Here is a 138,863-nt window from a genome sequence, read left to right on the forward strand (position 1 = left end):
TAGATTCTTTCTCATAATATTTTTCTCTCTAAACACTGTCTCTCTATATGATCCGAGTGGTTGAACATTGGCGAACAAGGCTTAGCTTAGTCGTCCCAACGAACCAAAGGAAGCCTAAGTTGCCACATGATTTGCGACCTCGAGCTTCGGCCCGTTAGATCTTATTAGTTTGATAGTTGAGAAACTAATGGTGACTTTATGGTCCGTTTATTTCTTAAAAATAATCGTTTGCATCGCTTCAAACAATGATTGAATGAAAAATATTTTCTTTATCTACGAAATTGTTTAGACATATATTGTTGTCTATAGGAAAATATTTTTCATTTACTAGTTATTTAAGCGATATAAGTGATTATATTTAGGTAAATATTTTTTAAATTATTTATTTTTCCCGTAACAAACGGAGCCTTAATTGATATTGATGAAGTACTCTCTTGAGAAGACAATCCAAAAAAATAAAATAATAATAATGAAATATTTCCTTGAGAAGGGAAAATAAGATGCAGAGAAGTGCTAATCACTTGTCTGCCGCCCTTCCCCCCCAAAAATGATTAGCACGCCTTTTACAGAGAGAATAGCTAATTACTGACATAATTATTTATGTTTAACATATAAAACACTATACAAAAATGTTGGGTACTGAAGAAAAAGAAACTGTATATGCTTGAGAGGAGAAAAGATAGTGACTCAATTGACTTTGAATATACCACTTGGTGTTCATACATTTGTGTTGACAAAGTCAAATCTTATACAAAATAAATGGGGGTAGATCAGTACATCATCAAACTTGCTCAATTCAATTATTTCCAACACTTCACCTTTTTAAAATATAAATTGCAGGAATAAAGATACACTGTTTTATTAGAAGTTGACCTCTCTCTGTCTCCCTCGCTCTCTCTTTGTCATGGTTTGGTGGGTGGGTGTGCAAGGCCAGCCTTCAGTGCTTGAATGGTGGTGACATTAGTATTGAAAGATTTAGCCAGGATCCCGTCGTCGATGTTGGTCTCGAAGACGGCCACAGGGACCGACACTAATCCCGCACTTGCGCTCCCGAACGCGGAGACTGCCACCGCGAAGTCGGTCTGATTAAAATTGTACTGAAAGTGGACAAGCCCCTTGGGGAATATGAACATGTCACCAGCTTGGAGGGTCTGAGTGAAGAGCTTGTTGGTCGTGTCGACGAACCCGACCTGCAGCGACCCATATATGAGGAACAGGAGCTCCGATCCGCGGGGGTGCGTGTGTGGGGGGTTCACCGAGCTGGCCGGGAATTGGAGGAGTGCAAACGAGACGCTCTGCCCTTCCAGAGCAGGGAACTCCTTTGCGCTTGCTTTGGTCACTGTAAACGCGGTCGGGGGGTTGGACCCCAAGATAGACCTCATGCCGGTGAACGTGAAGAAGTTGCCATCGATGTTACTGATGTTGACGTTCGGGGGGACCACAAAGTCGGTGAGAATGTCGGGGTCGCCGGCGCTCGTAAAGCCAAAAAGGGACAAACTGAGGACTAATGCCACGACGAGCTCACACTTGGCCATGATGGACACTTTGGAGCTCGTAAAAATGACCGACTTTTGTGTTCTTTGTGTGAAGACGGGCTTGAGTTCTAGCTTTCTAGCTTGGCCTTGTTTTTATAGGAAGAGTTTAGAAGAGAAGAGAGCTAAATGTTGCTTGCTGAAGATTACAATGCCCTCGATGTTTTCTAGACATGGTCGACTGCAACTTGGTTCCATGCGTTTGTTATGTCTTGCTCAAGCATAATGCCGTTCGCATTTAGTACGTTTTACAACTCTTGTCATACGAGCTGGTAATCGACCAAAAGCGTATAGACAGCTGACATGTCTAGACCTTTTTTTTTTTTTTGCTAAGATGGCATGTCTTGAACTTATCAAGCTATTACCTGTTTCTCGTTTTAACTTTTTTGTAGTTTTTCTTTTATATATGCACTGAAAATCCTAAAAGTTATCACGAAAATGTAATTGAATCCTAAAATTTACGAAAAATGCAATCAAATCCTAAAACTTATCAAATTGGTACTTCGAGTCCTTCCATTAACTCTGTCCATTTAGACTAACGAAAAATGCCGATGTTGCTTTTTAAATATTGTCCCTTTCTTATGTGGCAATGACGTGACTAAAACATGGAACGCTAGGCTAACACGACGTCGTTTTAGATTAAATTCTAATTTTCTAATCAAAATCTTAATCAAACAAAATAAAAAAAATATTTAAAAAACACAAAAAAAGGAGCCAAGGGCAAGGGCGGCCATAGCTGGGTGAGGGTTGTCGAGCCCTCGTCGAGATCTCGTCGGCCCTTTTTGGCAACGGGGGTGGCGGTGGCAAGGGCAGGCCCAGCTTTGGTTTTTTTTTTTTTTCCCTTTTTTGTGTTTTTTAAATATTTTTTTATTTTTTTAATTAAGATTTTAATTTAAAAAATTAGAATTTAATCCACGTCATTGCCGTGTTGGGAGAAAAAATATTAACAAAAGTCACGTCAGCATTTTCTATTAGTCTAAATGGATGAAATTAACGGAAGGACTCAATTGAATCAATTTAACAAGTTTTAGGACTTGATTGCACTTTTTATAGGTTTTAGGACTCAATTGCACTTTCGTGACAATTTTTAGAACTTATAGGACACGTATCCCTTATTTTTTTTGGTCAAACTTTTATGGGTTTCAAGTGTAAGTCCTTGAAGATGAAGACAACTGTTCATCGAAAAAGAGGATTATTTTGCCATTCCACATGTTTATCACATTTACCTTAGCCATCATCTACAAGAAGGTAATGGGCTTAAAAAATAGGTGAATACCCAATTCTCTTTCCTTATTATGGTTATCGATGAGTCATCTTTTGGTGAAAGTACAAAAAAAGTCGTAAACTTATTATATTGGTACCAATTCAGTCATAAACTTTCTAATTAAACCAATTTAGTCTATCTGACAATTTAGGTCGGAAATTGCTGAAATTGACACCGGCCATCTTACATGGCACGACCGGTGCTGACGTGGACAAAATTTATAATTTTTGATATTTTTTAATTACTTTTATTATTTTTTCTTTTCTTTTTATTTTTTTTCATTGTGGCTAGTGAGGGCTCGCCGGCCGTAGGCGAGGGTCGCCAAGCCCTCGAGGCCTTTGGCGAGGGTCAACTTTGTCCACGTTAGCATCGATCGTGCCATGTAGAATGGTTGACGTCCACGTCAGTAATTTCTAGCCTAAATTAGTCAAATGGACTCAGTTGATACTAATGTCAAAAACTTTATGATAAAATTGGTCCAATTGAAAAGTTTAGGACTAAATTGACATATGTACAATATATTTATGACTTTTTTGATATTTTTTCCGTCGTTTTTTATTTTTGAACTTCCAAGCAATTGTGTAAGCCGGAATAGTTCATTGATTTTCTCTTCATCAATGAACTCTTTCACCTTTTGCTCCAGATGACAAAATGTCGTGTAAGCTTTTGTCTACCCTTAGGAACTCAAGATGACAAAATGTCGTATAAGCTTTTACTCACTGACGGCAAGAGTTCACTTCTCCTGAAAGTATCAGCTCTAAATAAATAAAAGGGAAAAAACCACCAAAAACCCCAAACTTTCCCACTTGTGACACATTTACCCCGAATTTTTTTTTGTGACACTAAAAACCCCAAACTTTGTTATTTGTGACACATTTACCCCGATATACATTGTCCATGGGCATTTTCGTCTTTTTAGCTTTTTCTTTTTCTTTTTACTTTTTTTTTTCTTTCCGGCGAGGGGGCCCTCGCCGGCGTCGGCGAGGCCGCCCTCGCCGGCGTCGGGCGAGGCTCGCCCTCGCTCGCCCAGTGCGAGGGCGAGCCCCGCCCGACGCCGGCGAGGAGGGTGAGGAGGCGAGGCTCGCCGGCGTCGGGCGAGCCTCGCCACGGCTCGGGCGAGCCTCGCCCTCGCCGGGCGAGCGAGGGCGAGGCTCGCCCGACGCCGGCGAGGCTCGCCTCCTCGCCCTCCCTCGCCCTCCTCGCCCAAGCCTCGCCGGCCCTCGCCCTCCTCGCCCGGCGAGGGCGAGGCTCGCCCTCGCCCGGGCGAGCGAGGGCGAGGCTCGCCGGCGCCGGGCGAGCCTCGCCCGGCTCCGGGCGAGGAGGGCGAGGCTTGCCCGGCGCCGGCGAGGCTCGCCTCGCTCGCCCGGCGGCGAGCCTCGCCGGCGTCGGGCGGGCTCGCCCTCGCCTGGGCGAGCGAGGGCGAGCCGGCGAGGGCCCCCCTCGCCGGAAAGAAAAAAAAGTAAAAAGAAAAAGAAAAAGCTAAAAAGACGAAAATGCCCATGGACAATGTATATCGGGGTAAATGTGTCACAAATAACAAAGTTTGGGGTTTTTGGTGTCACAAAAAAAAGTTCGGGGTAAATGTGTCACAAGTGGGAAAGTTTGGGGTTTTTGGTGGTTTTTTCCCTAAATAAAAACATTGCATTGAAATACATATATAGTTAACTTTTTCCTTCTGCAGCGATGTCGGCATGCATGTGCCACGCAGTTTGTGGTTCTCTAACTATGATATGTACTAATGTCAATCCCACTTCCTGTCCAACGAAAGGATACGTCGGAAAAATAAAAATAAATTTACTTAAAATTCATCTCAACTTTAACATTAAATAACTTTTGAGGCCCATTTGAAATTTAAAGTTCGATGGTTTATAATAGTGAGTGACTTATCTTCAAATGTTTGACTTCACTTTATCTACTAATGTTAAATATTATTGTTTTTAATACATTTCGGGCCTGAAAAACCCGAAACGACCCAAATGGAGGGCCGATTTGGTCCCCTTTTTTGGGCCTTCTGTGGTCTTTTTTTTTTTGGCACCTCTACTGGATGTGGTGGCCTGTAAATATTCGTGTGGACCTTTCATTGAGACAAGTGTCACGAATTGGAGGTTTCGTGACCCAATGGACTGAAGAGATAGCCCGGATGATCGACAAGACTTGAAGTGTCTTGGGCTCTAGGGTTTTCATGAGGATTCCAAAATACTCCTAAGGATGGCTTGAGAAATGTATAATTGTATTTAAAATATTTCTTATATTTAATAGGTGAAAAGAGTAGATCTCCACCGTTTGATCAAGGGGCGATCAACGGTAATAATTGAGAAGCCTTATGTATGAATAATGGTGCTCTATCCCTCATTTGTATCATCAAACATTTAAGCGATAGAAGTACACTCTCTCACAGAGCTCTTTCTAAACACTTTCTCTCTTTATGATCCGTTTGTGATCCGAGTGGGCTAGTGAGCGAGCGATCATTCCTTGCGAAAAAGGCTTAGCTTAGGCATCCCAACGAACCAAAGGAAGTCCAAGTTGCCGCACGGTTTTCGATCTCAAGTTTTGGTCCGTAACAAGTGGTATTAGAGCAAGTAGAAGAAAGTTTGTTCAAAGAGATCGAGGAGCATATCAAGCGGTCATGATAATGTCGAATCAAGAAGTTGCCGATGTTGCCATTGTTGAAGAGGCTCCCCAAGAGAAGGTTGTCCAAGAGAGGGAAACCAACGGTAGAGCCAAGAAGAGGGCCATTTCGACTAATGTTATGTCCCCTCTCGAGAATGAAGGCCCCCAAGGTGGAGTTTGTGGATAGAATTGATGAGATGAAATAGCGAATCAATGAAGTCGAAGTGACGCTTCACCTCGAATTCACAACCATCGTGAACAAATCCTTGGTCCCCTTGCACTTGAAGGATGAATTTCTCGAAGCCACGATCGAGGCTTTATAGATGGAAGCCCTAGAGTTCAAAAAGAACAACTCCTACAAAGCCAAAGTCGAAGTTTTGAAATCGGAGGTCCAAGAACTCAAGACCCAAATAGTCTTGCTCGTGCAAGACTAGTATGGCGAACGGTGTCGTACCGTTCAAGTGGCACACCAGGTGGATCTGCCAAAACCCTGGGAGTTCAAGGGCAACCGGTCCACTAAAGAAGTGCACAACTTCTATTGGAGCATGCAACAATATTTCGGCGCCGTTGGCATTCGAGAGGAGATGACTAAGGTAAGAAATGTCTCTATGTTTCCAACCGATAATGCCATGCTTGGTGGCAAAATAGGTGTGATAAGACCAAGCGAGGCCAATAGCAAACTTCACAGCGTTCAACAAAAGGGCACGGTTTGGATTACGTGAAGGAGTTCACGGAACTCAAACTCCAAATTCCCAACTTAGAGGAGGAGGAAGCTCTCGTGGCGTTCATGGCTTGAAGCCTTGGGACCAACTCGAACTTAAAAGACGGGATGTCCGAAGTATCTCAAAAGCACTCACCGTAGCCGAGTCTCTTGCCGACTTCACCAAACCCAAATCTTTTACTTCCAAAGGAAATGGGAGGGCAATGGTTCACCATCACGATGAAGACTAGGAAGGCGAAGTTACCTACAGTCGAAGACGGGAAAGATCATGGGGAGACGGCTCTCCCAAACAACTCAACTAAAGGTGGAACAGACCCAAGGTGACTCTCACAAAGAAAGGGAGTATAAATCACCACCATTCCCTTGTTTCTTTTGCGACGGTCCTCATTGGTCCCTTTAAGAAAAACGAAGAATCAAAGCAAGAGAAGAGAGAAGTGCGGCTCAGAACCGTAAAGAATCTCTACTTCGTAAAGACTCAAGCATCACCTAAGAAGCTTCCAAGTACAAGTTTACTATTCGTGGAAGTCAAGGTTAATAACACAAAACTCTATGCCTTGGTGGACACAGATGCATCAAACATGTTCTTGTTGAGCGAAGCAACGAAGAGTTTGGGACTTCAAGTGGAACCAATTGGACATCGGTTCAACGGGGTCAACTTGGATGATGTACTGGCTGTTGGCATTGCTCGGAACGTGGAACAATACATCGGTGATTGGAGGGACAAATTTTCTATCGAGGTAATTCCGCTTGATGAATATGATCTTATTTTGGGTTGGAATTCTTTGATAGCACAAATGGCACGATCAATATGAGATTCAAGTCAATCGTTATCACCGACCCAAAATGCCCATTAGTGGTTCCAATGATCTTTTGGTTAGCGGAGACCAAGAGCATCTCCATGATGTGACTCGTGGACGAAAGGCCGAGAGTTGAAGGAACTCGTAGTTGAGTCGAAAGCGAAGCCACAACCTTTGGAGGGACCAAAGGTGAAGTTGGGGTGACTTACGCCAACTCAAAGTGAGATGCCGATCCATGTGCTTTTTCAGTGGAGAACTTGCCGAACAACATGGAATTGGCCAAACCGAAAAAGGAGTTGCTTGTGGAACGAGAGGGAATTCAAGAACCATGTAGCTGACAAGTCAAGAAGGGAAAGACCAAGCGGCATCGAAGACGGAAGAATTGCCAACGTTCGAGGGAACCGACAACCCAAGGGAAGGATGCGATTGTGCAAGTGAAGGACTTTGAGCTGAGAACGCCAAGGATGCCGCTCGAATGGGTGGGGGAGAATGTCATGAACCGGAGGTTTCGTGACCCAATCAACAGAAGAGATAGCCCGGATGATCGACAAGACTTGAAGTGTCTTTGGCTCTAGGGTTTCATAAGGATTCTAGAATACTCCTAAGAACGGTATGGTAGTTGGGAAGAGTAAATCTCCACCGCTTTGATTAAGGGGCGATCAACGGTAGTATTTGGAAGGCCTCGTTTGAGCAATAGAAGATATTCTCTCTCACAACTTCTGTAACAGCCCGAATTTCGATGTAATTTCGGGATCAATAAAACTGATATTATTTCGCATTTCATTTTAGTAAGTCTCGCCCAGAGCTGATCACTCTCGGGATACTAACCAATGGGGTAAGGCTAACTAGAGAACGGTACGTGGACCGGGGACCCTATCGTGAAACGGACACCGATCACGAGAGATACTGAGGGAATATTTTGGGCCAACGTGGGCCGATCTTAGGAAAGAGTAATTGATTGGGTTTAGCCAAGGCCAACGATGTACAATAGGGACGCAGGTGATTCTGTAAGACCGAAAGTACACGTGGCCAACCAGTCCTGAACTTGAACCGAAGGATCGTGACCTCTGGGACTAGTGATAATTTCTCATTCTCTCAATGATCGAGACCATTACGATACGGATAGCCCTAGATCGATACGCGTAACCTCTAAACAGCCGCCCGTTAGTGAGAGACCCTGAAATTGAAAGTTTAGCGAGTCTTGTTCACGGAATTGGGCTCGGATTTCGATGTCGATTTTCGAAGGCTTAAGAGACTATTTTTGGAAATCTGACGTCATATTACGCTGGCCACACACATTTGGAGTTAGTACGAGTAAAAATTGGAATTTTAGTCCGGGGGTGAAAAATTACGATTTTGCCCATGTGGGCGCCGGTGTTGGATTTTGAGGCCGTTTGAGGTTATTTTTCGAGGCCGATGCCATTTTTGGGTGGCCACGCTTACCAGGAGTCGTTTTGGACAAAAACTGGAATTTCGAAAAAAATTAGAAAAATAATATTATTTTATTCCCGAAACTTTGCAGTCGATTTTCGAGGGCTTGCGCGATGAATTTCGCGATTCCGACGCCATATTATGTTGGCCACACACATATGGAACACGTATGTGCGAAAATTAGAATTTCGGTTCGGGATCGGAAAATTACGAAAATGCCCCTAGGCCATTTTTGGACAATTCCGAATTTAGAAAATTTTTGGGGTTCTAACCGAGGTGAGTTAACTTAATTCAGGTCTGGCCAGCCCTTGGTTTGGGACAAATGACCATTTTAACCCTAAATTATTGGATATGGATTAATCTTGGCCATTGGATCAAGGGCAAAATTGTCCAAATGGCCAAGATTTTGACACTTGGACTCCACTTAGACCATCTTTGACCTATTTGACCAGACCCTCTCTCTCTCCTCTCAGCCTATTCGGTCATTTCCCCCGTGCAATTTCTTCTTCTTCTCCGTTTCTTGTTCTGCAGTTCCGTTTCTGCATTTTCTGGTACTGTTCACGCCGGAACAGTACTAGCCGGAGCTGCTGGCCGCCCACCAGCTGTCGCCACAGCACCCTTGGACCTCCCTCTCACCTGTTCAGCCACCACAGCCCCGGTTTTAGTCCAGAACAGCCTTCTCTCTCTCTTTTTCTCTCTTCCCGTTCTGCAAACAGTACCGCCGGAGCTTCGTCGGAGCTCCGATCGCCATTCCGTCGAAGCCCAGACGTCCAGCACGTCCGTACGTCCCCGTACGTCACCGTCCATACGGTGTCCGTACGGGGGTGGTACTGTAGCTATCCGTACGGTCCGTACGCGTCGCCGGAATGTGCCGCCGGTTCTACTGTTCACCAGTGATCGGCCGCCGTTCCTCATCGTCGTGGTTCAAGATTAAGTGAGTAAAATTCCTAAACCAGGATTAGGACTGATAGTCCGTTTTTCTGGACTGGTTTAGGGATGCTAGTACTGGCAGTGAAAAATAGTGTACCGATTGATAGGAATTATTATCGGGAAAATTGTGGTGAATCATTGAGGATTTATTGGGGAGAGTAATTAGATTAAATGACCAATTTAGGAGCCCGTTGGAAAATTATCGGGTATGTCCGGATTGACTGGTGGTACGTAATTTGTACTTAAGTGTGATTAATTGTGTACTGCCATATCGCTTGTTGTGTGGCTGATTATTGTGGTGTGCGATTGGCCACTGTTTGGCTTGCAATTACTTATTGATTTGTGAATCGCACGTTAGGCCACACGGTATTAATTGGGCCAATTGAGCACGTGTTGTGATATTGAGTGTTTGAATTATGTTGGTGCTCGTGGTGCATTACATTGCATAACATAGACACGCATTGTGTATGCCAAGAGTGAGGCATGTGATGAAATTGTGCGAGAATGCGTGTCTGCCATGAGCATGTGATCACCTAAAATACCCTGAAGCTTTTTACGCTGAGTTCAGATAATAATGAGTTGTGTGATCGCCTAAGGGCCTCCGGGTCGTGACCTTCGGGTCGATACCGTCCTCATGCACTTTGAAGCAGGACGATGTCCGGTACGTCCGGAAGGCGACCATCCTCATGCACTTTGAAGCAGGCTCTGGTTCGCAAGGAGAACAGTGTTGCGCCTCATGCACTTTGAAGCAGGCTAGAGACACTGGGCCAGATCGGTTGCTGCGCCTCATGCACTTTGAAGCAGGCTAGACGCACCGGGCCGTGAAAAATTAATGACTCGAGTCGTAATAATAATGAATTGGGCAAGTGTGCCAATGTGGGCCAGTGGGCCGGAGAAATGCGCATGACATGTCGACGACATTTGCATGCATGAACATGCATAGACTGGCATACGAAGGTGTGAGAATCAGTGCATGAGCATGTGATTGGCATACGGGTGATCATGCGTGCCACGTATGTGCCATGATTATTATATGTTGATCCGTCTAACTTGCAGGGTCTGAGAATGGTTTGATTATTGTCGTGTTGTGATTATAAATATTTGTTTCCGGTCAGGAGATTGCATGCTAGCCTAGTCTCGGTTTAGGGGTTGAACTTACTGAGATTTATCTCACGGTTGTGTAAACCGAAACATTTCAGACCCCCAGCTGTAGGATGCCAAGGACACCACCTCTTTTTGGGATACCGCATCATATCCAGCGGTTGTCTAGCGTACATCCCTGTGAAGACGGAGCAGCCTATGTGAGATATTACTCGGTTTTGTTGTAAATGTGGGGGAGGATTACTACCACACCCAGGAGTACGTGGCTTGGTATTATAGGGGGGGCTGACGGCGTGACCGGACCCCCACTTTTGATCGAGTAGCTGCTGGTGTGTGCTTTTCACTGTCGTTGTATAGTTGAAGGTTGTAAAAAGTTTTCTATGGCAATGCTAATGTATATATATTTTCACGGTTGTTTGATTGCTGGCTGTTCTACCTTGGTCTCATGTGTTTATTTGTATGGGTGTGTGTGTATATATATATATATATATATATATATATATTTATATACGTGCTTCCGTATGCGATTGATCTCTGATTGGGTGTTGGGTCGGCGACGTTTCCTGGGAACATTGCACCATAATCGACCATGATGGGATGTTGCGTTCCAGTGGGGTACGGGGCGTGACAACTTCTCTCTCTAAACACATTCTCTCTCTAAAATCCAAGTGGGCTAGTGAGCAAGCAATCGATCCTTCGGAAAATTGCTTAGCTTAGGCATTCCAACAAGCCAAAGGAAGCCTATGTTGCGGCATGATTCGCGACCTCGAGCGTTGGCCCATGACACAAAGGATCTTATTAGTTTAATAGTTGAGAAACTAATGGTGACTTTTGGGTTCGTTTGTTTCGCGGAAAATGAATAGTTTAGAAAATATTTTCCTAAAAATAATCGTTTGCATCGCTTAAAAAAATAAATGAATAAAAAATAGTTTTTTCATCTACGAAAATGTTATGCTTCAACAATATCAATTAAAACAGTATACTAATTGTACCCTAATAATTTGAGTTTCGAAAGTAATTGACATTCGTCCAACCAAATTTTTTCATGCTTGGGGATGGATACTGGACTTGATGGCAAATGTGGGCATTGAACAAAAAGAAACGGAAAAATGACACAAAGAGTCCCTGAACTTTGACTAAATATCTAATTTGATCCATGAACTTTTAATTTGTTCAATATAGTCCCTGAAGTTTAGCATAATGTTCAATTTGGCCCCTGAACTTTTAATCTGTTCAATGTGGTCCATGAACTTTTAGTACATATTCAATTTAGTCCCTGAACTATTTGAAAATGTTCAATGTAGTCCTTCCATTAATTCAAGTTCAAGAACTATATTGAACATTTTCAAATAGTTCGGGGACTAAATTGAACATCGACTAAAAGTCCATGGACCACATTGAACAGATTAAAAGTTCATGGACCAAATTAAACATTAGGCTAAAGTTCAGGGACTATATTGAATAAATTAAAAGTTCAGGGATCAAATTGCACATTGAATTAAAGTTCAAGGTCTGTTTGTGTCATTATCCCAAAAGAAATTGTATATGCTTGAGAAGGGGAAAGAAAAGATAGGCAGTCAATTGACTTTGATTTATACCACTTGGTGGTGTTCATACATTTGTGTTAGCAAAGTCAAATCTTATACAAAATAAATGGGGGTAGATCAGTACATCATCAAACTTGCTTTATTAAAAAAAATTTCAACACTTCAGCTTTTTAAAATATAAATTTGCAGGAATAAAGATCGCATTGTTTTATTAGAAGTTGACCTCTCTCTGTCTCCCTCGCTCTCTCTTTCTCATGCTTTGGTGGGTGGGGGTGCAAGACCAGCCTTCAGTGCTTGAATGGTGGTGACACTAGTATTGAAAGATTTAGCCAGGATCCCGTCGTCGATGTTGGTCTCGAACACGGCCACAGGGACCGACACTAATCCCGCGCTCGCGCTCCCGAACGCGGAGACTGCCACCGCGAAGTCGGTCTGATTAAAATTGTACTGAAAGTGGACAAGCCCCTTGGGGAATATGAACATGTCACCAGCTTGGAGGGTCTGAGTGAAGAGCTTGTTGGTCGTGTCGACGAACCCGACCTGCAGCGACCCGTATGTGAGGAACAGGAGCTCCGATCCGCGGGGGTGCGTGTGTGGGGGGTTCACCGAGCTGGCCGGGAATTGGAGGAGTGCAAACGAGACGCCCTTCTAGAGCAGGGAACTCCTTTGCGCTTGCTTTGGTCACTGTAAACGCGGTCGGGGGATTGGACCCCAAGATGGACCTCATGCCGGTGAACGTGAAGAAGTTGCCATCGATGTTACTGATGTTGACGTTCGGGGGGACCACAAAGTCGGTGAGAATGTCGGGATCGCCGGCGCTCGTAAAGCCGAAAAGGGACAAACTGAGGACTAATGCCACGACGAGCTTATACTTAGCCATGATGGACACTTTGAAGCTCATAAATATGAACTTTTGTGTTCTTTGTGTGAAGACAGGCTTGAGTTCTAGCTTTCTAACTTGGCCTTCTTTTTATAGGAAGAGTTTCTTGAGAGAAGAGAGCTAAGCGTTGCTCGCTGAAGATTACAATGCCCTCGTTGTTTTCTAGACAGGATCAAATAATTAGAGTAATGACAGCAACTTGGTTCCATGCTTCGTTATGTCTTGCTCAAGCATAATGCCGAGATATTCGCATAGAAGACATGTTGCAACTCTGTTATACACGCTAATGATTGACCAAAAGCGACATATCTTGAACTTATTAAGCTGTTGCCTGTCTGTTGTTTTAACTTATATGGTTTCAAGTTCAAGTCCTTGAGAATGAAGACAGCCGGTTGTCAAAAAAGAGGATTATTTTGCCATTCAACGCACGTTAATCACATTTACCTTGGTCACCATCTATAAGAACGTAATGGGCGTCAAAAATAGCTGAATCCCCATTTCTCTTTCCTTATTGTGGTTATCGATGAGTTATCTTCAAGTATGAAACTTCCAAGTAATCGTGTAAGCTGGAATAGTTCATTGATTTTCTCTTCATCAATGAAAATTTCAGCTTTTGCTCAAGATGACAAAATGTCGAATAAGCTTTTAACTACCCTTAGGACCTCAAGATGACAAGATGTCATATAAGCTTTTGCTCGCAGGAGTTTTTTTTTTTTGTTGGGTCGAAACTGAAAGCAAGAGTTCACTTATCATAAAAGGATCAGTTCTAAATAAATAAAAACATTGCACTGAAATAAATATACAGTTAACTTTTTTCTTCTACGGCGATGTCGGCATGCATGTGCCATGCAGTTTGTGGTTCTCAAACTATGATCGGTACTAATGTCAATCCGGAATTTAAGAATCAGTTGATCAAGATGCATCCAATTGGAGGTTTCTGGAAATCCTCTCGGCTTTTTTATCAATCGAACCAATGTATCCGATGGAACGAAACTCCATGTGACACTCTAATTGTAGCATTGACATAGTCAGGATGATCCCATGTTGCTTGTATGAAAATATGATCCAGATTGCTCCACTACTACGACATTATAGATAGAAATTCTACTCTTAATATTACTTTTTCCTTTCTCTGGATATTTTTTAATCAAGATGTAAATATTGGATTACCCATGTGCCTCAGAATTCTAAGAATCAACGATTATCTGCAATTTCCCTTATTTTTTGTGAATCGGAAATTCCTTCGTAATGCGTTGCTTATGATAAGTTCCTACTACCTAGCTTCAGATTATTAGTCCGGCATGATTCATCATCACCACAGCCACAATGTACTTATGGGCTCATCTGAACTGATTCTTGATTAGCAGACCCACGCACTCGATGAGGTATTATGCAGTTTGAAGTCATGCATGCCCAGGACAGACATGAGTCGATAACCAAGTCTTTAGCTGTGTTCATTTACCTTTCGGATATAAGGTAGGCGCCCCCATTAGTGCTCCCAGTATTAATAAGATGAATATTTGTGATGTGCAGTCCTTCTAAACTGATGTGTACTCTAGGAAAGTAAATGCTTTTGATCTTGAATCAAAATAATGACAAGAAGCCTTGCATGCTTTATCTAAGTGAGATTAGAATGTAGAAGGTTATATATGTCTTGTTTTTCCTTCTGTGATGAGCCTCAACCTCTCTAGCAATCATTCCTCAATTGTAGTACTCTTTCAAAGTATACTGTCTATGATTATGGTAAAAAAATGGAGAAAGAACAGGAAGAAAGTAGTGAAATGTTGATAAAATGTAAGCAATAGCTGATCAAATGAAGTTGCTTGACAATACACCTAGAGTAACTGACAAGTCCACGAAATGAATCAGATTTTCAAACCCAGTGACAGCACCACCTGTTGGTAGATACTAGATATTAGATAGGACACGGATTCCACATGGTGTTGCATAGAGATCACTCCTTTGCCGGCTCGAATCCAGAAAGCTGAAGGCTTCAAGAGTTGAAAAATATTGGGCAACTCTTTGAGGGAAAAAGGCGGGTTAGCTTGTGAAGTTCATTTCTGCCATTTAAGGGACGCCTCATCTCAAATGATATATACTGCAAGAACCTGGAATTTTTTTCCCTTTGCGACAGTTTGTGTTGTTAAGCCATAACTTTGTATGAAAAAAGATCACATCATGTCTCCATTTGGAGTTAAAAGTTTATATATTTCAAGTTCAAGAGCACTAGACACTGTTGAAAAGGCCTTACAAACTTCAAATCACTTGTTTAGTAGGGTAATTACATAGAAAATACTACATTAACCAATCCAATGTGAACAAAAAAAACAATTAAGACAGATCAAATGAAACAGCTTTAGTTTTATTACTTCATCCAATGAAACATTCGATAGAAAGAGAATGAATTCATTAGTGTTTTTGCCTTCCTCTCTTAGGCCTTGGGCGGTATAAGCCCACGTTTGAGAGTGTGAATGGTGGGAACGGTCGTCTTAAATGACTTGGCCAAGATCCTGCTGTTGATGCCGGTGGAGAATACAGTTGTAGGAAGCGAGACAGTTCCAGCGCTTGCACTGCCAAATCCAGAAATGGCTACTGCGTAATCTGTTGCATTAGCATTATACTGGTAGTGAACCAGTCCTTTGGGAAATATGAACATGTCGCCGGCCTGAAGGGTCTGAGTGAAGAGCTTGTTGGTCGTGTCAACAAATCCGACCTCCAGTGATCCATAAAGAAGGAACAGGAGCTCCGATGCACGAGGATGCGTGTGTGGCGGGTTGACTGAGCCGGCCGAGTACTCAAGAACTGCCATCGAGACACTCTGCCCGTTGAGAGCCGGGAACTCCGCTAGGCTTGCTTTCGTTACTTTGAAAGCTGTAGGAGGATCTATCGGCACAACAGCTCTCATGCCGGTGAATGTGAAGAAGTTTCCATCAACTGTGGTAATATTCTGTGGGACTAGGAAATCAGTTGTGATGTCTGGATCACTAGCACTCGCCATTTGGAGGGCGGACAAAGTGAGGACAAATGCCATGAAAAATCCATGCTTGAGGACTGGAGAGGCCATGCTAAGAAAATTGGTGGTGGCGGATAGAGCTTCTGGGCTATTTGTTCTGATGACTTAGCTTGAATGATGAATTTCAGCCTAGAGCATCTTTTTATATTGGGTTAGCTGAGAGAGGACAAGAGACTGTGAACTGCATCAAGCTGGAGAGACAGCAACTGTTTATGGAAACTACTATGCCCTCGTAAACTTTACAAGATAAGCATAATCCTAGTATATTTGCACAATAAGCATATTATGACCAAAGGGACCATAAATATGAGAACGAAATCACGTGTCTTGCAAATTTTCCTGAGAATTACCCTTATGCTGATATAACTTAATCTGAAACCGAAGAACTCAGTAGGAATTGGTAAAACTTCAATCACGGTGCTTTAACCATTATAGTGAACGAGGCCAAAGAAAATTGAGCCATTTAAATTAATTTGACTTGTTCCTAGCTGAAACTTATGTATTCCTACTTGCTCACGCAGAAGATGCTGTTCCTCTACATATTATTCTTCTTAGATGAACTTCGTGCCTCTTGAACCCTGACATAGTTTGGCTTGGCACAAGGGAAAAAAATAAGCAAGGGAAGAAAATAAAAGAATTCCAAGAAGTGTACTAAGAACAGGTTTCTGATTGTAGCTAACGTGCAGCATTATTCTCGTTTTTTGGCTCCTTATTTCAGTCTCTCTGTTCTGTAATACCCAATAGTGCAATGCAGCATCTCCTCTCTGTTTATTCAACTTGTGACCTCTTCAGAACTTTTTCAATTTCTGGATGCTACATGAGTGGACTACTACATATACAACGAGAGTGGCAAGACCTAACGACTAATTCATTGCAGCCAACAAGGCAAAACATGTAGATAGATAAATCAACTGATGCAATTCATAGGAGACGCAAAACGGATGGACCATAATGGATTAACCAAAGGCAAGAGCTATGGTAAGCTCCTTTATGTAAGCTAGAAAAGATAAACAGCCACTTTGAACATGTTAGAAACCTTAACAAGCAGGACATTATTTTTCGGCAGTTATCATCAGTAGTTGCAGAATGACCACCAATTCGAGCTCTTGCTGCTTGGACCGCCTCTCTCTTAAATTCTATTGTTCATGTAACGTGAGTTTGTGCATTGCGAAAAAGGGAATGAGCCTTCTTCGCATGCCTGCAGCAGAAGAACCAAAGCAGAAGCAGATGCACTGAACCAACTACTTCAGATTCCTTAACACTGATCTTATGCATCTATCTGGCTGTCTGCCCAAAGAGCAAAAAGGACAGAAATTTGGATTTCGCATCAAGCTGAATGGCATGATAGAGTTCTCCTTATGGCTGTTAAAATCATCCAACACACAATTAGGGTGAGTTGAAGGTGTGACCAAGATAGGTATAAAATTTGTGCAATCCAGTCACTGTTCATTTACAAGTCTTGCGAGATCCATATCGAATAGCGCTTCATCTGATCAACACAATGAGCTAACAAGTCTAAATATTTCATCACATAGACTGGCAAACCGAATTGGAAGTGAATATAGATTCAATTCAACACGAGGGCCTATGCTTTAATTTCTGGATAATCTAGAGGCACAAGCGTGGAGACAGGCCATTAAGCCTTTTCTTCTACTTTTAGTTTGTGCAGTGCGAAGAGGGGAACCCATAAGAAGAAGAAGATTGCACAGCAGCTCTTTGAAATAAGAAGACCGTGTAGCTTGTGAAGCTTATTTCCGTCACTACATGGAGGCTTCATCTCAAAGGATGCTTGGATCTGCACTCCAAGAGAAAGAGTTTTTTTTCCCCTTTTCCTAAGTCCGACATCAGTGTGTAGTTAAGCCCTTACTTCGTATTTAGAAGATAACATCATGTCTCCTTTGGGAGATAAGGTCTACGTATTTCAAGTTCAGGAGCAATAGAACGCGACAGAAATGTGCAAAACTGTTGCTCGGTGGCCTCATCAACTTCAAATCGCTTGTTTGGTAATGATAGAAAATTCTATATTAAGCAATGCAATGTGAACAACAAAAAATTCAGTTTAGAGTGACCAAATGAAACATTCAATTAGAAGACAATGAATCGACTATATTATTATTTTGTGCTCCTCTCTTAGGCCTTGGGTGGTGTAAGCCCAAGTTTGAGAGCTTCAATGGTGGAGACGGTCGTCTTGAATGACTTGGCCAAGATCCCGCTGTCGATGCCAGTGGTGAATACACTTGAAGGAAGCGAGACGGTTCCAGCGCTCGCGCTACCAAATGCAGAAAAGGCTATAGCAATGTCCGTCGCATTAGCATTATACTGGTAGTGAACCAGTCCTTTCGGAAATATGAACATGTCCCCCGATTGGAGCGTCTGTGTGAAGAGCTTGTTGGCCGTGTCGACGACTCCGACCTCGAGAGACCCATACAGGAGGAAGTGGAGCTCGGAAGCACGGGGATGCATGTGTGGCGGGCTGACTGAGCCGGCCGAGTACTCGAGAACTGCCATTGAGACACTCTGGCCGTTAAGAGCCGGGAATTCTGCCGCGCTTGCTTTCGTCACTTTGAAAGCCGTAGAAAGATCCATCGAAATGAGAGCTCTCATTCCAGTGAAGGTGAAGAAGTTCCCGTCCACTGCTGTGACGTTTGGCGGGACGACAAAATCGCTCGTGATGTCCGGGTCGCCCGCGCTTGTCATTTGGAAGACGGACAGAGCGAGGACTAATGCAATGAAGAACTCATGCTTGAAGGCAGGAGAGGCCATGGTAAAACTTGAAGGTGCGGTGGAAAATATTTGTACTATGGATGTTAGAAGAGAGAATGGTTTTATAGAGTTCTAATGCTGATTTGGGATGTCATAGTAAACTACAACCGAAGCCGGAGAGACGGCTATATTGTTTTTTGCAAACTCCAATGTCCTCGTATACTTCACAAAGATATGGTCCATTATTGGACAACAATGTGAGCTCTGTTTTATATACTGTTTTCGTTCAAGCTTAATGTCATGCATGGAGATTAATATGACCAGAGGAAGCAAAAGCGTGAAAATAACTACTTGCCAGTTGTCATATGTAAGATTAGCTGAGACGTACTCACATGCCATTATAAACTTGCGGCGTACTCTTATAGGGCAAGTAGTATGAAAAATCATAGCTCTACCCTTTTTATGAGTTTTGTGTATGGATATTGTAAGTTCTGAATGAATTTTTATAACCAAACAGAGGGCATTAGTTACATGAACAATCCATCCGTGACCCGAGTCTTAGTAAAGACTGGTGTGTAAGAACTTCCGAGCTTCAGGCATTGCACCCGCACGACGTACAGCTCGAGAGCCTCCGGTCATACATCAGTGGGATGAAGATGATGAAATATGTTTCACGTGAAACAAAAGAAGTACGAATTTGAATCAAAGGTTGTGCCGTTTCCCCTCGGGCCAAAGCCAAAAGATAGCAAGAAGCACATAACAAATCAACTCTTCCGATTCATAGACGAAATAAACGGATGTAATCCTGATTCCTGATTGTATTATTTTCCAAGAGAAGCAAAAGGAAACCGACTAACAACCAAGCTTTAAGTATTACAAGCTCACAAAAACAGCATCACTCTTAGTAGACCGAATCCGATATTAACAAGAGAATTATTCTGTACAAGAAGCGACTCCCAGGACAAGTTTATTTGCATACTTATTATTCGCCTGCGGACACCCCCGCTTCATCAGGAGTTAAAGATCAAGCTCTCAAGCAGTACGAGCCTCTTCAGGTTTCTGCAAAAGGGCAAAAGAAGAGGCAGATAAGAAAAAATGTAAAAATCCTGGAAGATTTCTTCAAAACCATTTTATGCACATAGAGCACTGTCAGCAATAAGAACAGGGTCCGGGTTTGCATCGTCGGCATGGTTCGAATTGTATGATTCCATTCAAGTCATCTACTGAGTTATCGGGCTAGAAGGTGTGGATGGGATACGTGCAAGAAGTGTTAGATTTCGTCAAGAGTCCATCTGATTCGTGATCAACAACAATCCATCTACTAAATCCTATGGGCAAACAATTTTATATTAGTGACAAGGTAGCTGAAACTCGCCCCGACCGGATGACCTACAGAGACTCGTGATGTGAATTGGATGTGGTTCTAGACTCGATTTTAACAAGGACCTCGAACTTTGAGACCGAGAAGGCGACGAGCTCCTCCTATACAGAGGAGTATTAGCAGCTTCAGGCTATCAAATATCAACTAGCCACAGGAAGACAACACCATCTGATATTCACTCGACTGACCCACAAACCCGCATCTCAATCTCGCCCGACAAATCATCCGCGCAGTCTGCGTAGTTCCGGGAACGTAGCGAAGGACACGACGGGGCGCAATTCTAAGACGAGCCCTCCGAAAATTCGGGTTTTATATGATGGACAGTCCCTATTGACTCTCTCTCTTTGGTTTCTTGTTATGTGTGTGTGTCTGTACTGTGGAATAGAAAGGCGCGCCAAGGATCTTCAGACATGTACCTTGTCAGCACCCTCCTTCTCTTTCTCGGCCTTCTCTTTCTCGGCCTTCCTCCTCTGCTTCTCCATCCTCTCCCTCTCCATTTTCTTCAGAGACACCCACCAAGAAAGGAATTCGTCAGAGCACAGCCGGAGCAACATATATATATATATATATATATATATATATATATATATATATATAAGGAAACCGCTAGAGACCAAAACCCACCAACGAACGAACCACAACAACCCAAGATTCTTACACGCAAAACCGGCGAAGTTAAGCTCAAGCAACAAAAAGGGAAAGGAGATACCTGGATGTAGACCTTCTCGGCAGCGAGTTCCTCATCGCTCAGGATCCTCCCCTGGCCGGAGCTCATGTACCGAGTCGCTCCTCGAGACGAGTCCTTGAACCGAATCAAGCTCGCTCGCCTGGCCGCCGCTGCTCTCATCGCCATCTCCTTCGCTTCCCTTCTAGCTCCTGCTCTGCGTGCTGCTCAAGGCGTGAAAGAAAAAAAAAACACTCTAGAAGCGCAGCGTCATATCGCCCGGATAATCGGGTCGAGCGGTAGCGGGTTCGGGTCGTCCACCGAAAGCGATTTCTCGAGAAACCGGAGCGGAGTTCCCGGCGGCGCGCGCCGGTAGACCCGCGGCCGGGTGCGAAAGTACGACGTTGGCCCTCCTCGAGAGGCGGTTCCGCTTTCGGTGGGTGGGGGCGGGGATGGGGGTTTTGGTCAATTCGGCTGAACGGATAGGTACGAAAAGTTGAACTGTGTAGTTTATTGGGAGAAATATATAAATAGATTCGCCCTTATCCGGATAAGAGAGCAACTTGAAGGGAGGGGCAGAAAATGTGAATCGGTCAAAATCGCGGGGGCATCGCGTGTAAATATGTTTCGGGCCTTTTCTGGGCATGGGTTTGGCCCATTCCAAATGGATCCTCCGTTTGTCCGACCCGTTAGCCGTCTCGACTAACCGGATCCAGCGCAGAACACGACTGCAGCAAAAGAGTGAACTTTTTCCTTCGATTTGTCGCACTCCGGAGCGAGCTCGTTTCTGGCGGGAAGGAGCAGGAGGAAGAGGCGGAGGCAACGTCGGAGTTGGGAACATGGGATCCGAAGCTCCGGTTCCGAAATGGGGTTCGAAGCCTTGCATCATGGGCATCGACGAAGCGGGCCGTGGCCCTGTTCTTGGTTCGCTTTCTCTCGTGTTTTTTTTTCTTTCCTGTGAATTTCTCTGTGGGTTTGGTTCGATGCGGTGGCCGATGGTCTGGGTGTGTTTTTCTGTGCTGATGCGTTGCGTCGGCAGGTCCCATGGTGTACGGGTGCTTGTACTGTGCTCGATCGTATCAGAAGACACTCTCCACTCTCAACTTCGCAGGTTTCCGATCGCTTGAAATGCTTCCTTTTCATTATTCTTCTCCCTTTCTGGTGAAGGCATGGTACCGTGATGTGAAATGGCTGATATAGATTGAGTTTGTTTTTTCTCCGAAAAGATCATTGTTTTGATTTTTTAACGAATATATGGAATAACATGAGTTTTGTTGGATTAATCTACGATTATACTGGTAATGTGGACGACTTGATCTTCGCCTTTGTTGATTGGGGTTGTCAGCTTCAGTCTAAGTAACTCGATGCTTTGGGTACCGGTTGTTGAACTTTGATCGCGAAATATATTTTCAACATTTTGGTGGAGAGACTTTAGCTCTATGAAACACTTGCTCCATCTGGACTATGCTTGTGCGAAACTCACAAATACAGTTTTCTCAAGGACACTTTATTATCCGGTAGCTCGCGGAAGAATGCACTTGCTTGACCTTGCAATACAATCAAGTAATTGAAAACCTTCCGCAGCACGACAGTTTCTAATTTAACTGGTTTACAATTCGTTTTGGTATACCTGCAGATTCGAAGACATTAAAAGAAGAGAAGAGGGAGGAATTATTTGAAAATCTAAAGGCTGATGAATCAATTGGCTGGGCTGTTGATGTCATAGACCCACGAGAGCTTTCATCTAAAATGCTAAGGAAGTAAGCAACATATGTATATGATTTATTTATTTTCTTTCATACCAGTCTGCTATCTACGAGGGACCTGAACATTTTGATCGGTGGCAGAAATAAGATCAATCTCAATGAAATATCACATGACTCTGCAATGGGACTTGTCTCCAGGGTGCTCAATATGGGTGTTCTTCTAACCGAGGTAAATTCTTCAGAAGATTTTTGCTTCCAATGTTACCATGCTAACAGTGATCAGTCCTTATTGTTTAAAGGGTTGGTTAGCATTTGGTTATCTGGATAGCGGAGTTTGAAAATCATCAGTCCAGCCAAATCATTTATTATGAGGAGTTGAAGACTAAAGAGAGAATAAGTGGGAAAATACAAAGAAGGAAACAAAAAGAAGCATCTAGAAAGATGCCGGCAATTCATGATTCTACTGGGAAAGGAAATATCTATAGTTCTGTAAGATTAGTTTGCAAATTGGTACACGGAGTTAGTTGTGTGGGTTTGTATGCTTTGTGGAGCATCTTTCACCATATTCCCTTTAATTTCGATAACACCAGAAAGTATGCTTCCTTGCCTTGCTTTGCTCCTTAGACGTGTGTTTCCAAAAATGAGTGAGAGATGTTCCACCATCAGTCTTTTAAAATAAACCATCATCATGCGACAATAATCCAGGAACGAGATTTTAGTAGAGAAAACTACGGGTGCTGTTCTACTGGATGATCGTTGCTAAAACATAATTACAAGTTGCAACTGAACATGAAATGTTCATTGACAGGTACCAATTAGCTTGTAAATTGTGAAATTTCATTAAGGTGGTTCCCCAGAATTAAATCCAAATCGCCCCACTGGCTCTCGACCACCAATGTTAAGCTTATACTTGACCTTTACTTAAAAAGGTTGCTTGAGGAATCATGCCACACAGAGTTCAAGAGTGTAAAGGTGTTGTTCTTTCTAGTGACTTTTGCTTTGAATACTTCTAAGCAACGGTCATAGTTCTCCTTTGTGAAGTAGAAGCCCATGCGATCAATAGACCTCACTTCATTAGTGGATAATCAGATCCTTCCAAGCATGGTAGTGTAAAACTGGTTTAAAGCGACTAAATGTGACCATGATGTGACGTTTTCATGAAGCTTGTAACTGCATGCTTTCAGGTTTATGTTGATACTGTCGGAGATGCTGAAAAATATAGAGTAAAGCTTTCTGAAAGATTTCCAGGGGTCAAATTTGTGGTTGCAAAGAAGGCTGATAGTCTTTATCCAGTTGTTAGTGGAGCAAGCATAGTCGCAAAAGTGAGTAACTTGATTTATATTATAGTTTGTCAAATCAAGACTCATCTCAAGCCCTTTGATGCATCATTTCTCCTTTTTTCTTTTAATACATGAAGGTCACGAGAGACAGAGCCTTGCGTGGATGGTTGCTTGAGGAAACAGCTGAAAACATGCATAAGGAGTTTGGTTCCGGATATCCTGGAGGTAAAGAGAAATACAGGCTGTCTTTACTGATTTTATAAGAAATCTGTACTTCTCTGAAACTTCATACTCAGCATGGACTTCTCTGAGAGATCTGCTTGCGGTTGGTTTGTCGCAGACCCCGAAACGAAGGCATGGTTGGAACAACATAAACACTCGGTTTTTGGGTTCCCAAGTCTCGTCCGCTTCAGTTGGGCTACATGCACGGCATACTACAAGGAGTTTGTTGAAGTCGCATGGTGAGTCTTTGTTCTGTGCTCTCTCATCAATTCCTTACGCGTCTATCCATCTGGATCTGCTATGCACTGTTTCCTTTCTGAAACCAATGAACAGCTACAATGCTGTGTGTATTTGCAAAATAACTTTTGATTTGGGGTAAATGCCCAATTTTTAAGACCCCTGGGGCCATCTTAAGTGGATGAATTTGTCTTGTACAACACTCGACTCCCACAGCAGGGATCCTCCATACTGCTGACTCCATTCAGTGAAAAAAGAAGTTCTTGTTTTTTGTCATTATTTGGGTAGGACTTAGGTATTCAGTCTTCTCTGTCGGTTAGGTAACTGCAATTATGAAAACCTCTAAGCATTACATCTGCCCTTCCTATTCAAAACCATGAGAATAGAAACGCACAGTCGCGATGCTCAAACTGTCATATTTTCACCTCCCTGTAGGGAATCTGATCAAGTGGATGAAGATGATTTCAATGGAAGTAATGGCAAGAGACAGGTGAAGCTGAGCAGTCTTGGTTTTACATCGAAGAGGAAGATAGAAGAGACAGAATCAAGTGGCAGAGGTCGCTGCAAATTCTTTCAAAGCCGAAAACTCCAGCAACTCACTCACTTCTGAGAAAGGCTGATGACTATCGTGAGGACAACTGAGGTTCCTTTGGTTAGATATGTTTGTTTTGCAGCGGCAAGTCAACTTGATGAGTAAGAAAGTGAGGTTTCACTTGATGAGTAAGAAAGTGAGGTTTCCTAAACAACGCCGTTCTTTCTCTCTAGCAGCAAGGTATAGTTCCTTGACTCGTTGCGCCAAGAATGAACTCTCGGGGAAATTCTCGGATCCTTATTCGACTGTAAGTTGAGAAGATTAGCGTTTTAAGCTAAAACCGATTTGCCTCGAACAGGAACGTGCAGTGTAACACTTAATGATTGGGATCTCCAGGAGACATTGTTCAACAATGTCCTGAGCATATAGCTGTTGTGGTTGTTGTACGGGGATTGAGATTTTGATGGATCTGAGCACTGCTTTCTTTCTGCAGCTTCCACCTTGGAAACTAATGGCTGGACAATTAACGTCAAATTCAGCAAGTTTTCTTAAAGAATCGAATCTCATGGCTTCTTCGTTTGGTTGGCAATCTCTAGCTAAAATGCATGTACAATTGTGTTACTGAAATACTTCAGCCTATTATAATCACAAGAAAAGAGAAAAAAAAAATAATTTCTTCGGCTTATGCGATCGGAATGTTTTGCAAATCTATCTTCTTTTGAGAGATAGATAACATGGGATGTTACAGATTTGCAGTTACCAACATATGCTCTAGTGCAACAAAACGACTTCGGTAAGCCCCATCTTTGGTAAAGCTGAATTTCATTAGCTCTCAGCCTTCGGATCAGAATTTGTCTATTGCCAGCCGTCGGATCGAGCACGGCAAAATCTCGCCGTGCATCAGGCCGCGGCCCACTCGACAAGAGGATACGATACGCCCAAGCCCAGTCCACAGAGCCTTAGAAGAGGCCTTTTTGGGCCGAGTACTCGTAGCTGGGCCCAAAAGTTCAGGCCCAGCCCGCTCGCCCGTCGCGCATGAAACCCTAGTCGTCTTCTTCCCACCTTTCCCCGTATAAAAACGAGAAATCACCGGCTCTTCTTCCTCCAAGCTATCACCGCCGAGAGCTCCCGCCGCGCGCTTTCCTCCGATCTCGACCGACCCGAGAGACCAGCTCTGGTCCTTCATGGTAAGAACCGGCGTGATGATGATGATGATGCCAATCTCCCGTACTTCGTAGTGCACGAGTCTTACGACGTCGAGGCATTCATGGCGAAAAAAGATCATTCGTCGAGTTCGTTTCGGAGTTCATATCGATCTTCCGATGTGCCGAGTGGTTTTTCCTTGTGCGCGCCGTGGCAGCAGCTTGTGGTTTTGGTTTGATGTCGTTCGCTGACGTTGCTGGCTTTCTTTCATGGGTGTGTTTTTTTTTGGTAGGCACCGAAGAAGGAGAAGGCTCCTCCCCCGTCTTCGAAGCCAGCTAAATCCGGCGGAGGGAAGCAAAAAAAGAAGGTCAATTCTGTCTTCCTTTCTATCTGGGCATTCGTGTTCTGAGCTCATTCGTTGAAGCTGGGATGTGGGGTTTCTGCTATGCGCATTTGGTTATTCTAGAAAAGTAGCTCATCGTGGGCGTTGTCCTAACTATCATCATTGCCTCTCAATTTAGTCAAAGGACCCACCTTTTGATGCCGTTTAACTGCGAGAACTTGTCTTATATACCGCGGTCGCATTCTAAGTTGTTTAGTTCACTGCTGCGTGAGAGAAGCATTATGTGATGTTTGTTCTGTTCTGTTCGGGTCATCAGTGAGGTTGGACCAGTTTTGCATACTGGGGCTTCTATTATATGTGCAAATCTAATCAATGACTGAAGTTTTTTAGCTCTTATATTGTTAATCAAAGTGCAAGGCTGCTAGTTTTCATAGCAAAGTGAGGATAGTTTCTGCCAGTTAAGCACAGAATATCTGGGGTTTTACTGCATCCCTTATATTTCGATTGTGATTGATGAATTTACTTTATTTCTGTAAAGGCGTTAAGGGTTCTTTTTTATATATATGTTTCTGTGTCTTTACGTAGTTTGGCTTCAGCTTCAGGCTGCAGTTATTACTGGATGTCCGTGTGTGACCTTGTAAGATCATTTTGTGCAGAAATGGAGCAAAGGAAAGCAAAAGGAGAAGGTAAACAACATGGTGCTCTTTGATCAGGCAACGTATGACAAACTTCTCAGTGAAGTTCCCAAGTACAAGCTTATCACTCCTTCCATCTTATCAGACAGATTGAGGGTATGCTTACGTCAGCTTTCTTGTTTAATCTATGCTGCAGTTCCCTCTGCGGCTTTCATTATGGTAGTAAAAAAAAAATGTTACTGCTGCTTTTATTTGTTGCTCAATGGCTTAGAAAAACGGCTTCCTCTGTTAAGTGTATATGCTTTGCTAGGAATATATTGGACTTTAGTAGCAGTAACTTTTTGTTGTTGCTATTGAGCCTAGAAGCTGCTTGATGTACTTAAGCACAAGTTCTGCTTAAGTTGTTTGTGCCATTCCCTTTTGCAAGGATGTTGAATGACAATGTTTAACCAATATCCTATTGGGCCATTAAGTGATTTGTTGGCCCCCATGTCTGCAATGGAATCTGTTCTGTTCTATGGTTAAATGTTATCCCTTGTGGAGGCTTAGTCATTGGGGGTTTAATTCTCTTCCTTTTCCTTATCATCACCATTTCTCTCTTTTAGATATGTTGCTCCGTGCTTTTGTTTGTTGTAATCATTTATTAGAGCCTGGTAGACCATGACTAGTTCTTGTTCCCATGTTGATGGATCGCCTGCCATGATGAACATGTGAAGTGTATGTTACATGTAAAATGTTAGTCATTAACATCTCAATGTTCTGGCATTTTTTATGTTATAGGTCAATGGTTCACTGGCACGTAGAGCAATCAAGGACTTAATGGCGAGAGGTCTTATTAGGATGATAAGTGCTCACGCCAGCCAGCAGATCTACACAAGGGCCACCAACACCTAATATAGAAACATTGCCTTGATAGATTAATGTTTTCTCTTTCAGCTTCCAATTAGTGGGGCTAGTCGAGGGCGAACCAGTTTTGCTTTTCGCATTGAAGTTTTTGATTGCCGCTTCAGTATCATTCATTTGAGCTCTTGTTTTTAGTTAAGGGGGTTAGTCGATCATTGTTTCATTTTCCTGTTCTGGAATGATATTATTTGAGCCATTCGAACAGCCAATTTGAGGTATCTCCGCCGCATTAAGCTCTTACAACTAGTCAAGAGAAACCATGTGGGCAGGAGATATTAATAAGATAAGTTTCAATCTTGAAATGTCCAATGTTTCTTGTTTCAGCTGGATGATGCATCACCGAGTGATGGATTGGACATCTTGTTCCATTACATGCATCATGAATGGTTCGGATACACCACAATATCGTCTTACCTGCAATGTGACATGCGTTAGCTTTTTAACAAGCGAATTCCTACACTAACATCCTATGGTGAAAGAAGGTAAACATACACCACTTGCGAAATTAGGATGCGGATGAGTTCGAATGTAACAACTACTGGAAGCTTAATCCTGTCTGAATGAATGCAGCGTGCTGTCCTCTATATTAAGGTTTTGTGGTTCGATTTGTGACTAATTTCATAATGTCTTCCAGTATAATGGCAAGCGCATCTCTAATGAGCTTGCAGCCCTTGTCCCCTCGTTCAGTCCTCCAATGACTCTCGAACATATGGTCAGTGAACTGGTGAAAATGAACTTCTAGTTTTGGTTTCCAATGGTGAAAGATGAGTTTTGGTCGTGAAGGGTTTATTACCGTACTTCAGAGCTCGCGGTTTATGCATTTTCAACCGATGCTTTGAATTCGGATTACTAAAACCATACCGCAAGAGAGCTGAATATGAAAGGCTACGTTTGTGGCTTGGAATCGTTCTATCGGAATTGATCGCTGGCCTCGCTGCAGTATAACAACAGGGCGATGATCAGGTTCGCATAAGCAACGTCGTCCACAATAGGTTCATGATCAATCCAATGATTTCAGAGAACAATTTTTTTGCAGCGAATCAGCTCTAAAAGCAAACCAAGTTGCGATGGCGTGCATTTCCCTTGACCCTATTGGAAGGTCGAAAATAAGCTAATTTGAAAATGCATATAGAAATTGAAACCGTGCAACAAGTTGAAAGCGGTCTGATAAATTTGAGTATGCAATTGAGATCTTGGCTTATCTCGAAAATACCTGCTATCATTCGACGGACCCCGAACAAGGTCGTCTTAAACGGGTATCACGAACTTTGAAGAGATATCTGACAGCTAAAATGGACTCAGGGTGTATGCACCCAGCCTACCTGCTAATTTCTCTTGATTAACAGGCGCAAACATATGCTCTTGCCATCTTTAAGACAAACTTTATACGCTGTATCCTATACCTTCATGTTCAATGTTACCTTGATGACAGCGGAATAATCTCCGGTTTCATGCTCTATTTCTCCATTCACTTTTCTGGAACTGAAGTTCATGTTCAACCAAGTCATATTCTTATATAATGTCTTCATTTTCAACTGTCAAATTTCCACCTTTTGTAATTTCAAAGGAGTATTTCAGGTACTATAAGGATTAATACAACCGATTTCTTGCTTCGAAAAGTTTGCAGCTACCGATCAGACATGAGTCATGCTCGGAACGCTTTCTCGATTCATCCGTGAACCTTTGGTCTTCGAGCAATACCAAGATAAATTATCTTCATCTTGGCCCTTCGACGCTACCATGGCAACATTTCGATGGCCAACAGAGAGAGAGAATAGGGGTGTCAAAGACCAAACCGAAACCGAACCCAGTATGCAGTCGATTTGCATAGCTAATTCAACTTGATTGCTACTTAACCGAGAGCAAACCAACAGCAATCCGTCATATTTCACAAAATAGCAGGCTACGTATCTTTATTGATATCCGACACCGTACTCGATCATCGGGAAATATGAAAACATACGGCAACATAAACCTGATGAATCCCTTCTCAAGTTAATTACCAGTCGAGGTCCGCGACGAGCCTTCGGGTCCGTGCGGAAAATCTGGCTTGCTCGAACAATTCATGGTCGATGATTGGCTCTTCTCCCTAAGCTTGATGACCTTTTGCATGGCTTCCGCGAGTCTCGCCACATGACGACCATCACTGTGTTGACGGGTTTCGTCTCGTCCTTTGTTCATGTCGGAAGACGGCATCCATTGATCTTCAAGGAGCTCGCACTTATGAAGCTTCACGTACTTCATTTCAGTCTCTTGTGTTCTTCTCTTTGTTCTGTTTTTGTCAATGACTTCGATTCATTTAAAGACAGAACAGGTGAAGGACTACATATAATACTAGCATGGGAACCGTCCGTGCCATGCACGGATTAGATCTAATAATACTTTTATGTAAACATGAGCGCATGCGACTTGTCCAATAGCAATAAGACAATCAAGCTATTGCAAATAGATATTGACATAAATGATATACCAATTAAATGACAATCAATCATGTCTTAAATAGAACCTATAGAAATTATCATCTCAATTTTTCTTCTTCAAATTTCTTCACGTAAATGTGATAACGCAATATCATAATTAAGGCATGTAAGTTCGGTCGCTTTGATAATACTATTTATCAATAGATTCAATCGAGTTATTGCGTAAAAGTAACATTTGTTCCCTTTTTACTTATCCCTAACTGATGCCCAAGAAGTTGCATCTTAAGCTCCATTTATTTCTCGAAAAATAAATGATTAGGTAAACTTTTTTTTTAAATAATTGCTTGTGTCACTTGAAATAATTAATCAATAAAAAATGTTTTCATTATCAATAACAATTTATGTCCAAATATTTTAATGGACGGTGAAAGTATTTTTCGTTTGTTCATTTTTTAAGCGATACAAGCGATCATTTTCAGCAAAATATTTTCTAAATCATTCATCTTCCAAGAAATAAATGAAGTCAGCGTTTCAAAACTATATCTAATAATTTTCTTTTTGTTTAATTAGATAAGAGGACGAGGCTCAGAGATAGAGGACACCAGTTAGGACAACCAACGTGCGGGAAGCAATTAAAATCATTAATGAAGGGCTAAAATTTCTATGAATTGGCGTGGCTGTCAAGTTGAAAGTTCAGGAATATTCAACGATTGGAAATGGCTTTTATTTAGAAGGGCTACAACAGCTTATGTTTTGGTCACCCAAGCGCACCAAATTCTCTACCTGTCTCCACACACCATGGGAAAAACTTGCTGTACTATATTGCATCTAGCTTTTCTACATGAACTAACTCGAATGGACCGAGATATTACCATAAGACATAAGATCATCACAATACATTTCTCTGTCGTTCGACAAGCCAACTCTAACAGGAAGCACAAAGAGGACAAGCTTCTCAGACTTCTATGTAGCAGAAAAACACCATGGACCTTCTCACCTTAAAGCAGTTAAAGAAACCAAGTAGCATCCCTGATTATCAGTAACACCCAACAAAAGCACCCACCAGAACGACTTTATTACATCCATAAACAAGTAGACTGTTGAAATCGTTCCAAGTATAGCACCACGTTTTGGAAAATGCAAACCCAAAATCCCAATTTCACTGAAGGATTGCGATCAGCTTGTGCAGCCCTGCAACATGTTCCGTGGGAAGAGAGAACGATGGAAACACTAGGGAAATAACAGAACAAGGATGACAACCACTTTTACAAAAGAGAGAACGAGACGGACACGGGCAAAACTTTACTGCAAGAAAGACTTTGATGAAATTTCATTATCAATCATTCGGAAGGGAATCGTTAATATAGGACAATGATCTGACCTTCTGCAGAAAATTTTTCGCTGACATACAGAAAGAATGCTTATACTACAGGCACCACTTGCCAGGGGCATGATTTAAATTACAAGTTGGTCCCCGACAATGGTGGCTCTATGTTTATCTGGACACCTAAGTTCCCTAGGAATGTACAGGCCACTGTCGTCATAGGAACACATCGGAGAGGTCATCCATGGGTATTTCAAGGCCCATTGAGTCATGGTCTTGTAAACCATCCCCTTCGAAGTTCAACCACGATGGTACATCTAAGTCTCCAAGCAGATCCAAGTTTGTCAAGTCTTCAGATTCATTGTTTTCCTTTAAATCAGGCGGTGCATTGCCATTTGTTTTATCGAGTTCTTGTTTCTTGTCAGCGCTAAGTGTAAGGACTTTATTAGATTCATGAGCTGAGGAGCTCACAGGATGCATCATTTCACTGAACTCACTTATATATCCATTTCCCGAAGATGACAGCTGAGCAGTTCTTTGTTTTGGCTTGGATTTTGCTTTACGCTCACCCTTAGCGCTGACTGCATTTTGGCGGCCAACTGCATTTTGGCGGCCACCTTTGACGGCAGAATAGTTGAGGACCATCTCTCGGTCCCTGTCCCTTTCACTCCTCTTGCCTTTTGCAGGACTTGATGCCACTCTTGTGGCACCAACATCGTCAAGCAGCAGTTCCTTCTTCTTGCCTCTGTTCCATATAGGTCCAGTTTTTCCGAAAGCCTGGCCAGAGGGATGTAAAAGAGTTCTATTGTTGTCATAAGAAACTGGGCCAATATCATCATTCTGAAGACCAAACTGCTTAAGCTTGCTACTGGAGCCTGCAGATGAGTGCCAAAAGGACATAATGAGAATGGTGCTTGGATAAGTCGCCAATTTAGGCATGTAACATGTTTTTCACAGGGAAAGAGAAAAGGAAACGAGACAAGAGGAAAAATGAGAGACCTGATGTTCCAGGCACAGGTGAAGAATATAGATTATCATGTCGTATAGATTCTTCACAACCACGAGGGGGTGCAGCAAACAGGACTTCACTGAGGGAAGGCTCGCTAAAGCAGCTCTTGCCAGTATCCTCAAACTCCTTGCATCTAGCGAGAGTCCTCCTAGTGAAAGCCATCGCAACATGTTTTGGAACCTTAGGGATCCCACTGCGGGAAGCAATGCTTGCTCGAGTGGCCTGTCAATACCATCCAAAGTGGCACGTCATTTGGTGCAATATCAAGTAAACTACCCCAAAATAATTCAAACCCCAGTCCCTTCGTAATCGATCACAGAATCACAACTAATATTTTGCTAATGCGCTCTATTGAGCTGATAATAACTGAGCATAAGATAAATTAACAGGGTTAAAGTCACAATTCATGATCAAATATAGCAGGTGTTATTGCACTAATAGTTAATATTTAAACTAACATTCATAAAAGGGTGATCATTTTATATTCCTATACCATTAGTGGCATAGTTATACAATAAATAAGAATCTAATGCAGCGTATAAGTGATATATAATGGTAGGATAAATCTATATGCCTAACTCAGGCAAAAAGTTAGAAACTCTGGAATAAGCAGGAAGTGTTATTTCTGTGATCAAACTCAATGAAATGCACAATCCCAGTGGATTGCGAAATCCAGCAGTGGCATTAAACTATTATTACTATGGATTCTCTCCATCTCACAGAGGGTGAATGTGTTGATCACTACTTTTCCCTGCACCCATGGAAAACTAAACGTTGGCATACTTAATTCTCTGGCAGATGGCACTTGTTGATGCCAAAACTCCTTACATTAAGAAGGAGAAATAACTTTGATATTCCATGAAGTAACCACTAATGATGGACCTTATAAAATTGTGGGGTTTATAATTTGTAAGAAACAAACAGTGGCTATGCTAGATTTTGTCTCAGATCAAAGAACTGCAGCACATTCACTTGTCCGCCACAGACAAGCCTCCACCAACTTCTTTTGATTACCGTAATGTTAGCAACCCAATAAGCACAATAAACCTTCCACTTTGCCACCATAGCATTCATTTGTGAGATTAACTAATTCTGCTGATATATTCTCCACACAGCAGTTGTCCACTTCTATGTTATTGAACCCATTAGATAAACTTATACACAGTGCAGATAATTTATTTATTAGATAAAACTGAAGCATCTGGATGACCAGAATATCAAGCAAAGGTGACAGTTACAAGCTCGAGCTTAGAAATGAGAAACAAAAAAATTGCATGGAATAATTGTCACTCTTAAGAAAAATAAAATAAGAGGAACAGAAAAATCACCAGCTGTTTTCTGTAAGCCATCTCAACAAGTCTTTGCATGGCTGTGTGCTCAAGATCCCTGGCAAATCAAACACATTTATCAACTGATAAAAAGCAACTAGACACTCATCCTCAATTTGCAAAGCTTTGTTCTAATTGTAATCTCAATAATCTTAATTTTGTTGTACTGGGAAAAACAACATAAGAGTTGGCAAGTTTAACGTTGATAATAACGACCTCCATTTTAATTAGATTACAAAAGCCAGCAAACATTTAGCGATTGATATGGAAATGATATCATTGTTTTACTATAAAAATTTCCTTGTTAGACATACGCAAATTGCACTGGTCGTAACTAAATGCTCAGTAGTCAGCATTGAGCTGATGAAGGGACTCAACTTTAGCTGAAACTATCTTGAACTAGAAAGCACGACATTTTCGTGAGATTTATAATGATTCGGTTGAGGTTGTCTATACTCTGAAAAAATCCTCAAAGTTCTTCCAAACTTCCAGTAAAATCAAGAAAATTTGGAAGAGATAAATGACAAGGGTCTTTCAATTCTCAACAAACTAGGAAACTGTAAGCAGTAGCACTCGTTGAACATGATTTTATTTGTGAATTGACATTATATGTTGAGACTATCGAGTATACCTTTCATGTAGTTTCCTAGTAATATAACCACGAAACAGAGTTCTACAATCACTGTGTCCATGTATGTATGCACGCATGTATGTATGTATGTGTATGTGTGTGTGTGTGTGTGTGTGTGTGTGTGTATAAAATACATCTCTCTCAAGTCCTCCAACTGGTCTTCAAAAACCCCTGTTGATGTGCGACGCTTAACTATTCTAGATATGTAAATTTAATCTACTTTCCTTTGGGCATAATGCACCATCATAGCCCAGCAAATAATTGTTATTTTCAGAAAAATATCTGCAACTTGGCGTGTTTTCGTAAGATAAAACTATTGAGAAGCATTAAAGGATTGCCATATGCCATCTTAAATGGATATTACAAATGGCAGACCTAGAAAGTTCTCCGTGTTTCAACTTCACAGAGCAGATAATTTCATTGTTTGATCTTCACATCTCTAAAGGTTTCACCACTAGATTAGTCAACAAATTAACAATAATCCTCATGGAAGAGGCAGAAGCAAATTTCCAAACATACCGTCCATTATCTGCACTCCCGTCTGGAATTGCCTCAAGTAATTTATCTAGGAGGACTTTCTTTGCACCAACCTGAACATTAAGCGTTGAAATTTTGTTTGTGTTTTGTGAGAAACAAAATTGAAAGTCTAAAAGCCAGAAAAAAAGATCAAATCCGATGAAAGTGCAAGAACAGGACTTATCCATTAGACATGCCATAGATGTCTTAAGAACCAATATTGATCTGAAATAAATGGAGTGCAAGAATATAACCTGCTTGGAGAGTTGCTTCTTTAGGTCAGAGATATCATTATTAACAGCTTCATCCTCTCCATTCACCAGATCAGGCTGCAACAAGCATCAAATCAGAAAAGGGATGTGTATAAAGTCCAGAATGTGAACACTAACACAGGCAGGCATCTCTCTCTCTCCTCTCGTCCCAAAACCACCCCACCCCCTGCTCTTCCCCCTTCTCTCGTGGCACGCAGAAAGAGAAATCGCTCCATGCATTGAACATTAGTTCAAAAAAATTTTATAAGCTTAAGATATATAAGACTATGATTGAGCACTTCATAAACTAAAATTTACCACATTCTCGGGATATAGGCCAACACTGTGCAGCTCCACCAGTAATTTGCTTTCTATGGACATATGCATGTATTGTTCAGCATATGAAATGCCAGCAACACATGAGAACGCAGCTACTGAGCCATGGAAACCGTTTTTGGATATCTCACACGATACTTGTTCTTTGTGCATCAAATCAAGATCACTCTGGATACTTTTGTTGATACTCCCATTACCAGAATAATTTGTAACATTGTACTGCAAGGGAGTTTGGAACTCGTGCATGACGTCATTTTCATGTACAGAACCATCTCTGTTCATTGATTTTACTCCAACAGCCAGACAGTTAGCCCCAGAATTTCCATCTTTGTTGTGTGAAAAAGGCAAGCTTCTTCCTTCACTGCCTTCTTCAAATGTAGCTTCCTCTTCTATGATTAGAGAAGCCAATAATCTTTGGTACAGAGGAAGAACTTTCATCCCTCCTGGGTTCAACTTTCCACATATAACATCTTCATCTTCAACTTGTTGAATAACATTGTCACTGGCAGTTGATTCTCCCGATCCATATTGACATTGGATACCATCATCTCTTTCACCAAAAACATGATTACTTTCTTCGTGCACGAGATCACTCTACATTTGAGAAAACGATGGTGTAAAGTACTTATCAAAGAACCAAACGTCAATATTTGCAAGCTAATTTTGCCACTTAATAGCTACAATTTGACTGAGTGAAACCTTTAAAAAATTGAGATACAGTTGATATGACAATGCAAAAGCTAGAAGATATGCATGCAATCTGTGAACTCGAGACAACCCTAATAAGACATTTGTGCCAAAATAGCAAGTCCAGGGGAAAAATGCTGAGCTAGTACAAGTATTTGAAATGGAAAAGAGAAGAGTACCCCCAGAGTCAGTTATCCCACTACCTGGGAGAGAGAAAAAAGCAGAATGGAACTTCTACGATTTTGAAGAAACTGGACTTTTCTGGAGTTAGGGTCACTAGAATGATTTCCCAAGTCAAGCTTCACATGCAAAGTTCTGGAGAATCGCACACTGCCCCAAGAGAATCGGTAGAAATGTTTCTTATGCTTATGTTGCAGTCATGTCGTTATATGTGGTTATCTACAAAATGACAGATAATTTGCCTAAAGACAGCACCATAACCCAAAAAAAAACTCTTCAGTTCCATGATTTTCTTAGCTCTATATAAAAATTTCAATCAGTTGGTATGATTGACCTTCTAACATTAGCATAAAAGTCCAGCTAGAGATGGAGCAAAATGGTAAAATAACAACTTAATTTACCCAATGCAAAACATGTAACCTGAATACTAAAAAAACACTTTAAATGAAGGATTTAGGATGAGACATTTTCTTTTTTTCCCGATAGGTACTTTTGTCCACTATTAAACATTGTCAGAAAAGCATTGCTGCAAAGAGTTCTTACATAACTCCTCAAAGGATCTCATCTGATACAAAATAGATTTTACATGGAAAAATTAGTTAAAAAAACAATTGGGATATGGAATAAAAGGATTACTAAAAAGAAAAATGTTCAAGCTCATTATCACGTCTTTAGAGCCTGTAAGTTACTACCTGTTGCTTCAAATAAGAAATGTCCTCCAAGCTGACTGGGGAAAAAAATGATTCCATACTTTTCCAGAATACTCCAGAATGGACTAGACCTATCAAAGAACCGAAATTCATAATAAGTGCACAGAGATTGTATTCGCGATGAAATTCCACAATCAATCTGAAAATAGCAATCCACATACGATTGGCACGAGAAGCAAACTTTGCAGCTTCTAAGAGTTCTTCGCGGTCATCATCTGATCCACCTAGAATGGGATAAGCAAAAACATCAGATTCCCAAAGTTTCAGGACAATTTAAACACTTATTGTGATTGTTTTGTTCGACTTTTCCTTTTTGCTCTCCTTTTCGAAGGGCTTTCATACTTCACTTTTACATAGAACAGAATGCCTGACACCTTTTAAACATACAAAAAATTCCTACGTAGATTCCTACATAACTTACTGATAACTTTTTAAAACTCATAATATTTTTTTCGTTTTTTATTCTGGAGGTAAAGCAAGTTATCTTTTTTTGTTCTTTTGGAGCCAAACCAAACAACCTTATAAAGAACCCTGGAGGGATGCAAGTTCTTCCTCTTGAACAAATTTCACGAGTAAACAATTGCCCAAACCCAACCACTTCGATTAACTTATAAATGGGAGACGTGAGTGCAACCACTTTCACAAATATGTGTGCTCTTATGGAAATTCTAATCCAAGGAGTATTCCACTTGAAGTAGGAAGTAATCACACAAGATTAATTATGTGAGAAACCAGCTATGGAAATTAGCAGAGCACAAGTAATCCTAATAGATGACTCGTCATTAGACTGTAACCTTATAGTGAAAGAAAGGTCTGTAAGGATCCTTTTTCATCAAACATGCTTTAGAAGTTAAAACCAAATTTAGAACATCTGATAAAGGCATTGGGAGGCTGCTTTCGTCACGATGCCTCACTGAGAAGAGACAACTCTGAAGTATGGGGGGTCTTAAGAAATACCTTGAGCATAAAATTGGGCTTTAAAAAGAAAAGTACCAGATATATCCGGTGTACTTCCAGCTGGTGACTTCCCATGCCGAGCAAAAGCCTTTCGATCGGACACTTTTTTTAATGGAGGACGTCCAGTCTTGCTGAGATCACAAAAAATCACATATACATTAAGGAAATCATCCCCCAAAGAACAATTTAAAACAATTGGCAAGCAAATTTACAAGACTGACCTCCCATTTTTCTCAGAACCAGGCTTAGCACTTCTAAGCGGCTTAGAAGCTGCATTATCCATCTTTTCGTTGGCTGAGGCAATGTTAGTTCTGGGAAATGATGAGCACCTACCGCTCCTTCCTTGTCTTTGGACACCATCTCCCACCTCATCTTTAGGGACTGTTTTATTTTTCTTTGGCAGTACAATTGATGAGCTAACACCTCGGATGGTTCCAACATCTATTTCATCGACTTCAACAGCACCGGCCCTCTTCTCCTTCATCCTACTTTCACGATTTTGACCACCACCAGATTCATCATTTTCAGGTAATCTCGCTGGTGATGAAACATTCTCCAATTTCACTTTCAGCTGTTGGATTCCATTAGCGAAACCCCTCGAGAACAGGGGGGCACAGGCACTTGTCTCCACAGAACTCATTTTCAAACCAGGATCCAAGGCACTTCCTTCAGAGGGTGCATTGATTTCATTATGGTTTGAGACAGGAGACACAATATTTGCTCTTCTGTTGCGAGATATTTTTTGTCTATGGCCAACCCATTGAGCCATAGGAGGGGAGGATGAATCAGAGGGTAAAGGACGTTTACGGTTATTAGTAGGGCCACCAATCAAATGAACTTTGCTTGCACTAGGAGACTGTTCGCATGCTTCAAAAGCTCCGGATGATCGAGAAAAATTAGTAGGTGAGCTTGCTGCCACGACAGAGCCACTTCGGGGAGCCCTCGAACCTTTTGCTTTTGGCGTCTGACTAGGACTCACTGTGGAAGTTTCTTCACGGACACTCAATCTGCAACAAATAGCAACGAAACAGCAGGCTAGCTACATAAAACTTCTGGAGAAAGCATTTTAACCTAGGAGTGGACATAAAAATCTGAAGACAATGAAATACAATCAATTGTTCTTCATGCGAGTACTCTACAAGCATCAGCAAGTAACAGGTTTTATAACTGACGTGGTGTAAAAAATACTGATGCTTTATATTCCATCACATCAACAAGATACCTGGAACCCTGGGCATCAGAGGATTGCAAACTGGGCTCAGTTTTAATTTTTTGGAACATTGATCGCTTTGTCTCCCCATCCATAAGCATAGGTCTGGAAAAACCCGAGCCTATAGATCTTTTCCTTTTCATTCTTTTATCCCATCCTTCCCCTCCAGCAGGTAGTCTATGATTCTTATCTTCGACTGAATCAGAACCTTCAACCACATTCCTGGTCATATCTCGATCTTTTCCAGTGACCACGGGCAGCTTTGTTAGAGTGTGGCCCTGACTGTCTGTCTGAAAAACCAATTGAGGATTGAGTTAGCTAAACATAAAGCAACATATAATGCTCACGGTAATTCTAACACAATCCTTTGGTAAAAAAGAAAAAGGCACCAGATTGTATGCATCAAGTAGCACCAAACCATATTGCAGAACACCATACAGTCCCTCTCAGTGAGGCTTTTTGGAACTTTACATACTAGCTTGGATGACAAAGAAACAAAACAGAATCATCTACACAGAATTCATTCTGATGCAAATGAGCATCAAGATTACCTAGATCATCATCAGACATAAATATATGAGAAGCACACAGGTGTGAAGGCTTGTACTTCTTTCTAACCGACAGGCCACTGAAGGATCATATACAGTGGAGCATAGTAACTAGAGGATTTATCTCCTGGAGATTTGTGCAGATCTAATTAAATGTTCATCAGGTGAAACTTGTGACACTCTAGGTTACCATGCAAATAAGAAATAGGCCATAGATAAATTCATGAAAGAATTTGAAAATTAAGTCCTCCTAATGCATCTTCGGAAACTGTTATCCCCAACTTCACAAATTAGCTCATCCTCACTTTCTTGATGGAATATAGGCATTTGATAATCACTTGTTGCTGCAGTCAATCTACAAGATCCAACGTTTTCTTTTGAAGGTAAACAAAATACCATTGAAAATGCTAACAGGGGCGTATTGCCCCCATATAAAAAGAATTCAGAAGGGAAGTGATAGGTCAACATGCTGATATTCAATGCCAGATCAGTTAAAAATGCTTAATTAAATGGTTCATATTATTGATCCAAAAAAAAATGGTTCATATTATATCGATTAGGATATAAATCTGCTATTACATGTACTTCCACCAAAGGATCTGGACATTGATGTATCCCATACTTGGATTCTCGATAATATATCGATACACCCCTTTAATATGTGTTATTGTTACCATTTCCCCCTTTAGATTGTCTTAAAAATATTATAAGTCCAGCTACATCTTTCTAGTACACCTGCTCAGCCGATCTATTCCCTTTTAGGCTCTTAATAATGATATCACCACAAATAAGATGGAATTTTCTTTGTATATCTGAAATCTTTAGATTTATAAACAGGATAAGAATCTAAAGTTCAAGAAACCTACCTGCAATACACGTGCAAGAAATACGTGATCATAATAGGACAACGGTCAACAAAACAGCAAAGGCAGGAGAATATTTCGCAAGCCCTTTGGAACACTGAAGTTTGAGCTAGGCTCCATTCACATATTTTAAGACAGCGTGAAAGTTGATAGATAGAGGGTGAAGAGTCATGTGAAGGTAAATAAATATAGGTTGAGCTAGACAAATAGCTGTCCAGAAATGAAATTTTAATGCATGAAAGGAAAAGGGAAGGCTACATGGAAAATTACAAACTTCTAAAGACAAAATTTTTCATACAAACCCGAAGTTCAGCCATTGAGGTACGAGCTCGCCTATTCAGAACATTCTTACTCCTATCTTCAAGTCCTCGAGTCAATAGCTCCGAAGAATTTCGATGATTCTGACTCGCCATCTTCGACAAATTGGACCCACATAATTTCTCATTAGCTATTGTCCCATTCCTTTGATGCTTTTTCGAATTCAAAACGCAAATATACTTGTCTAACTTGCATATAGACTCTCCCAACTTTCTTGCCCTCCTCCTGATCAAGAGTAAAGCAGTTTCAACAGAGAATACAATGAAGATCTTGCGCATGTGAATGTGCACATGCTAATGATGCATGTACGCAACCTTTTTAAGAATGCTTAACTGTCGTGGGGACAAGCGCAATGGTGTGCTCAACGCAGCAAATTTTCTAGAGTGTAGCTCTCCAAGGGTAAAATGACAATGTAGATAACTGGTATTAAGGAACGGATAATACCTTGCCTTAGTGGAGGCATCCGAAACACTTAATTTGAAGCGCTCTACTGCACCTGGATGGGGAAGTTTGGCACCACCAGCCCCAAAAGAGCTTTCTTCAGCATTGCTTCCAAGAGGAATTCCCAATATCTTCCGCAACTCACCTGATCCTTGGCATTTCTGATCCCCCAATGTAATAGGATCCAACATCAGACAATCTGATATGGGAGGGACATCCCCATTTGATGTAGAATTCTCCCCGGAAAGACTAGTCAGGGTGCTGAGCATCCTGTTTTCACAGCTCTCCCTGAAACTACCTGACCTATCCAGACTAGATCGGGAATGGCTTGCCCTGTTTCCGTTTAGATGGCCCCCAGCAATGGCCAATTCATCTGTACCAGCCGAAGCTGATTCAAATCTTAGATTACCTGACATCAGTGCGAGTGACTAGTACAGTCCATGTCTACATAACATTATCCCCCGAAGATATTTCCTCACCACCTGACTACAAAGTAACCCAAGGTTGGAAGTGCATACACATATATCCTATTTCAAGTTGGCTCGGTAATTTCTGCAGGAACATAAGCCACAATCAGCTCAAACTACCAATATTCTCAACTCTTCAACTTAAAAAAGTAGCACCTCCCCAAATCAACACCTAATGCATTGCTTGACTAGCATATCGAAGCTCCATTTTATCTAAATAATTTGCTTAAAAGAGCATGCCCAAAAAACAGCTGCATCCCAAAAATAGTGAAAATGTCTAAAAGTAGACCAGAATTGAGCAGGAATGAACTTGTTGCTAGAACTATCTTAACCAATAAGTATGAGTTTGGAGGGACCTCTACTTTTCCTTTCAAAATCTCGTTTTACTGTTACTTTTAGAAATTATAATAAGATATCGAACGCTTCATAAAATCCCACGAGTTTCAATACATAGGAAAAAAAAAAAGTTGATTAGCTTCATGACTTTAAAAGATTAAAAAAATAAATAATTCCAGGCAGTTATTAGTTGCCGCACCAAAAATCTCCCTCAAGGTCTGCAAATATAGCAAAAGATGGCTCAATCACTCTTAATTCAGCAAAAAATTCCTCCTATTTTTTTTGTCACAGAAAGCTTAATTTTTTTTTGTTTTTGTCTTACCAACAACAATAACAACAACCAAACGTTATCCCACTAAAGTAATCATTTGCACCTCCGTACGCTCTTATTCTCTATCAAGTCTCGCAACTTAGCAGCCAAAAAGCAAGACACCGTCGCACTCCTTCCTCCCCGCAATGCGCGACCCGTCCAAACCCGCAACCTCAAGCTTCCTAATCCAGCAGTCGCGAAAACACACGCGCGCGCGCACAAAAAGAGCACCACAATTCAACTACCTCAGCGAATCAATCCATCAATCAAGCAACTCACTCCCGAAAGAAAACACACGCACAGACAAAATTCCCAATCAGCCGCAGCGACCCCCCCAAAAAAGAACCCCCCGGCAAGGGAAGGAAACGAAGAGAAAGCGGGGGCCAGAGCCCATCGAGCAACGAATCAGAGATGCCCGGCGCATTCGCCGCCCCGTATCGAACCCCGAATTCCGCAGCGCGGGGGGAGGGGGGGAGGGGAGGACTCGAATTGGGAGCGCGAATTACCTGCATTGATCGATCGCCGGCGGGATCGAGCGAGCGGGGGCAGCGGGCTCCGAGGGTTTCCTAGAGAGAGAGAGAGAGAGCGTGGACGCGAGAGTGAGGAGCGACGAGCTCTGATTGGCCACGGGGTTGCGGTCGTGGAGATTCGAGAGAGAGAGAGAGAGAGAGAGAAGAGGAGAAGACGAAGGTGAAGAAGAAGAAGACGAGAAGAAGAGGGAGACCAAGTGGGGGGGGGCCCACGGAGAATCAGGGCCGTCGGAAAGGTGATCGCTGCCGCGGGGGGTGGGATCAGGGCCGTTCATCAGGGATCATTGCGAGTATCTATCGTTGTTGTTCTTTTTTTTTCTTTTTTTTTTGGGCTCTGCCTGAGGAAATGAGAAGACCGGTGGTGGTATGGTCCTGGTCTCCTTGATTCCTTCCAAAACCGTTTTTCCTTTTCTCTTTTTCCATTTGTTCATTTTTATTGTGAGGATCAACTGATTTTTTTATTTTTTTTCCAATGCTTCCAAAAGAAAAAAAAGTGATTTTTTTTTGTAATTTTAAATTGGGGTATGCTCGACCAAAAAACAAAAAAATTGGGGGATGCATTTTGCAACCCAAATTTCTACTTCTCTCATATTTTCCACAATGGCAAATGCGCTCAATATTTATCCTTAGAAAGGAGGATTAACGTGCCGCGCATGTGAACTAGGTACGGGCTCGAAGAATTTCGAACACCGTATCATCAGCGTAAAGGAAAGGAGGACTATAGAAATGTGTCCCGGTTACTATCGATTAAAGCTTCGGTTCCGTCTCTTTCGAGAAAAATGAATTATCGCTTATATCGATTGAAATAATTGGTCAATAAGGAATATTTTCATCATCAACGACAATTTATGTTTAGATATTTTTCGTGAGAACGATGAAAATATTTTTTTTATTCGTTCATTTTTGTAAGCGATACGGATGAGCAGGACAGATCGACCGAACCGAAAACCGCCCAAATTGAATCGATTTGGCTGGTTGAGTATGGTCCTAGTTCCTAAAAGTGGAATTGGTGTCTAGGCGGTCCAATTCTCGGTTTCAAGGGGGAAACCAATTGCCTAAACTGATTACTTTTAGTCACAAAAGTGCAATTGAGTCCTAAAACTTTTAAAAAGTGCGATCAAATTCTAAAACTTGTTACGAATGTGTAATCAAGTCCTAAAAATTTCAAAAAAATGTAGTTAAGATACAAGCAATGTCGTTAAGATACTCGTTTATGAGGGAAATCTATTTGGGTAACGTGAAATTTTGTTTTACATCATTTTAAAGTGTTTATAGTTGAGAATATGGTGATTATCTTTTGGACAGGCTTGTTTACTTCTGCCATGAAATTTCACCACGAAATGAAGTGCTTCAAACGACATGTTCCACTAGATTGCTCGGGAGCTTGTCCCTCCGATCTACTTTCTGATTTCTGGTTGGGACCGGATCAAATCAGGAACCGATTACCTCTCAAAAATGATATAAATGATCATTTTTAAGAAAATATTTATTAAATTGTTTATCCTCCTCGAAAGATTCACTTGGAAATTTGGAATCGAGGTTTAGGAATATCATTAATATATCATGATTAATGATATTCCTATTTTAATGAGCAACCAATTGAATTTGAATGCATGGGATCATTTGGCTATGAAAAAGCTGCTTCTTGTCCTTTTGGCTGGGAAGCTACTCGGTCAAAGCAAAAGATGACATGTAGCTATCGCAGCTGTGTAGTACCCCCTGTTTTAACGTGGGTAACTTTTTGTTTTGGCGAAATCTAAAGTCAATCGGACGACCCAATAAATAAATGAACTAAAGGATTGTCGATATAAAAAGTGCCGAATTTTGTAACATAGCTCCTGGTAAGAAAGACATTCTTTTACGCCTTGCATTCTGAACATCTCGCCCCGATAATAAGATGATAAATTCCACGATATATTTTCACTTCGCACTCGGAAAAATTATGAATCATTTTCCTTTCGTATCCTATTTATTCAAACAAATTATATACTTAGATCAAGACACCTCCTAATGTATGACATATTCCCTTGGGAAAAAGCATAAAAAAAGTCAAAACTTACTGCATTTGTGTCACTACATTTTTAAACCTTTTAATTATACTAATTGAGTGTTAAACATTTTCATATTTTACCAATTGAGTCCATTTAGCTAATTTTGGCAGAAAATCGCTCATGTAGACGTTGGTCATCCTATGTGGCAAGGGCGGCGGTGATGTTGACATTTTATAATTTTTTTAAAAAAATTTAATAATTTTTTGGTTTTTTTTTCGTTTCTTTACTTTTTTTTGGCTGAGGATTGGCGAGTAGGGGTGTGTAAATAAAATCGGGAACCACCCGGACTCGGACCAGACCGACAATTCCCATGGGGACCGGTCTAGTTACTGGTTCCAATTTACTAGAACCAGTAAGTAGCAGTCCGGTTCCTAGTTCTAGGCATGGAACCGTCCATCCGCCCACCCAGACCAAACCGGTAATATAAATAATTTTAAAGAAAAATTTCCAACAAAAAAAATATAAAACATTTTATGAAAAATGAAAACTTTAAAATTCATAATCTGAAGCTCAACGTTCATCAGTTGAGTGCTCGTCTCATCTCATTCTCATTTTATCTAAGTCGTCTCTCTATCTCTCACTCATGGTCTTGACTTTCAAGCTCAACACCTATCAATTCATGGCATCGACTCTCAATTCCTATCAACTCATGGCCGCATCTCCGACTATTCATCGCCTCTCTTTATCTCTCTCTCGCTCTCGGTCATCTTCATTTGTATGAAGCTTGGTGGGACTAGTTTCATGGACCCATTGGAGAACTGGATTCGACCGGCGATCAAGTTCTCGAATAGATTCATAGAACCAACAGGTGATTTTCAGTTCCATCTTTTCAGAATTGATCTTTAATGGGCGATTCCCAGTTCTATAGTGGGAATCGCCCACCCGGACCATGCTCACCCCTACCGGTAAGGGCCACCACCCAAGGGCGAGAGCTTAGCCATCACCTGATCTTGGCGTTGCTCAAGGTTGGCAAGGGCATCGCGGCTCTCACCAGGCCCTTCCTGCCCATTGCAAGGGCCCACGAGCCCTTGTCCAATGCCTGCGAGGGTCGGCCGGCAGCACTTGTTAGACTTCAGCCAAAAAAACAAAAAGTAAAGAACCAAAACGAAAAAGAAAAAACCAAAAAATTTATAAAAAATCAAAATATTATTAAAATATTTATTTAAAAATGTCTATGTCAGAAATTTCTTAAATCTTGAACTTGTGCCAATTCAGTCCCTTCACATTTTGTCAATTAAGTCCATCCAACCAATTTTGACTAGAAATTACTGACGTGGACGCAAGACATTCTACGTGGTATGGCCGGCGCTGATGTGGATAGTTTTTAAAAAAATTTTAATAATTTTTTAATAATTTTTATTTTCTTTCCTTTCTTTTTCGATCTTCCTTCACCGGTTGCCATGGCCAGCAAGAGTCGGCGAGGGCTGACCTCACCGGCTTCGGGCTAGGCTCGCCCAGTGAGCTCAAGCTTGCCGGGATCTAGCGAGATGGAGCCTCGTTAGCCTCAGGTGAGACTTGCCCTCGCCAATTGAGGCTCAAGTCGCCGGTGAGGGCAACCTTCGCCTCTAACCAGTTGCCGATCATAGGGACCAATAGAGTAAGAAGAAAAATGAAAAATAAAGAAAATAAAAATGAAAAATTATTCAAAAATCAAATTTTAAGAAGAAAAATTGAAAATGATCTCATCAATGCTGGCTATGTCACGTAGGACGGCCGGCGTTCCCGTCGGCAATTTCAGATCAAAATTGACCATATGGACTCAATTGATAAAGCGTGAAAATGTTTAAAACTAAATTAGTACAATTGAAAGGTTTATGACTGAATTGGCACAAATGCAAAAATGTTTATGTGATATCCTGAAAATTTGACTCAATTTGGTGATTTATGAAATGGTGATTTCGTCAACGCTCTATTAGTTAATTCTCGCTCTGACTTAATCACTCAGGGAATACTAACCAAATGGGAAAGGCTATCGAAGAATTTATTTCTAACAGCCGCTCGTTAGTTCGAGATAAACTATAGTTGTGATTGATCGATTTCGGCCACGAATTATGATCCGATTTTGAGTGTCGAATGCTCAAGGATTTCACACTCGAACCATAGGACGTCGCCTAATAATTTTTACGAATTGGCCATCGAAAATTTCAATTTCTGAAAAGGATCGAAGAATCGGAAATTCGACGCGAAAAACGAAAGTGAACCAAACAACGCCCGTTGGGCCTCGCGCCCGAGAAAGGCTGGCCATCAAGACCCGATAAAGTTTAATCGGCCCGTAAATTGGTACACGGATCGAAGTCAAGATTGTAATTTTGGGAGACAAAAATTAGAGAAATTACAAAAGAAAATGGAAAATTTTGGGAAGAATTTTGATGGGGATAATCTTTTCCCTCTCTCTCTCTCTCTCCCGGCTGACCTCCCCTGCTAACCTTTCCCCCTTCTTCGCTGACCTCCCCCACGCCTCTGACTCCCTCACCCACTCTCACCCACTCCCCATCATTGACTCCACTACTTCTGCTTCTGTTACTTTGCTGCTGCTGCTTCTGCTTCTGCTTCGCTGTGGCTGCTGCCTCTGCTTCTGCTTGCTGCTGCTGCTTCCTCTTCGCTTCTGCTTCTTGTTCCGCCCCTCATTTTTAACCCGCCAGACCAGCCCTTTCTCGCCGGAAACAGCCACGCCGAGAGCCGCTCCACCCCGCCACCAAACCACCGCCACCCCAGCTCCTCCCTAGCCGTGCAGCACCGCCCCTGCTGCCCCGGAACAGCCCGTCGCCGGCTGTTTTTCAGCCGAGTTTCCAGCTCCGTCGCCCGCCGGTCCGCCCTCCGTTCGTCACCTCGCCACCACAGCTGCTCACTGCCACTGTCTAGCCACCAAGCCACCTCCACCAGCTGCCGTTCCGCACCTGGAACAACCCCAAGCAGCCCCGACCAGCGACCATAGCAGCCGCTCCTTCGCCGCGCCCGGATCGCCGCCGTTCGTCTTTCGTAACGCAAAATCGGAGCCGCCACGAGCGAGCTCGCGTCGTTGCCGTCGTTCTTGTGTTAACGTTTAGGGTGTTAAACTTGCTTAGGGTAGTTTAGTTTAAGTTTAAGCTAAATTTATGGCTAGTTAAGTGGGATTAGGTGATAAGTTATCGTTAAATTATTAGATAATTGTTGGTGATAAGTTATCGGCGATTAATAAGTTATCATTGGATGTGATGATAGGTTATGGGTGTTTAAATGATAAGTTATCGGTAAATTTTTGCGATAGGTTATCGGTAAGTTCGATAAACTATGATTATTTGTGTGATAGGTTATTGTTGTGTTTGCGATAAGTTATCGCTATTTTGACGGTAAGTTATCGATTATTTTATCATTACTATTTATTTTATTAAATAAATTAATTTTCGGAATTAAATATTAATATTTTATTCAAAAAAAATAAATATATATTTATTAATAAAATATTTGATTTTCAAAATTTAAATATTAATATTTTCAAATGATTTTTAATATCGAATTGTGATTGTTTTATGCACAAATTGTGATGCCAATGTTGGATTTCGCCGTATAAGTTGGCGTATATGGAAAATGATTTGAATGATTATGATTCGAGAAAATATTTTGAATTTTTTAATATAAATTTATTTTCGGATATTATTAAATAATTAATTTCCGAATTTATTTATTATTATTTCGGAAAATTTTTAATCTCAAATTATGATTTCTAGCTTGAATGGTGGCGATTATGCCGTGAATTGTCGTATTAATTTGATTATATGACAAATTGTTTTGAACGGAAGTTTCTATGGAAAACTTGTGAGATTTTTGGAATTAAACTATTATATGGTTATGCCAAGAATTGATAGTGATGCTTTGTGGTTGATAAACATATTTGGCATCGAAGCTTGCAAGAATTGATTGACTGGTTGCATGAGCGACCACTTGGTTTATTATGCGGCATTGTGTGAGCACATGGATGCATGGGCTAATTGAAAAGATGATAGTTGGCCGGAATGCTTGTGTGCTCGTGTGGTCACACGTCGGAGTCGTCTTGCTGTAGATCGCTTGACGATGCCCGATTTATCGAGGTCTGCTGTAGATCGCGCTCGATTTTATCGGATGCCTAGAGATTATCTGGATAGCCGATACTCCGGATGCCGAATCGCGGCCCAATGGGGGATTCGATGCTCCTTACGGGATACCATCTTACTGTAGATCGTTTGATGTTGCCGTATTGGAATGCCATCTTACTGTAGATCGTTTGACGTAGCCGTGCCCGACTGGGCGGGACGGAGCCCGGTCATGCCGGAAGACTGCCATCTTGCTGCAGATCGCTTGATGTGTAGTGGCCCCGAGGGGGCGTAATAACTGGAATACGTGTGATGCATAGTGCCTGATTGTGTGATAAAAACTGCTAGGCATGGTATGGGACGTGCCCAAGTGGATTTTGTCTTATAATCGAGACACGCGCGCCTGTGATGCATTGATGCATGGGAAATCTATTTTAATGCTTCGAGTATGTGACATGTTCATTTCATCAACGGATGTACCAAGGAGAGGTAAGGATGCCTATGGTTGTTTAATGATGTTGCTGTTGGTGCTTTATTGCCTGATTAGGGACCCCCGAGGCGAGTTGGCCTCCTAAGCGGGGCTTAGGCTGTTAACTTACTGAGATTTTATCTCATTTGTTGTTGTTAAACCTTTTCAGGACCTTAGCATGTCGTTGCTCCCTATGCGGTTTGAAGTACTGTAGATTTTGGTTGATCCTTGAGGGTTAGGCCTGAAAGCTGATCTTTTGGACGGAATAGACTAACCCTAGCCTTTATCTTTTGCTTGCTTTTTGAGGAAACGCCCGAAGTGGGCTTGTAAGTATGTTCCCAGGGTTAATCGATTATATATATAAAAAAAATGCTTTTGTTATGACTGGTTTTCCTCTGCTATCCCTGATTTGATTATTGTTTGGGGTTTGTTGTGTTGGTTATCGTTTCCGCTTGCGTAATTCAAAGATAAAAAGAAAAGGGTCGGCGACGAGTCCTGAGTCGTCGCATCATAACGACCATAGCGGGATGTTGCGCGTCCGTAAGGTTCGGGGCGTGACAGTTTAGGACTTTTTGGTAATTTTTCATGTGAGATAGATTACATAGGAGTTCCCAGACCAAACGGAAGAAGAAGTGGTAAATTGAACTCTGGTGCATATTATCGTGGGGCAACGAAGAGAAAGAGAGAGATGCTGTTAGAAGATCATGAGATTAGACTCTGTAAGGTGATTTCGTGGTGTCGTTGGTGGTACTTGTTACATAAGCTATTCGCCCCCTCTCTAGTGTTTCAAGTGAACTGTGCTCTGTATATAATCTCGTCATGTGCCATATGTTGATGTGAAATATGTGATTGAATGGCATCGCGTGCATCGGACATGGTACCGATATTCATCCATGCCGGAACTAAGTAGCAAACGAGAGAAAGTGTTACATGTGCTACGCCACCGCTTCAACACGCTGAGTGCCCACTGGTCCTGTGGTGGCTGGAAGTAGTAGCCTTCCTTGGATATGTTGGCGGGAAGCCCGGGCCACCAGTAGTTGATTACAGGAGCGGTGAGAGCTGCTCCGGCTAACCTGCCAGTTATCGCCATTAACAATTGCATCTGGTGGGACAGTATGTGGTTAAGAAATATTAAGGTAATTTAGCTGGGAGACTGGATGTAGTTTAACTAACTTCATTGCAGTAGTCACTACTACTGTGGTGGTTTTGTTTAGTATATAAATTGCTCAATGGACAGGCTCGGGCCAGGTCGGTCTCAAGCGCTTGAGCATTGTCAGCGTTTGGGCCATGACTAGGTCCGTAACCAGGCCAATATTTATCCACAACCCCCTCCCCTCCCCTGCTTCTTCTGTAACGTCATTTTTGCATGTTGGCCTGGTTGACATGTCGAGAATCATGACCCGCCAAGCTCATCAGGCCTCGAGAGGCGCCAGGCCCATGATCAGGTATTCCGCCTTTGGAAACATGCATTTAGCGGTATGCAGTCGTGTCCTAAAAATTGATGGTTGCTATTTTCTAGCCAACCAAAAACGATGCGATCCTTTCTAAATGACTGATGAACTTTCGTTTACTTAAGTTGGTGTATATACCTGTGAGGGATATACTTGAGGACACCCCAAGTAGCCTGGCCTCCCATGGAATGCCCAACCACATAGAACTTGGTTCCCAGTCCCAACTGATCAGCAAGCTCTTCTATATCCAGAGCCAGACTCTTCGGTGTCCTTTTCGGGTCCGGGTTGCTTTCTCCATATCCCGGTTTATCAAATGACGATGTACACCTTCAATTCCTCGAGAACCGCCTGGACAATTGACCCAAGATGGACTAACTCATTTATCAGAACTCGCTGTTGATGTTAGTACGCAAAAGGTCGGTCTCATGAACATGGAAGGATAAGTCAGTTATAGGAAGAATTTAGAGTACCAGGGAAACATCCTGTGCTATCACCGCGTCGTGCCTACAGGAGTCGGAGCCGTGCACAAAGATGATCTTGTGTTTGGCCAATTCTCTTGGTACTCCTTGTTCCTTGTAGGCCAAGTATCGGCCATCTCTGAGCCTTTACTCGGGTTGCTGTGATGGGCGGACCACCTAGAGAGCCACAAGTTTTGGGTGGCGGAGGGCGGATGCCCTGATATGCCAATGTAGACAGCACAGCCAGCACGACAGCTGTGACTCCTCTCAGCATTCCTGGAAAGTGCAGCAAAAATCTGTGAAAGATTGTTCGTTAACCTTTTTGTCCCTCTCTCTTTCCTTTTTTCTTCTCTAACTTCTCTCAATCTGCACGAGTGGGCGCGCCTCCAATCCATCTCTCGTAGAGACCACTGTTAGATTCTGGATTTGTAACAAGAATGCAAGTAGAAGACTTCAAGGAAGAAGCAGTTGGAGGCTTGGTTTCTATAGGCTGATGGGTGCAGTTTTTCTTGGTTGGTTTCTTTTAAAATTTAGGGGTGAGCATGATCCAGATTGGGTCAGTCAACACCTATCCTAGGGACCAACCCGCACAAGATTGGTCGCTAATTTTTGGGATTGGGAACCGACCTTGCTGAGCCAAACTAGGGATTGGACCGACCTTGAGGGTCCGTTCTAATTCCAAGGTCAAACTGGGACCAACCCATTCTTTATTTGTTTCATTTTTTGTATTCCTTGAAAGTACAAACGTGTTCTTTCGAATTATATATCTATCGATAATGCGATATTGAGCAACAACACTATGAAAACCAGTGCAAATCAAACAAGATAAGGCAAAATATGAATCTCCATTTGCCAAAAGCAACAATCATAGAAAACGAACAGGTGAAATAAAATTAAACAATAAAAAGTTCAAAATATGTAAAATAAATCATGAATTATACAACTTCATATCTTGTTTATTCTTAAAAGATCGCTTCAACTTCTGAATACCTGAAAGCAAAAGGAACAACAAACAATTAATATTTAACAATAGTTTTAAATTAAAATCACTATTAGCACATTTGATGGAACCTCTCACCACTTACATTCATTCAACTTCAAAAAATTCGTTATAAAATACACAATACGAAGTGAGTAATTATTTACTTCGCCAAAGAAAAATAGTAGTCCAGACTGAAGCCAAACGAGGACATGGCTTTATCTGATCAATCTTCATTGGGTGCATATCACATGTTCGTTTTTATGCAATGATATCGTCATGGCGGCTTTCATTTTTTGCCCCCTGAAGTTCATACTGCTTGCTCATGCTTTGAGATTCGCATGGGGTATTACTGTTTTTGGTTAATATATATGCATATTGGGAGATTTAACTGTCTTGACACTAAATATTTTGCCGATGGAAGTGGTATCGAAACGCATTGTAGAAATGGAGAGGTCCATTTGGTGTCGCGACTTTGCGACTTCTGCAAAATTGATCTGTGCAGACAGTAACCAGTTCCATGCGACCTGTCTAGATACATCTCCGCCTCTGTTTTACATGAATGATACATCCCACAGGAGAGTTCGAAGACTATGACAAATTGCTGTTATTTTAATTTCTCAAGTCAGACAGCTGATGTCATTTCAATTCTCTGTAAGTTCAATCGATACGACCTGCTAGTTGAACTTGAGGTTTGCTGTACTTCAGGATAATCAACTGTGTCTAGAAAGCGATACGTCACGAAGAAGTTCCTCAGGTTATCTTTACTGCTCCATTTGCCTGATTTTGTTTTCACGCAAAAGATAGAGAATGAAGATAGGTGATTTATTTTGTTTACTCAACATTTTTCACTCGTGAGAAATTTGACATTGGACGTCTAACTTTACTCAACTTTTCGGGCAATGCAGAAGACTCGAGACTATTTCATTAGTAAAATGACTTGAAGATTATCGTTTTCCTGTTCTTTTTGTTACAAAGAACACTATAAGGAAAAGCACACAAGAAATGGAAGAACGGATATATAACCTGACTTAGGTGCTTGCCAATAGTTACATGATTGATGGAAACTCTAATTCTGAGAATTATCCTTATTGATTTTGCAGAGGGCATAGACTTATGAAGCGGGGTGTAATGGATTTCTCTTTGCTCGTGACAGGAAGGCAGCAGCGCTTTTGCTGCGAAGGCTGCTATATTACTTCCCTCCGAATCCTGACACTGACCTAAGCAGGTATCGTGTTACATACACAAGTCCATTTGAACAGTCGTTCTCCTGATGTGGTAAGCCCTACAATTCTCTCACGCAGTTTATCAGGTCAAAATGTATTTTATTGACATGAACCTGCGCAATTCATACCATAGAGAGTGCCGGTAACGCTGTGAAAGTTCCCTTTGATTTAAGTCATAAGGATGAAGCGTCGCCATGAATATGCCTGTGCTACTCGATCACAGTTCACATTTTCGTTAGAAAAACTTTGACTGGCTGTTGTGCACTCGTTCTGTATATTCTCCATTAAGTCTTTACACTACGTTCATAAAAACTCTAAAAGAATCACAAACTTTGATTCTGTTTGCGATTGCAAACTTATTTGGAAATGCCGCTGAATTGAACGGGTAGAAAGACGGGAAGATCCCATTGTAAGTGCCAAAGCCCACAAGCATCCTGATGGAATTCACGATGTATCCTAATACACCATTTTCTGTTTTCTTTCTCCTAGCTACATTCTTGGGGACAAGTCCATACTGAAAGATGCGGGCTTGGAGGATATAAATGATGTCGAGAAATTGCCAGCTCCTCCAGAAATTCGGGACAAAGCCACTGCACAGAGATTCAGAGGCAATATCAGCTATTTCATCTGCACGAGGCCTGGACCAGGTCCGGTTTTGCTTTCTGATCAAGGTCAGGCTCTTTATGATCCTGTTACCGGGTTTCCCAAGTGAACTGGAGAGTTTTCCTGCTCATCTTGTCACTGTTTCCAATTTGGTAATATCTACTTGTATTTCTGATTTGGTCCTATAAGATCAAGATAGCTCTGTATCTGATGTGATTTGGAGAAATAATTTGCCGATCTTCCTAATATTTGCTATCCAGCGTCTTCAGGTTATGTATTGAGCATGTGATTGTATCGTATCCACATGAATCATCAACTTCAACAAGTTCGGTAGCATGACATGATGGATCCTCTGTCCAGTCTGGTTGGCTGAAACTGTTTGAATTGATCACTAGGCTCGTCTAGTTGAATACAAATGCAGAGTTTTCTGATCCCTACGCTTTATCTGCACTGAAAAATTCACTGAATTATGAAAGGGTGCCTTCAGAGAAACACTCAGAGATGTAATCAATAAGTAAAATTCTTTAATTATTTTGCTGAACAAAATCCTTATATTGAGATTACAGATGAAACCAACACTGTTAGTGCCTAAACAGGTCAATTATCATCCTTCATTTTAATGTATCTCAAGCCTTCTTTATGTTTTCAACAAAATTCAAAGCTACCAAGCAAAAAGAAGGAATTCGAAGCCAATGCCTGAATATATGGGTTTCCCAAGTCAACAATTTTATCAAGACTGTCTTCATTGTCATCCATAACAGCAAATGTATGTGTACAGAGCACACTCTGAGAATCACTTCAAAGGACAAATCATCTGAAAAACACAGAGAACCAGCGAAAAATAGAGCTAACTATGAAATCAACTCTAATTCTGACCAACTATAAGTGCCTTCGCTATAGCTTCGCTCACTCCATCAGCATAAGTTTAAGAAATGCCCAGCACTGGGTAGCTCGTGGTACAGAATCCATGAAAACTTTTGTGCAATGTACCGTTGAAGCAAAATGGGACTAGCCTATCTTCATCACCCTGTCACAGATGCACGGATTCTTCATTGTTCGGGAAAGGGTTCTCAATTTCCATAGGATCGAACTCCCAAGTCCCGAAACCGACCATCATGTCCCAATGGATCAACTCAAAAGGGAACTGTAGGGAATTTTTATTCTCATCTTGTCATTGTTTCGGGTTTGGTAATATCTATTAATTTGCTGATGTTCCTAATATTTGCGATCCAGTGTCTTCAGGTTGTGGATTGACAACTTTTTGTTAGTATCATATCCACGTAAATCATCAATTTCATCAAGTTCAATAGTATGGTATGACGGATACTCCATCTAGTGCGATTGACTAGAACTGTCGAGTTATTCGCTAGGCTCTTCTAGCTTAATAAAATGGCAGAGATTCTTGATCTCTTACGCTTTATCTGCACTGGAAATTCATTGAAAGGGTGCCTTCGAAGAACTACGCAGAGATGTTATCAATAAGTAACCTTATAATGACATTAACAGATGAAGAGCAACGCTGTTGGTGCCTAAACAGATCAATTATCATCCTCCATTTTAATGCATCACAAGCCTTCTTTATGATTGAAAGCCACCTAGCAAAAAGAGGGAATTCAAAGCCAATACCTGAATATCTGGGTTAACACTCTTAATTCTTTGAAGAACAAACCGTCTGACAAACACGAGGATGAGGGAAAAATAGAGCTTACTATGAAATCAACTCTACTTCCTACCAGCGATAAGTGCCTTCAGAATAGCTTCACCCATCCCATCAGCATAAGGGAAAAAATGCCCAGCATCGGGTAGCTCGTGGTACTGAATCCACGAAAGCTTTTGTGCAATGTGCCGTTGAAGCAAAACAGGGACTAGCCTATCGTCATCACCTTGCCACAGATGCACCGCTCCTTCCTTGTTTGGAAAAGGGTTCTCAATATCCATTGGATCGAACTCCCAACTCCCGAAACCAACCATCATGTCCCGAAGGATCGACTCGGCTTCTCCTTGTTGCCTCACGATCACCCGCGACTGTATAACAAAAGAACAAGGCCAGTTATCTGACAAGTTAAGCTTTTGGCGAGGACCAATTCAGCAACCGTACGTCATACTACGAGTGAAGGGAAAAAGAAGAGAGCAAAAGTTACTGCGTCATTGCGGTGCTCCATCATCTTGGGGATGATTTCCATGTCTTGACTGCCCAAGATGCGGGGGGCGCGAGTGACGACGCTGGATGCAGGGAACCACTTTTGGGTGTTCCACCAATAGGTGAGCCAAGGGGCATAGTGAACCACTCTGAGTGCCCACTGGTCCTGGGGTAGCTGCAAGTAGTAGCCTTCATTGGATATGTTGGCGGGAAGCCCTGGCCACCAGTAGTTGATTACAGGAGCGGTGAGAGCTGCTCCGGCTAACCTGCCAGAGCTTATGGCCGTTAACAATTGCATCTGTTGGGACAGTATGGGTGCGCATGAATACCATTCTGTGCCCGGGAACTATTTCTGAACAGAAATGATTTTTTTTTATTCTGTGCCCGGAAACAATTTCTGAGTATTTGAAGGCGTTTGATAAACTATCCAAAATTTCTATTCCTAGAGTAGAAAAGAACAGAAATGCGTTTGGTAACTACACAAAATTTCTGTTCCCAAATAATATTTTGAATTGTTAATTTTTTTTTTCTTTCTATCCATTTTCTTCTTTGGCCATGGCTGGTCGCCGGCGGCCGGCGGCCGGCAACTGGCCATAGCCCAGGGCCGGCGAGGGCGTCACGGCCCCGGCCGGCCGCCGGCGGAGGCGAGGGCGAGGGCCGGACCCTCACCGCCCGGGCGAGGCGGCCTCGCCCGATCGGGCGAGGCCGAGCCTCGCCGTCGATCGCGACGGCGAGGTCGGCCTCGCCCGGGCGGCGAGGGTCCAGCCCTCGCCCTCGCCGGCGAGGGCGACCCTCGCCTCCTTGGCGGCCGGCGAGGGCCGTGACGCCTCGCCGGCCCTGGGCTGGCCGTGGCCGGTCGCCGGCCCGGCCCGTGAGGAAGAACAACACAAAAATAAGAAAAGAAAAAAGAAAAAGAAGAAAAAACTGATTCTCAAAATTGTGCCGAGAAACAAGAAGCAACTTTTTTTTACTTCTTGTTTCTCTTCCAAAACTGTTTCTCGGCACAATTTTTTGCAAAAATGTGCCCGGGAATAAAAAGTTTACCAAACGCATTTCTGTTCCTAAACTATTTCTGGGAACAAAAGAACAGAAATTTTCATTGTTTGGCACGTTGCCAAACGGGTCCTATGTGGCTAAGAAAAATTTAAGGTAATTTAGCCGAGAGACTATACGTAGTTTTCCTAACTTCATTGCAGTAGTCACTACTATTATGGTTGTTTTGTTTAGTATATAGCTTGCTCAATGGACAGGCTCGAGCCAAGGTCGGTCTCAAGCGCTTGAGCATTGTCAGCGTTTGGGCCATGACTGGGTCCATAACCAGGCCAATATTTATCCACAGCCACCTCCCCTGCTTCTTTTGTAACGTCATTTTTGCATGTTGACCTGGTTGACAGGACGAGAATCATGACCCGCCAAGCTTATCTGGCCTCGAGAGGCGCCAGGCCCATGATCAGGTATTCCGCCTTTGAAAACATGCATTTAGCGGTATGCAGTCGTGTCCTAAAAATCGATGCTTGCTATTTCTAGCCAACCAAAAACGATGCAATCCTTTCTAAATGACTGATGAACTTTCGTTTACTTAAGTTGGTGTATATATTCTGACAAAAAAAAAATTGGTGTATATACCTGTGAGGGATATACTTGAGGACACCCCAAGTAGCCTGGCCTCCCATGGAATGCCCAACCACATAGAACTTGGTTCCCAGTCCCAACTGATCAGCAAGCTCTTCTATATCCAGAGCCAGACTCTTTGGTGTCCTTTTCAGGTCCGGGTCGCTTTCTCCATATCCCGGTTTATCAAATGACAAGACGTACACCTTCAATTCCTCAAGAACCACCTGAACAATTGACCCCACATGGACTAACTCATTTATCAGAACTCGCTGTTGATGTTAGTACGCAAAAGGTCGGTCTCGTAAACATGGAAGGATAAGTCAGTTATAAGAAGAATTTTTAAGTACCAGGGAAACATCCTGTGCTATCACCGCGTCGTGCCTACAGGAGTCGGAGCCGTGCACAAAGATGATCTTGTGTTCGGCCGACTCTCTCGGTACTCCTTGCTCTTTGTAGGCCAAGTATCGGCCATCTCTGAGCCTTACTCGGGTTGCCGTGATGGGCGGACCACCTGGAGAGCCACAAGTTTTGGATGGCGGAGGGCGGATGCCCCGATATGCCAATGTAGACAGCACAGCCAGCACGACAGCTGCGACTCCTCTCATCATTCCTGGAAAATGCAGCAAAAATCTGTAAAAGATTGTTCGTTCACCTTTTTGTCCCTCTCACTTTCCTTCTTTCTTCTCTTTAACTTCTCTTAATCGTGCATGAGTGGGCGCGCCTCCATCTCTCCTAGGTACCACTGTTAGATTTTGGATTTGTAACAAGAATGCAAGTAGAAGACTTCAAGGAAGAAGCAGTTGGAGGCTTGGTTTCTACAAGCTGATGGGTGCAGTTTTTCTTGGTTGGTTTCTTGTGAATACATGCATGAGCATCAAGCCTATTTACAAGCTCTCTTGGCCGACGCTTACAGCAAAACTGTATCTGCTTGTTCAGGGACATTGCTCTTGCATTAACTTCATTTGAAAGCTCAGCTACCACCAGACACTTGTAGGCACCACGAACTACCGCTATCAATTATCGGTCTGGAAACTTGTAGTATCTAGGCTTTTCTGGTAATTATGAACTTCAACGGTTCCTGTCAACTCTGCGGACAGTGTGGACGGTAAGGATTTAGAGCACATGCAAATATGGCCCAATGCCATACATTGAGAAAAACTGGAACAAAATCAAAAGGAAGGGAACTCAATCCAAGGAAGAAGCTGCACAGTGGTAGTATCCAAGCAAGTTAAGAGTCTCTTCATGTGGAGAGAGAGAGAGAGAGAGAGAGAGGACCTGAATCTTATTGAAGCAACTGATATTTTCCTAGAAAACTCCATAACTTTCACATATAAGCACAAATCTCACCCACCCCAGATTTTGTTTAATCTCCAAAATCACACCATAGTATAATTCTTGAAACAGAGGAATGCAAAAGATTTCTAGGTTATATGCACTCCACACTGATAAAAGGGAACTGACCTTGAATTTTTCTCAGGGGAAAGAAAATTGTTCGCCCTACTTGCAAGGCAAGAGAAGAACACCGAATTAATCTGCCAATCGAATACGACCTTACCCATTTTAATCTTCATTTGTTTATTGGAATAGATGATTTTATTTATGATCACCTAAATTATTGGATCCCTCATTTTACAAGACTTAGTTAAGCCATTTCATTTATTTGGTTAGCAAGAATGGGAGGGTGGAAGTACACAAAAGCAATAACATTTTCTTGTGAGAAAGGAATATAATCTTAGAAAGCAACGATTATGGGCCACAAGTGCAAGGCTGAGATACAAGTAAAAAACAGGTTCAAAACTTTTTCTTGAAAAACGTGTAGAATTTTCGGCTGAAATGAGAAACATCTACTCATAAAGAGACTTCTCCGAGGTCCAATTTATTGCTGCAGCCGACCTCAAGACGATCAACGACCTATAGCATCGCCATAGCAACGACCGCTTTGTATACAATATCCAGAAAAGGCTGTGGGACAAGGCCACAAGGGACTTCACAAGGTTCTTCATCAAGAAGCTGGACACGGAAGTTGAGCAGTACAATTCCAAGTCATTCCCAACTGAGTTCATGTGGGAACTTAAAGAGGACACTCCTGAGGGTCACTTGCCACTCACCAATGCCCTGAGAGTGACACAGTTGCTCAACAGCATCCTCACTCACCCTGCTTTTGCTGACATGGAAGATGAGGAAGCAGTAGAAGAAGAAGAGGCACAAAAATAAGCTGATTCAGCAATCAAGAACGGCGGGTTGTTGAAGGGGTTGAAGGACAAGAATGCCTCCTCAAAGCCCCAACCAAAAGGGTATTCAAACCAGACTACAATAGAATAGTTCAATTATAGGCATTCTTCATTAAAGATTGTCATTAAGAGATCATTTGTGGCGTTGAAGAATCGCTTCTTCATTTTGAGACGCATGCCTTCATATATAATTCGAAAGCAAGCACATACTATAATTGCATGTTGTGCTATCCATAATTACATCTATAATCAAGACAGAAGGGATAAGAACTTTTCCCTATATGGAGATCCAGAGTACCCGTTTGGATCTACACAAGATGAGATTACAGATGATACATCAACCGAGAGAAAAGAAATTTTGTGTCGTTATCAAATGAAATAGAAGTTGTGTGTCGTTATCAAACGCATTTTTCTGCTCAGAAACTCATCCAGAAAATTAAAAAAGAAAAAATTCTGGCCAGAAATTATTTCCAAGAACAGAATAATTATTATTCGCACCCTAATTAGATTCATAGTGGTTTGGCCTTCCACTTGGCCTACTCCGCTCTTCTAAATTTAACGATTTCAAAAAGGTTGGAATTAGCTATGTAATTAAGATTTTACAGCTTGTACAAAGTGTTACTTCTATACGAAACTTTAGGAGTTAGCTTCAACAAACTCAAGCACCCCTTACGGCACTTAAATTACTTCCTTTCCAATTTACAAGTATTCACGCCCTTAATAGAGATTTATAATGAGAAATCAGTAGCAAGCAAATTTGATGCAACACAGAGGATGAGAGACTTACTATCTGAAATCCAAAAAGAGCAGCATAAAATTTTACTATAAATTAAGTTATGCGATATATATTATATTCATATTCAAGTCACTCAAACGCTCTTGGTATTTTCAACCTTCAATAACACTCTTTACTCACACAGTATTTAGCTTTCACAATTTCTCGCGAAAGAATATCTCAATCTTCCAGATGGATTCACAAATCTTACCACAAAATTTATTTGCTACCAAACATTCTCGTATGTAAGTCATGATACCTCGAATTCACACCCAACTATTGCACATGCAAGGGACACCACTCTGCACCAACCGCATGAAGACCACGTAAATATACATCTCCGACAAAATTAGGAAATCCGGTGACCGACTTATAAATACAACGACGAAAGTCATTTCTTTGTTTGGTTAGGAAACTTAGTCCAATTTCGACTTTCTTTTAATTTCCAAATTCTGATGTGCATCGGATAAAGGAAGCTCTTCGGCCTCAGAAAATCATTGGGAGGACGGAGAGATAGGCTTCCTGCTCGAGACGACATCATCAGAAAATGAAAGCGAGAGGACCGGTTAGCTCGAAGCAAGTCCCCCTTTCTCTAACTACCCCTACGCTTGAAAGTAAGGCCATCCACTTCTAGGTGCCCATTCTTCTAGGCTGCTTCCTTCTTTTCCAAAAGGGTAAGAGGCACAAAAAATTCTTAATTATGGCCATTGTGATATATTTACCCTAAATCAAAAATCTCAAACTTGTATATATGTATGACACATTTGCCCTCTGTCAAAATTTATTTATGAGAACCGTTAAAAATCTACCTACATTGACACTTGAAAACATACAGTGTTGACATAGCGTTTACGTGGCTTAAGTGAAATAAAAACAAAAATCATCTAACAGAAACTTGACGGAAGGTAATGTGTCACATAGATACAAGTTTTGGGTTTTTTATGTCACAAGAAAAAGTTTAGAGTCAATGTGTCACAATATATATATATAATTTGGGGATTTTGATATCTCAAAAAAAAATTAGAATAAATGTGTCACAGTGTGTATAGTTTGGGGTTTTTTTTTTTTTTTTTGGCTTCTATCCTTCCCAAAAAAGAAATAAGTATGATACAAAGAATTTACTTTCTTTCAATTCAACTATTTGCCATTATAGGAAATGATGTTCTTGGGACCCCAATTAGGAAATACTCAATCTAACAACTCAAACTTGAGATATATTATAATTATAATATCTGTAAATGATTCGGTACAGAGTATACCCTCTGAGAAACTCTTCGAAGAACAAAGCATCTGAAGAACACAGAGGACGAGGGAAAAAAACAGAGCTTAACCACGAAATCAACTCTACTTCTGACCAACTGTAAGTGCCTTTACAATAGCTTCACTCATTCCATCAGCATAAGGGAACAAATGCCCGGCACCGGGTAGCTCGTGGTACTCAATCCACGAAAGCTTTTGCGCAATATGCCGTTGAAGCAAAGCGGGGACTAGCCTATCGTCATCGCCTTGCCACAGATGCACCGACCCTTCCTTGTTCGGGAAAGGGTTCTCAATTTCCATAGGATCGAACTCCCAACTCCCGAAACCAACTGTCATGTCCTGATGGATCGACTCGGCTTCTCCTTGTTGCCTCACGTTCACCCACGGCTGTATAACGAAAGAACAAGGCCAGTTATCTGACAAGTTTGCTTTTGGCTATAGGACTATTTCAATGGCCTGTTAATTAGTCATACTGAGTGAAGGGAAAAAAAACAAACAAACAAACCAAACAAGAGCAAAAGTTACCGCATCCTTGCGGCGCCCAATCATCTTGGGGATGACTTCCATGTCTTGACGGGACATGATGTGGGGAGCACGAGTGGCGACGCTGGATGCGGGGAACCACTTTTGGGTGTTCCACCAGTAGGTGAGCCAAGGGGCATAGTGAGCCACTCTAAGTGCCCACTGGTCCTGTGGTGGCTGCAAGTAGTAGCCTTCCGTGGATAGGTTGGCGGGAAACCCGGGCCACCAGTAGTTGACTACGGGAGCGATGAGAGCTACTCCGGCTAACCTGCCAGCATTTGTTGTCGTTAAGAATTGCATCTGGGGGACGGTACGCGGCTAAGATCAAGTGCTAAGATCAATTAGGTGATTTAGCTGTTAGCTGAGAGACTACGTGTCTTTTTCCTTACTTCATTGCAGGTCGCTATAATGGTTCTGTTTTGGTTATAGTTTTGCTCAGTGGGCAGGCTTGAGCCATGGTCGGTCTCAAGCGCTTGAGCATGTTGGCCTTACTTCATTGCAGGTCGCTATAATGGTTGTTCTGTTTTGGTTATAGTTTTGCTCAATGGGCAGGCTTGAACCATGGTCGGTCTCAAGCGCTTGAGCATGTTGGCATTTGGGTCAATAATAGGTCCGTTACCAGGTAATATTTATCCACAGCCTACTCCTCTCTGCTTCCATTTTCAAGGTTCTTTTCCGTGTCGGCCTGGTTGACAGGTCGAGAATCACGACCCAACAAGCTTGTCAGGCCACAAGAGTGGATAAGCCCATGATCAGGTACCGCCTTTGAAAACATGGATTTGGCAGTATGCAGTCATGCCCCAAAAATTGATCCTTGCTATTTCATTCCCACCAAAAAAAATGCAATCCTCTCTAAATGACTGATGAACTTTCTTTTACTTTAGTTGGTGTAAATACCTGTGGGGGATATACTTGAGGACACCCCAAGTAGCCTGGCCTCCCATGGAATACCCAATTACATAGAACTTGGTTCCCAGTCCCAACTGATCAGCAAGCTCTTCTATATCCAGAGCCAGACTCTTCGGTGTCCTTTTCGGGTCCGGGTCGCTTTCCCCGTATCCCGGTCTATCGAATGACAAGACATACACCTTCAATTCCTCATGAAACGCCTGAACAAACAACGATCCAACATGGATCACCTCAGTTATCAGAGCTAGCAGCAGACGTTGGAGAACAAAAGGACGGTATCATGGACATGGACGGATGAGTCAGTTATGAGAAGAATTTTGAGTACCGGGGAAACATCTGTTGCTATCACTGCATCGTGCCTACAGGAGTCAGTGCCGTGCACAAAGACGATCTTGTGGTCAGCCAATTCTCTTGGTACTCCTTGCTCTTTGTAGGCCAAGTATCGGCCATCTCTGAGCCTTACTCGGGGTGCCGCGATGGGTGGACCACCTGGAGAGCCACAAATTTTGGGCGGCGGAGGGCGGATGCCCTGATATGCCAATGACAGCACAACCAGCATGACAGCTGCGACTCCTCTCAGCATTCCTGGAAAGTAGAGGAAAAATGTCTGAAATTGTATGTTAACCTTTTTGTCTCTCTCTTATCCTTTCTCTTCTCATGCACATCCATTTCTCTTTGTTCCGGTCAGTTATGCACGGACAGTTTGGATTATTAGGATTTAGGAATTCTCTAGATTTCAAGCACGGAAATTGAACAGAGCTCATGCAATTCCAGCCCACAATCTACACATCATTTCTCATTCAATCATGAAAAACTCTATACCCAATCTCATATATCACATAAAGAAAAAACTCAGATAAAATCAAAAGGAAATGAACTCGATACAGGGAAGAAGCTGAACAGTCGTAGTATCCAAGCAGGTTAAGGGTCTCTTCATGTGGAGAGAGAGAGAGAGAGAGAGAGAGAGGACCTGACTCTTGTTGCAGCAACAAAAATTTTCCTAAGAAACTCCAAACCTTTCACGTTTAAGAACAAAACTACTCTCACCACCTACATGAATAGCATATAATTTTTGAAAGCCCAATCCCAAAATCACACCAAAACCAGTGTACCCATCGTCCACTCAAGGAAAAGGAAAGAAGTTCGGAAGGCAGGTGAACTTCTTGAAGAACTAGTACAAGATGCCCAAGAATAAAATAAATCTTGAAACAGAGCAATACAAAAGATCCCCTAGGTTATAGGCACTCCACCCCCTACTCCAGCTGCTGATAAAAAGGAACTAATCTTGAATTCTTCTCACGGGAAAGAAAATTGTTTACCCTACTTGCAAGGCAAGAGAAGAAGACCTTACCCATTTTAGATCTTTTTTTTTATTAGGTGATCCTATTTATCATCACCTAAATCAATGGATACCTCATTTTCCATTTCTTTCACAGAAAATGACTTATTCGAAAAATACTTTCTTAAAAATAATCGCCTGTACCGCTTATAAAAGTGAATGAACGAAAAAAAATTTCATCGTCCACGAAAATATTTAGACATAAAGTACTGTGATAATGATAGCATTTTTCATAGACTAATTATTTAAGCGATACAAGCGATCATATTTAGGAAAATATTTCCTAAATCAGCTAATTTTTGCAAAACAAACGGAGCCTTAGTAAAGTCATGTATTTAATTGGTTGGCAAGGATGGGAAGGCGGAGCGGAAGTACACGAAAGCATTAATGTTTTCCTATCAGAAAGGAATGTAATCTTAGAAAAGCAAAAGATTATGGGCCACAAAATATGGAGAGGATGAGATACAAGCAAAATATAGGTAGATTTCAATTCTTCCGATTATTAGGCGGAGTTATCGTCGCTTTCATTAGCCAAGAAATTCGAAAATAAAGTTGGACAAAAAAAAAGTCGAAAACAAAGGAGGAAAGAATGCTTGACTTCGGAGTACCAATGGTACTCGTTAAAAAAAAACGTACATTTTCCTTTTTAGCAGCAATAAGCATTTTGAGGAAACAATTCATTTATTGGGTTTCAGGGGTTGTTGGTCTATGTGAAATGAATACGTGTCCTCGTATATTTATGAGACATGTACTTAGATCCTGACAGGTTTTTCCTAACCTAAAGAAAGATGGCATTCGATGTTGTGGACCGCAACCACGAGAGACTTTCGTTACTCGTTTTTTTCCTTGTGATTGTTGACCGGAGTTGTTCGATTTGTTGGAGTGTGACCTCATGCGAGAAAGTTTCGTCAACTCAATTCACCAATCGCTCTAGAATGTTCGAGGAATTTGTCCAATGACATATTGAAGTAGACAACCACTATTCTTTCTATTTGGTCGGAGAGACAACCACTGTTTGGTTACTGTTATTTTGACCCAGGACGGTAGACCCGGATGTCAAGGCCCTTTGTTGTCGTCCAGTCCTCGGCAATTTTCGATTCCGGGTTTGAATCCGCAATTCATACTTCCTGCATCAATTGATCGGCATTACCGTCTATCTTTGGAAAGCAAAATGAGTCATAAGTCACTATCGACACTGCCCACCGCGGGCATCTTGCAGGCATTTTAACACAACTTCGAAAATCAATATTTGTTTCATAACTAGGTTCACATTACTGAGTTTATGCATCAGTTATCAAATGGGTTCACAACAAAATCTTTCACCATGAGGACTATTTCTTATTGTCGTCGTCGTTGCTGTTGTTGTTGGGCTGGTTCACGGTGGAAGATGATGAGCCATGCTCAGGGTCAGTGTGCTTGGACTTGGAGAGCTTCTGCGTCAACTCCTGAAGCAATACCTGGTTCTCTTGGGTCAGCTCTTCTCCTCTCTTCCTAAGCCTCTCATTCTCTTGGATGATGGCACAGTTCTTCAAGAACAGCTTATAGTTTTCTTCATCCATTATTCCACACCGTACCCTGTAATCACATACAAACGCACACAATTAATATGAGACAAAGTCCTCATCCACTTATGTGATCGTACCAGACAATTATCTCTACCTAAAAAGAAATGTTTCTTATACTTAAGAAAACCCGGGTTAGAACATAAAACTAAAAAGCCGATTTGGTCTACATCGTTTATCGTTTTGAAATTGGAAAAAAGGTGAAGCACATTATTGCCAAAACTAGGGGAGATGAAGCTATAAGTAGAAAGAAAGTAAAGATTTGGCCGGACTCGGGGTATGCGTCCGTGCAGGTAACGTAAATCGCTACCAATAATGCTGACCTTTCCGATCAAAAGGCGCAAGACGGACACGAGTTTTGCCAATTCACGCAGTAGAAGAAACAAAGTAAACGAGTTTCGCAACAGAAATGCAAACAAATCTATAGCAGGCCTGTGTGGAGTCCCTAGTAGTAGCTAGAGGACTTGGGTAGGAAAAAAATTGTCAACGGAGGCTGAGTTGCTTGAAGTTCACCTGGGTATTGGTCATATATAGGAGGCGAATCGAAAGGGAAAAGAAAGGCCAACGAGTATGGTGTGCAAGGCCCCCTTTGTCTGCCCTTTTTTCTTGTAGAAGAGCATCGATTGCACTCCATACTTATAACCGTTTGCACATTCACACTTGCGCACGCAGAGAGAGAGAGAGAGAGAGAGAGAGAGAGAGAGAGATCATGTGTGAAGAACTGGCAAATTTTCATCAGCGTCACACGTGAAAGAAGCTTATGGCACAGAGGAAAAGCAAAGCCCCTGAGGGTGAGCATGAGGGGTTTCGCCCCAAATTGATGACAGTGGGAGGGATTGCCCATGTGACCAGGGCATACACAGTTGGGTGTTTCACATTTCACCATTCCAGGATATGTGCCAAAGCGATTCGATGTGCAAGTATTTTCTCGCCAGGAAGGAGATAAAGAAAGGGAAACAGAAAGGAATCCAAGAAAAAGACCTAAAGAAACCGAAGTTGGCTAAAATAAGTCGGCCATTTCGACAAGAAAATGAAGGCTGTACCGGCAAAAACTTGGAATTACAGCCTGCGCATCGTGGTAGCCGCGAAAACCTCTCTAGGCACATCTTCATCCTGATCTGGCATGTACATGTTCTATCAACGGAAAGGACTCCAGCAAAAATTGTTACTCACGGTAAATTGAATGACCTTATGATGGGAACAACACTTGTATCACACAGCTTGATGTTACCCGGTCACTAATTAATTATTGATGGTGCAGGCACGAGCATCATGTATGAACATATGAAAATTCAAGGAGAACTCAGCAAGAACAGATCTTGAACCTGACCTAGAGAGATAAATGACATCATTTCACGGAAAATTGAAAATGCACGTGGAACTGCCAACTTAACAGCAGATGCGCAGGAAATATGAAGAACAAGAAGCATCAATAGCATAGTTCGAGAAATCATCTCCTGCGACAACGATTTCATGTGTCAGTGACAAGGTTAACAATCTCACGAGTCGGACAACTTCGTCGAGCCAATGCCAACTCACTATTGCCTTACTTAAAGGGGAAATGTATTGAGACATAGATTGATGCATCATGTTGTCATTGAGACATTGGCAATGCTAAAATATCTATCTTGGTTCACACGGGACCTCCAAGGAAGGTCTCACCAAGGTGATTACGAGAATGCAAGGAGGGTGGTATTAAACCATTAGACTGCCTCCGCCTCCCTAGAAAGGCTTTGTCGCTTGTATAGGCTGGGAACCAGACGGACGATGTGTACACAAGTATCAGTGGTGAACAAGCCAACGAGATTCACATATTACAAGAGAATGGACTAAACAAATACCGGCACGAAGTAACTTTTGAGGTGGAATAAGAAAATGTACATGACAATAAGCGGTCTCTAAGGACTAACATAAAACTGTCGTAAAACATCAAAGTTTCTGAGTATCGCAAAGCTCACTGCAATTAACTAGATACTGAGTAAATACGGTATCCATCAATTTTTGTACAGACCACAAGGTACACTGCATGACCTGCATTCAGAGAAAATGCGATGCTCTCTGCGGCAATTCCACAAACAAGGGGTAAGTGAGGGCACCAAGAGATGACAGTGAACCAGCCATTCCAAGACCAATCTGGCCATCTACTTCCAGTTCCAGTGAGATACAACCCAGTGACAGCCCAGCAACCCAGTGGCTCTTCTTGGCACAGTGAAGTCAGCTGAAGAAAAATCGTTGCAATGAATTTCCATAGGAACATCCAATAACAGTAGCCAAAGTGAGCATCACGAGATCAAGAGAAGAGAGAAATTACTTTGACTGAATCTAGAGCTTAGATTTGCAGGTCATACACTCCATATCATTATTCTCTTCGTCGCCGTCATCGTCACCATCAACATCAACGGGCAACACAAAGATCCGAGGTGACACATCCATACCTCGATGACCGAAAGAAATGCCAAGCTTCCAGTCATTAAAGACACTGGAAGCTCTATTACAACCAAGGCTGGAGAAGCGGATGAATGTCTGATGCCTGTATGATCGTCCACTCCATTCCACCTTGGTTCTCTATGCCTGCAATCCTGCACTTGAATGTACGTAGGGCCCTGATGCCCTGCCCAGTTTCAAGCTCAAGTTCCGGCCAGCAGGATTGCAGGCATGGCCCGAGCCCCTCATCGGGGCCGGGCTAATCCAAAACTTGCATCAGGTTGCTGGTGGTGAGACTGCAGCGATGATTAGCATCATCAAATTTAAAATGCATGTGAAATGACCATAACCAGTAATCATAACAAGACATCCACATGTTTATTTTTTGAACGTTCTAAGAAATCGCATCTTCAAATTTTGCTTGATGTTGCTTCATTGATTTTTGGTTATGATAATTACAAGTTTATGCTAAATTGCTACAAAGAGAAGACGGAAATAGGGTTGTTCTAGTTGTTCCAACATTTTCAAACGACTTTTCTATTGGATCTTAACAACTCAGGTTTTGTGAGAGAATAGTCACTGCGGCCCTACATCCTTTCATTGGAACACATCTACTGTAGCGGAAAATAACTAATAATTCTTTAGTTAAGCAAGTTTTAGCTATCACCGCCTTTTTACCAAGAGACAACGAATATCAAATTCTAAAGCACAAAGAACTATCATCCTTTGCAACTTGGGTTTCGTATTTCCACAGACCAGACAGGTCAATCTCAAAGGTAAGAGGATAAAAGGCCAAAGTTGCATCCGTTAGTTTCCTATAAGGGGTAAACCCGTTGGACCAAAATCAATCCCAAATCTCAACCATATATTTTCAGAGGGAAGACAGCTATATGGGAATGAATTGTCTGGCATGGCTGCTTGCATAACTGAATATTATGAGACATTAAGAACTGTACTTCCACTCTTAACATTATCCTGATCCAGCAAGAATAACCTCTTATTGACCCTGAAAAACAAAAATATCATCTTAATTGACAAAAAGCAGACGCAGAGACACCGTCACTTCTATCCTCACTCACACCGGCAGCAACACACACCCCCTCACCCAAATAAAAAAATCACCATGGTTCAGCTGGAGCAAACTAGGGCCTATCAGTCACCGAAATTATACCTGTGTAAAGGGTTGATGAACATGTTCATTCGGATGGACAAAAGGCATGCCAGGTCGCTGACAAGCATACTGCGACGAATGCAGATAAGCAGACGATGAGTGTGCACTGACATGGTTTGGACTGAATGGTGCAATCATGTCTGGATGCCCATACCCTATCCCCACAGCGCTAGAAGATCCAGACCATGGCCCAGGTATATGCTGAGGTAGGGGCCGAGGCTGATGTTCTGCGGGAACCTGAGGGCAATGACTAGATCCAAGCTGTGGAAATTCTGTGTTATAATTTATTGCTGGAGTATACATAGGTTGCACGGTGTAAGGCCCTCCAGGGAACCCGAATCCAGGATCAAATCTTTGCATGTACCTGGGGGAACAAGCCATTTTGACATAACTTGTTAGCAAGGTCCAAGAGAAAGTAAAATGACCATTGAAGAATCTAATCATTAACAAAGCTCAAAAACTGCTCCTAAATGAACAGCTCAACTCATGAAAAGAATGGCAAACAACATGTAGAGAGAGGAGCAATCTATGAAAAGAACAGTTGCATTAGAGAGGAGACATTGTAACGTCCTTATGCTTGCATCTTAGAGAGATTACTTGCCAATTCAAGTTAAGCCATTGTCTATGTCCAACCAAAACAATATGGCGGGAATTACTTTAAAAATTGATTAATTTCCTCACCGAAGAAGTCTCAAGTCTGCCACAAACTTCCATAACATACTAAATCAGACATCCTCGTAGAAACTTGAGACTAGAACCAGCATACCTGTCATAGCTCCTGTCATAATCAGGATCCTTCCGGTCCACCTCACGATCCCGAAATATAGCCACCCGATTGTTGGATTTCTGCCTACCGATAGGTTCCTTTTCTCTGCTTCTAGCTGATCCGCTGCTAGATGTAGATGAGTCAGTCAATCCCCTAACAATGTTTGCTTCATTGACTCCTGGCAGAGCATTCTCTTCCATCTTGGATAAAGCCAAGGAGCAATGCTGGGAATTATCTTGAAACCTTGGTCCGGTTTCTCTTGGTCCGGTTTCTCTTGGTCCAGTTTCTCTTGGTCCGCTTTCTGGTTTCCCAGCCAATCCAGCATTGAAGTTGTTAGAGTTAAAAATCCGTGCACGAGCCCTATTATACTCCTCTTTTCTTTCCTCCACACTCTTGGAACTGTTTGACTTCATAGAACTTGAGTTACCCGAATTTGCATTTGGAAACCGCTTTTGGGGTCTCTGTTTAATTGCAACCTTCATGACACCAGTGTCCTGAGAAGGTAAATTTACTGGGATGTCTGCCAATCGTATTGGGGAAATCCTACACTCGGATGTCTTGCTAACAATGATGCGGGAGTTCGAGGCATCAGGCAAATTAGTGTCTAGCAGAACCATGGACTGCAAACCGTAATGCTGCGCAACACGGTGCGCAGCCAGCCGTAGATAAGATGTAGGCAGCTGCTGAAATTCCATCTGCTTTTGCATTGGATCTCGAATAAATTTCTCCACATCTTGCTCCATACGTAGTACTGCAAAGGACAAAGAAGACAGACTCTGTTACTATTGAGATGAAGGAGCTAAAATCAATATGAATAAGGACAGAAAGACCCCACACTATCCTTGTCCAATATTCCAACAAGATCTTGGTTAAGAATAACAAAGTGATAATACCACTTTGTCTATCAATTATCTCCAAAAACTCCAAACATCATATCGATTGAAAAACTCAGAGATAACATCCTTGAAGGTTCAAAGCCCACGACTATGAATAATTGCTGGAGCACATAACTAAGCGTTTAAAACACTGCATTGATGGGGGACCTGTGTGCACAATATGCAAACTCAACCCGGGCATCTGGGCTTCCGCCAAAGTTTCAAAGCCATGTCCCCACTATAGGAAATAAGCACAATTTAGTTGAGCCACACAACAAGTGCCACAATTACACACGCACGCACGCACATACCAAAACGAAAAGGTCTAATATAACAAGCCGTAATCAAGGATGCATTACTTTCAACAAGCAAACCCCACACAAACACGCTTTCATCCCTACACCGAAGCTTAAAAACCCAAAAAAAGAAAGGAATTAAAAAAAAAAAAAAAAAAAAAAGGGGGGGGGGGGGAAGCAACGACTCACTGGAGAGCCTCTCCCGAGGATTTTGAAGAGCCTCCCGGAGGAACTGATCAACCTGGCCCAGAGCATCCTCCGCGACCTTCTCCTGATGCGGCGGGGCCGAGGCGGCCGACCCACCGCCGCCGCCGCCGCCGCCGCCGCCGTCGCCGCCGAGGTCGTGGACATTGGGCTCCTTGGAGGAGAGCAACAGCCGCCTCATGGACTCGTCCAAATCGGCCACCTCCCACGACTCGGGAGCTCCGGCGTCCTCCGCGGGGCCCTCCATCGGCGACGGAAATCCGGGGGCGATCGGAGGGGAATAAACCAACGGCAAATCGCTAAGGGTTTACAGCAGAGCGCCGAGGGGGAGGCATCAGGGAACCGAAGGGGCGGAGGGTATCGGACGGTCCATGGAAGCTCGAATCGGGAGGCGAATTGCTGGGTTAGGGTTTGTGGAGCTCGTCCTGTTGACGACGACGACGACGATTCTTGGTGTGTGCGAGAGCGCGTCGATTGGAGAGAGAGAGAGAAGAAGAAGAAGAAGAAGAAGAAGAAAGGGAAACTTGTGTAGCTGGGCTGGGAGGTGAAAGCGTGCGCAGATATTCCGTCACACGTGCCGGGAATATTATCTTTTTGCCCTTGCTTCGCGAGTCGGGTCAAATCATCATCTCCTCTCAATTCTCAATCTCATCCTACGGCTATCATCGCCCCCATGTTCTAAATTGGGCTTAATCAAAAAAATTTGTTAATCCCACAAAATCTTCCGAACTAATTTTTCCCGAACTAATTTTTTTGATCAACAAAAACTCCAAACTGGTACATCTATCACAAATTTACCCCAAACTAATCTTTTAACCTCCAAAAACCCCAAACGGGTATATTTGTGACAAATTTACCGTTCATTAGTTTCCGTTAAATTGGATTAATACCGCGAAAAATCATAAATCGGTACACTTGTGATAAAGGGAGGGTAAAACTCCAAACTGGTAGACTTGTCAACTGCCACGTATCATTTAATTCAGTAATTTAACGGTAAAATTTAACGGAAACTAACGGGGGTTAAATTTGTCACGGGTGTACCGGTTTGGGGTTTTTTGTGGTCAAAAAATTGATTTGGGGTAATTTTGTCACTGGTGTACTGATTTGGGGTTTTTCGTGATATTAACCGAAAAAATATATATCTCGAACTATCGAGACAAGCGTTGCATTTATCTCGAACTAATTTTCTATGAAGAAAAATCTCTAATAGATATGCACGCGTCATACTTACCCCCACACTAATTTTTTATGGCGCACCCCTACCACATGTACCCAAATTATAATTTTCTTGTCAACAAAAGATTAGCAATTTTAACAAACTTTCGAAACTCTAAGGAGCTCTCGCGCATAACATCGTAGCATATGACACCAGTGTATGAGTTTGGGATTTTCTAATGGCACGAAACTACGAAAGTTAGTTTTGATAAATGTTGCACGAATGTACCGATTTGAGATTTTTAATGGTATCAACCCTCAATAAAAATATATATGAATGTTACCTTGTGTTCTATTATGTTGTTAAGAATCACGATAATATATAATAGCTAGTTATCGATTACCGTTTACTATAGACAATATATATAACTACGATATATATAAGAAACAACACATCAAAATGCTATCTTATTTTCTATAATTATTAACTACGATAGCATCTACCTGCTAGATACCTTTCTTTTTATTTAGGAAGTGGAGTTCATGTGTTCTAAGTAATCGCATCTTTCTGGGATTCATGTGACAAATTTATTCTTTGTTAGTTTCCATTAAATTTTACCGTTAAAATGTCGAGTTGGATGACACGTGGCAGTTGACGGTTATAGCAGTTTAGGATTTTACCGTCTGCCTATCACGGGTGTACCAGTTTATGATTTTTCGTAATATTAATCTAATTTAACGGAAACTATCGAAGAGTAAATTTGTTATAAGTTACCAGTTTAGTTTGGGATAAATTTATTACAATCGTACCAGTTTAAGGTTTTTTGTGATCAAAAACTTAGATTGGGGTAAATTTACGTGTCAGTTTGCGATTTTTCGTGGTATTAACCTAATTTGAAATATAATTGTCTTAACTTTCTTTTTCCAAAAATCAGAAAAATAGAAAGGAAAAAAAAGGCCAAAAGCGAAAAGAAAAACGAAGAGAAAATTGATTGTTCTGCAAACAAGAGCTTGGGGTGCGCATGACAACCATTCCATGCCCGGGAATTATTTCTGAATAGAAATGATTTTTTTTTATTCTGTGTCCGGAAACAATTTCTGTGCATTTGAAGGCGTTTGGTAAACTGTCCAAAATTTCTATTCCTAGAATAAAAAAGAACAGAAATGCGTTTGGTAACTACACGCAAATTTCTTTTTATTAATAATATTTTGAATTGTTTAATTTTTTTTTTCTTTCTTACCAGGCCATGGCTGGTCGCCGGCGACCGGCCACAACCCAGGGCCAGCGAGGGAGTCACGGCCCTCGCCGGCCGCCGGCGGAGGCGAGGGTCCCCCCTGCCGGTGAGGGCGAGGGCTGGACCCTTGCCGCTTGGGCGAGGCGGCTCACCGTCGGTCATGGCGAGGTCGGCCTCGCCCTCGCGACCCACGGCGAGGCTCGGCCTCACCAGATCTGGGTGAGGCCGTCGCGACCCACGGCGAGGTCGGCTTTGCCGTGGGTCGCGACGGCAAGGTCGGCTTCGCCGTGGGTCACGACGGCGAGGCTCGGCCTCGCCAGATCTCGGCGAGGCCGACCTCGCCATGACCGACGGCGAGCCGCCTCGCCCAGGCGGCGAGGGTCCAGCCCTCACCCTCGCCGGCAGGGGGGACCGTCGCCGGCGACCGGCCACAACCCAAGAAGAACAACACCAAAAGGAGAAAAGAAAAAAAAAGAAAAAAAAGAAAAAAACTTATTCTCAAAATTGTGCCGAGATACAAGAAGTAACTTTTTTTTACTTCTTGTTTCTCTTCCAAAATTATTTCTCGGTTTGCAAAAATATGCCCGGGAATAAAAAGTTTACCAAACGCATTTCTATTCCCAGACTATTTCTGGGAACAAAAGAACATAAATTTTCGCTTTTCGGCACGTTAGCGAATGGGCGCTAGAAGATCGAAGGAGAGAAGCGTATATATACGGCAGACGAACCTCATCCCTCCTCCTCCTCCTTCGTCTTCCCCCAATTTCTCAGGCAGGTCGTTGCAGAGAGAGAGGGAGAGATGCGAGGATTCGGCAGATTGATAGGGCAATCTCTGTCCCGCCGACGACGGTGCTCCTTCCGCTCCGCATCTCGCCGCCTCATCTCCTCCTCGTCTCCGTCGGCGCCGCCGCCGCCCTCCTCCTCGGCGAGCTCCTCCCCTCTGCGGCGATCGACGCTGCTCTCCGGTCCGGCCGCGTCCGGCCCTTCCCTCTTCTCCGAGAAATGGAGCCGCTTCGCAGGTTCGTCGGCTCCGATCCCCGTAATCTAACCGCCTCGTTCGGTCTCGCCGCCGTGAAATGGGGGCGGCGTTGAGTCGTGCTCTGTGGCCATAGGTTTTCGGTTTGTTCGGGCATCTTGTTGAAACGCGCGGCTTATTCAGCTTTTGGGCTTGAGCTCGCGAAATCACTTTGCTCGGATAGTCTATTTTTCTGTGCCTGAATCTCTATCTGGTGGGATCGTTTTGAGATGGATTTATACGCGTAGTTCCTATAATCCCTAGCAGTTATATGTCACACTAGTCAATATGTGCTGAGCTTTGTCGTGAATATCGTCTAATACGCGACAGACAGACGAGTTACATCGGTGCCTCATAAGTTGGAGGGACGTAGTTAATGTTTGAAGATCATTTTGGCGAATACTATGCTTCGAATTTTACGCCTCGCAAAGAGGATGAGGTATGATGTTGAGCTTTTCCATTCTGCCTGCTACTTTGTTACAGGGCAGAGGAGGAGCATGTTCATCCAAACTCAGTCCACTCCCAATCCGATGTCTCTGATGTTCTACCCTGGAAAGCCGGTTATGGAAGCTGGCAGCGCAGATTTTCCAAATGCTCGCACTTCCATGAATTCGCCATTAGCAAAAGCCCTCTTTGGCATTGACGGTTAGCTCCTCTTGCTTCATAAAAGGTTGTGATTTTGGAAACATTTTTCGGTCTTGATGGTCCAAATAAGGCTGATTAATTTGCCTTTTCATCTATTTAATACAGGAGTTACTCGAGTATTTTATGGATCGGATTTTGTGACTGTAACTAAGTCCGATGATGCCTCCTGGGATCTTCTCAAACCTGAAATCTTTGCCGCTGTCATGGATTTCTACTCTTGTGGGCAGCCATTATTTCTAGACTCACAAACTGCATCTGCTATGGACACAGCTATACATGAAGTATGTGGTTTGTTTATAATGTTTGGACCTTCTTCCGCATCCTTCTAGAGTCTCTTCTGAACTGTTGTTTTATTGGAATTCTTCTCTGTTTTTTGGGATCTTTTTGCTGTTTCTGATATCAAATATTGATCTTTTTATCCCTTTAGCATGATGTCTGCTAATGTGATAATGCTCCTTTCCACTGTGGTTGTCTGGGCAGTGATGGTGTTGACGTGGATTTAAATCTGCCTATCATTAGCTGCCTTTTGATCATAAGTTGAGATTTTCACTTTTTAAATGCTTCCTCTTGTTAGATAGATTGATTTCTGTTTATTTTTGCCAAATATCATGAAACTTAGATGGGAGGATATGGAGTTTTCAAAGGCACAGACAAGTACCATTGGAATTGGTGTTAGTCAGAGTTGAGCCAGACATGGTTTAGAAAGGCCAATCTGGTATATAAGACTGGTAATTTGGTAATCCTTGAGCATGTGGAATTCTTCCAAACTATGTTCATAGCTTGTCTTAGTATTCAGAATCATATTTCAGTTGTTATGGTAAAACCAAATATATGGTGTCTGCAGAAAGTGTTTCATGATACATGGCAGCCCTCGGTGTCTGTTTATGAATACCAATTTTGTTTTCTTGACAATATCTGGAGAAAGAATGCTTTTCTACTTGTCATTGGTTGCTTCTTTTATCTTACTTATGCCTTTTGTTTTCTTAAACTTCTGCGTGGTTATGAATGCAATGTCCGAACACTTGAGACTCTCAGATAGCAATTTCTATCAGAGCAGAGATATGATTATGTTTTGAAGGTATCATGAATCTAGGTTTATTGCAAAAACAGTTTAGATGTTCTTGTGTTTTGCAAAGTTGTTCTACAATTGTCTAGGTTAGCGTGAGCTTTTTCGAGGTAATTGCCCATCAAATTATATAGTATACGGAAAAAAGAATATGGTGCATTTGGAAGGAACACAACACTTATAAATTTATATCCTGCTTTGGACATCTTGCTCTGACTTCTCATAGCCTTCTGATGTTTTCCTTTGTTTTTGGCTTTTCTTTCCTTCTTTCTCTCCTCGTACATTTCTGATGTACTTGAATTTTTTGTTTAATAGAATACTTTACTAAACTTATCGTGACTTATAATATTCTTTTTCTCGTATTCTATATAAATTTTCCTTGTGTCCTTTTGCAGGATGACTCAGAAACTGTTGCAATGATCAAAGAATTGTTGGAGACTCGCATTCGACCTGCAGTGCAAGATGATGGTGGAGACATCGAGTATCGGGGATTTGATCTGTATATCTCTCTCCTCTTCCTCTTCTTTTCTCTTTTCTACAAAAAAAAATCAGACTACTTTCATAAGTTTGTAAGGTTCTATCAGCAAAAGGAGATAATGCGATCTGTGTTTTACAGGGATACTGGTATAGTCAAATTGAGGATGCAAGGGGCATGCAGTGGCTGTCCTAGCTCTTCGGTCACCCTTAAATCTGGGATTGAAAATATGTTGATGCATTATGTGCCAGAAGTAAGAAATGCTTCTCTGGATATGTTTAAGTTTGTGAAGTGTGTGCTTGTGGGTGAATTCAGAGCCTAGAATGCTTACCATGATTATGAGAATATTTGAAGATCCATGCGCGTAAGGATCCTCTATCTGATAAAACATCTAGGACAGGGAGCTTCCTCACCCATAGTAAAGGGCAAAACAGGAAACTGGAAGTATCTTAAATTTACGAAGTAGAGAAACTGAATTTTGCTTTAAGAATCTTCTTTCACCGGTTAATGCAAGGAATGGTTTATGTAATTTCCCTTAATTCTCTATATTGGCTTACTGCATACACTGGAATTCAGAATTTCTAGGAGCATGTTTTCTGTCCAAGCCTATGGCATCACTTAATTGTCAGAAGTTGAGTAGAAAATGTATTAGAATGGATTGTGTCGTGCATTTCATCCTTTGGGTTTTCTGTTTGCATGTCAAATTAGATATTGTGACTAAAGTAATCGGAAGTTTGTGACAGATTAAAAGAGGTAATAGGAGATGGTATCTTGTTCATAGAAAAATGGCATTCGCAAACTGAATTATGATAGTAGCAATGTTAATCCTCATTGAAGACTCTTCTTGCTTTTTCTGGAGTTAGATTATTGAGTATTAATGGGGCTAAATGTTTCTTACGATTGGGTCTGATGAACAATGAATGGCTGATGAAATCTTTCTTTGCATCATGCTGACGCTTTAGAGCCACAGACCCGTTTGTTTGATAGAAGCAGTAATTCTGTCTGAAGCATTAAAATCAGTGTCAAAATGTTTCTGACCACTTTCTATATGTGTGATGACCATTGCGCATGTTTTGGATGTTATTTCATGTTAATTACAGTTAATCCTACGGGCGTAATGCGGTCTGCTTTATTTCTTGTAGGACATGACTACTTCACGTCTTAATTTATGCATCTTCATAATCTGCATAAAAATGATTGGACTGCACGAATGGTGTTTTCTTGCTTGGTTTAGAGTAGTTTCCTGTTGCATTCTGCTTTTGCTTTGCTTGCTCATGTAGTTGCATTGCATTCACAGGTCAAAGGTGTGGAGCAAGATATGGATGCCGAAGATGAAGAGCAACCTTTAACGGGGCAAATGGAGTAAGTTCGATACGTCTTTTCTGGTCCTGATTATAAAACCGGGGATGAGAGCAGAGAGTATTTGGTGCTCGATGTAAAGTAAAGGTAGCTGATTTAATCATCCTAATCTCATGGCTGTAAGATTATTGAGAGCATAGTGAGGCGAGGCTCGTGCCTGTATACTCGTGACATGGAACTGGATGCTTGTTTTGTTGTGCACGAGTTGGAAGCGGTTGTACTAATTTTCAGTTCCAGCACTTGTTTCCATTAGCTTCTGATAACGAATTGATTGAAACTATCGAATCGTTGCCAAGAATTGGTGTCTCTTTCCCCCCCTTTGATTATCTCTCCTTTCTTATTAATCTTATTTGTCTTCCCTTTTGACGGTTCCTCCATCCTACGTCACTCGACTCTGCGGCTGTGGCGGCAGATCCCGCGTGCTAATTTTTTCTTTTTGGTCCCTCGCGAATGGTCTCGTTCCGATGTGATGCCTTGGATAAAATTCAATTGAAAAATGGAGACGATCGGTTAAAACTAGGCATATGATAACAGTGATCCTTATGGTGGGTCATGTTGAAGCGCTCTACCAAGTCCTTTTCGCTTTGTAGTTTACGACATGGCGCGCCGAAGCACGTAGGATTTCGAATGGAGGAGCGCATTAAGAAGGATAAGGTTTGGGAAGAAGAAATAATAATAGTAATAGGAACGATCAAATGTAGACATATGTTTCTTGGGGTGCTAACCAAGCTCTTTGCTTCACCTAAGGAACTATCGGGGGGCCCTTCCAATTTTATTTTTTTTAATGTTATCCAGTCGCTAAATGCTTTCACGTTTCAATTGCGTGAATTGGTCTCTCTCTTTTTTAAGAGAAAATCAAATTAGATAGTAATAATATAGGCCGATTTAGGCCGACAAACTCGAACCCATAACATGAGTCGGGGATGTTAAAAGACAAATTCCAAGTAGATCAAAAATCGAACCCATTCATATCGTTCGATATAATTTTCGTAAGCGAATCATTTCTCTCGTTCCGATTTACATTGTAGTAACTTCCAACAACACCCGTCTTTCAAATGGGAAAACGCACAAAAAAACAAAAGAGACAAAGTGATAACTTCCAACTCATAGAAAAGTCTTGTCGGCCGGCTTCAACCCACTTGAAGATCCTCGCGATGTCGTCATATTCATCCCATCACTTTCTTATTTTTAGGTTGAAGATCCTCATGATATGGTCACTTCCATCCTCTCACTTTCTTATTTTCGTTGGCATTCGTTTCCTCCCTATATGAGTTTTGTTTTATCAAACATCACAACTACGATAGACCTTACCAAAACCTTGTTTTTTGGGGTTCCTAGTAATTTCAATACATTAGTCCACTAAAATCTTAACGTGTGTTTGTTTCGGGAAAAACTGAACGATAAAGAAAAATACTTCCGTGAAAATCGTTTTTCAAGAAAAATATTTTCCTCTTTTCAGATTACGGAATTCATTTTCATAACTTTAAATATGCCTATTTGCTTTGATCGTATATGATTTTCCATCAACTACATCTTCAGCAAATCGAATGAGAGAAAATCCAGAAAACTAATTCGCAAAAAATTCAATTACTCAAACACACCCTAGTATATTTTCCTTTTCTGAATCCTTCATAAAACATGAGAATGTTTCTCGTTGTGTTTGCTCATCCTAGCGCCACATTGAATGGGAGAGGATTTAGGAGCGATGTTATTCATAAGCAAAGCCCTACTCCTTAATGGTGCATCATAGCACTCGTTTTAGGGGCTTGGTCCCCGTAAAATAAGTTGAGGATAATTGTCCAAAAAGTCCTAAACCTATTGTACGGCGGCTAATTCAATCTCAAAATTTTCAATTTGTCCAATTAAATCTTAAATCTTTTGACGATTTGCCAATGTAGTCATTCCGGCCAATTTTGGCTGAAAATAGCTTATGTGGACACCGACCATCCTATACTGACATGGATGATTTTTGCAATTGGCTAGCGTTGGGAGATAGGGAAAAAGGAAAAAAGAAATAGGAAAAAAAATAAATAATTCGAAAATTTTTAAGAAAATTGAAAAAATCGTCCACTTCAATGCTGATCGTCCTCGGCCGTGCCACGTAGGAAGTTAGGAACGACTAGCGCCGACTAAATCGCCACATCAACGATTTCCGTTTTCCAGAAGAACTACTATAAATTGTCAAAAGTTTTAAGACTAAATCGACCAAATTAAAAAGTCTAGAACTGAATTGGATCCTTATATAATAAATTTAGAACTTTTTGAATAATTTTTCCTCACAAGTTGAATCGTGTTCGTTTGGCGATCCCACGAGGGGGTTGCTTTAGTGAGGAAGCTCAAGCAAAATGTGGCTATCAAAAAAAAAGGCTCCTAGATTGGATCTCCATAGAGCCTCCTTAGAGCTCAAGGCAAAAGGCCACCAACCCTTGCAACTAATCATTGCTCTCTAAACTTTCACGTGAAGAAATATCTCTATACCCTTCACCTTTTTCGATTTGTCAAAAGAAAGGTACTTAATATTCATTCACCTTGATAAGCAAACGAAGGAAAGCATAGTTTAGTAAGACTAAATTTTCAAATTTCGTGGTGGGAATCTTCACAAAGGTCCAAAGAATGTCAATATCAAAAAGACAGATCGCAATCTATCCACATATATTCAATTTACCACTCATGCATCGCCATCTTATCGGGAGTTTCCTTATTTTTTTTATTAATTGAATAAAGGGTAATTTATTAGCACGGATAATGACCAGAATAATTTAAAAATGAAATTAGCAAAGACGTGCCATTTCAATGCTTAGGCAACTCAACACTTGCACGTCGAACAAGCAAGTGGAAATGACCATCAAGCCTTCCTTGAGCTCATTTTACTTTCATGGACCAATTCATTCCATTCACGGCATGCCGATGCCGACCCTTCTCCTTTTTCTTTCTTTCTTTCTTTGTTTTTCCCTTTGCTTTTTGGCCTTTCGAGGCTTTGCCTTTGCTCTTCTGCAGCACCGCGCTTTCCATGTCGTGATCGATTCGAACGGTAGATACGGATAGATCGATCTGCCGCGAGCAAGAAGGCGCAGGGTGCTCGGAGGGCGTAAATTCGAATAGAATCGTCTCATAATCGTGCCATTAATTAGAAGGATGAGCTGCCTACGGACAAATTGCGTGAATTAGTCTTCCGTTTAACAGAAATTGAATAGTAACCACATAGGCCACTATAGGCCGGCAAATCAAAGCCTTTGTCTTGTCAGATCACTATCGATGACCACCCTTTTTTCTAATAAAAAAACCCAGGAAAGAAAAAAAAAAAATTTACTTTCAGCACTTCGAAAAGTCTTGTCTACTAGTCTAGTCTATTGACCGGCTTCACCAACCTTAAGGATTCCCACGAGAGTCGTCATACTCATTCCATTACTTTTTATTTTATTTTATTCATATTCATTCCATCACCCGATCAATTCCCGATGAGTTCTGTAGTATCCATCATCACGGTTATGTTAGACCTTTGCGAAAACCTTTTTTTAAGGTACCTAGTGATTTTCTTATCTTATTCTACTACAATCTTAGCAAATTTCTGTCTGTCTGTCTCTCTGAATACGTCATGACACAAGAGTTTTGCTCCTCCTGCTTCCACATCTTATCATCACACATGTATGATGTGTATATAGAGAGAGAGACAGGTAGGACTCCATCCATTCGTTGATCCCAAAGGGCAATCGCTTTAGCGAGGAAGCTGAAGCAAAGTGTGGCCCTCAAAAAAAACTTGCCGACTGGATTTCCATCCATAAGCCTCTGTACAGCTCAAAGCAAAAGGCCAACCGACCCCTTGCATCTCATCATTGCTCACCATATTCATCTTTCTCAATTAATTTAAAAAAAAAAGAGATGCTATTCACCTCTCAAGCAAATAAGCAAGTGAAAACAAATTCTGGGTCCATTTGTTTCATCAAAAAAAAAAAAACTGAATGACGTGAAAAAATAACTTTCGAGATATGATCGCCCGTATCCCTTACATGAATGAATGAACAACGACGAAAATATTTTGACATAACTTATTATCGAAAATACGGAAATTCTTCGCCGACCGATTATTTTCGGCGATTCAAATGATTATTTAAAACAAGTTTTTTTTTTTTGGAAACAGACCCACGTTTTAGTTTTAGTTTTAGTTAGTAAGAAGATTGTTATTATTCAAATGAAGCAGGCGGCAGGTGCAAGTCTACGAGACCACACGCGAAGTGTTGGGAATCTACAGAAAGGTACACAAAGCCTTCGCTTTGCTCCAAAAGTTGAAGTGGATCTCAAAATTTTGGTAATGTTTAATTTTGCAATCTGATTGGTTAGACTTTGCAGAACCTATCCACATTTATTTCCAATTGTCGCCCATGCATCGTTATCCTATCGGGAAAATCTTTTTTTTTTAAACAATGGTAATTTATTTTCACTGATAAAGTGATAATGACCCTAATAATTAAAAAAAATGATTAATATCACGAAAAATCCTAAACTGGTACACTTGTGACACATTTACCCCAAAATATTTTTTTGATCATAAAAAACCCCAAACTGGTACACCTGTGACAATTTTACCCCAAACATACCACAAAAAACCCTAAACTGGTACACATGTGACAATTTTACCTCGAACTAATTTTTAATATATATATTTTTTATTTTTTTGAATTTTTTCTTTATTCTTTTCTTTTTTTTTCCTTCACCTTCAATCTCGGCCGGTGGCCGTCCGGCCCGGCGACCGGCCGTAGGCGGAAGTCGGCCGAGGGCCGCCTCGCCGGATCCGGCGAGGCGACCCTCGCAGTATCGAGCGAGGGCCGCCCTCGCCGGATCCGGCGAGGGCCGCCTCGCCGGCGTAGGGCGACCCTCGCCTGCGTCGGGCGAGGACGACCCTCACCTGTGTCGGGCGAGGGCCGTCCTCGCCTCGCCCAGGGCAAGGGCGACCCTCGCCCGACGCAGCGAGGGTCGTCCTCGCCAGATCCGGCGAGGACAGTCCTCGCCCGATACCGGCGAGGGTCGCCCTCGCCCGATACCGGCGAGGGCGGCCCTCGCCGATCTGCGGCGAGGGCGGCCCTCGCCCCGATCACGGCGAGGGCGGCCCTCGCCCGACACCGGCGAGGGCGGCCCTCGCCCGATACGGCGAGGGCGGCGCTCGCCCGCGCCTCGCGAGGGCGGCCCTCGCCGGTTTCCGCCTCGGCGGTCTTGACCGGCTGACCGGCCAGGGTTTGAAGATGAAAAAAAAAAAGAAAAGAAAAGAATAAAAAATAAATAAATATTCGAAAAAAATAAAAAATAATATTAAAATTTTAATTCAGGGTAAAATTGTCACATATGTACCAGTTTGGGATTTTTTGTGGTAAGTTCAGGGTAAAATTGTCACAGGTGTACCAGTTTGGGGTTTTTGATGGTCAAAAAAATAGTTCCGGGTAAAATTGTCACAGATGTACCAGTTTGAGGTTTTTTATGATTAAAAAAATAGTTTAGGGTAAATGTGTCACAAGTGTACCAGTTTAGGGTTTTTCGTGGTATTAACCCAAAAAAAAATGGATCTTTCAATGCATATAGGCAACTATTTTCATTTTTGAAACAAGCCTTTTCTTTTACCTCCTTCCCTTACTTTTTTTTTCTTTTTTTTCTGTTTCCATTTTCATTGTCGTAGCGCCGACTGGATGGAAACCAACCATAGACACGAGCAAATCGGTCCGCTGCGTGGCGACTAATTATTGCTCACCACCGTGTTCACTTCTTTCGATCTATTGAACAGAAATGCTATTCACCTTATAAGCAAATGAAGGCACATTTACTTTAGTAAGATTGCAAGTCAAAAGGGATAATAATGCAAACGGTCCTTGAATTTTTGGTCCGATGTGCAATGTATTGATAAATGTTCAATATAATCATAACTTATATGACAATGTTTAATGTTGTCATTCTGTTGATTCGGTTTAAATAGAATCTGCTGACGTGGCTTCCAATATGTTAAGTTTGAACGGTGGACAGAAGAAAAAGGTGGAGTATCCACGTAAGATGCTCATCGCAGTTCAAGATCTAATAATTCATATCACCAAATAAATATTGACATGTTAAAATCTTAATTTTATTTCCTTCTCTAAACTAGATGGATAAAAAGATGGACGTGTTAACTCATCATTTTTAAAAAAATCCAACTCAACAAATAATAATTTACACTATCAATTGATGTCTGATTGGTTGTTTGAACAAACGAAAGGATTATATCGAATATGGGATAATAACACAAATGGTCTTTGAACTTTGATCTAATATGCAAAATTTTGTGCAATTTGGCCCTTAAACTTTAGCACAATATACAATGTCATCCCTAGACTTTTTTCAATATCCATAAATATTCAATGTAGTCCCTAGACTACATGAAAATGTTTAAAAGGTCAAGAACTACATTGAATATTAGACTAAAATTCAAGGAAAGTTCAGGGACGACACTGTACATTGGAATAAAGTTCAAGAACCATTTTTGTCATCTTCTCCATGGAACATTTATCAAATAGTTCATGAACCGCATTTGAGCGAATTAAAAGCCCGGAGACCGCGTCGCCCGTCGAATCAAAATTCAGGATCCCTTCGCGTCATCTTCCCTCGTTCGAACCGGTAGGTGATGGCGGGTGCAAAGTCTCCGGGACCGCACCTCAGTTGGAAAATCTTAAAACGGTTCCAGCGACACATATCGCCATCGGAAGTCATCTCGATTTCGTATAGTACTCAACATGTGCTTTGTAGTTTGTTTTGCTCTGTTCTGGGCCACAAAACCTCCACTGAAACAGCGAGCCGCCTCGACTATTTCGCTATTTTGGCTCCAAACATTTGGTAATATTCTTGTGCAATCTGCCCGGTCAGACGTCTCGGTATCTTATCCACATAAGTCTAATGCAGGGTTATCTCATCATATATTTTCTTTTTTCTTAAAAAATAATTTATATACACCGATAATGACCCGAATTTATAATAATAATAATAATATTTTTACTTCAGCAAGGCATGCATTTTCGACGGATAGGCTACTCGACACTTGCACCTCAACATGAACAGAGTCAAATGACCGGTCTTCCCCGAAGTCATTCTAACTTTCTTGGACCGGCTTGTGTGGAGGTAGATTTGTCAAAATGGGTCGCAAAATCATTTCTTAATCTGTATATAATGGGCTGGGTTGTTATATGAGTTAAAATATATATATATATATTTTCAGAAAATGGGTCATCGATGGATTTAGAATAATAAAACAAAATATAATATGTGTATCAAATCGATCCATAACTTACTTATATCAAATCTACCTCTCTCTCCTTCTCACCTCGATCTCGTGCTCCTTCACTCCATTCTGTCACCTCAATTTGGGTACAAGTTTTCATAGATTGGGTTAATAAGAAAGTATTTTAGCAATATGAGTCGGGTTGGGTATGTGTTGGGTATGTATTGGGTCGGGTATGAATCTCTAAATTTGTGTCATACGGAAATGGGTCAAAATAATCTAATTTGGATTGGGCCATTTTTTACCCTATTTTCCCGTTTGACAGGTTTATGCATGGGCAACGCACGGAAGAGCAACATGCTCGGACTCGGAGAAGATTTGCTACTAGCTTATATCACTAATCTAAAAGGATAGGCTCGTCCACGAAAGAGAGTTCAAGGGGAATGCTCGCGCGCTCGCCCGGGCCGCGACCCGTTCGGTATTACGACGCGCCAGTCGTGGCTACACGTATAAAATACGGCCGCGATCAAAATATACAAAGAGGTGTTGATAGTTGCGATCGCGACCGTCCCATGTATAATGAAAGTTGCAACGTTGAAACTTTCCACGGAAGAGTCGCAGGAAATGCGAAATGAAGCAAATTTCCAAGGGCTACCATTTTCGGCTGCCGAGCATAAAAGGAGAAGAAAAAGGCAACCTCATCATCACTCCCGCAGAGCAGGAGAGAGAGAGAGAGAGAGAGAGAGAGAGAGTTACAGAGCAGCCATAGCAGAACGTGGAGAGAGCACACGCCGGCGAGTAGGCGGCACACGAACGGCAGCCGCCCGCACGCGACCTCCCATGCCCTCCTCGCTCACTCCCTTTTCCCCTCCTTCATTTATACTCCCCCGCTCCCCCTCCGCCTCTCACCCCCATCCTCCTCATCGTCGCCGCCGTCTTCATCATCTTCTCTCTCTCTCTCTCTCTCTCTCTCTCTGGAACTTTCTCGGGAGTCCATCGGAAGAATTCGATCGCGAAGAAGCGTTTCGGGGGGGCGGCGGCTGCCGAGAAATGGCGGTGGAGAAGAGGAGGGGCGACGGCGGCAGAGGAGGAGGAGGAGGCGGAGGAGGAGGAGGAGGGTGGAGGGAGCTGAGGCCGCTGGTGCAGCTGCTGCTGCCGCTGTGCGTGCACTGGATCGCGGAGGAGATGACGGTGTCCGTCCTCGTCGACGTCACCACCTCCGCCCTCTGCCCCGGCCAGTCCACCTGCTCCCAGGCCATCTACATCAACGGCATCCAGCAGACGGTACGATCATACCCCCATCAACTCTCTCTCTCTCTGCGCGCGTGATGATTTGGTGTGGTTGCGGGGGTCGTTCTCGAGACAGCGCACGACCCCGGTCGGGAAATTCCGACGCAGTCTTTCGATCCGGTCATGGCCGACCAGAAGGACTACGTTAGGATTTCATGCGCGAAGATCTAGACTAAATTGATAAAATCGAAAAGTTTAGAATCAAATCGGATAATCTTCCGAATGGTCGATGCAGCTGTACATGTGATAATCTCATTCGAACGAGATGGCTTTGATTTGATTAGCGAAAGGACGACGGGATCACTACTGAAACGAGCTAACGCGATGTTTCGTCGATCCAACTAAACAAAAGAGATTATATTAAATTTTTTTTTGGGGTCGAAAAAAAGAATTACATCATTTCGTAGTTTACGTAACGTGCTATGCATCATCATCTTTAATCTCATCCTATCGAAATCACCGGTTGCGCTAACGGTCGAGATTTGTTCTCGAGGAGGCCGCTTTGCTCGCGGGCTGTCCGATCGTCCGACGCACGGGACAAAACGTTGCGATTTGATTTGGGACCGGACGTCTTCCGACGTAAGACGACGACGACGACGTCGTGTTTGTCGAGATTGATTGAACACTGCGGCGGCGTTGATGGGTGGTTTTCACGAAGAAGACGACAAAGACGAGAGCGGATTACGTGGTGGCGAAAAAAAGGAAAAAAATTTATCCGAATCAGTGAAGATATTATTCGCAGGACGCCATAATTTTTCGAGAATATATTTGTTTGACAGAATAATAAAAAAATTTGTTTCCCCATTAAGGAAAAGTCGTCGTTCCTGTGGTAAGGATCTTTGAGAATATGGGCCGTCGTCCCCGGATGAAAAGTGGTTTCGAAGATAACCCACTAAAAATTCTTAAATTTTCATCGGTGAAAATATTATAATTCGAAATTTGTTTTCGTCTCACCGGCACCCAAAATTTGTACAAATGACTCGAAGACACCTTTCGTCGCAATCCTGACGTTATAAGTGCGACGTGACGTTGTTGGCTGCGGAAAAGATTTAGGATTTTTTTTTTATGAAATTTCCCTTTTTTTCTCTATGAGCCAAATTCATGCGATTTTTTTTTTTTTCTATTTGAGTCATTACATATGGGGAAGGTCATATAGAGTTTGATCAGAGATCGAATTGGAGTGCATGTGTCGTGCATAGGCACGACATCGGTCGAAACTAAGTTAAGAGAAAAATCGATAGAAAAGAAGGAAAAAAATATCTCTTGGAAAGCTCAGGAGACCTTGTTTTTCTATAGTCAACGAAAGATGGGAGATCATCTTGTTTGCATTCTTTTGATTTTTGATGGTATCGAGTACACTTTTACAGACATTTTCTTGTTTGTGTTAGGATTTTGTTGACTAGTATTCCGCGCACTCGTTTAAGTAACATACACGAAAATACCGCGGTTCCTATTAAGACACGAAGTTTACTTAACAGAGTCTGCTCGATGAGTGTCGGGTGCCCGATGACATTCGTTAACACGAACCTTTTAAATGCGATTTTTCTTCTGGTGGTTTCATTGGTTGGGCAGCAATGGACCACTTGAATGTACTATTGTTCTATTCTCTCCGTAAGAACTGTAGGCTCTCTTTTATTCTGTAAAGTAAGTAAAGAAAACGAGAATGGGGTGCGATGGACGATTTGATATCTTCGTCCATGAGCTCGGAGGTGGGGGCCGGGTCAGAACTTTTCTTAAAGAGTGGGACTGTAAAGCTCGTGAAAATGGCTAAAAATTTGTCCTGAAAGCTCAAAAGTTGAGACAGAAAAGATAGTGGTCAAATTGTCCCACTTGCTTTTCCTTCCACGAGGAGTCTAAAGGGGACATTCTTTTGGATGAAATGCCATACATCAGCTTTAGTTAGTTCCTTGTATAGACAGAGCTTCTGTTTATCAAGTGGGCCTTTACAGAGAGTTTTTGTTTACATCAGCATTTCCATCTTTCGTTCATCTGGGTACTAACGGTGTTCGAAATCTCATTAAGAATGTTTAAATGTTGGAACTACGAAAATTTGGCTTTTGATGGTCTTGGAAAGATAGCCTCGGGATCGGATGATGTTAACTGTACAGTGGACATGGTTGTTAATTCGAAGGACTGTTGAGGATGAGAGTGACTAGGGATGATCACAAAAAGATCCCTCAGAAGCTGGTTTACTCATAGTTTGCTTGCTTTCCTCTTCCTGTTTTTTCAGGTCGTTGGAGTGTTCAAGATGGTGGTACTTCCACTCTTGGGTCAGCTTGCAGACGAATGTGGGCGTAAACCAATGCTCCTTCTAACCCTATCGACTACCATCTTCCCTTTCGGTAAGAATTAAAAGTACATTCTATTGTGCAAGTTTCCACATCATTTTGCTGCGGGTAGACCAAGGTAGTGGTCTTGCAAGTTATTCCCAAGAAAATACAAAATGCCCCGATCGCATCGTATCTGATGTCGTTTCCACTTCAATTGAATTTTGATCTTCCTTTTTTCCTATGATTAATTGGCATTAAGGGATAGCGAAACACTGAAAACTAGAACCCGCATTCCGTCTTGATCGGCCAAAAACCAATTAAAAATGATTCTTTTGTTGTACTTAATGTCATTTTTATCTAGATTTCAGAATACTGAAAAGAGAAATCTTCTCACAAATTAATGACTTAAATCTACACTCATGTTTCAGCTCTTCTTGCCATGAATCAGTCGAAGGAATTTGTGTATGCTTACTATGCGATCCGCACGATTTCTTACATCATAAGTCAAGGCAGTATATTCTGCATTTCCGTTGCATATGCGGTAAGCATATTGTTGAGATTCTGCCGTTCTGCAGATTTTGGTATGAGGGTGTTACTATTTACGTGGTTTTTCCTTCTGGTAGGCTGACGTCATCGAGGACAGCAAGAGAGCTGCGGCATTTAGTTGGATAACGGGTCTTTTTTCTGCTTCTCATGTCCTCGGAAACGTGCTGGCTCGTTTTCTTCCGGAGAAGTACATATTTGATGTATGATGATGTAACCTGATTTTTCACTCCATGAACGCGCTTTGTATACTGCTTGTTCTTATTATGTTGGTGCCTTTCTACTTTCAGGTTTCCATAGTGCTGCTGATATTTTGCCCAGTTTACATGCAACTGTTTCTGAGCGAGACAGTGAAATCTACTCCGAAGCAGGACCCGGATTCATCGAGTTTGGGTAAGATAGTGAAGATTTTGCATAAGAGATACAAGTCAATGAGAAATGCAGCAACAATAGTAGTAAGCAGGTACATCGGGCTGATCAGCCACGTATTTATTACCAATGCCTTGTGGCCCTGAATACTTCAATCTATCCATACTTTTGTATCTGCAGAAATCATGGTTATGTTATGTCTGCGCCTAAAGGTTCTCAATTTTCTCTGCAGCCCTGCGCTTAGAGGCATATCTCTCGTTTCTTTTTTCTATGAATTGGGAATGTCGGGTATCAGCAGTGTATTACTGGTAAGATTTATGTAGATTTTCTCCAACGAATTTTTGTCTTACCTTGATAATTATACACATATGATTTGATTTGAAACCAATTTATCAAGAAGAGGATAGAGGATAGGGTAATTTAGGGAGCTAAGATTTTCTTTGGTCCATCCAACTCTTGCCAAGTCTAAGTGCTGGATATGTTACGTCTTATTCACACAGTACTATCTCAAGGCAGCTTTTGGCTACAACAAGAACCAATTCTCGGAAATCCTTATGATGGTGGGGATAGGTTCAATAGTTTCTCAGGTTTGTCGTCCTTTTCGCATTTTGTTTATTTACTTGTTTATTGCTAAGTTAGCTAGATTTGTATTCATAACAATCAACGCGGGAGACAAATTTTGACAGCCTTTAGACTTGGAAGTAACTAGACTCGGTATACTTGCATCTCGTGCAGATGGTGGTGCTTCCTCTACTCGTACCTCTGGTCGGGGAGAAAGTGATACTATGTACAGCCTTACTCTCATCAATTGCATATGTAAGTCATCTTGGATCTGAACAGTTGCACCCCATATGTAAAGGCGATAAAATAACAGTCTTGTTGAATGGTTTCCTCTTCAGGCACTGCTGTATGGATTTGCATGGGCACCATGGGTATGTGACTTTTCTGAAATTGATGAATTTGTAGTTTTAGCTCTCCCAGGAAGTAAAAGTTCTAAGACCGGAAAATGGGGAGGATATTCATCACTTAATGAAGATTACTTCCATGATGCAGGTACCTTACCTGAGTGCCTCTTTTGGAGTGATCTACATACTTGTCAAACCCTCGGTAAGTGCTTTTTCTAATCTGAATTTCCTCCTATGTTATTAACAGAACATCTTTCTTATTGTCTAATTGTTGTGGCTGTCAACCTGTCATGTGCAGACGTATGCTATTATTTCGAAAGCATCAACTTCGGCTGATCAGGTGAGAAACACTTCTCAATCTAATTGTGGGTTAGACTACTGTTTGATCTCTGAGAAAACTTATGCAACTTTCGATTCTTCGTCCAGCGGCGTATGGAACTTAATAAATCTTAATTGACAAGTGAATCTATTTGCTAGGGAAAGCACTCATGACTTAGTCATGGGGTAACTTATCTATTTCAGTAAAATTATAAAGTAACAGAACAGAGATACCATAAGTTGCTTATGAACAAAAAACTTAGTACAATCCAATCGAATGTGCGCCACAAGTTTAAACTGTTGTATTGGTGATAAATTATGCACAACTTTCACAGGTGAATGACCGAAGGTCTTACGAGAGATATCTGTGTGCTTGCAGGGAAAGGCGCAGGGATTCATTGCTGGTGTGCAGTCCATAGCGAGCTTGCTGTCACCTGTCGCCATGAGTCCATTAACTTGTAAGATGCTTTTTCTCCGACCCTGAATTTCCCGAGTAATGCAGGAACGATTGCATTTTCCTTCAGTGGCTAACTGGATATTAAACTGATGACCAGCATGGTTCCTCTCCGGGAATGCTCCCTTCGACTGCAAGGGCTTCAGCATCGTTTGTGCATCAATTTGCATGGTCAACTCTCTCTCTCTCTCTCTCTCTCACGCACACTCACACACCCAAACGTCTGTTGTCAGTCGCACACAAACATTCATGCTAACAAGTGGAGCTGGTTTGGTGATTGCAAATTGCATCAGGTAATAGCTCTGTGCCATGCTTGCCTGCTCAAACCGGAAGACAGCCCGAGCCAGGACACGCCCAACCCAGAGGACCTGGAAGCTCCGCTCTTGCGCGACGCTCGGTGCTCGAGCTGAGATCGAGAACTCGAGACCACCCCAACTCTACAGCTAATTAGAGCCTTCTTGTCTGTAGAGGCAGGTGTGCAACTATAAACATATCCCTTGAGTATAGCAACCACCTCTCTTGTCAATTTTGCTGTAACTTCCATCTTCTTTTTTGGTTCTTCTTTCTCTCTTTGTGGAGGATGGAACTATCAAATTTATTGAATCTTCCTGGTTTTAGTCACTCCTGATTCAACTTCAGTCTTCGAGAAGTGTTCTGTCCAAACTTCAAGGGCCTGCATTTCTAAAAATATTATTTTTCGCTGACGTGAAATAAAAATATACCTAAAAAAAAAGATCCAAACTTGTATATCTGTGATAAATTTATCCTAAATTAATTTTTTGACTACAAAAAATTCTCAATTGGTACATCTGTGACAAATTTACATTTAGTTAGTTTTCGTAAATTGGATTAATACCACATAAAACGCCAAATTAATATACCCATCAATTAGGGGTGAGCATGGTCCAGGGTAAAACCTAGAACCTGAGAAGCGGATCAGCCACTGGGAACCTGTCTGGTTCTAGGTGCGAAGGTATGTAGGGTAAGTTCCAGGTTTCGAAAAATTAGAGAACCTGTTTCGACGGGTAGATAGGTGGAACCTGGAATCGATTTTTGTTTTTTTCTTTGTCTGTCTTCGCGCGATCTTGCGGTATTCCATATCGTTTCATGAAGAGTGTATAATCTGGAACCACTAGTCTGAACTTCCACTTTACAACTGAGACTTTTACTTTGCTAATATTTTCATAGTTTTCATGTGTCTAAATATAAATTGTGGTCAGTGAATTGTAATAACAAGTGGTAGTCATAAAATATGATGATTCACTATAATCGTTCATTTAATAATATAGTTGGAACCTGTGTAGACCCGAAATCGACTCTGGAACATGCGACGAGGTTAGGTTCCCGGTTCCATGATAGGCAAGGTAAGTTTCAACCTGTTTCAACATATAGGTTTCAGGTACAGAACCTGAAACCGCTCACTCCTACCGTTAACTGCCACCGGTTTGGATTTTTAGTGATAAAAAAATTAATTTGAAATAAATTTACCATAGGTATATTTAGAGTTTTTCGTGATATTAAAAAAAAAAACATATTGCGCACAATATAATATTCAGGAAAGAGAGAGAAGTTTTTTATTCATTCATGTACCGTCGCCACTGTCAGCAGCCATGGACGCTGCTCCCTCCTCCGCCGCCGCCGCCGCTGCCGTCGCCATCGCCGCCTCGCTCCAACTCAAACGGCCTCACCGCAAGACTCTGTTTCTCCCCCGGCACACCCTCTCGGCCACTTCGTTCAGCTTCAATCTCGCTCCCTCCCCTCGCCGCCGCCATCTCCTCCCTTCTTCCTCCGCCTCTGCGACTTCAGCTTCCTGCTCCTCCTCGCCTCCCCTCCCTTCTCTCTCTTCCGATTCCGTTTCACGGGAGCTCCGCCACTGGCTGGTCTCCACCGACGTTCCTCCGCCAGGGCTGGACTCGAAGCCCGAGGTCATCAACTTCTACGTCGGCATGCTCCAGAGAGTTCTCGGCAGGTACACGTCTATTCTCTGTGCCTCTTAGCTTCGTCGCGGTGCGGCTCGCTTTCTGATGTGGGTTTTGGCTTGATGATGCGTGCGCGTGGATCTTTTCTGGAACAGCGAGAGAGATGCTCAGATGTGCATGTACGACGCTTCCTGTGAAACCCCCTTCGGATTTCGTTGCCAGGTCGATGAAGATGCGGCTCGCCGGCTCGCCCGTATGCTCCTTTCACTTTTTTTTGCCTCCTTTCTGTTTATGCTGATTCTCCTCCCTCGGAAAGAATAGAAATGCGCCCCAAACTTGCATCGGAGTGCGTCACTGCTGCCTTCAAGTTTTTTTTGTGTTGAACTGTGCTCGTGTTGTTGTCTATCGCAATCCCAGTTATCTATGAAGTACCCACCAGATTATATGATTAGTACTAGTCCCTGATAGGTAGGAGTATCTGATCGATACGCCAATTCATGGTGTAGGCGTACCTGGAGTTTTAGCGGTTAGGCCTGACCCGGATCATGTATCAGCAATAAAGGATTACTCAGACAGGCAACCTGGTTACTTATCCGACCCAAACATTGGAAGCCCATGGCTGTTTCCGTTGGGGACTACTAAACAATGGCTTGTTCGGGTGGATAAATCAGGAGTCGGAGTGGTTACTAAGGCGCAGATGGTCGATTATTATGCTCAAATACTAGCCAAGGTTCTTGGGAAGTAAGTAGTTTCCGTCGAGTGTGAGCCTGCTTTCAGCAGTCTTGTTTGCTGTTATACACTGACCGAATCCCATGTTTCTCAGCGAGAAGGATGCGCAGATGTGTATTTATCACGTTTCCTGGCTATCCAACTATGGTTTCTGTTGTGAAATAGATGAAGAATGTGCAAGAGAGCTAGCTGGTGAGTACAACCTCCTGACTTCTTACATTGCTAAACACTGTTTTTGCGGCTCTTTGCTGTCTTTCTAACTTCCGAGCAGCTGCTCCATTGTGATTCAGATATCCCTGGCGTTTTATCTGTTCAACGAGATGAGAATTATAAATCTGAGATAAAGGATTATGGAGGTTAGACCTTTTCTTCTTCTTTAATTCAACTTGGTTCTGCAAGTGTTCTTAGAAGTGAAGCTACGTGTGTTACGCGCTTTTCCTTTTTAGTACCTTCACTTTCCTTAGGCATTTTGGTTCTAAGGAGCTGACATTTTTCTCTTCGGTTCTATAGTGGGAACCTGGATGAACACTGAAGTGAGAACTCCCATTCTTTTTGAGTTTTTGGTTCTCACAATCACAGAACTCTTTTGGAAACCAAAGTCATCATAGAGAGATCTATTGGCTTAGAGAAGACCCCATTGTGCCCAAAAATAGCCTTTCTATAACTCTGTTGTATGGAATTGTTGGTCATATGCCAAAAAATCTAGCAGCGGACTTTAAGCCATACTACTGTTCCTAAAGTTCTTTCAACAATTTTTTTGTTAAAGCTGTTCTTTTGACAACTGCTCCATTAAGTGTAAGAAAATCCTATAAAGACTAGGGGATCTGTTAGAGCTTTTCTATTGGAGAATATGCACAAGTTAATGTGATCCAAGAAAAACTCAGAACCAGATTTGGTTTGGCTTCTGGTCTGGTGGGGTAGAGTTACCAAATTTGTTGTCACACCAGATGCTTTTTCAAAGTCGAGTACTTGATTCTGTCTAAGTTATAGGATCTTCCAAGTGGGATTTGTTTGTGCCAAATACTGATTGACAGTACGATCACGGAATATCAGAGTGGGTTTTGTTAAACTTTGCTTGAAATGTATGTTGGAAATGACTTGAAGTCCCAAAACTAAAGATGTGGCTTAATCAGACATTTTTTTTTGGGTTTGTTTTTTAAATGTATGAATTTATCTTATGAAAGTCAATTTCTAGGATTTTTTAAAGATGAATTCCAAAACAAGTTCATTGATAAGCTCAGATTTTATAGGAGAGGAGCAGAAGGATGCCATTTAGTTTGGTTCAGCTTAGGCAGGTAGGGATGAGGCTATGATGACCACATTGGCACCCATTTGAATAGGAATTCATTTGAAAGTGAACTCCGGACTCAACCAACCAATTCTAGGTTCAAAATGATGTGTGTAGAAGAACTCGATCATCATGTTCAAAGTTTCTCCACATTTCCTGATTCCAAGTGCACTACTAGCCCACCAATCTCAGATTTACGATGATAATGTGTAGAATAACTTGACAGTTACAAACGTAGTTTTGTCATGTTTTCTGATTCAAAATCCAAAATGTTGCAGCAGAACAACATTACATTTAGCTGATGCACCAATTTCTTTGTCCTTCTTAGATAGCAATTTGCAGAATGCTACAGGTTCAGCAGCATCCTCTGGAGCAGATCATACATCCCCCATAAGAACAAAGAAACTTTTTGTAACTGGTAAGCTGTAAATCTTCCAATAACTATGTGTTTCATTGTCATTCAATTTTTATGAATCGTCTGCGTCTTTTATGTAGAATGTAGATATATCAATTCTTCATGATGTATATAGATCATATCTAGTTTCCTGCTATTTAATCAGAAAGTCATATGGAGCCTCCTCTTTAAATGAAAGAACTTAAACTTTCAACGAGAGCCTTTTGGATCATGCAAGTATTGGGCCTGACTATCATTAGTCTTTACCATTGCCTCAAATACGTTCTGCAACAACAAAACCTCTGTTTTATCAGAGCAATAGCAGTTTTTATACGAGTGTTCTGTTCACTAGTCATTTTACCACTGTGAAAAGTTCTCTTCGGCCCTTATGACTTCACGAATGTGGTTCTTTGCTATTTCTTGCTTAACAGGCCTTTCATTTTACACATCCGAGAAAACATTACGTGCTGCATTTGAAGGCTTTGGGGAGCTTGTTGAAGGTACTCTTTTATACTTCCGCCAATTCGTCTTGTTGGTGATTAGGCGGAATGTTTGTGCTGATTCATCTCTCTCCTGTAGTGAAAATCATAATGGACAAGATATCGAAAAGGTCAAAAGGATTTGCCTTTGTTGAGTATACTACGGAGGAAGCTGCAAGTGCAGCACTGAAAGAAATGAATGGCAAGGTAGATTTTATGCAGCATCCTCATGTTTAGTTATTATGTCCATTGTGCTTGTGCATACATTTTCAATGTATGATTTAGTCATCCTTGTTGATGGTTGCAGATCATCAATGGTTGGATGATAGTCGTTGACGTTGCAAAGAGTAACCCACCACGCCACAGCAGAGGCCGCCCCAGATAAGCTACGAGAGAGAGAGAGAGAGAGAGAGAGAGAGAGAGAGAGAGAGAGGAGGGCTTTCATTTATTTATTGTTTAAACTCTTATGGTCTATGATAATAGTTTTGCTCCATCCAGTCTGTTCTCCATTTATTCACATTCTTGTTGCCTCGTACCTCCAAAAGTGCAAGTTAAGATCTTGAGTCCGCAGTTGGGTCGCGCTCTCATCTTGTGCTAGACATTTTGAGTCATGACATTCTCGGCCGGGAGTTTGTGTATATTTCACTTACAAATTGTCCTTATTTCTCATCAGATTTCATTCATGTTCGATTTGTCGTTTTTCTTGATGCCTAATCTTCGGATTTAATGAAGATGAGTTCAACATAAGTGTCATAGAATAGTCTCTAATGTGACCCTTGACAATGGTGGATGTATTGTTAAATGTTGAAGGGGGGCATGTTCCAGCTTCCAGATTTGACAATTCAAGAAACTGGTGACTAATCTCTTCATTTTTGTCCAACATAGATGGAAAAACCGGTAGATAGAAGGTAGACGGAAATGAATCGCCACCTTCTAGGCGCCGAGTACTTACTACACCTTGCTGGCGATAAACCCTTGCGAATGTGTTCATTTTAAAGTAATTCACGAACGCTTGACTACAAAATATCGCTTGGCCAAAAAAAAGTTCAAATGAAAAAGACACAATCCGGTCAGGAGTGTGTACTAAACTTGGAACATCGCGGACATATTCCGGAACCAATTTGGGCAAGTAGTGGGGAATTCTGGGAGTTGCATGCCTGACCAGGAAACATGGTTTCCCCGATTTTGCAAGTCTGAACACCGCTCAACCACATTTTGTTGGGAGGCCCAGTGCGTGGCATCTGCTTGTATACAGTGATGTGGCAGAATTGTCATTGGCTGTTGCATAGGGTCACTTGTTTAATTGACTCTTGTAATCTACCACATCGGTAAATATACAGTCGTAAACCGATCGGCATACCTGGTATCGCTCGACCAACCAACATGCTATTAGTAGTAGCTTCCCAATTAGAGGGAAGTCCTCGTCTTTAATGTCCCTATTGAAGCCAAGAGGAGATTGCTTATATAAATGCGTGGCTAAGAGATTATTTTGCTCTCTCCAGCTCCTTTGATGGAGAAGCAAAGAGTTTTGCTTTTCTTCTGTCTCCTTCTCCCCTGCTCTTCTTCTTTCCTTCCTTGGGTCTCTTCTTCAGGTCATTTAATACAAAAGGAGAAAAAACAAAAGAGAAGTTTATTTCAGTTTAGCTGTTTCCATTTCGTTGCTTCTCTCCAACTCTAAACTTCTAATTCTGGTGGTCTCTGTCTTTCTCTCCTATTGTATGTATGCTGCAGAAGGTGGCCTAGAGAATGTGTCTCCGAAACGGCTGTTCGTTTTCGGGGACTCCTACGCCGACACCGGAAACACCGAGAAATCGAGTGGCGCGTGGCATCTGCCTTACGGGGCCACTTTCCCTGGGGAACCGTCCGGCCGCTTTTCGGATGGCCTTGTATTGACTGATTACGTCGGTCAGACACCCCTCTCTCTCTCTCTCTGACTCTGATCTTACAAATTCGGGTCTGGTTGGACCATACAGTGTCCCTTGTCTAAATGCTCGTTATCCTTATTGTTTATTATTTTATTTTGGCAGCATCATTTTTGGGAATAAAGTCTCCTCAGCCTTACAGTTGGAGAAACGACGCAAACCAAACTCTGCTGCAACATGGAATGAACTTTGCGTATGGAGGGACAGGCGTGTTCGACACCATGGCCAGAGAACCTAACATGACCACCCAAATCGACTATTTCCAAAGCTTAGTTGAACAGAATGTCTACACCAAACATGACCTCAGTTCCTCCGTCGCTCTGGTCTCGCTTGCCGGGAACGATTATGCTGCTTTTGCTATGAAGAATGCCAACCAAGAGGTGACTTCTTTTCCGTGTCCGTCTGTTTGGAGAAAATTTTTATGCCATTGCTGAATCAGGGTGAGTTGGTGAGCTACTTAAATTGCTGTGTTGATTGGTAACCATATGGTGGTGGGTCATCTGTGTATGCCCTTTTGAGTTTAGGTTTGCCATTGTGGAATTTGGACTTACAAGGTAATCGAGCTGCCAATAACCATACGAAGCATAATTCTATTATTCCGTGAAAAAGCAAAACATGATTTTTTTTTTCGTGTTGGTAAGTTGTAATAAGTGTTGGTAACACTTCATAAAATTACCCGCATTTTTGTAATTTGAAAATTACAAATTTTTGTAGCAATTTATCAACTTTTATTTGCGTAACCTATTAAGTTTCGAATTTACTCTTATACGTGGCGGTGTGTGTTCTCCCTGTCGGTAATTCAACCCGTGCCAGATCCACGTATGAGATGTTCGGTTTAAGCGATATTTACTGACCCTGAGATCTAGAACCTGGAAAAGCTATAGATATGAAAGCTTTCGGCCTCGCAATCGAAATGGATGGCTTATGAACATTGTCGCCGGTCGGATGATACAGGAGGAGCTACCGTCTTTCATTACATCGGTCATCGACCAGCTTGTCCACGACCTGAAGCGCATCAAAGGCTTAGGAGTCGGTAAGATAGCGGTCACAGCATTGGAGCCACTGGGGTGTTTGCCTCAGCTCACTGCTGTCTCTTCGTTCAAGAATTGCAGCTCAAATTGGAACTCCATATCTCGGCTTCACAACCACAAGTTGCACCGATCTCTGCAAGAGCTGAAGAAGAACGAGAGCGTGACGGGGTCATCGTCGTCGTGGTCGTCCGCTCTTGTGGTCTTGGACCTCCACAGTGCTTTTGTCTCTGCTCTCAGTATGCTACGACACCAATCGGGTAATTAACTTTCATCACTTTTCATAATTGCATATTTTTTAATGTTCTTTTTGGGCTAACTCTCTTAAGATCATCTCTACATGGGCTTTGACAAGGCCCTCAAGTTACTTATAATTCATGGATTCTAACTTCTAATCGAGCCGATCTAGCATGATTTGGTTAGATGCTCTAAAGTAACTTGAAATCAACTCAGATTCGGAAAAGGATATAGGCGGTTAGCTCTGCTCATTTGCATCTTTTATGCTTCGATTCTAAAGGTCTGTTCAGTACAATGTTCTTGTCATAGCTACAATCTCGAAAGAGCGCTTCAGCTGTTGCGAGGTGCCACAACGCATCACGGCACACGACTGTCCCAAGAGGGACACTTAGGATAAGATTCTTAACTTATTAATGAGTGACAGATGAGGATCATCATCTAAGTGGAACCTAACGATTAACTCAACCAACTAAAACTCCCCAAAAATGGGGAAAAAAACACGCTGTGTTGGTGAGATTATACTTGCTAGGATTAAATGTACCAAAATAACAGATGATTTTTTTGGTCGAACCAAAATAACAGATGATAGCTAGCTAACATTCCACATTCCTTTCTCTTCCCCTTCATTGAAATCAGGCAACTCAAGTGAGAATCCATTGAAGCCATGCTGTGTTGGTGCGACAGAGGGTTACTCATGTGGCAACGTAGGCGACAAAGGGGTGAAGAACTACGTGTTATGCGACCATCCAGAGACGTCGTTTTTCTGGGACAACATCCACCCTTCTCAGAATGGTTGGCGCACTGTTTATTCTTTCCTGCGTTCTTCTCTCTGCCATCTTTTGTAACGGTAGAAGACATTATATATGCATATATATGAGTAATCATCTATCAATTAACCCACACCAAAATATCAGCCAATTTCTGGATTGAACGGCCAGTATGATTGATGTACGAAATCAAGTACCAAGTGTTTCAAGCTTTTGTGCTGCTTATTAGACCTTTGGATCAACTACTTTTGGCCAGAAACCCATGCATACTATTGAAAAGCTTTGAACTCCCATTGCATGAGTAATACTAGTGAACAAAGAATCATTTGTTCAATTATATAATTGCTTTCCCTTGGATGCAATTGGAAAGCATTATTATTTGGGGACATTGATGTAAGAATATACTTAATTTCTTGTTTGTTTGATGCGAAATAATCACGATCTTTGTATGTATGGGTTCGTTTTGGATTTTGGTTTTGTTGCATGAAGAACTTGATTAAATCGATCTAATATATTTGTGATTCAAAAAAATTGATTTGTCTGTTATTATTTGGAATTCAAGATCCGCAGTTATAGCATAGGCAATTTATCCCAGGACCGGAACCTTGAAAACCACTACAGGAGAATCAGAGGCCCAAAAAATTTCGTACTTTTTGGGACGGTTCTATTGTCCCCAATTCAGAGATCTTGGAGTTGAACTGGCCACCACTGTCGAAGAGTCTAGAGACAGGCAAGCTGTCCCTGGGGCGATCGGTAGCGACCGTCTTTAATGCTGTAATCAGATTCAGCAACGGGCTGTACAAAACCGTCCCTAGTTGTCTGTAGAGGCACGCGTATCCGCGACGGGCAAGATTCTGTCGCTGATCATGATTAGGGACAGTTTTTCTGCCTTTAGGGACTGCTTTCCTGTCGCCTGGTCTCAGTTCAGTAGTTGAAAACTTGTACTTCCCATTTCTAGGTTCCATGACTAATAATAGTGAACAGGGACTATATTATTCTAGCATGTAATTGTATTCATAACTAGGAAAATTACAGATAACAACCAGAAGAGATCGAGACCATCAACAGAAAATTCAACAGTCTTCCCATCAATTAGCCACAGCAAAATTGGAGGAGCTCTGCTTTTTATTAGGAGGGAAATCAGCCTTGGAAAAAGGGTCAAAACCAGCAGTAGATGGCTTCGAGTTGTTGCAGCTGATCTGATGATGATGACGATGATGAATCTGACCAGCGTCACCCTCCTCTTGAATGGTCTCCAACCTCCTCGTCCCGAAGCTCGGTCTCCTCTCCACGCGGAGGAGGCGGGGTGGCGCTGCCTCGGTTACGACTTGACAATTGGCACTTGACGGCCCTGACATATATGGTTGCTTCTCTTCTGTTTTTTTTTCGGTTAGGGAGTGATTACTGATGAGCTTGGACTAGCCTGAACTGAAATATATAATGAAGCAGAGAGAGCCACTTGGACGTGCATATATGCCTGATTAAATTGTCACAGTTCAGGTTTCTTCTTTCGTTTCCGGCCCGAATCTATCTCCTGTAGAGGGAATTCATGCAGTATTTGAATAATGTTCATTTTGCGGTGTGCACTTGCATGAAGGAGAATAACATCTGCTTTTTCGTGCTTATCAATTATCATGTTCCTTTTCCAGACATTATCCAGAATTATTCCATGACTCTGATCCCAATCTTCTTGACTTTTCACTATTCATCTCTTTCTGTACTGAAAAGAGTAGGGTACTACTTTCGTCTTCGACTTTTTCAGAAGACAGTTCTTCTGGTGCACTGACAAGAGCATTTTCTAGCCCAACTAGCAAAGCGAAGTGAATACATCTTCATGACTGAGAGAATTTGAGAACCCACCATGATGAACGAATGATTCACTATCTTTTCCCTTTCCTTTCAACACACGAAAAACTTGGCCAACTAGATGTAACGAATCTACAGTTAAAGTTAGGATGCGCAACTTTAGGCAAAGAAAATTGCGCGGAATGTTTCAAACCGATACTCTAAGTTGCTGATGAAATTTGGACATCGATGCCTCTCGTGTTTTTTTCCCCTTCTTGTCGACATTGGGCGTACTCTGTCATTTTAAAAAGTATCCAATTACTCTCGGGAGAACGCAGTAGTCCCTAAATTGGATAGTTCTCGAGGCTCGAGGTCCCTAAGTAGAGGTAGAATCGGTAAGACTCGAATCCACGACCATATTTTTCGAAGTGGAGTATGGCGTTGATACTTAATGATAGAATCGTCCCTTCGCTCGACGCCGTAAATCCCTCTTGCCGAATGCCAAAATATCATGACCATGAACGAGGATCTTGTGCATTCCTGATGAATAGGCAGCATACACAACAATAGTCCAATAAAAAAAAGCAAATTGATAGGAGCGATCTCCGGGATTAGTTAGGCTTCGGGATGTGATTAGTGAGTATTCCTCCTATTTGATATGAATTGAGGCTTTGAACAACAAGTCCTGTTCATTCCAAAAGACTATAGAAAGATTAAAATAACTAACAGCCACAGTAACTTCTCCATAAGATCTTAGCCGTTATGTACATACACCATTTTCTTTGTAAAACAAGCCGGGGAGGGTCACGTTTTCGAAGAGGGAGCTCACAAGATCTTCACCTAAGCTAATGACCAAATCTCATGCATCCGTCTATAGAGTAAAACACAAGCCATCGGGCTGATTAGTAACTATAAATACGGCTCAATAACATCGAAATCAACATCAACAACATTTCCATTTCCTCCGCATAAACTTCTCCCAGCATGGCTAATCTGCAGATGCTCATGAGATCCAAGAGCTCGATCTTCTGGGTCATGATCGTTCTGATTTGCTTCCCATGGCAAGCATTGTCATCGTCGGCCTCACCCGGCCCCGAACGGCAAGCTGCATCCGCGGAAGGTCCGGTGTCGCCCGCCTAGCAAGTGTTTCTTGGTCTGGTTCACTTGTCCCTTGACGTGCCCGAGTAGATGTTTCATGGATTGCGCCACATGCAAACCCGTCTGCAGTAAGTGACCCGTGATCTCGGCGTGTATTCTCTGAAATTATTAACATTCTATGCCATATAACATGGTGTGTCTCATTCTTTGACTATACTGATGTTCACTTCGCGGATGAAATTTCGCTAATTAATTTTTTGTTAATGAATCCTTGCAACTATGGTAGGTTGCAACTATCCTGGTGCTGTGTGTCAAGACCCGCGGTTTGTGGGTGGAGATGGCAACACATTCTTCTTCCATGGCCAGAAAGATAGGGACTTTTGCTTGGTCTCGGACACCAACTTCCATATCAACGCCCACTTCATCGGCAAGCGAAACCCTAGCCTCAAGAGGGATTTCACTTGGGTCCAATCCATCGGTGTCGTCCTCGGCTCGCACAAGCTCCTTGTTGGCGCGAAGAGGGCCTCAACATGGGACAACAAGGTCGATCACCTCAACATAGTCCTCGACGGCACGCCCATCTCGCTCCCGGCCAAGGAAGGCTACACATGGCGGTCCCCTGCGGCGGCGTCCTTGCCAGCCGTTTCCATCTCCCGGACCGGCGAGACCAATGGCCTCGCAGTCGAGGTGGAGAGAAACTTCAGGATCACGATGACGGTCGTCCCGATAATGGCGGAGGAATCGAGGGTCCACGGGTACAACATCACGGACGACGACTGCTTCGCCCACCTGGAGCTAGGGTTCAAGTTCTACAACCTCACCGACTTCGTGGACGGAGTGCTCGGCCAGAGTTACGGGAAGAACTACGTGAGCAAGGCCAAGGCTGGGGCGGTGATGCTGGTGATGGGCGGCGCGAACAAGTACGTGACCTCGAGCATATTCACGACCGATTGCCAGGTGTCGCGGTTCGGGCAACCTCTTCCGGCTACCAGCGACGTCCGCGAACACGAGAGCTTGATTTGCAAGAGCGGGATCGAGGGGTCGGGGATGGTTTGTAGGAAGTGAAAGTGAAACGATCACTGAGAGGTTGCAATGACTATGGATCTCCTATGAATAAAACAATCACTAACAAAGTTTCAACGTACATCACAGCTTGTTCCGCTTAATTTTCTCATGCTAGGGTTAACAAAAAACGCGGGAGAGTCTTCTAAAGAATATAAAATTGAAAAATAAACTGCATTTCGATTTATAACATATTATTAAATTTCTAAGAGGGGAACATATATTCAATACATGACTTATCATTCGGCTAGGCGCATTTTGGGCCAAAAGAAAATGTCGGTGATCACAATTTTTATTTGATCAGTGAGGAAAACTTTTTCTAATCGAAACCAGAATATTGTAAGTGCGAGATGATAATGGTAGGGTCAATTTACTCTTTAAATGGACGAACATCGCTCGGAAAAGCTTTAGTGGTCGACATTAGAAAACCCACGACGCGATATGTATTCTTATGATTACTTAGTGTCGATTGTTATCTCAACATGTCTGCCACATCTGCTGGTAAATCAATTTCATAAATCAATTGTCGTCCCGACATGCATTACTAGAACGATTGCGACGACTCGTATTTCGCCCACCGATTTATTTGCTTCTGCAATTATGGCCTTTTGGGGACAATTAATATTAATGACACTTTTAATTATTGTATCAGAATCGGAGAAATAGGTTTTTCTTTTTTCCTCGTATCAGGATGTCGGTGAGGAAAAGGATTCCCAGATCTTCATCTGTGCAGTTTATTAGATCTTGTAACATTTGATATGCCATCAATTATTTTAGGGGGAATCCAGCTAGATAGACCCTGACCTTTGGATTCTGGAGGAAGTCAAAAGCAGCCAAAATTTATGGCCAAAAATTTGGATTTTGGTCATATTCTTGAGGAGCCGAAAAAATTTCAGAATGTCTTCACTGGGTAACAACGCTTAGAGGTGAGCATGGTTTCGGTGGGAGGTTTTCACCTTGGAACCGGGAACCACCCACTAAGGACTGGTTCCAAAAAATTGGAACTAGGAACCGGATTGCCGGTCCGGCCTGGTTCTCGGGTGAGTCCATGAAACTGGTCTCCAATCCCTACAAAATTACATTAATCATTGAATACCATGATGAACCTAGTCTCTATGTGGGTACTTCTTTGCAAGGGAAAGATAAGATTAATAAAGAAATCCGCATGAGAGTCTTGTTTATCGAACACGAAATGATATTGTGATTTTAGGATGAATGAGCCCATTTGGACATTTGGTTCCATCTCTTGCTTATCATTTGACAGAAAACCAAATAGACTTTGAAGAACCATTTGTTTCAGCTTAAATCTGTCATCACAGTCTCCAGTGCTGTGAATATTCTTGCTTCAAATATCATATTGAGTCAACAAAAATAGAATATATGCATCAACGCTCAGTAGCTGTGACTGGATGTTTGAGAAAGATTGTAGGGTAAATGGTAGCATCTTGATGTGTGTTCTATTTTGAGGACTGAGAAACGCGAGTAAGATTGTAGGATAAATGGCAAAAGGCACACAAAAAAGAATCACTTCATTGAAAGTGAGCTGGAATTTATTTTTAAAAAAATACTTATATATATCGGTTCGGTTTGGTGGGCGTCCGATGGGCCGGTCTACACCTGGAATCAGGAACTGGACCGGTACTCACTAGTTCCAATGGGAATTGGATCGGCCTCCATAAAAACCACCAGTTCTGGGCCGGTTCGGTCCGATTCTAGGCAGTCTTATCGGTTCTCGATTCTTTTGCATATCCCTAACAATAGTAAAGTATATGTATTTTCGACCAAAAAAAAAGCATATATACAAAAATCATATATCAAAATGAAAATGAATGGAAAAATAAGACAATGGTACCACGAAACCTTTATACAATTTGGTTATTGGAAAATCCAAACTCGTAAAAAAAGTTTCACCATCACAATAACAAATCTTATTTTCTTTAAGAATTAGAATTGTATTTATATATAATATATACAGTGTGTGTGTGTGTGTTTGGATTTCAATATCACTCTTCATAACATGTCTCGCTTGGATTAGCATACACGGTGGCATGCAAAAGATAGCTCGCATTCCAAATTGAAATTTTTTTCATTCATTATCGTAAACAATAAATGCCCCAAATGGAGAAAAAAAATGCAAAGAATTGGAAAAATTGAAGGAAAAATAGAGCTTTTTTTTTTCTTGGCTCGGCTCATAATTATTGGAAATTAATTGCGAAACGTCCATTTCGTTGGAGCAATTATCATTCGTGTACTACGAATGAAAGAAATTATTGGGACAACAAATGCGTGGGGATGGCACGTTGGTGGTGACGATGACGCAACCCGTGACGTAATTAATGAAGATATTACGTATGCAACTATGCATCATAAAAAAAATTAGAAATTTAATACGACCAACCTCACCTTCGATTCAGCAAAAATCAGCGGCTCATTTCATTTTTTTTTATCTATCTTCTCTTTTCTTAATATTATCTTTTAATTTAATTTGATAAGTTAGCAGTTCCTATGTGATCGAATTTGAATGACAAATTCTAGATGCATCGATTTTATTAAACAATTTATATAATTTATATATTTTAATGAAGTTTGACCACGTTTCCCCGTACAAGCTTCGTGCCGCCACATGGTCCAAAATGCAACCCAATTATGATTTTCACATGCAAATTTTTGGTTCTTTAATATGTAGATTCGATTTAGTTTTTTTAATTCTCTTTTTCAATCGATTCGATTTTTCTGGTCCCTTTTTCAGACACTTTTGAAACACCCGACTCTTATCGAGATTCCAAGATAAATCTACATCACTTCGGATGAAAATAAACTAATTGGTACACTCGTACTATCACCGTTTCGCCTAATCATCGAAATTAATTTAACGCACGTGTGTTAATTAGAGAACCAAGAAGTCTTTTCATGAATCATTTGGAGGGTCGATCACGACTTCATCTAATTGTCTATATTGTACGTGCTAATTCTCCTTTGCCATGATGATGACTCACGAGCTTCCTATGCATGGTAGAATATCGATTTGTCAGACATCCTACATCAAGCGAGATAGGGACGATGGTTCGTTGGTAAAAGGTCGCGCCGATGGCGACTCATCATCTAACCTCTCGAGTGCACATATAGTGGGAGGCTCCAAGAAAATCCTGACATCAAATGTCGAATGCATGCACTCGGTGTTCATATGAATCGTTGAATCTGATCCGATGAGTGGCTCGTGAGATGTCAACACGGGCATGTTCGTGGGTCATACGTTGCTAAACAGGAGCAATCACATAACTTGGAATCAAAATGCTTAGCGCATTTATATTTGGTAATTTGATTAAGGCTTAATTACGTGTTTAATATCATTTTTCCCTGAGCCAGCACTAATTAATTGACCGCACTTTACCAACCCATAGTACGTTAAAAAATAGTTAATAGGAGTGCAATTTCCGCGAAGATGCTTGGTGGTTGGCACAAAACATCCCCACATTTATTGACAATATTCCGATCGATGAATTACGAAATATTAATTGAAAATAACTTTAAAACAATCATTGAGAACGGAATCAATTTATCTTCAACAATATGCTTAATCATGAAATAAATTAAGGGTGTGTTCGTTTCTCGAAAAATGAGTTATTTGATAAGCATTTCACGAAAAATAATTGCTTATATTGTTTATAGAAATAAATAAATGGAAAATTTTTTCATTGCCCGCGAGAATAATCAGGTATGGATTGTTATCGATGATGAAAATATTTTCCGTTGACTAATTTTTCAAAACGATATAAGCAATCATTTTTTGGAAAATATTTTCAAAATCACTTATTTTCCGAGAAACGAATTGGCATCCTGAATCCTAAACATTTCTCGCTTCTCCTGTAGCCGACACGCACATGTCAGCTCTTCACTTAATAAATTTTTTTTTTGCCCATCACTTAATTAACCCTTAATTATGAAACAAATAGATTACTTAATTTTTTTTCTAAAACTTCTCCTCTACATGACACGTGCATGTCGGCTCTTCACTTAATAAAGAATTTTATATATCTAAATGTCCTATCACCGAATTGAATCCACCGGCGGAATTAATTAATTTCACTAATATGCTCAATTTGCGAAATAAATGACCCCTAAACTTTGATTTCGACTTCTTCCTCCGGCTGACACGTGCATGTCGGCTCTTCTATAGCTACCGCTAGTCCCATTCCCACCAAAAGCAAAGTGATGTTTCCTCAGTTAAAGATTTTACATTTATGATGCTAATGATACCTAGGGTTATAATTTAATTTCAATGTTCGGTTTGGTGCACCTTTCCGAACCTAAAGATTATTTAATCCCCAGCTTATCTCCCTTTAGCCCATGTGCCAAAATCTTTTGGGGCTACTATTACAACTGGACCAAATCCCACAAAAAACTGATATTCTATATAAATTATTTTTTTTTGGTAAGATATGATATTCTATATAAATGATTTCCCTCTCTTTTCTCCATGACTTTAGATTTCTCCTATAAATGAGAGATCTTCCACTCCAATTTGCAGCCAATGTGAATCTTCCTTTGATATTCCCTTAAGAAATATCTTCAATGGAGTCCATAGGATTCTTATTGTTTCGTAGGCTTCAAGCTTCTTCTTGCTTCTTCTTCTTCCTCCTCTTTCTTTTGCTGTTCGCCATCTCTATATCTTTGATCTTCTGTGTGTTTCTCTGGTTTTCGAGACGTAAGCTCTTGTGCCAATGCCACATTTGCAATAGTTACCGCACGTCCAGTTGGGCAAATGAATTCAACAACCTCTGTGACTGGTTCACTCACCTCCTCAAGAAGTCTCCGTCCCAAACTATTCACATCCATGTTCTGGGCAATGTCATTACCGCGAATCCGGAGGTGGTCGAGTACATGCTCAAGACGAGGTTCGACAATTACCCGAAAGGGAAGCCTTTCTCTATGATCCTTGGCGATCTTCTCGGCAAGGGCATTTTCAATGTCGACGGAGATTGGTGGATGTTCCAAAGGAAGATGGCGAGCCTCGAGCTGGGGAGCATCTCTATCCGGTCTTACGCATATGAGACCGTCACCAAAGAGATAGAGACCCGGCTCCTCCCGCTTTTGTCGTCGGCGGCTGAGGACGAGAAGAGGATCTTGGATCTACAGGACGTTTTCCAAAGATTCTCCTTCGACATCATTTGTAATTTTTCTTTCGGGGTAGACCCAGGATGCCTCGAGTCTTCCATGCCCATTTCTAGCTTTGCCGAGTCGTTCAACCTCGCAACAAAGTTATCGGCGGAGCGAGCGCTTGCGATCACTCCATTTGTGTGGAAGATGAAGAGGCTACTCAATGTCGGTTCGGAGAAGAAACTCAATGACGCTATCAAAGTAGTCAAAGTCCTCGCAAAGGATGTCATATCGCAGAAGAGGAAGTTAGGGTTTTCCAACCACCAAGATCTTCTTTCGAGATTCATGGCTTGCGTCAACGACGACAAGGATCTAATAGACATTGTCATTAGCTTCATCCTAGCCGGTCAGGACACGATGGCCTCGGCATTGTCCACCTTCTTTTGGCTGCTCGGGACACATCCCAAGACTGTGTCGAGGATTCGGAGCGAAGCGAAGGAAGTCATCAACGGGGATCAAGAATTTGTGAGTTTTGAGCAAATAAGGGGACTGCATTATCTGCATTCGGTGGTATATGAAAGCTTGAGATTATTCCCACCCATTCAATTCGACTCCAAATTTGCCCTAAAGGATGATGTACTTCCAGACGGAACGTTTGTTAAGCAAGGCACAAGAGTTACTTACCACCCTTATGCAATGGCCAGGATGGACCAAATTTGGGGGTCCGATTGCATGAAATTCGAGCCCGAGAGGTGGATCGAAGACGGCAAATTTTGCCCCCCGAACCCGTATAAGTACCCGGTTTTTCAAGCTGGGTCAAGGGTTTGCCTGGGGAAGGAAATGGCTATAGTCGAGATGAAAATCGTGGCGTTATCAGTTTTACGAAAGTTCGATATCTTGGTCGTCTCGCCAGAGGACGGACCCCAGTTTAGTCCGGGCCTCACGGCGATAATGAAGGGTGGTGTTAGGGTTCAGGTCAAGAAGAAAAGGGACACTCCACCCCGGGAGGAAAATTGATTTCACAACCTAAAATTGGTTATGGGATGGATGAGTTTCAGTGAGGAACAGTCCTGCAAAGGAATGCAAGAAACGTCAATGTTGTGAAAGGGGATGTCTTTAGGTGCAAAGGTGGTCCAAAAACAAAGGTAAAAGAAAAGAAAGAAATGATGCACGGTACAGAAATTGTCCCAATATAAGGTGGTAGTATAGTTTATTCCGGAAAAGGGAATTGCTTTATTAATAGTAATCACTGGTTCCAGAAAATTTTTCGTGCTTTTTTATCTACTTATTGAAAGTTTGATACCATGAGGTTGGTGGGACTAGCTGGTTGAATATCACAAAGGTCTTAAACTACTAGTTTAATGTATTTTGGTGTAATTTTTCAAATTTGCCTTCCTCTCTCCTTTGAGAGAGAGAGAGAGAGAGAGAGAGAGAGAGAGAGAGAGAGAGAGAGAGAGAGAGAGAGAGAGAGAGAGATTTCACATATTTAATGGCAATTGATCCAAGATGCAACTATTGAATAGAAATTAACTATTGGCACATAGGATCATTGACTTCGAAATCCTATCTGAGCAAGTGTCGTTGTATGAAACCTAAGCTAGCCCCTACGGCTTTAAATAAAACACTATAGTATCTAGCATAGTGTAGAGGGTATTTTTTTTTTGATAATTTATCCATTCTACCGCAGCAAACATGGCTGTTAAATCTCGAAATTTTGTTAGTCAACTAGAGATTTATCTGTAGATAACGCTTTGGTATTCTCAATTCTCTTGCCTCTAAAAAATGATACCCCTACTATGACGCCTACCTTAGATAAATAGACTCGATACATACGGTGTATGCTTACACGAATTCTAGACGACAGGGTGCTACGAAAAGCATATAGTTCATCTAGATCCATGATGCATTCACACCGACATCATGAAGAGGGCCAAGCATAGTACAGAAACTTAAAGAACCTAGCGTTCCATTTCCTTTCACGTGACCTAAAATGCGTCGATAATAGAAAAAGAGACACAGCTACCTTTCTAGAAAATTAGCAGCATTTCAGTTGATGTCTCCTAGGATTGCAAGATGGACCTGTTTCTCCAACCACCTCAGGCTCTGTATTCCCAGTCTGCTACCTGTCTAGATTCCCATGTCGCTGTTCACTTAGCGAGGACTTTGCCAACTTGATATCAAACATTACATGAAAGTCGAAACAATGTGAAACAATGTGTGTTATTGTCGTTCGATCTTGTATATTTTCCATTTACTTATGATGCTAGGCTCGCACTCAATTCCTCTGAAAACAAGTTCTTGTAAAGTATCTTTGTGATTAATTTTTTGCCCGAGGGCTATCTTTTCCTCCAACCAACGTTGTTCGTGGGGTACAAATCGTGGATGTCATCAACGTGCAAAATTAACTAGACATAATCGTGAGTGATGTCCATGGGTGTTACCCACCATTCTAGAAAAGTGGTTGGAGGCCATGGCCTCTATTAATACATTGCCGATATGGGTACCCTCCATTTTTTTCTTATCATCCCGTGACGGCCTATGTGTTCGAGTTTAGTGAAAATAATAATGCAACAACATATCTTTTCACCTACTTTAAACGATTCGTTTTGACGAAACGACGAGATTCGCCCTATGGAATAATTCCATATTTTCTTTTCAATTTCTTTCTCGTTTATGTTTTCGAGTGAAGAGTCTATTTCTAGAACGATGTTGAAAACAGCAACTTTAAATGAGAGAATGAAACTCAATGGGGACCCTCGAAATGAATCCTTCCTTTTCCCCCCCATGTGAGTGTACATGTGCTGAGTCAATTCCCAATGCATTCGTCATTTTCGTCCACCCCCCTTTTTTTTTTTTGAGTACATGTGCGTGTTAAATTTATTAAATTTCATTGACTATATGAGCAATGAATAATTAATCTCGACCTTCACAAAGGCAGGAGGACCACCTCCACAAACTCCACTCGTTTGAGTTGGTGTCTAACTTGCCTCCGCTTCCCTAATGCATGTCCTCTCTATTGTCCCTCTCAAGAGTTGAATTTGCTTCTTTCGCTTCACAGTTTAGACTTTAGACATTGATGCATCCTTGTGAAGCTTATATTGATGATATGACCGAATTAGGGCTTTTGAGATACTCGCCGAATGAACGCCGCCTGGTTTATCCGAATCCCCGTATAATTTTCTCAACAGGACTTCAAACCCATCTATCGTCGTTCGCGATTTTATCCTATTAGAACTGAGGTGGGCCTGCGATCCTAATTTAGCTCGATCGGCTATCGCTCCTATATACGCATGTGCCTTGAATGTTCTGTAGGTGTAAATTTTTCGATCCCGAAATGAGACATCAATGTTTGTACTATGATAAAGCTCTAGTCTATTTGATACAGCTCAAAGGAAAAAAGTTACGGCCTAACAATTTATATGGAAGATTCGTCGGTCAGATCATGGATTCTAACAGGATAGGTTGAAAATAGGTTGGTGTGCCAATTTTTTTTTGTTTGTTTGACATTTCTCTGGGGATTTATTAGCTAATCCGATGCTGAATTTGATACGCAGGAAAGGTTCGATAGTGTAAGTTACCTCTCTACATTTCTTTATTCATTCCCAGGAAATAAAAACATTACGTGGATATAAATATGCTTGTATATAGATATGTGATTGTTAATTTTCATGTGGGTGTTGTTGGATGGCAAGCTCAGTTCATCACCCCTTTCCCACATTGGAATTTGGATCACCTGGAAGCCATTTTTCTATAGTAATCCCTTTTTTTTCTTTTTTTTTTTGTTGACATGTGGTAATTTCTTTTCCTCTGAAGTTAACGGAACATATTCATTTGTAGAGGTGGCAATATAGGCCACAAACCCATTTATTGACTCAAATTTAGTGGGTCAGGTTGAATATAGATCACTTAAAATTTTAAAATGGGTCAAAATGAGTTTGAAACATTAAAACCTAAGTTTATATCGGTCTATAGGGGTTTGCAGCAAATACATATTCAACTCATATAAATAGGGGTGAGCATGGTCCGGGTGGGCGGTTCCCACCCTAGAATCAGGAACCGCCCACTAAAGACCGATTCCGAAAAATTGAAATCGAGAACCATCCGTTGGTTCCATAGACCCACCTAGGAACCGGACCGCTGGTCCGATCCGGTTCACAGGTGGATCCATGAAACTGATCCTACCAAGTTTCCCCAGACAAATTAGAAAATGCGTCGGTCTAATTCCCGCCCGTTAGTGGGTTGTGTTCAGCACATGCTACTTCCACTCCTCGAAGAAAAAGATGATCACCATCCTAATAATTAATTCAAAAGACTGAATGGCACTTAAAAATTGCAATTGATACAAACTTTGAGCTTCGATTTTGTTGGATCATCCGCAAGGAATATGAAATAGTAGCCAATTCTGATACCTTCTCAATTATAGGATAAATCAAGTCTGTCTCTTCGTCAGAGACAAAGACGGAGACGGAGATCGTGAGTCGAGGCCGAGACGGAGCATCGGAGACGGAGACGATGAGAGTGAGACGGTGAGAGTCTGAGACGAGAGACTATTGAACAAAAAGAGTGAGAGAGTGACAATATTGAGTGAGTCGCGTGCATTTAGGGTTTTACGATTTCTCTTTTTTGTAATTAAAAATTAAATAAATATATTATTATATTACTAGTCCAGTCCGGTCCGGGAGGGCGGGTGGGCGGTTTCACACCTGGAACCGGGAATCGAACCAGTTCCCTTAGGAGCCACCGGTTCTGGACCGGTCCGGTCCGATTTCGAGCAGTTCCCGATTCCTTTGTACACTCCTACATATAACAAACCCATAGAGAGCCATTTTACTAATTAACTTTTTTTTTGGGAGAAATATAATTCATTAACTTGAACCGCCAATCGCCGCTCTTTGCCGTCGCCGCCGCTATTGCTGCTAGTCGCCGTCGCCACCATTGCCGCCAGTCTCTGCCGTTGGCTGTCCCGGTCATCGATCTCTTGTCTCCACCGCCGGTCATCCTGGTTGCCGGTCTTTGCCGCTGTCGGTCGTTGCCGTTGCCAGTTTCCACGGCCCTTGCTGGATTTAGAAGGAAAAAAAAAGAAAAAAAGAAAAAAATTTCAAAAACTCAAAAAAAAATATAAAAATTGCCAATTAGCATCAAACTGCTTTAGTAATACAATTTTTTAAAAAATCATAAGAAACAAGTTTTTCTATATTTAATTAAATATGAAAGTGTTTTAGCAATATGAGTCGAGTCGGGTATGAGTCGAGAAATTTGCATTGCCCTAAATGGGTCATAAACATGTTATATGGGTTTATTTGGGTCGGACCATTTATGACCCGATCCAAATCTGATCCGATTTATCCGTTTGACAAGTCTATTCTTGTGATGTAAATAATGGATACGGCTATTTATATATATATATATATATATATATATATATATATATATATCAATATTATCGCGACCGACCTCCCGCTTTTTTTATCAACATGCAAAAAAGGGGGTCTCGCCTGGTATGCGCTAAGTCTAGGTTCGGGACTTAACTCGGGCTCTCCCAAGCCCATACCATATCGCGACTTAGGGTTTATGTTTTTAACCTGCAAGTGGTTTATATTAAGGAGTCGCCACTAATCGATTTGGGGTGGGTCGATTAGAAACCTATATAAGGTGATGGGAGAATCACCCTATTCCTACGAACCAGAGATTAAATGAGTTTGGAGACTTGGTTACACTAGTTGGATAATTAATGTCATTTCGGTACCTTTTTACACTGTTCATTTCTGAAAATATTTGTCAGGCAATTTAGATTGATTTTAGGACCTTTCTCCTAACATGTGAGGTGATCAAACGAGTGCATAGTTATAAACGATTAGTAGTCAAAATAGACATGCAACCTAAGGTTCTAGCCCTAACTAAGGCGAACAACATTTAAAACACAACAATTTATGCAATTAATCTAGAAAAACAACATGCATAATACAACAATAATTTAAAACACTCAGGTATATCACATAATTTAGAAAAATATTAAACAATGCTATATTTAAATTATATCCTAATTTTTAAAAAAATTTCGAAGTTTTTTAAAATTTTTTAAATTTTTTTTAAAAATAAAAAAATAATATAATATTTAAAAACCGGGTCGGGTCGCGGATCCGGGTCGGGTCGGACCCGACCCGGGTCAACGGACCCGACCCATCGTGTTGACCCGGGTCTCGAGCCGGATCGGGACCGGTCAGGGCCCGGTCCGGTGGAAAATACCAAAATAGGGCCGGTTCGACCAGGTCGAACCGGCCCTATTGTGCGAGCGAACCGGTCCGGCTGGGCTGCCAGCCGGTTCAGGCCAAAATCTGAGCCTTTAAGCTCGGGAGGCCATAGGCCGGGCAGAAATCCAACGATTTGCCGGCTGTTTCACCCGGCCTTTGGCCTCAGTCTCATTAGCTCTCGAGGTTGAAGAGACTGGGCCGCGATTCGCGCGAAACGACCGGCGCGAGTCCCGGCCAAGCCGGACACCAAAACAGGGCAAAACAGGGACAGTCGGGGTCGGGAGAGGCTCACCGGTCAACGATGTGTCTGGGGGGGTCTCCGGCTGATCTGGGGGCGACGGCGACGTTGCTGGATTCCTTCTCGCAGCCGGCGACTCTCATTATGCTCTCTCTCTCTTTCTATTCTTTCTCTTCTCTCCTTATTCTCTGTTTCTCTCTCTGTCTCTTTAAACGGCCAACCGGCGCTCAGTCTCTCTCTCCGATTTTTATAGGCGACGACGACACGTCTCACCTGCTCCATACGCACGTTGACGACAGTCTGCACCGGCCTATTTCTGTCCCATGACTTTTGTGGCCGTTTAGGCCGGTGCAGGGGGGCTGGTTCTGAGAAAGGTAGAGAGACGGGGCAGAGAGGAAGAAGGAGGAGAGATGGCCGGGTTTTCGGGGAGGACGGGACTAGCCATTAATGCCAGTCCCGATGGCGTGCTCCCCTGGCCATCCTCTGGCCTGATAGAGACGGCGCGGAGGCGCTTGGTCGTTTGTCGCTCTGCGGCCGCAAACAGGGGCGAACAGGGGAGAGAAAGGGATAGCCGGTGGGGGGAAGAAGGAAAAGGAAGGGGCTGGGCCGGGCCGGGCCAGGCCCAGCCCGCGCGGGGAGAAAAAAGAAAAAAAGAAAGGCGGGCTGGGCCTACGGGGGGGGGGGGGGGCAGAAAAGAAAAAGAAAAAGAATAGGGCCGGGTTGACCCGGCCCCGACCTAGCCCAAATCGAAAATTTTTTTAATTTTTTTTTTTTTAAGTTCTAATAGACCCTATTTATACAAATGTGCCTAATTTCTAATGCAATGCATTTAAATAGAAATATTTTTTTGTTTTAGGAATTAAAGAAAATTAACTCCTAAATTTTATGCAATTAATTTTGGGCAAATTAAAATAGGTGTCAACAGCTGCCCCTCTTTGAAGGTGAGCTCGCAGAGTTTGAGCTCGCAGAGATTACGTTCAAAGATAAAATGACATCTAAATTTGGCCCATGCATGCTCAATGAATGTTATTTTTGGCGAGACCGTGAGTCCTATTTTTTTATAATGCGATAAGATGATGCGTGCTAAAGCAAATAAAAACATACCTGGGGCTACTTACCTTGTCGAAGGGTAGAGTAATTTCAGATAGTTGGTATCATGTGTCGAGGACTCGAACCTATCTTCGATCGTCTCGATTGAATTTCATTCGTCTAGGACTCGAACCTATCTTTGATCGCCTTGACGAGAGAAATTGTTTGTCTAGGACCCGAACCTCTCTTCGGTCGCCTTGACTGGGGAAATCGCTCACCTAGGACCCGAACTTATCTTCGGTCGCCTTGAATGGATTTCGTTTGTCTAGGACCCGAACCTTTCTTCGGTCGCCTTGACTGGGGAAATCGCTTGCCTAGGACCCGAACTTATCTTTGGTCGCCTTGACTGGATTTCGTTTGTCTAGGACTCGAACCTTTCTTCGGTCGCCATGACTGGGGGTCCTCGCCCGAGGATTTGATGGTTTGCCTAGTGGGTCCTCGCTAGCAGGTCTTGGAAAGACTCAAACAATGAGCACCTGGGGGTTCTCGCCCGAGGATTTGATGGTTTGTCTGGTGGGTCCTCGCCAGCAGGTCTTGGAAAGACTCAAACAATGAGCACCTAGGGGTTTTCGCCCGAGGATTTGATGGTTTGCCTGGTGGGTCCTCGTCAGCAGGTCTTGGAAAGACTCAAACAATGAGCACCTGGAGGTTCTCGCTCGAGGATTTGATGGTTTGCCTGGTGGGTCCTCGCCAGCAGGTCTTGAAAAGACTCAAACAATGAGCACCTAGGGGTTTTCGCCCGAGGATTTGATGGTTTGCCTCGTGGGTTCTCTCCACCAGGTCTTGTAAAGACTCAAACAATGAACACCTGGGGGTCCTCACCCGAGGATTTGATGTGAACAGAGGGGGTCAGTCCCATGCTCAGGAGGGGTACCATAACAATCGTAGGTACATGGATTTTTGGAACCGGGCATGGGTAGAAAATACTTACCTGGGCACGTTCCTGCCTCTTAAGGGCATGTCTCCTGTCAGACAAGTTTTTTTTTTTTGTGCAAAGACATACGTATTCATCAGAGAAATAGACAACTGAGGCTATTCTAGAATATCGTATGAAATATCTTGACTGCGAGTCAAGATGCTTTTCTTTTTCAAAGAAACACCCGGTTTACTTTCTGGGAAGTTTGAAAAGAATTCTGATGAAATACCTAGGGTTTCTTACCCGGAGGTTTGATGCATCATCTGCTAAATACCCGACCTTTTTCGGGACATCTCTTTCATGATGATAATGAGGGCTTCTCCAGCGCCCGAATTTTCGTGTCCTATCACTGGGGATTAAAACTCTGAGCTGCAAAAGCATGCTGTGTCAATTTCACTCGGGGAACAGAAGAGTTTTTTTTTTTGGACATCTTTGGAGACGCTCCAAAGGTCATGTGTTCTTTGAGGACATTTTACCTGTCAAAGACGATTAGCGCAAACATGCATGCATTCATCAAGGATAGACAAGCTAGGTTATTCCAGAATGTGTATTTGAAAGTTCATGTAAGATGATTTTGCCATGTTTGCATCACCAAACATCCACTGAGGGTAATTATCAATCAAGACAATTTTCACTCGCAAGGTGGACTTCTCGAGATGCTGAACGAGGGACCTTCAGTCAGAAAGGACTTTCCACTCACTCTCATTGAAAAGGGTTGTTTGTCCCGACCATTAAGGCGGGAACATCGAAAACACTCAATCTGACCGTTATCACATCAACAAGGGTCTGAGTTTTCTCGCAAACGGTACGACGCTGCCAATCTGAGAGGTCTTCTTCAGGGTTGTAATGCAGGGTTGGTTAATGGCTTAACAAAGGAGACTGTCCGAGTCAAGGCCATGAAAGAAAATATTCTGCAATCATCTCCAGGTTTACAAGTCAAGAACCCTGCAAAACGAGATAGAAGTAGTCCTGCTCGCACTTCCTCGAGCGTTGTTTATAAACATTTGAAATTTCACGTTAATTCAAGCGCCCTAGTCAGAAGAGACTTTATGAGGGATGTAACTTAGGATCGGTTCACAGTTTGAGGAACGAAATGATTGTTGGGCTAAAAAATGTGTATAAGGGTGAGAATTGGTGATCATCTTGGTATTGTCACTAGTCCTCTTCTCCATCGTCAGAATCCTCTTGGAAAACTTCCTGGGCAATCCCGTGTTTTGGCTTCTCTGACAGCTTTTTCTTGAGGAGCTTCTGTGTCAAGCATCTTTCTGGATACCATTCGATCTCTGTCCCAATTGCTTTCTCCAGAATAGTTCGTCTTTATCTATCATGTGACATTCTTAAAGTAGGGATTTGTATCGAAGAAGAACTCAAGTTTAAACCCTTTGGGGTCGTCTATTCTACACCACTTAATATCTTTGAGGTATTTGAGAGCGCCTTCATCACGCTCAGAGATCTCCTTAGCTAAAACTTCATTGTTTTTTATAGTAGCTACCCAGAAATTAGGGACTCCTTTTCTCTTCATCTTTTTCATCGTTTTTCTTCTTCTTCTTTTTCTTTTTCTTTGTTTTTTTATTCATGGGCATTGGCCTTACTTTTACTAGGCACACTACTTTTTTATGCCCCTAGTCTTCATTGATTTCATCATTTTTTACTGATTTTTTGGTGTTGTCAGGATTGGCCTATACAAGTTTGAACAGAACAATAGTATTAGGCTCTTGGAGTCTTCATCTTCATTTGATACTTTGGACCATGATGCTCAAACTGTGATGACTTTTGCCTTGCCCCTGTGTGAGGGATGATCACCAACTAGGTTCGTACGAAATGAAATTGCCGGCTCAATTGGGCTAGCAAGGGATATAAGTGTATGGGATAGAAGAAAAACTGCTCTTCGTCATCCTAAGGCACTTAAATTATCGTGAGAGTTCATCTGTAACAATAACACTCAAAGATTAATGCAAGTGAGAGCAAGAAAATTTCTATTCATATTTTTCACCTTGTGCAAGCTGTTGTGGCTGATGATCATAGAAAATTTTAGATATTACAAACTCCTCATCTTTCTTATCCTGCTCAGTTCCTAGGTAAGAACATCACTGTTATCGATGATATGTTGGCATTTTGGACAGGCTCTAGTTAGTTTGCTGCTCCTCTCTTGACAAAGCCCTCTTAGCCTCGACCGTCCTGCCGTCGATGGTGTGCTTGTCTTGGAGAACCCTGTTGAGGACCGCCGGATCCATGAAGACGACGAGGCCAAAGCTGCGGGGGCGGTGATCGAAAGGGAGGGACACTCTTATTGCTCCCTCTGAATTTGAATCCTTCCTGTGATGCCGATTTACCTCAAGCTGCCCTAGTATGGGGTGGTTCTTGACAGGGGTAATTTGAAAGGAACCTCCAAGTGTATGGGCTCAAAATGGTCAAACAAAGGATCAACAGTAGTGTATGGGGCAGAGAAATGAACTGCCTCTCGTCATTTTGGCTATCGTATCTTATGCGAGAAATCCCTTTACCTTGCAGAAATGGAACCTTTTCGCTCATCTTGCTAGGGTTTGGTACGTGAGAATGTCTATAGACTAAGGATTACCTCTCATTATCCTGACACATCTCGTTCAATACATCGGAGCAGTTTAACAGCATTCGTCGAATTGTCAAAATTTTCACAGGGAATCGGTGAATTAAACAGGTAAAATTACCATGCAAAATTCCTTTTCAAAGACATGCGATGCACTTGGGGGAGGGTTAAGCATTCATTTGCTTTAAATTGCTTCCTCTTTCTTTTGATTCTTTCAACTCTTAAAAAAGAGTTTTAAGGGAAAGAAATACTTATCTGTGCTGTAACAGTGAGGCAAACCTGCAAGGTAATAAGAAAGACTGTGTTAATGAACAGCTCTTTTGAGGGACAGGAATTGGGGACGATACAGCATTACCCTTCGTGACTCCCTTCATTTGAGTTTAAATTGACAACTCCTTGAGTTTTCTCGGATGTTGACAATTTCTGTTGACAATAGCATGAGCTTATGTTAGGAATAAAATGACAAAGGGTAAATTGAGAACGATACGAAACTACCCCTCGTGTCTCTCTTTTGTCTTCAAAGTTAGTAGAGTCTTTTCTCCTCTCATAGTTGGTCTCGAAGCTCGAATTGAATCCTCTATAATTAAGGGTGCTTCCAAATAGACGATCCTATTGTCAGAGCATGCTGTGTCAATGCGATCCCGGCATGTTGAGGAGTTTCTCATGAATCATATGATTCCTGACTGCACAGGGCATGTGCAATTGCATGTGGATCTTCGCAGCAAAGCTAATTTCTGCTTTAAAGGTCTTTGACGGATATGAACGTGACTACCATCGAGACTCCGATGGTTGTCAGGATCGGCTTCGACGCCATTTTGTCATATGCAAAGTCCTTTTCCAGTTAGACTTGTTACCAGGAGTGTTCTTTACTCAATTTTGTCCTATGTAAAAGGAAAAGATACGTCATTTCTATGCTAAAGTGGATGAACTTTAGGAACGAAATACACCCTTTTTGATGGACTGGGAGATCGCATGCCCCCTAGTCTATTCTTCCAATTAAGCACTTCTTCGTCATGTTTCATTCGAGAGGTCCCAACATTGGTGCTCTATCTGGCTCGCTAGCACGTCAGAGTCTAGCATGTTCCCCAGTTCATTATCTACAAAAGAAAAGGGATGGAATGTCATTTCCAAAATTTGTTAAGGAATAAGACATACCTTTTTCTTTCAAAAGGGGTAATCTTTTCTTGATCTGCCCCCGACTTTTGTACGAAATGATGTTTCGCTCATCATGGAGTCAAGGAATGCTCAGCACTCCCTCTGACTGTCTGGAATTGATATCTCACATTAGTAGTAATGAGATTTGCCCCACATTTCATTTTGAAGGTTGGCTGATCTTTGCTCGGACTGTCCCTATTGGATTAGTTGGTCTACGATCATTACCAGGGGCTGATGCGCTCTTCAGTTTGTGTCATTTCCAAATGTCCCCTTTGTAATAACAAATCAAAAAGGAGTATGCTCTGAGACACTAAGTGAGCGAGTTAGAAAAACAAACAGGGCTATGAGCATGCACGCTTTTCCACCACCGTTCTTTTTTTCGGCCCTTTTGAAAAATGGTAAAACGTTTGTTTTATTTTCAAAAGCTTAGAAACAAGGAAGCATGAGGAAGCCCGGGCCTCAGAACACCTTCCTTTACATGGCTGGATATCATCAACGGGCCGGTTTGGGACACTTCTTTAGGCCCTCAAAACAAAACATTTGTAATTCTTTTGAATAATTCAGGCGAATTACATTTGTTGGAATGTAAATTGCAATACTAAAATTCCAAGCATAATTAAAAATTCAGAAAACTGGGAATCTTAAAAAACAGTTGAGACTTTAGAAAGCAAGAAAAGCTCCCATATAGGGGGAGGATTCAAACTATTAAATATGCCTCTATTCTAAGGAAGGAAAGTTGAGTCTTCAGTTTACTCAATGATGACATCCGCGCCTCCTGCTTGATTGGGTGGTGCGTTGCGGAACGAAAGCATCTTTGCATCTAATAATTTCTGGACCTTATTTTTCAAGACAACACAGTCATTGACGGAATGTCCCATTTCGCCCAAATGATAGTCACATGCCTTGGAGGGGTCGTAGTTGGGGAAACGCTCAAGATTTTCACGTTTTGGCTCTTTAGCAAGCAACCTCTTTTCCAGGAGAATAGGCAGGATCTGAGACATAGGCCAAGGGAGTGGCGTGAACTGCTTTTTGTTATTTCGCCTTTGGGGGGGCTGGCGGCCTGAGGCCGGTTGCTGTCCACTGCTCATCTGAATCATTGGGGAAAGACGAACGGTTTGGGTGTATGCAACATCCACATCTGTCAGAAGTTCTTTCTCCTTCTTCATACTGAGTTTCTTGCTTGTGGAAGTGGGGTCTGTGAACCACCCATCACGCAATCCCATTTCAATTCGTTCGCCCACAGGAACAAGACGATTAAGGGATTCAGCAGTGGAACCAACCAGGCGGTGTCTGTATTTATACGGAAGAGACTTAATGAACAACTTCATTTGTTCATGATCAGTAAGTTCTGGGGTAACCTGGGCGGCCAAATTCCTCCATCTGGTGGCATACTCTTTAAACGACTCGCTCTTCTTCTTCTCAGTGCGTTCAAGGTCGTCACGAGAAAAGGTGACGTCGAGGTTGAATTGATACTGCTTGAGGAATGCATCAGCGACATCATCCCAAGATTTAAAAGCATCCACATCTTTTGACATATACCATGTCAAAGCTGGTCCTGTCAAACTTGCTTGAAAAGTCTGAATCATGAGGAGTTCGTTATCAACGTATTAGGTCATCCGCACATGATACATGTGCAAATGGTGTCTGGGGCATGAGGTGCCATCATACTTCTCGAATTCTGGCATCTTAAACTTTTCTGATACTTTGACCCGTTTGTATATAGACAGGTCAAGTGGGATAGCATGTTGCGGGCCTTGTAGCTGTTTCAGCATCTCCTTGACTTTTGCAAGGCGTTTGTCATGTTCTGTCATCGGTGCAGCTTCAAGTTCAGGCTTCCTGACGGCAAGGGGAAGCGGATCGTCCTTTAGCGGGGACATTTTGCTGTCGCTGGCGGAGGCTTTGTCTTTTCTAGTAGACGGTGGCGGTAACACCACCTCGAATGCTGCAGGTGTGGGCGTGAGCTTGCCATTGATGGATTCTATTTGCTTGGTGAGGTTTTCAAGTGCATTGAAAACCATCTTCATTTTGTTTTCCATGTTATTGAGACGGACGTTTTCTTCGGCCATTTTTTTTGTAACTACCTGTGAAAACGTTGAAATGAATGAGTATAATGCCTAATAAAGAATCATTTCATGACCAAGCCATAATATTATTACATATTTCTTTATTTATAAAGAAAAAGAAGAAAAATGGGTTTTTATTAATATTAACATTACAGACGGCGTCCCCGGGGTTCGAACCCCGGTTGTCTCGGACCGTTTCGCTCATCCCCGGATACCACTGGGCCGAAGGCCACGGCGGTGTCATTAAAGCGCAAAACATTTTATTTATATAATAAAAAGTGGTCCGACTTATATTAACATTAGTACAACCCATAAACACTTTTAAAGAAGAAAACCAAACCCTTAAACATAAATACTAGGAAATGTAAAAGAAAGGGGCTTTTAACAAAAGGGCGCCGTTCCCGGATACTCATTCTATAAACGATGGGGAAGCCACAGTCTCTCGGAGTCGTTTATTTTCACGGACAAGCTCCACAATAAGCGCATGCCTCGTCCCCACAGTCCTCTCGAGATGGTCGATTTGTGCTTGGCGACTGGGCTTGTCAACCACTTCTGGGACTTTTGACTGTAGAGCTGCTGGGATTTGGTGATGTAGAATGTAGAACAGAGAGGCACTGTGGACCTTTTCTTACCCTTTCAATAGTCTAGGCATAAGAATGTTCTCAGGCTGACATTCAGTCCACCCCCTGGATGGCACGAATTTCGTCAACATAATTGTAGTTCGAGCGAGCGAATCGAACTCGAAACAGGTCTGTCTTGAGAGGAGGCAGGATTTCCTGAAGGGCCCTGTATTGGCTGGCTACCCGATAGGGGTAGTACGAAGTGGCGCCAGATAAACCAAGCAGTGGAACGGGGTTGTGAAACCTGTGACCATAACGAGTCTGACCCTCATGAAACCATTTAGCGTGCCATAAGAATGCTTTGGGATCGGGGTCTTTTAAAAAGTTTATCTAGGTAGAATAATCTTTATCAGGGGAATTACTCTTTAAGACCTCAAATCTTTGTATCGGATGCATAAAGTCATCGATTTTAAAAAGCTGCATGAGGTGCCCAAATCCTCTTAAATGGGATAAAAACCAGATTTGCAAAATTTCTGGGGCGGCCCGCATGATTTTCTCATTATTTTGTTTAAAACGGTTAAGAGACAAAAATGCTTCTGCCAGAACCGAATTAACATAACTCAAGCCGGTGCAAATTTGTTTGGCTACATACGCAATCGAGGGGTTTATTGAATTTTTGCGATGGGGGAAAATGACACACCCGATAAAAGCAAGGATAAAAATCTTAGCTTTTTGGCTCATGGGTTGACTTTCAAAGCACTCGTTTAAGAAAAACCAGGGGCAGGCGTTACAATGAGCTTTAACGACTCTTTTCACGATATTGCTCTCGGTTCGCAAAAACTGGGATAATTCTGGTAGAGGGGACACACCCAAAAGTGGTTTAACGAGCTCAGATCCCAAAGGCTTTTCAATGACAACACTATATTCTTCCAGAGTCGGGGTCATTTCAAACTTACCAAATATGAAAGTAGATGTCTGTGGGCACCAGAAATGTGCTAATGCCTGCATCATGCCAGAATAGATATTGATTTTGAGTAGTGGAAGTAGGCGACTAATTCTTGCTTTGACATATTGTTGGCCATTCTGATCGAGTCGGTCCCACCATGCCAGAAGCTCTTTCTTAAGAGTGGGGACAAATTAGACATCAGCTCTTCCCATCGTATATAGAATGCAATCAACGGGTGGCCTAACAGCAACAAATCAATTGAATAAGTAGGCTGCATAATAAAATAAGAAGAGATAGAATATATACCTTTCCTTGAACCATGACAATCACAACAACATGCACATGAGGAGCGAGGTTCGATTTCTATTTAGACTGGTTTAGCAAAATGAAGTTAAAAGGGTGCCTGACCGTCGCAGTCTCACGTTGGTATCAAGTCCTTTTAACATCGACCAAATCGAAAGGAATATCTTATAGTCACGCGAATAGCGGCTAAAGATATTTCTTTACGATTTTTTAGAAATAAATTTCGGGGAAAAGAAAGGCAACCTCTACATCGCGGGCTCGCGTTCGAGCTCGTATCTTTCTTAACACCATCCTAAAATGTCCTATCGCGGCCCAAGTCAGGCAGCGTGGTTGTGTGTGCAACAGTGTAGTGCTAAATCATTAAAGTATGCACAACAATTCATAAACAATCAATTTGAACCTGCAAGAACAAATAACACCTTAATGTCAGGATCATACCTGGAGTCCTCGCTGTCAAATAAAAATTATTTTGAATAGGATAAAATTTTTTTTGGCTTAAGTTCATTTTAAAAAAATGCAAGTCCCCAGCGGAGTCGCTAGTCTATCGCGACCGACCTCCCGCTTTTTTTATCAACATGCAAAAAAGGGGGTCTCGCCTGGTACGCACTAAGTCTAGGTTTGAGATTTAACTCGGGCTCTCCCAAGCCCATACCATATCGCGACTTAGGGTTTATGTTTTTAACCTGCAAGTGGTTTATATCAAGGAGTCGCCACTAATCGATTTGGGGTGGGTCGATTAGAAACCCAAATAAGGTGATGGGAGAATCACCCTATTCCTACAAACCAGAGATTAAATGAGTTCGGAGACTTAATTACACTAGTTTGATAACTAATGCCCTTTCGGTACCTTTTTATCTTGTTCATTTCTGAAAATATTTGTCAGGCAATTTAGATTGATTTTAGGACCTTTTTCCTAACATGTGAGGTGATCAAACGAGTGCATAATCATAAACGATTAGCAGTCAAAATAGACATGCAACCTAAGGTTCTAGCCCTAACTAAAGCGAACAACATTTAAAACACAACAATTTATGTAATTAATCTAGAAAAACAACATGCATAATACAACAATAATTTAAAACACTCAGGTATATCACATAATTTAGAAAAATATTAAACAATGCTATATTTAAATTATATCCTAATTTTAAAAAAATGTCGAAATTTTTTTTTAAAATTTTTTTAAAAATAAAAAAATAATATAATATTAAAACCGGGGGTCGGGTCGCGGATCCGGGTCGGGTCAGACCCCGACCCGGGTCAACGGCCCTACCCATCGTGTTGACTCGGGTCGGATCTCCGTATCCGAACCGGGTCAAGGGTCAACCCGGGTCGTTGACCTAGGTCCCGAGCCGGATCGGGACCGGTTAGGGCCCGGTCCGGTGGAAAATACCAAAATAGGGCCGGTTCATCGAACCGGCCCTATTGGGCGAGCGAACCGGTCCGGCTGGGCTGCCGGCCGGTTCAGGCCAAAATCCGAGCCTTTAAGCTCGGGAGGCCATCGGTCGGGCAGAAATTCGGCGATTTGCCGGCTGTTTCGCCCAGCCTTTGGCCTCAGTCTCATCAGCTCTCGAGGTTGAAAAGACTAGGGGCGATGGGTCGACGAATGGCTGGCCGGGGGAGTCGCCGGCTGAGCTCCGACCGGGGCTCGTTTGAGCCCAAACGTCGGTCGGAGCTTGACCGGCGAACCCAGGTCATATTTTGACCTCACCTGGCCTCTAGTGGCCATCCTGGAGCTTCCCCAGGGTCAACCAATTCTCCGGCCAGCCTCGGCACTGCCGACCGGAGCTCAAACAAAACAGGGGCATTTCGGCCTGTTTCGAGGCCTCGCTACCCTCCGGAGACCTGTCCTTACCTTCGGCGACAGCGTAGGAACTGTGGGGGACGACGGTATGGGCCGGGATTCGCGCAAAACGGCCGGCGCGAGTCCCGGCCAAACCGGACACCAAAACAGGGCAAAACAGGGGCAGTCGGGGCCGGGAGAGGCTCACCGGTCGACGACGCGTTTGGGGGGGTCTCCGGCCGATCTGGGGGCGACGGCGACGCTGCTGGATTCCTTCTCGCGGCCGGCAGACTCTCAGTATGCTCTCTCTCTCTTTCTATTCTCTCTCTTCTCTCCCTGTTCTCTGTTTCTCTCTCTGTCTCTTTAAACGGCCGACCGGCGCTCAGTCTGTCTCTCTGGTTTTTATAGGCGACGACGACGCTTCTCACCTGCTCCATACGCACGCTGACGATGGCCTATTTCTGTCCCGTGACTTTTGTGGCCGTTTAGGCCGGTGCAGGGGGGGCCGGTTCTGAGAAAGGCAGAGAGACGGGGCAGAGAGGAAGAATGAGGAGAGATGGCCGGGTTTTCGGGGAGGACAGGACTGGTCATTAATGCCAGTCCCGGTGGCGTGCTCCCCTGGCCATCCTCTGGCTTGATAGGGATGGCGCGGAGGCGCTCGGCCGTTCGTCGCTCTGCGGCCGGAAACAGGGCGAACGGGGAGAGAAAGGGACCGGCGGCGGGGAAGAAGGAAAAGGAAAGATAATTGAATTTGGGGCCCGAGCCAGAGAGGAAAAAAAAAAAAAAGAAAGGCGATTGGGCCCTGGGGGGGGGGGGAGAAAAGAAAAGAAAAGAAAAGGGTTGGGTCGACTCGGCCCAACTCGAAATTTTTTTTTAAAATTTGATTTTTTTTTAAGTTCTAATAGACCCTATTAATACAAATGTGCCTAATTTCTATATGCAATGCATTTAAATAGAAATATTTTTTTGTTTTAGGAATTAAATAAAATTAACTCCTAAATTTTGTGCAATTAATTTTGGGCAAATTAAAATAGGTGTCAACAAATATGTAGTGGGATTAGTTTTAACTGCGCAAATTGTTTGACTTTTGTTCGCACCATAGATACGAATAGTTATTTCCTTACTAAAAATTATGAACTACAGTTATTTATATATCATTCTATAAGCAAGACTAATTTTTGTTACGTAGATCGAGTAACTTTTGTTTATGCATGTCATCACATTCTCCACGTTTATATGAGTATTTAGCTACTTGGTAAAAGTAAAACAATATGTATAAACATAGATAGATGTGTGATCTATAGAATTTTGGTTACACGAGCTTATTTGATAAAACTAAAACATAAGCATTGAAAATTTAAGCACTGAATATCAGGTGCTGAAGTATATAATTACTGAAAATTAAAATAAAGAGTTATTTCTTACCAAAATGGAATAGTGAGCATCATTGAAAGATTTTGACGATATAATTAGCAATTTTTTTTAAAAAATTTCAATCGAATATCTTATAAACTTAATCCTTCTTGCTTACCGCATCGAGTGATTTATTACTTGAAAAAAAAATCGATTAAGTTGTGTATAATTAGAGGTTATCGAAGCACATACCATCGGCTGTTTAGATCCATCACTGACAAGATGAGAATAAAAACTTGAGGTATTAAAACATTCAATGAAGCCATTCCCAGTGAATACACGCCAGTGCCTGTTTGTGACCAGATTGTTTATTCAAGCTTCACAGAGACCAAACAGCATCATCTTCTGATGCAACAACCTCTTCCTGTTGAATGCGGGAAAAGTACAAAAAAAAGTCTCAAACTTATTATATTGATACCAATTCAGTCTTAAACTTTTCAATTGGACCAATTTAGTCTTAAACATTTTTCACATTAGTACCGATTCAGTCCATGCGGCCAATTTAGGCTGGAAATTGCTGACGTGGATGCTGGCCATCCTACGTGGTATAGTCGGCGCTGACGTGGACATTTATATATATTTTAATACTTTTTCTTCTTCTTCTTCTTTTCCTTTTTTTCCTTTCCCTTTTGTTTTTGCTAGTGGCCTCTCACTGGCCATCGGCCACAGACGAGGGTTAGCCTCGCCGAGCCGCGCCTAGGCGAGGGCAAGCAACAATGAGGCCTCCCTTGCTGTGCCTCCCCGTGCCTCGCCTGAGCGAGGGCGAGGCCCCCCTCTCCAGATCTGGCGTTGAGTGAGCTTCGCTCTGCTTTGCTGCTTGGGACAACAAAATGTTGCTTCTCTCTATTCATGTTTGAGAATTGATAAAAAAAGCTTTGAAGTTTCGAAGCAGATTTTTGCACAGAGCAGAGACCTTAACGAGAAATGTCGCTTGTGCCTTTGCTTCCTTGTCTCCAAACTCTGTTCCTCCATTCTCTACTCAAGCACTCTGCCTCTCTGTCCCTCGCCCAGGCGAGCTGTGGCGAGGCTGCCCCGGCTTGGGCGAGGGTTGGCCTCACCAGCAGTCGCCCTCGCCTAGGTGTGGCCCAGCGAGGCCGACTCTCGCCTATGGGCGGCAAGGGTGACCCTCGCCAGGGGTGAGCATGGTTCGAGTTGGAACGGTCCAGCATTTAACCCAAGGACCATCCCGCACAATGTTGATCCCCAATTTTTAGGACCAGAGACCAACTCTGTTGAGCTTGGAACCGAGGACCGGACATACCTTATGGGTTCGGTCTGGTTCTAAGGTCAACTCGAGACCAATCAATTCTTTATTTATTTCATTTTTAGTATTCCTTGAAAGGACAAACCTATTCTTTGAAATTTCAGAGCCATTGAAATTAGAATAAAAATGTGATTGTTCTTTACTTAACGATCAATAATACGTGACATTGCCAAATTCGTCTATGTGAGTTGAATTAAGATCCCATAATGCCACACGATTATGTCCACAAATTTATCATCTTTGTTTCAAGCATGAAAAGGGAGATTATGATATTACAGATTTTGTTATTGTTTTTTCAAATATTAAGATATATGTTGGTATTTATGTTGAAGCATCAAACATTAACAAAAAGAAATTGTTACTATGATTATCAATGAAGATGCAAAATGAATGTGGCCATTCAAGTTAAGATTCTTGGCCTATATTTTTCTTAGAACCGAGTATGGAGGTACTTGCCTTTGATATGCAAATGTTGATTGTGAACGATGATCAAACTAAATTCCTGAGATCTTGGAGTCTTTGTTGTTGATGATTGGCACTGGTGAAGATAAACGAGCAGGGAGAGAGAGGGAAGGAGTCATTACTAGAGAGAGAGAGAGAGAGAGAGAGAGAGAGAGAGAGAGAGAAGAATTTGAGATTGAAGGAGAGAGTGAGAGTGAGAGTGAGAGTGAGACTCAAGGAGAGGGAGAGGAAAAGGGTGAAAGAAGAGGAGGCGTTGGGCACTTTACGTTATATACCTAGGGTTTGGAAAATTTTTTTATAGGATTGGTTCAGGTTGGACCAACCCTAACTAAGGACCAACCTTTACAGTACAAGTTCCAACAGTCCCGGGACTAGGGATCGGCCCAATCCCCCTGGGAATTGGCCAAAGTGGGCAGATTGGGCCGGCCGAGGGTCAATCCTGGGTCGATGCTCTCCCCTAACCCTCGCCTAAGCGAGACTAGCCCATCTTGGCCATGGCCTATGGCCGGCGAGAGGCCAGTGGCAAAAACAAATGGGAAAGGAAAACAAAATAAAAATAATAAAAATAATATAAAAGATGTCCACACCAGTAGCGGCCGTGCCACATAGGATGGCCGGTGACCACGTTAACGATTTCCTGCCTAAATTGGTACCAATGTAATAAATTAAGGACTTTTTTGATACTTTTCCCTATTGAATGCAAGAGCTTGCTCCCAAGGTTGCAGGCTTACAAGATTGAGCATGTTTCTAGAGAAGCGAATGGATGTGCGGATGCATTGGCAAGGCTCGGAGGAGCTCAAGAAATTAGGGGGAAATTACCAAATATTTCTAAACCTGTTATAATGCGGCCAATTCAGTCATAAACCTTTCAATTTGGCCAATTTGGTCCTAAATCTTTAATGATTTGCCAATGTCGGCTAGAAATCATTGACATAAACTCTAGCCATTTTTCGTGGCACGGTCGGCGTTGATGTGAACAATTTTTATAATTTTAAAAAAATTGTAAATTTTTATTATTTTATTTTTGTTTATTCTTTTCCAACTCAAGCAAGGGTGCCACGGCTGCGAGGGCCTTCTTGCCCTTGCTAAGATCCAAGCGAGGGTGTTGGGCCCTTGCCCAGATCCTAGCAAGGGCTGTGAGCCCCTCGCTTGTGGCCGTGGAGGGTTGACAGGTGACCTCACTAGCTCACAGTTGGAAAAAAAATTTATGACTTTTTTGGGTAGTTTTGCTCAGGAAATTGTGTGGCATATATATATATATATATATATATATATATATATATATATATATATTCAAGTGAAAAATTGAATATAAAGGAGAGTGAGCCCAAATGACTTGAGCTGGGCCACAGCAACGTTTGGGCAGGCGAAACTTGAAGGCCGTGTCATTCTAATTAGACTTAGAAATCTTATAAGTGAATGCCAAAAAAAAAAAGAAAAATTTAGCATGGTGATACGATTAACTTCTTGTGCCTGAGGAAGCATATGATTAGAGATAATTTAGAGGCCGGTATGTAATTAGATTTTCTGTTCTTTTGATGAAACCGTTCGCATAATTATGGATAAGTTCGTTTATCTCGAGAACAAAAAATTGTTGTAATTATTTTTTTTTAAAGCAGGAATTTTGCTCTCTAATGAAAAATGAGATGTAAGCTCCACTATTATTTTGTTATAATCTCTCCATTACTTAATTCATTTATCAAGAAAGTTAAATTTTTTCTCGACTGTAATAATTTTTAATGCTTCTAAAATTTAATTATCTAGGAATTGAACTGTCAATTTTTCACGCCGAGATTTTGAAAAGAGAAAAATTTAAACTTTAAAAAAATTACGAAAATGCTTTAAATGAGTCTAGAAATTTATTTTTCCACGAAAGACTCGTGTGAAGGTGAATGTAAATTAGGGGTGATCAGTTTCCGGTCCGGTCCGGTTCCAAGGTGGAACCGGGAATCGAACCGAGAGAACCGGTTCCCAATTTTGGGAACCGGGGACCGGACCGGTTGGTTCTAGGACCGGGAACCGGACTGGACTGCCGGTCCGGTCTAATGGAACCGATCATTTAGAGTTTAGTTTTTTTTTTTGGTTAAACACTTAAGGTTTGGTTCACATTTTACTATTTTTTGTCAATGAAGTTCACTTAAGGTTTAATTCACATTTTACTAATTTTTATCAATGAATTTATGATAATGAAGTTCACTTAAAGTTTAGTTCACATTTTATTAATTTTTTTAAAGAAAAAAATAATAAAAATATATATTAAATAGTCGGTCCGGTCCGGTCCGGTTCCCCCTTGGAACCGGGAATCGGATCGCCCAGAAACCGGTTCCGCTTTTAGGAACCGGGAACCGGATCGATAGTCCCGAGAACCAGACCAAACCCGTCTGTCCGGTTCGATCCCGGCTTGGGCCGTTCAAGTTGCTCACCCCTAATGTGAATCATATTTCGTAAGACAAAATCGAGGAGGATTCTCCATTTCTTTTGCACTAAATGAAGAAGGAAAAGTTCGAAAGAACAAAAGGAAAAAAACAAAAAAAAAAACAAATGCTTACTTAACTTTTACGGAACGACAACGGAACATAAATAAAACACGAAAGGAAATTGTTTATTTTATTTATTTTTAAACCCCCAAAAAATTTGAAAAGCAAAATACGAACTTCCTCCCCTGTATATAAGCACACACGATCAAAGAATTCAAGATCACCTCGCGCTGACCATCTGGCAATCGCCCTTCTCCGGCTTTCTTCCGTCGCTTCCTCCTCCGCTATTCTTAGAAACCCGATTCACCATGTCTCAGGTGAAGAAGCTTTGCTCCGTTGTTGCTCTTAAGCCCTTTTCGTCATTCGTTCATGGGTCAAAGTGGTTCTCGATCTTTATTGGGTTCGAGATTGTTCTGCTCATATCCCCTGTTTTTTTTTGTTTTTTTTTTTCCTTTTACGGGGGGGCCTGTGTTGGATTCTTGATTGGGGGGGGCTTCTGTTTGAGCAATTCTTGTTCTTTCTTCACTGAGATTTGTTGTGATTTTGGTTGTGGGTGAGAGTTGAATGTTTGGTGCGCTCTGGCTTGTGTACGAATTGGTCAATTGGGTTTTCCTCCTTCGGGAGTAATGATGGTGCCTTGGATCTCGATTCTGGGAAAGTTCGGCGAAAGCTGAGTTCGTGGACCGTTTGTGGTTCCATTTGGTATGATCTGTCTGTTTTGGTTGGAGAAGCAAATGGAGGGTCGGTGAGGAATTCGGTTAATGCAATTATAGAAATCCGTCGATGCAGAACTTGTTAATTACTTCATGTTACTTGCCTCGGTCGTGTTGAGTTACTTTCAAGTGGAAATGCGAGATTAGCTATGTAATGTCGTGCCGGTTGTAATGATTTTCTTATTAATGTGATGTATCATGTCCATTTTCAAGATATCCGAGATTGAAGTTTAATTTGTGACTTTTGTGCCATTGTATCATTGGTTGATGTTTGGGGAGGCTGCGATGTGTCTGGATTAGTAGCGAATCGGCTTTGGGTAGAAATGTTTCCTCGTCTATGATTCCGAGGTTAGTGATGGAAGGCATTTGGCACGACTGCTTCTGTGATACGTAAGAAATAAAAGAGACTTTTTTAAGCTACAAAGAGCGGTAACCCTTGTTATGTTATGTCACAAAGGTGCAGTACTAGTAGTAGAAGCAAGGTCTTGCTTTTCCTTTTTCTAGTCGACGAGTGATTGCAGTCATTTTAGTTTTAGTTGGTGATTCAACTTTATCTTAATATAGAACTTCGAGTCAAATGTTGTTGAGATGGTTTCTGAAAGCATGTGGAGTACATGCAGTTATATAAAGTAACTTGTAGCTGCTTCAACCTGGGCTAGAACATATTAAGTCCTTTATAGCTAATTAGTTGCTTGATATAGAAATCAATAATAAAAAATACTCAGCCAAGGTGGTATCTCTCTCGAACCCTCTCATGCAATGACCTAAGGAGCTCTATAAGTGGTTTGCCCAGCTATATGTGAGCAGCTTCGACTTTACTTATTGTTTTCTATTTTTTGGTTGAAAGACTTTACTTATTGCATTAAGACGTGCATAATTGGATATTTTGTGGGCGTTTTATCTCAGTATTAGATCCTTGCTCATTTGCTGAATGTTGAACTCACGATATTAACTTGATTTTGGCATAGCTAGGAGACAATTGTCATGTTACTTCATTTCTTCAATCTAGTAAAAATCTGTATGCTTTTTCTGCAGACTGTTGTCCTCAAAGTTGGTATGTCCTGTGAGGGCTGCTCTGGTGCAGTGAAGAGGGTTCTCGGGAAAATGGAAGGTCTGCTGCTGTTCTACAACGTTCTTATTTGAAATTATATCTTTTGTTAGCGGTATTTAAACTTGTCTATGTCCTGGTGTTGAGGCTTCGAATTCTTTTATCACGATAGGTGGATTTATTTTGCCTTTTGATTGGTCTACTTCATTCTCTATGAATTACCTCAGAAGAGATATCATCCTTTTAGGTTCTGGGCATTTGAAATTGTTTCATCAAATGTATAGAGATAAATACATATACTCATTCTCCTAAAGAGATTCAGTGCTGCAATTTTGATTTTACCTTTATCACCCCTAATATATTTTTCTTTCCTTAGAAGTGAATAGAAAAGGAAAAAACAGGGCATCCTCGGAAGACATGTTCCAACGGTGGAAGATTAACTGGTGTCTTTTTTTTTTTGCCCTTTTCTGTTCGCCCCTGAACCAATTTCAGGTGTGGAGTCCTTCGACATTGATATGAAGGAGCAGAAGGTGACGGTGAAAGGCAATGTCCAACCCGATGCAGTTCTAAAGACTGTGTCAAAGACTGGGAAGAAGACCACATTTTGGGATGCCGAAGCACCGGCAGAACCTGAAGCAAAGCCTGCTGAAGCTACTGCTGCTGTCTAATCAGTGAAGGTGAGAGAAAGAAGACGGAGCTGTTTCCGCGGGGCACTTCTTCGATAATGGATTCTATATCAAATGTGGTGTATGTGTTGTGCTTTTAAACATGTTAAGATGGCAATAATAAATTTGTATGGACACCTTGTTATGGATTTAGAAGATGGATTCCACGGAAATAGTCCTTGGTCCCCACTTTGTTGCCCTGATTCGGTGTGATTGCATAATGATCTATTGTCATTGTAATTCCAGATCAAGACCAGGCCAAGTACAGAAATAATGTCTGAAGAGGTAAGTGATGTCAATTAATGCTGCAGTTCAACCAATTTGTGTTGATGCTTATTTTTGCAATAATTTCTAAGTATAGTCTATTGATTTCCCATGAAAATATCTATTTCGAGGCGTTTTAGATATTCTATTAAAGACTTTTGTTATTCATGCCTGCTATCCTAAGTTCTCTAGCAGCTTGGTCAAGATGCATGTACATTTAAATTAGAGAGATGTCTGTTTGTTGCACAGATCGAAGAGTATATTTTTTGGTCTCTTGAAAAATCAATTGAAATATTCATCTTTCAAAAATTCAGTTAATTTGTACAAAATCCAAGATTTTAGAAAATTACATTTTATTCTGAATATATTTGCTCTCATCAATGTCGAATTTGTTGAGACTTATTTCTAGTTAGCATTTAGTTATATTTTCCCGCCATTAAGTATATGGGTCCTATATATTAAACCAATGAATAAAATCTTATGTTTGATATTTTGTTAAGTATCTATACTGCGTTGTTGATGCTACAATTGTGATAAAATTTCCAGACAATTGTGCACGAAGTAATATAAATTCATATTAGGTCCACTGCCAGTTTAACATGTATTTACACATTTACTGTTGGATGATTGATATGTCGACTTATTTATCACAAAACCAACTTTAAATGGATATGTCAATCATCCAACAGTGAAGGTGTAAGTACCTTTTGAAACCGACGGTGGACTAAGCAATAATTTTATAAAGCTACAACCATGTATTTTCAACATTAAATTTGAAAAATAATTCTACTATAAATGCATCATCCAACTTATTGTAAAAAATTTAGATCTTTGAAAGTTAATTATCACAAAAGATCTACTGCATATATCACTATCTACTACATAAGCAATTGCATATACATATTTATATTTGAAATATGTGTTGTCAATGTAACACAAATTTCTAAACCTTATTTGTTTATTTAATAAACTTCTTGGAATGATTAAAAATTCTCACTTAGAAACTTATCGATCATTCTTTATTTCGTGTACATTGCTTGGAGATTTATTATTAAAATATACATATGAGGTACAGATTTGCTAGGATTATAGAATTTCTAAAGTGACAATGAAAATTAAATTGCTAGGATTTTATTACCAAAATATACATCAAGATTAGGAGAAATGTTTATGTGATTGTCCTTAATCCATAGCGAGGTTAACAGCTTGTTCTGGACTACAAAAAATTAAATAACAAATAATTAGAAATTGTTATGGAGTCCACCCCTTCAAGAATTTGTGGCTCACAACCTGTCTTTACTCTCATGGTGGCGCAAAGATTACCCCGAAATTAGTAAGATATGCGTAAAAATTAGAGATTTGCTATGATTTCAATTATTATCAAAATGTGCACAGCTTTGTCGTTTCTTGTACATCGGTTAGAGATTTAATACCAAAATATGCACGATGAAATGTGCATGTTGATTGTGTGGAGACTCAATTGAAGTGATAGTTAATTCTTTCTGAAGCATTTACATTTGATTACTAATGAGTTCTTCGATTACTGTGGTAGGTAGGGACTAGGACTGTCAAGTTCGTTTTGAAAACAAAGGTGATAGTTTCTCGTTTTCGTTTGTAGTGAAAACGAAAGCTGCTTCTGAAAAATGTTCGCTAGTCAATTAGAGATACTTCATAAAAAGATTTCCTACATTTGAAGAACGTTTGCCTATTTGAAACACCCGAAAAATCGTCGAGACAAAAATTTTACGAAGAATTTGAAACTTTAGATAGTGAAACTCGGTATGCCACGCGATTCCATTAATGCAAAGAGAAGTTTCCCAGGAAATTCTTAGCGGAAAACGAAAACTAGAAAGATTGTCCAGAGGGAACAAAGCGTTGGCATCAATACTTTGAACATTATAATCTAGCTAACGCAATAGATTACCTTCAGAAATGCAACATCAACATGTCGAACCATAGGGTTTTCTTCATTATTGGATGAACCTTGGATGTAAGTAGTCATACCAACAAAGAGCATATTAGACTCTCATGACACGAAACGACACGACTAACATATCAAGACAAGCTTAGATAAATAGACACAACACGAGACCATACCAATTTTTATTTAGACTCAAACAGTCAACGATGGAGTTTACTTCATGACATATAAGGTGGCAGGCTTTGATCCAACACTGGTCGCCCAATTTCAGTTGTTCCCAAGTCCTAGCTGGTTATCCTAGATGTGGATA

At 41.9% G+C, this 138,863-nt stretch overlaps 15 protein-coding genes, 1 long non-coding RNA gene and 4 pseudogenes across 23 annotated transcripts; 10 read left to right on the forward strand and 10 right to left on the reverse strand.

Annotated features, from left to right (window-relative positions):
- Window positions 1–902: 902 nt before the first annotated feature.
- LOC115668480 (germin-like protein 9-3) lies at window positions 903–1,575 on the reverse strand. The gene has a single exon (XM_030589922.2). It carries the CDS (start codon window positions 1,533–1,535, stop codon window positions 903–905), a length of 633 nt encoding a protein of 210 aa, XP_030445782.1. The 5' UTR covers window positions 1,536–1,575.
- Window positions 1,576–12,127: 10,552 nt separating this feature from the next.
- Window positions 12,128–12,824, reverse strand: LOC115672974 (germin-like protein 9-3; annotated as a pseudogene).
- A 2,420-nt stretch (window positions 12,825–15,244) lies between these two features.
- LOC115672970 (germin-like protein 9-3) lies at window positions 15,245–15,877 on the reverse strand. The gene has a single exon (XM_030594974.1). It carries the CDS (start codon window positions 15,875–15,877, stop codon window positions 15,245–15,247), a length of 633 nt encoding a protein of 210 aa, XP_030450834.1.
- A 2,079-nt stretch (window positions 15,878–17,956) lies between these two features.
- LOC115672971 (germin-like protein 9-3) lies at window positions 17,957–19,136 on the reverse strand. The gene has a single exon (XM_030594976.2). The coding sequence runs from the start codon at window positions 18,587–18,589 to the stop codon at window positions 17,957–17,959; it is 633 nt and encodes a 210-aa protein (XP_030450836.1). The 5' UTR covers window positions 18,590–19,136.
- Window positions 19,137–19,286: 150 nt separating this feature from the next.
- LOC115672973 (uncharacterized protein At2g27730, mitochondrial) lies at window positions 19,287–20,822 on the reverse strand. The gene is made up of 3 exons (XM_030594978.2): window positions 20,620–20,822; window positions 20,327–20,410; window positions 19,287–19,588 (listed from the first exon to the last, which is right to left on the reverse strand). Exons 1-3 carry the CDS (start codon window positions 20,761–20,763, stop codon window positions 19,562–19,564), a joined length of 255 nt encoding a protein of 84 aa, XP_030450838.1. The 5' UTR covers window positions 20,764–20,822; the 3' UTR covers window positions 19,287–19,561.
- A 448-nt stretch (window positions 20,823–21,270) lies between these two features.
- On the forward strand, window positions 21,271–24,724 carry LOC115672969 (ribonuclease H2 subunit A). The gene is made up of 8 exons (XM_030594973.2): window positions 21,271–21,498; window positions 21,614–21,685; window positions 22,211–22,334; window positions 22,422–22,509; window positions 23,465–23,602; window positions 23,698–23,785; window positions 23,901–24,021; window positions 24,455–24,724. The coding sequence occupies exons 1-8, from the start codon at window positions 21,414–21,416 to the stop codon at window positions 24,627–24,629; spliced, it is 891 nt and encodes a 296-aa protein (XP_030450833.1). The 5' UTR covers window positions 21,271–21,413; the 3' UTR covers window positions 24,630–24,724.
- Window positions 24,725–25,580: 856 nt separating this feature from the next.
- LOC115672972 (40S ribosomal protein S25-like) lies at window positions 25,581–27,884 on the forward strand. The gene is made up of 4 exons (XM_030594977.2): window positions 25,581–25,738; window positions 25,987–26,061; window positions 26,694–26,828; window positions 27,453–27,884. The coding sequence occupies exons 1-4, from the start codon at window positions 25,736–25,738 to the stop codon at window positions 27,564–27,566; spliced, it is 327 nt and encodes a 108-aa protein (XP_030450837.1). The 5' UTR covers window positions 25,581–25,735; the 3' UTR covers window positions 27,567–27,884.
- A 3,414-nt stretch (window positions 27,885–31,298) lies between these two features.
- On the reverse strand, window positions 31,299–43,084 carry LOC115672967 (uncharacterized). 2 transcript variants are annotated; one of them, XM_030594972.2, is made up of 14 exons: window positions 42,924–43,084; window positions 41,308–41,856; window positions 40,848–41,088; window positions 39,147–39,424; window positions 38,146–38,931; window positions 37,961–38,055; window positions 37,129–37,191; window positions 36,950–37,038; window positions 35,373–35,984; window positions 35,058–35,132; window positions 34,807–34,877; window positions 33,657–33,714; window positions 32,319–32,550; window positions 31,299–32,194 (listed from the first exon to the last, which is right to left on the reverse strand). In XM_030594972.2, exons 2-14 carry the CDS (start codon window positions 41,718–41,720, stop codon window positions 31,536–31,538), a joined length of 3,672 nt encoding a protein of 1,223 aa, XP_030450832.1. In that variant the 5' UTR covers window positions 41,721–41,856; window positions 42,924–43,084; the 3' UTR covers window positions 31,299–31,535. The 2 variants fall into 2 exon arrangements, with proteins under 2 accessions (XP_030450832.1, XP_056164186.1); XM_056308211.1 differs by lacking the exon at window positions 42,924–43,084 and adding an exon at window positions 42,430–42,647.
- Window positions 43,085–50,226: 7,142 nt separating this feature from the next.
- Window positions 50,227–58,966, reverse strand: LOC130137505 (uncharacterized; annotated as a pseudogene).
- Window positions 52,822–54,342, forward strand: LOC115667099 (diphosphomevalonate decarboxylase 1-like; annotated as a pseudogene).
- LOC115673353 (uncharacterized) lies at window positions 54,489–65,057 on the reverse strand. Of its 5 annotated transcripts, XM_056308957.1 has the most exons (10): window positions 65,036–65,057; window positions 64,010–64,269; window positions 63,673–63,884; window positions 62,779–63,043; window positions 62,415–62,640; window positions 58,335–58,498; window positions 58,000–58,211; window positions 56,375–56,639; window positions 55,967–56,258; window positions 54,489–54,683 (listed from the first exon to the last, which is right to left on the reverse strand). In XM_056308957.1, exons 1-10 carry the CDS (start codon window positions 65,037–65,039, stop codon window positions 54,625–54,627), a joined length of 1,959 nt encoding a protein of 652 aa, XP_056164932.1. In that variant the 5' UTR covers window positions 65,040–65,057; the 3' UTR covers window positions 54,489–54,624. The 5 variants fall into 5 exon arrangements, with proteins under 5 accessions (XP_056164932.1, XP_056164930.1, XP_056164929.1 ...); XM_056308955.1 differs by lacking the exons at window positions 58,335–58,498; window positions 62,415–62,640; window positions 62,779–63,043; window positions 63,673–63,884; window positions 65,036–65,057 and adding exons at window positions 64,655–64,734; window positions 64,935–64,988; XM_056308954.1 differs by lacking the exons at window positions 58,335–58,498; window positions 62,415–62,640; window positions 62,779–63,043; window positions 63,673–63,884; window positions 65,036–65,057 and adding an exon at window positions 64,655–64,898.
- Window positions 65,058–66,245: 1,188 nt separating this feature from the next.
- LOC130137477 (uncharacterized) lies at window positions 66,246–67,227 on the reverse strand. Its single transcript, XR_008815906.1, has 2 exons — window positions 66,909–67,227; window positions 66,246–66,598 (listed from the first exon to the last, which is right to left on the reverse strand). It is a non-coding gene; the product is annotated as an uncharacterized LOC130137477 (long non-coding RNA).
- A 1,196-nt stretch (window positions 67,228–68,423) lies between these two features.
- LOC115673352 (uncharacterized) lies at window positions 68,424–72,875 on the reverse strand. Of its 2 annotated transcripts, none has more exons than XM_056307297.1 (5): window positions 72,307–72,875; window positions 70,947–71,697; window positions 70,181–70,544; window positions 69,021–69,305; window positions 68,424–68,803 (listed from the first exon to the last, which is right to left on the reverse strand). In XM_056307297.1, exons 1-4 carry the CDS (start codon window positions 72,566–72,568, stop codon window positions 69,255–69,257), a joined length of 1,428 nt encoding a protein of 475 aa, XP_056163272.1. In that variant the 5' UTR covers window positions 72,569–72,875; the 3' UTR covers window positions 68,424–68,803; window positions 69,021–69,254. The 2 variants fall into 2 exon arrangements, with proteins under 2 accessions (XP_056163272.1, XP_030451357.1); XM_030595497.2 differs by having other exon boundaries at window positions 68,897–69,305.
- LOC115665697 (nifU-like protein 4, mitochondrial) lies at window positions 68,688–79,642 on the forward strand. Its single transcript, XM_056308122.1, has 10 exons — window positions 68,688–68,798; window positions 68,927–69,025; window positions 69,185–69,289; window positions 72,335–72,724; window positions 75,400–75,730; window positions 76,210–76,371; window positions 76,477–76,652; window positions 77,833–77,936; window positions 78,054–78,165; window positions 79,210–79,642. Exons 1-10 carry the CDS (start codon window positions 68,688–68,690, stop codon window positions 79,276–79,278), a joined length of 1,659 nt encoding a protein of 552 aa, XP_056164097.1. The 3' UTR covers window positions 79,279–79,642.
- A 7,601-nt stretch (window positions 79,643–87,243) lies between these two features.
- Window positions 87,244–93,270, forward strand: LOC115673351 (uncharacterized). The gene is made up of 14 exons (XM_030595495.2): window positions 87,244–87,786; window positions 90,023–90,134; window positions 90,491–90,603; window positions 90,686–90,808; window positions 90,896–91,068; window positions 91,207–91,282; window positions 91,475–91,561; window positions 91,710–91,790; window positions 91,874–91,906; window positions 92,028–92,081; window positions 92,178–92,219; window positions 92,577–92,655; window positions 92,752–92,822; window positions 92,945–93,270. The coding sequence occupies exons 1-14, from the start codon at window positions 87,343–87,345 to the stop codon at window positions 93,059–93,061; spliced, it is 1,605 nt and encodes a 534-aa protein (XP_030451355.1). The 5' UTR covers window positions 87,244–87,342; the 3' UTR covers window positions 93,062–93,270.
- An 891-nt stretch (window positions 93,271–94,161) lies between these two features.
- Window positions 94,162–98,143, forward strand: LOC115673137 (organelle RRM domain-containing protein 1, chloroplastic). The gene is made up of 9 exons (XM_030595222.2): window positions 94,162–94,620; window positions 94,726–94,823; window positions 95,077–95,311; window positions 95,394–95,491; window positions 95,590–95,655; window positions 96,916–97,005; window positions 97,413–97,481; window positions 97,561–97,667; window positions 97,768–98,143. The coding sequence occupies exons 1-9, from the start codon at window positions 94,262–94,264 to the stop codon at window positions 97,843–97,845; spliced, it is 1,200 nt and encodes a 399-aa protein (XP_030451082.2). The 5' UTR covers window positions 94,162–94,261; the 3' UTR covers window positions 97,846–98,143.
- Window positions 98,144–98,280: 137 nt separating this feature from the next.
- Window positions 98,281–101,867, forward strand: LOC115673354 (GDSL esterase/lipase At5g03610-like). Of its 2 annotated transcripts, none has more exons than XM_030595506.2 (5): window positions 98,281–99,052; window positions 99,192–99,365; window positions 99,488–99,762; window positions 100,337–100,670; window positions 101,284–101,867. In XM_030595506.2, exons 1-5 carry the CDS (start codon window positions 98,971–98,973, stop codon window positions 101,490–101,492), a joined length of 1,074 nt encoding a protein of 357 aa, XP_030451366.1. In that variant the 5' UTR covers window positions 98,281–98,970; the 3' UTR covers window positions 101,493–101,867. The 2 variants fall into 2 exon arrangements, with proteins under 2 accessions (XP_030451366.1, XP_056164692.1); XM_056308717.1 differs by having other exon boundaries at window positions 101,332–101,867.
- A 2,316-nt stretch (window positions 101,868–104,183) lies between these two features.
- On the forward strand, window positions 104,184–105,362 carry LOC115673139 (uncharacterized; annotated as a pseudogene).
- Window positions 105,363–109,866: 4,504 nt separating this feature from the next.
- On the forward strand, window positions 109,867–111,822 carry LOC115673009 (cytochrome P450 94C1-like). Its single transcript, XM_030595023.2, has one exon. It carries the CDS (start codon window positions 109,932–109,934, stop codon window positions 111,471–111,473), a length of 1,542 nt encoding a protein of 513 aa, XP_030450883.1. The 5' UTR covers window positions 109,867–109,931; the 3' UTR covers window positions 111,474–111,822.
- A 22,277-nt stretch (window positions 111,823–134,099) lies between these two features.
- Window positions 134,100–136,688, forward strand: LOC115673321 (copper transport protein ATX1-like). The gene is made up of 3 exons (XM_030595458.2): window positions 134,100–134,259; window positions 135,691–135,766; window positions 136,196–136,688. Exons 1-3 carry the CDS (start codon window positions 134,251–134,253, stop codon window positions 136,369–136,371), a joined length of 261 nt encoding a protein of 86 aa, XP_030451318.1. The 5' UTR covers window positions 134,100–134,250; the 3' UTR covers window positions 136,372–136,688.
- The last annotated feature ends 2,175 nt before the right edge of the window (window positions 136,689–138,863 follow it).

This window comes from Syzygium oleosum, unplaced genomic scaffold (assembly GCF_021117445.2).
Source record: "Syzygium oleosum isolate NSW1041296 unplaced genomic scaffold, Sole_v2.1 Sole_v2.02, whole genome shotgun sequence".
NCBI classification, from domain to species: Eukaryota; Viridiplantae; Streptophyta; class Magnoliopsida; order Myrtales; family Myrtaceae; genus Syzygium; species Syzygium oleosum.

Coding starts and splice junctions, on each gene's coding strand:
- LOC115668480 (XM_030589922.2), bottom strand. CDS start 1,535: ATGGCCAAGTGTGAGCTCGTCGTGGCATTAGTCCTCAGTTTGTCCCTT.
- LOC115672970 (XM_030594974.1), bottom strand. CDS start 15,877: ATGGCCTCTCCAGTCCTCAAGCATGGATTTTTCATGGCATTTGTCCTC.
- LOC115672971 (XM_030594976.2), bottom strand. CDS start 18,589: ATGGCCTCTCCTGCCTTCAAGCATGAGTTCTTCATTGCATTAGTCCTC.
- LOC115672973 (XM_030594978.2), bottom strand. CDS start 20,763: ATGGCGATGAGAGCAGCGGCGGCCAGGCGAGCGAGCTTGATTCGGTTC. Junction 20,411..20,619: donor CCGAGAAGGTCTACATCCAG/GTATCTCCTTTC, acceptor GTGTCTCTGAAG/AAAATGGAGAGGGAGAGGAT. Junction 19,589..20,326: donor AGAAGGAGGGTGCTGACAAG/GTACATGTCTGA, acceptor GCCCTTTTGCAG/AAACCTGAAGAGGCTCGTAC.
- LOC115672969 (XM_030594973.2), top strand. CDS start 21,414: ATGGGATCCGAAGCTCCGGTTCCGAAATGGGGTTCGAAGCCTTGCATC. Junction 21,499..21,613: donor GGGCCGTGGCCCTGTTCTTG/GTTCGCTTTCTC, acceptor TTGCGTCGGCAG/GTCCCATGGTGTACGGGTGC. Junction 24,022..24,454: donor GAGTTTGTTGAAGTCGCATG/GTGAGTCTTTGT, acceptor ACCTCCCTGTAG/GGAATCTGATCAAGTGGATG.
- LOC115672972 (XM_030594977.2), top strand. Junction 26,062..26,693: donor GAGGGAAGCAAAAAAAGAAG/GTCAATTCTGTC, acceptor CATTTTGTGCAG/AAATGGAGCAAAGGAAAGCA. Junction 26,829..27,452: donor TCTTATCAGACAGATTGAGG/GTATGCTTACGT, acceptor TTTATGTTATAG/GTCAATGGTTCACTGGCACG.
- LOC115672967 (XM_030594972.2), bottom strand. CDS start 41,720: ATGTCAGGTAATCTAAGATTTGAATCAGCTTCGGCTGGTACAGATGAA. Junction 38,056..38,145: donor GGTTCTGAGAAAAATGGGAG/GTCAGTCTTGTA, acceptor TTGTGATCTCAG/CAAGACTGGACGTCCTCCAT. Junction 37,039..37,128: donor GTTTGCTTCTCGTGCCAATC/GTATGTGGATTG, acceptor GTTCTTTGATAG/GTCTAGTCCATTCTGGAGTA.
- LOC115673353 (XM_056308957.1), bottom strand. Junction 62,641..62,778: donor TTGGGCGCCGCAAGGATGCG/GTAACTTTTGCT, acceptor TTCGTTATACAG/CCGTGGGTGAACGTGAGGCA. Junction 56,259..56,374: donor TGGAGCACCGCAATGACGCA/GTAACTTTTGCT, acceptor TTTGTTATACAG/TCGCGGGTGATCGTGAGGCA.
- LOC115665697 (XM_056308122.1), top strand. CDS start 68,688: ATGACAGTGAACCAGCCATTCCAAGACCAATCTGGCCATCTACTTCCA. Junction 69,026..69,184: donor GTGACACATCCATACCTCGA/TGACCGAAAGAA, acceptor GAATGTACGTAG/GGCCCTGATGCCCTGCCCAG. Junction 78,166..79,209: donor TGATGCATTATGTGCCAGAA/GTAAGAAATGCT, acceptor TTGCATTCACAG/GTCAAAGGTGTGGAGCAAGA.
- LOC115673352 (XM_056307297.1), bottom strand. CDS start 72,568: ATGGAGGGCCCCGCGGAGGACGCCGGAGCTCCCGAGTCGTGGGAGGTG. Junction 70,545..70,946: donor TATGACAGGAGCTATGACAG/GTATGCTGGTTC, acceptor TTGTTCCCCCAG/GTACATGCAAAGATTTGATC. Junction 69,306..70,180: donor TTCATCAACCCTTTACACAG/GTATAATTTCGG, acceptor TCATCGCTGCAG/TCTCACCACCAGCAACCTGA.
- LOC115673351 (XM_030595495.2), top strand. CDS start 87,343: ATGCCCTCCTCGCTCACTCCCTTTTCCCCTCCTTCATTTATACTCCCC. Junction 90,604..90,685: donor GCATTTCCGTTGCATATGCG/GTAAGCATATTG, acceptor TCCTTCTGGTAG/GCTGACGTCATCGAGGACAG. Junction 91,791..91,873: donor TACTCTCATCAATTGCATAT/GTAAGTCATCTT, acceptor TTTCCTCTTCAG/GCACTGCTGTATGGATTTGC.
- LOC115673137 (XM_030595222.2), top strand. CDS start 94,262: ATGGACGCTGCTCCCTCCTCCGCCGCCGCCGCCGCTGCCGTCGCCATC. Junction 94,621..94,725: donor CTCCAGAGAGTTCTCGGCAG/GTACACGTCTAT, acceptor TTTCTGGAACAG/CGAGAGAGATGCTCAGATGT. Junction 95,492..95,589: donor ATGTGCAAGAGAGCTAGCTG/GTGAGTACAACC, acceptor ATTGTGATTCAG/ATATCCCTGGCGTTTTATCT.
- LOC115673354 (XM_030595506.2), top strand. CDS start 98,971: ATGGAGAAGCAAAGAGTTTTGCTTTTCTTCTGTCTCCTTCTCCCCTGC. Junction 99,366..99,487: donor TGTATTGACTGATTACGTCG/GTCAGACACCCC, acceptor TTATTTTGGCAG/CATCATTTTTGGGAATAAAG. Junction 99,763..100,336: donor TGAAGAATGCCAACCAAGAG/GTGACTTCTTTT, acceptor CGGATGATACAG/GAGGAGCTACCGTCTTTCAT.
- LOC115673009 (XM_030595023.2), top strand. CDS start 109,932: ATGGAGTCCATAGGATTCTTATTGTTTCGTAGGCTTCAAGCTTCTTCT.
- LOC115673321 (XM_030595458.2), top strand. Junction 135,767..136,195: donor GGTTCTCGGGAAAATGGAAG/GTCTGCTGCTGT, acceptor AACCAATTTCAG/GTGTGGAGTCCTTCGACATT.